Below are 143,218 nucleotides of genomic sequence, written 5' to 3'. Positions count from 1 at the left end.
AATAGGTGAATCCACAAGTAACAAATCATGAATCTGCAAGAAACTTTCCTTTTTTTTGGTTTGGTTTGTTTGTTTATTGAACATAAAACATATACAGTAATAATTTGACAGAAAATAAGGTAGATAAAAAAGTAAAAGAAAGAAATCAGTCTTCATTCAACACAGTTATTATGTTCAAGGGAGTAGGATGAAGTAAAAAAACTTATCTAGTCCTACCCCGTTATGTGTTTATATCTACTAAATCATTTTTATATCAATCAGAAAAGAAAAAGTAAGAAGAAGTCTCCATTAAGGCTCATACTTTACCCTTAACCGTGATATTTTCACAACTTTTGGTTTGTATCGGGATTATATACATCCTCACCCTGGCACTCTTGTGTCAATTTTCTCTTGTATTCATAATGGATATTGCAATACCTTTCTCTATTTATCAACTTAGTTCTGATTTATCATTATATTTAACGTTTAGAATTTATCATTTTAACTCTGATTGGTGTAGGTTGTTTGTACTATTTTTTTGAATTTGTTTTTGAACTCAGCAAGCGATTTACTCATTTTTAGGTCCGTTTCGAGATTATTCCACAGATTAACACCTTTGCTAGATACACTTCTTTGCTTGATGTTTGTTCTTGTTTTGAGTTTTTTGAATAAGTTGGTACCTCTTAATTCATAGTTGCTTTCTCGAATTTCAAAAAACTTCTGAATGTTTTGGCAGAGCAGGTTATTGTGTGCTTTGTACATTAATTGGGCGATTTTAAAGTCAAGCAGGTCATAAAATTTCATCGTATTTAATTTGTGGATTTGTGGTTTCCGTATATTTTGATCTATTAATAATTCGAATTGCTTTTTTTTGTAGTTTGAGAATAGGGAGTGTGTTTGTTTTGCAGGCATTTCCCCATATTTCCACACAGTAGGTCATGTATGGTAATAATAATGAAGTGTATAATGTGTACAAGGATCTCTTATTTAGCACTTCCTTGGTTTTGTAGAGGATCCCTACGGTCTTGGCTATTTTTCTTTTTACGTTATCGATATGTGGTTTCCAACATAGTTTTGAGTCTATTACTAATCCGAGAAACTTGGTTTCATACGCTCTTTCTATTTCAATTGAGTTTACCATAATTTTAGCTTGGTGTTTGATTGGTCTTGTGCCAAAAAAAATTGACTTCGATTTTTTCAGGTTAAGTGACAATTTAACCTTCACCTTTGCTTTTTTTTTTTTAATGCAGCGAAGTTGTCATGAATAGTTGTCATGAATAGCCAGATCTGATTTAGCCAGTTGGGAAAATGAGTCTTTTTTTTTTTTTTTAATGCAGCGAGGTTGTCATGAATAGCCAGATCTGATTTAGCCAGTTGGGAAAATGAGTCGTTGCAGAAAATAGCCACAGTTGTCAGAAGTTGCTTCCCGCCACCAATAATTTTCCACAAGGTTTACCCCGGAACCATTAAAGCAATTACAGGGTATTGTTTTTGCCTTCCCACTTTACCCTTAAAAATGAATGGAACCACAGCACAGAGGGAGCTATTCTTGTACCTGATTGAAACACAAGCATACAACTATTTGGTGTGACTTAAATCCACTGTGCCATGTAAAGTCTTCATCCTGTTGCCTTTTTTTTTTACCTACTTCTTTACATTACAGCTTCTAATTTAAAACATTGTTTTCATTAAAATTGAATTTGATGGATGAAGGTTTTCAAGTGAGATGAGAAATACAGTGCATGTATTCAAAAATACAATTCTTGGAAAGTAAAAAACAGAAAATTCTCACGTGCATAATATATTCCACCCTTTTGTTATGAAGCCCCGAAGAAGCTCTGATGCAACCGCCCATAGACTGCAGGCACCTGCAATCTTACCCTTTGTCCCTCCCAGAGCTGTGCTGTGTTTTCAATGCAAGCCACCAGTCAAGCCTCCTTATCTAACAACCACCCAAACCAAAGCCACCTGTCATTCCAAAAGTGCATAACAATAGCTCAACCTTCGGTACAACTGACATCCTTTTACTTGGAGGGATGAACTTTCATGTGAACATTCCTTCCAGTGCCACTGCAAGAAAATTTCTCTCCACCCTGGACTGCCTTCACCCCAACACATCTCATCGCCACAGGAACAGCATCCGCACAAACATGGTAGTGGCAGCATCATGCTGTGGGGATGTTTTTCAACAGCAGTCTCTTGGGCCCTGGTTTTGAATTGTAGCGGTTTAGGGAATGATGGTTGATGCTGAATAGTGTTATTCTGGTGCAAAACCTGTGGTAGCCTATTAAGTAAACTTGAAGTAGCTGGAGTAGTTTTCCCTTGAGGCATGGGCAAAAATCCCTGTGGTAAAATGTGGCAAGCTCCTAGAGACTTATCGAAAACAACTTGCGACCATGATTGCTGCGCAAGGTGGCTCTACAACAGTGGTTCTTAACCTTGTAGGTGACTCAAGAGACTCAACTTTCGGTACAACTGACATCCTTTTACTTGGAGGGATTAACTTTCATGTGAACATGAACATGAAGAACCTGACTGACTCTCTTATCAGTGCACTCAAACCATTTGATGAAGTACCTGGCTTATGTTAAGAGGCACGCCCAGATTTGCTGCCAGTTTGCTTCACATGCACATTCACCGAACCATACATGAGTGAAAAATAAAAATATGATACAAGAAGTGTTCCTTCAGTTTTGAGTTGCTAAACTTGGTATGACAAATCATGCAGATAGGACACTGTGTCCCATCACTTTCCGTGGTGCATGTGAATCCATGTTGTGTAAATATTCATCCGACCGTTTTCTTTGTTTGTTTGTTTGTTTGTTTTCTCGACAAAGTTAGCATTTATTAGAAAAATTAGAACAAAAAAAAAATCACACGACATACTATCACGACAGTCACACGTTGGCGACTGAGTGAACTAAATTTCCCGCAGCACTGATTGGACAAGCCATGTAATGTGATTACGTATCTGCAGCAGGTGTGTCATTACTAATTGACATGTTGATTCAGGTGTGTCTTGACCTCCATGGCAGAGTCTCCGTCAAACACCTGAGACCGATTCACCTAACCCATTTGGGTTTAATTGAACTCAGGTTGAGAACCACTGCTCTAAACATACAGACTTTGTGGGTGAAGAGTTAATGCACATGTCGATTTTGAGTTTTACTTGAATAAAGTCTTTTTTAGGTATACATATTTCTCATTCACTTAAAAAAAAATTCTGCAGACCCATCAAATAAGGTTCAAGTCAAGAAGTTGTGTAAATTAGATGATTCAAGTACATGGCTGTGGAATTGCCGCTTAATATCATGCTGTAGCTGGTTCCCGACATAGTGCCCATTAACAAAAACAGTTACAAATGGCAGCTTATCCTGAGAAAATGTGTTTGTTTGTTTTTTTTTCTTTTGCAAGAGCCTGGCATGGTCTGCTATATTTACCCTCATTGGTCTATCAGTGGCCCCAGTCTTGTGTGTGCTTCTGGCAGATATGAATGCTTTCTTTTAGTCTGAGCCTGACTGACTCTCTTATCAGTGCACTCAGACCATTTGATGAAGTACCTGGCTTATGTTAAGAGGCACGCCCAGTGTTGCTGGCAGTTATTTTAGCCCTGTGAAAAAAAATATTACAAATGAAAAGTTCTGTATTCTAAAGCCACTGTTGTCACTGAGCCCTTGGAATCGTCCTCACTTTTCTCCCTTTTATGGCGCCCCTGGTCACACCACTGGAAAATCCCAGAAGCTGTTTAGTGGAGTTCAAAATAGAGTTCAAAGTTGAGCTTAAAAGGATGCTCTCAGAAACTCTCTTTGCTTTATTTGATCACAGTATTTATAATATGTCAGGCGTCCCATGCAGCTCTCAAATGTATATTTCACGCAAACCTTTGGCAAACAGCTTACATCAACAGCTGTGGACTAGTGGTTAAGAATGCCTCGAACGCTCCCGACTCCTGGTCCAGTATGTCACTAATTGGAATATTTCTTTTTGAACTTGAACTTTTCAGCTCACACAGCTACAGTTCCGCATTCAATTTTCCCCCCTCAGTTTAATATTAAGACAAATGTTCCACCGTGCATGTCTTCGTCCCAGTTGTATTATGCGTTGGTGGCCCAGATATATTATGCATATCTGAAGTAACCTTCCTCATTAAAGCCTTAATGTCGGCTATTCATTACCTTCAGTGCAAAGACTAATGATACAATTAATCAGCTATGAATGGAGCTTGGCGATGGCAGCAGGAGGCTGACATCTCCTTACTGTAAGAACCTCAAGACTGCATGTTCAAGACTGATTGAACAGACAAGCACTGGTTACTCTGCAGCATGTCAATTATTTGCACATGATGTGAAGATGGAAGCACCATTAGTGTCTCGGTCTATCCCACGATGCATTGCTCAGCCTCTTCTTGGGCTTATTTAAGAAAAGAAATGGATGGATTCGCTGTTTCAGAAGGACGAAAAAGCAGCATCATTGGATAGGATTGTTCATGTCTGCTCATTTAATCAAGACAGAGCACTTTGTCTACATACTCCATACCTGATGAGATTAGATTTTAGTTCAGTGTACGTCATTAGACTTTGGGTCAAATTGTCCAACGTCTCTCTCTCTCTCTCTCTCTCTCTCTCTCTCTCTCTCTCTCTCTCTCTCTCTCTCTCTCTCTCTCTCTCTCTCTCTCTCTCTCTCTCTCTCTCTCGCACACACACACACACACAAACACATGTCACACAATCCTTCTGGCCGAGTCCCTATCCCCCGTAATGAGTAGAGCAGGCTCAGAGGGGATCAAGCCTTTTCCGTTGCCGGTCCCTCTCTTTGCAATGACCTCCCGCTAAATGTTAAGCAAGCCCTCTTGTTGCCCATCTTTAAAACTTGTCTTAAAACTCATTTTTATTCTTTGGCCTTTGACTGAGCACGAGTGTTGATTCTTCTTTGACTGTTTTTGTGCTTTTTACTCTCTTCGTTAGAAATGTATTGTTTTTAGCATTTGCTCTTGTACAAGTTGCTCAATGAACACAGTTGAGTTGAGAGGAGCGTGTGTGTTGACAAGCATTTGTTACTTTGAAAGAAGATAATTGCACATCTTCCGCAGAAATTCAAGTGGAGTTGTTTGATTTGTAAACAAACCATTGAACGGCAAATTAGTGGTTTTGTCCTGATGGAGTGCCAGATACATAAGACGGCTGTCACTTGCATTTCAACACCGTCTGTCCATCAGTAACACAAGGTGCACTTGCCATGTTACTTTGCTGTATTTATGTTTTGACCCCACCACTTCTCCTGACCCGTGCGCAAATGGAAATGTCTTATGCACTGACTCCCTTTCTATCTGGTTCTGTCTCACCCACTAGCCAAGCAAGTGGAAAGCAGATCTTGCTGCGTCGTGCCACAGTTTGTTCTCTGATCCCCAATCCCAACAAAACCCTAATCAATTTAAATATTGCACGAGCATTTATGCGGCTTGTCTTGAGGACGCTCCTCGCCTTCAGAATGAATTTATGTCTAAAGATGCAAATGGGGGTTCATGTCGAAAAAAGCTAATAAATATCAATTACAAATAACAAACATTTTCCCTACTAAAAGAAGTTGTGTAAATGTCATGTGCAATTGACTGTTGTGGTATAGAAAGCAGTGTCAATCTGCACGTGTAGTATCTATCCCCTTGTATTGTGCTTTGTAAGTGTAGTAGAACAGTTTTATTTCTGTTTTCTTGTGACACCAGACGTCTTTTTTGTTATGTTGTTGTTATTTTGTTTTTTCTTCTGTTTTTGTTTCCTTTCTTTCTTTCGTTTCACCTTCATTTCCATTTCACCCCCTTTTCCGCTCTCCTCAAAACTGCTCTCTTTTTCTGGGCAATATTTCTGCCGTCTCCACCCCCACCCCCATACCGTCTTGGTTCCCTCTGTATCCCCCCTTCCTACTCCCCCCCCCCCCCGCCCCCCTCCATCCCTGCCACCTTCTCTTCCCGCCCCCAAGACGTAGCCCTGCCCCCTCTCCTTCCCCCCTCACTGACTCCTAACACTACTGACCATGTAACGCCAGGCTCTGGGGGTGTAGCTGGTCCAGCAGGACCCACTCCCTCCGCCCCCCGCGACGTTGTGGCTTCGCTGGTTTCCACCCGCTTCATCAAGCTCACCTGGCGCCCGCCGGCTGAACCGCACGGAGACGAGCTAACCTACTCTGTTTTCTACAGCCAGGAGGGCACAAGCAGGTAATACACTGTCTACATTGTAATTGTGCCATGGGAGTGCTCCTCTGTGAGGAGCCGCTGTGAGTGCATTCCTGAGCTTCAGGGCATCCCGAAAGGATCTCATTAAAGGAGCTAAAGCGCTTTTAAAGCAGTATGTGTTTATTAATTAAAGCAAATTATTTCCTCTAAAGGGTTTTCATTGCAATGAACAAACACCAGCACCCCACAAAAAAATGACGACTTATGTGCACGTTAGTTCCAGAAAATTAAAAGTGGAATTTAAGTGGCTACGAGTCGTTTTGCATATTCTCATGTTCACTTTCTCCCTCTGCAAATGAGTGCAGTACTCGTTTCTTTTTTCTTCTATACTTGTATATCTGTTCTTGATTAAATATCCGGAGCTTTATACATTGTTCATTTCCCGGCACACAAAATGCACTGCATGGTCAGAAGCCCAGAGTCACCTAGTAATCAATTTGGTAATCATTGAGGACTTGGGCTCAGGCCTGTTCAACTCCCTGAATCTTAATGCAAAGCTGAGCAAGACATTTGCTACGATTCCACGCTTCCAGTTTTGTAGAAACAACTTGGAGAAGGCTGTTCTCCGTTCACCAGCACTCAAATGAAGTCCCCTAAAGGCATGTTGGACCACTTTGTTGTGAAAGAACTTCAGAGACCTGGCTTCAAACCCTCCAAAGTGACCGTATGACAAAAAGTCCAAGAGTGAGCCTCCACAATTACGCAGCAATTTTTCCCACAGGAATAGAATTTGTTACCATTGCAAAGGGCTACTGTAACTGCTCATTTCGTTTCCTCTTTCCATTCCTCTTGAGTTGATGGCCAGGTGTCCCAATAATTGCAGCTATACTATCTATTGCCAACTATAATAACACACTGAACCCAATCTGAGCTTTTTCAAATCCCCTTTCATTTGTGTTGTATTACATTTATGGCTATTATGTATGTCATAACTAATGAGAAATCTATCAGAATAATGTGCAGTCATTCTATGTGGTCACAAATTCTGAAGTTTGAACAGTTCTCCAAAACAAAGCACTTGAAAAGTTGGCTTTGTGTGTGCGCCAAATGACCATTTAATTTCCCTTTCATCAAACTCCCAGACTGAGTAAAATAAACAATCCATCACGACCATTCAGTTGTCTGCTGCCACAGTAAATGAATGACTTTAGGTCGCTGATCCTTTTGTGAATGTGATATTGCCAATGTTTGCGATTACAAATCACCTGTTGCCAATGGAAACCATCACGGTGACAAATACAGCTAGGCTGATGTGTATGTGTTTGTTTGTGTCCACATCAGGGAGCGAGTTGTAAATACAAGCCGACCAGGGGAGTTGCAGGTCACCATCCCGAATCTGATGCCAGACACCAAATATCGCTTCAGGGTTGTGGCCCACAACATCAATGGTCAAGGAGAAAGCTCTGCGGGGCTCAAGGTGGCCACCCAGGCTGAAGGTGAGGCAAACACATATCCACCTACATGGGCACACACACCACACAGGAGCGCGGTTCGTCTGTGTGCTCAGTAAATAGGAAGTGTAAACAAAAAGACAAACTGCAGCTAGCTTTTTGGCAACCAACTCGTACTAGCTCACGGAGGAAAACAGGATGCACTCAAAGGAAGCACACAAATGTGCAAATAAACCGTCATCCGTGCAAATATTCACTGGCATCCACAAAAACTCGTTCCCACCGCCGAACACAGTCACACATCCCCGAGTCTTTTTAAACTCGACCACCCAACAACACACCAGAGAATTGCCGAATTCTCTCCTTGAGAGCTGCCCCGTGTTTACCCCGAAGCATTTCTTAAGTCTTCATGTGCTTTAGCCACGTGAGTAAGCTTTTGTGTTCGCAAGTGCATCCCCCCAAAATGATCTGCTTTTGAGTCCCTCATTAAAATGCATTGACTGGGGGAGATTTATGAATCATAGAGGAAAATGGGACTTAGTGGTTCTCTTTTCTCTCTTTGTGTGCGGTGGTGTCATCCCCTCACCTTCACCACCGGCGCACCCACTCTTATCTCCGTCTATAAAATAGCTATGAATGGAATTTCCCTCCACACTGCCTCTTCTGATGTTCCTTAGCTCCTGGCAACATTTCACTCACTGTCACTTTCTCATTCAGTCACTGTCTTTGTACCCGTGTCCTTGCTTAGAGGGCAGGCAGATGAGTCAACACAATTTAGTGCCAGTGGGAGCCAAGCTGTCCAATAGGGGATAGCAAGCAATAGGGGGGGATAGTGTCCAGGTTTACCAGGTTTACCCGGACACACCCTATTTCTGTCTCTTTGGAGCTCTTACCTTCAAATTGGAGCTTAAGCTTTTGATCTGGTGCCAACAGCATACCGTAGTTTTTCAGTGACTGGCTTAACATGATGCCGGCACTTTCAGACTAGGTATATGCACACCGATAAATGGCAGACTATCTTTCGTGTCAGGAATATCTGCAGCAAAGCTTGCGATATAAAGTATGGAGACGTGTGCTAGCGTTCCAAGATTACAAGCCTAGTCGGAGTTCCAATTTGATATTTATACGACATACACGTAGTCAGTCCAAGCCATATCATATGTGGCAAAGTGAAGTGATCTGTGAAGATTTTTCCTTTATTTGCTGCTCAAAGTCAGTATTCGTGAATACGATTGAACCATTGCATTTGATTGTATTTTGCAATTTGAATACAATTTTGTGACGATCATTTGCAGATTTTGTGGTTAATAGGCCATTTTCAAAATGGCAGACATGTCACACTGATAGGAGCTCCCGTTCAAGCCCATGTCGGAAGCAAAAATGTTTTAAAAAATTAAAAGAAAAGAAAAATGACCTTAATTTAAAATGTCAGAAGAGTTTTAGCTGCCATGTTTTCTTTTCTGTTTGAAAGCTCAAATGGCCTGTTGAGTTGTTGTTTCCTGCCCTGTACGCCAACGATTGACATTGTAATCTGTCCCCCCCGCGCATCCTGTACTCGAGTGCCAGTCTAAAGTGCAGTGAACGCATTCGTGTCTTTACACAGTGTCAAACAAAGCGACTTGCAGATTCACTTTGAAAAATGTGCAGGATGTGATTCTTCACGTCAGCCTGCACATCTAACATTATTTTGGGTCAGGCCGTGCAGCTGTTGCTGCTTCCATACTGTGTCAGATTAATTTGGCCATGTATCAAACAATATCACACCATTGTCTGATATTTTTATTGTCATAGTGAGAAGAAACTTAACGCTAGCGTCTATGAATGAACAAAATGAATTTATAATAATAATTATTATTTTTAGATTGACGCCTCAATTTGGGTACCACAAACACCTTGGACGGTGGGCACGGTCCCCTCTGGCCCACCATTTGGCAACGAGTCTGGCACGTACAAATAAGACAATGTTTGCAATGTTGCCTCCGTTGTCGCGGTTGCTGTCTCAAAACTAGACACAAAACAGTACATTATGATTATTATTATGATTATTTAATATCGTCATACTTAGGATTTGAATGCTCTGTTTTTGACGGATCAGTCCAGCATGTGCCCTTCCACTCACCCTAAGTCAGCTGGTATCTTTCCTGTGACCCTGAACAGGATTACTGCTTTCGAAAATGGATGAATGGTGTTTATGTTAATTTGCCCTGCAGTCAAAGTTGAAGAAGAGAACTCTGATAACTGCAGTAGGTTATTCGGGAAATAAAACCATTCGATAAACCTTTGTTCCATTAGGAGTCTGAGAAAGGTTCATTCCAATGTTCGAAGTGGGCAATTTATTTAATTACTTTTTTTCCAGAAGTCCATTGACACCATCTCATCCATAAGAAACTCAAGAATTGAAAGTCCTGTTGTCATTTGTCGTTTGCTTCTCAGTTCAAGTTCCCGGCCCGGCTCCAAATGTGCAGGCGGCATCAAATACACCAACTTCTGTTTCTCTGAGTTGGGAGAAACCCGTCACGGGCAATGGAGAGGTCCTCACCTACAAGTTGTATTACACGGACAAAAGCATTGGAACTGAACAGGTTGGTTACACCGGACAGGACATTCTTTTCTATCAGAGATTACTAACCTGTTGTAGTTGAAGACACTGGTTAGCAACAATTTACAACGCAGGTTAGTTCCAGTGGCGCCGAAATGAGCAGAATTTGTATGTCGGAACAGGTCATAATATATGACTAACCGACACTAAGGTAGTAGTCAAGTCAAAGGGGTGAAAACAAATGCATGAGAAACACTCCTTGGCCATGAATATAAAACAATCAAATGGAAAAGAATAGGTACGCTGGAAACTGAGTGTGCCTTTTTTTGCAACACGATGACTTATGCTTATTCCGCTGAACAAAGGAGTTAAGTTTGTCACCTCAAAACCCCACACATCGGGACTGTCATAAGCTGATGATTAGTCAAAGCAATTGTACAACAAAACATGCAAATGGGTCCATATTTTTGGAAATCTTTGGGCAACTGTTGATGATCATCTTATAAATGTTATTACTACAATGTTGATGCTAATTGTACTGGTAGGTTGACTAACTTTAATAATAACTTTAAAGCCCAGGGGTATTGTAATACTGTCAAAAGCCCATGACATTAAACGTTGGCATTTTTTTTTCCTGCAGGTAAAGCTGTTTCGTAGGAGTACAATTCAGAGGTTTAGATATTGAGTCAGCCCGAGCAGCTGCCGCATGCAAGCCAGCGAGGCATTAAAAAGCCTTTAATATGATAATGAATGAAACGTCATCCGGTGCATTGAGTAATGATGCCTCAGTTCCCTGGAGGAGGGAGCTCGAGATGAGCTGGTAAAAACTAAGAAGCGGAGAAGCCTGCAAAGAAACGACCTCTAACACTGTACCTGCAAAAGTAAATGACGAAATACTGTACTCTAAAATGCATCTTGAAGTGCAGAGTTGCTATAGAAATTTATCACGCCAAATGAAGAAGTTATAATTGCATTTCTATGGAAGCAAAGTTCGGTTTGATAAACTAAGAACTGGATGCAAATGGGCTTTAAGAAATTTAGGACACGTTGATTGGCCTAGTTAGTGAAGCGAAACTTGAGAGGAACCATGTATGCCGCGGTTTTATTATCTGAATTTAGATTAGATAAGGTCATGCTTTATTGCTGTCAGCTCTGGGAAACCTGAATGTTACAGCCGTAACAGTTTGATTGTTATTCCAAGATAAAAAGTAGTCTTGGCCTCAATGAAAAGTAAAGAAAAAAAACGGACTTTGTGTGAAAGATATTGCTTAACCCGCTGTATGCTCTTTATATTCATTTATTCTCAATTACAATGTGAATGCGTTTTATAATCTGTGTCTCATCCTTGCAACGCATATTTTTGAAGAGACTACTCACATGCTTCTGTCTATTTTCTAGGATGTTGACGTAAATGGTCTGTCATACACCATGACAGGGCTCAAGAAGAACACGCAGTACAGTTTTCGTGTGGTGGCCAACAATAAGCACGGTCTGGGTGTCTCCACTGATGACATTGTGATCCGCACACTGTCTGATGGTCAGTCGACACACATTTGTACTGCCAATTATTTCATTACTTTATTTAATGAACCACATAAAATATTCTTAGAGACGGCTCTCAGTATGCTGCAATGCTGCTCTACAGTACTGCAAAGTATAATCACAATAATAAACATACTGTTATAGTCCTACTTCGCTGACAGACAATCAAAGCGAAGAATGATCATCTTCCCAAATGCGCCATTTTCATGCAGCCCTTGTATTGATTTTATGAGTGAATGTCGCTTTTCTTCAATGCTTATAAAGTTGTCTTCTTCCTCGCAGTGCCAAGTGCTCCTCCTCAAAACTTCACTCTGGAGGTGCAAAACTCAAAGGTAAACCTCAGTTTGTGTTTTCTTTTTTTCCTCTGAGCGGGAGCTCCTCGTTTTGTGAAAAAAATAGATTCCCTGCCAAGAGAATACGCCAGTGCTGTGATTGTGTGTGTGTGTGTGTGTGTGTGCGCGCGCGCGCGCGCGTGTGCGATTAGATGCATGAAACAGACTCGCAGCCTCAGCTGGCTAAGAGGGTGTGTGAACCCTTATCGATCGTCTCATCAGTAGCAGGCTGGGCTGTCATAGTTTATTTCCTCTGCGTCAGGCTCCATCAGTACACTTTCAGCTAAAGACATGCTGCTAAATGGATATGCAAGTCTTACATATTGCAAACAAGCAGTAGAGGAGAATTCAAAAATTGTGCAATGAAATGCTACGATACGATGGTTTTGTTTTGGGTTGTTTTTGTTGTTGTTTTTTTTAAATAAAGTGATGCCACATCTAATGGTGTCACTCTTTTACACCATTAAAATCCAGTGGGAACAACAGTTACTGGCACTTCGTTGTGGACTTTTTGTGCCTCAAATTACCTGCCGTTTATTCCGCTGCATTTCATCCAGTAAACCCCAGCGCGGCTCGGCATCTTGTAGCACATGCCACTACACTAAAATCACTCTAAATTCAGACTGTGCCACAGTATGTACGGTAAAGCGCTGAAAAAGCAAGTCCTTCACAATGTACGATAAAGTGGAGGGTCACTGCACACATTGAATTCTTTAGTGATGACACGTGTAGGAGTGTCACGATTTAACCATAAGATCGAACTTACACCACAAAGTGTACCAACATATACCACAAATATCATCCAATAACTGGTCACTTGAAATGTATTCTCCACCTTTTGCTGGCACAAAATGTTTAGTCTTTGCTGTCATTGATCGTCCTGCTATATTTAAACAGCTCCCAAGTTTAAAGGCAAGTCTTTGTGTGTCAGAGTCTTTTAACTATAATTGTTAAATCCGATTGATTACAGTGGAGGACACTGTAGCTCTTGTGTGACACTGCTGATTCGACAGGCTGCTGAGGTGGCCGCGGGCTTCACAACAAACGCCTGATGAAAACAGCAAGTTGCCTTAGATGGCCTCTCTCTTGATCCATTACTGTACATCTTCAGTCAGAGGGCTGCAGGCCTGTTCATTGCACGCTTCCACCAAGTGAGGGATACAATTTTCGAAAGATGTTCCTTACTAATGATATGTGAGACATAACGTGTAAATCGAGAGCCTGGAAGCAGAGGTGAAGATAGAAAAAGTGCATGCGCTTAAAGTAAATGTTGGAGGATGGAGGCCTTTGCTGCGCACAAACTGAGTGAGACAGAACCGTCAAAGCAATGCGGAAAAAGAAGCTGTTGAATAAACCCATCACACACCAGCAGCTTGAGAGGGAACTGGCCACACGTGTGGAGGGAGAGTCAGCTGAGATTTGAGTGCTAGAAAACAACAGATGCTGCTGCACATGTTAAAAGGAGTCGTTTGATAGAAAGGACAAGAATTGTTTCGCTTTGGGCTCAAGGCAGAACAAGCCCAATTTAAATCCACACATTGTTGAAATGCTTTTGTTTAAATGCTTCCTCTGATTTTTTTTCTTTGCAACATGAGCATTCCAAAAGTATAATTGGACAAGGCTTTTATGCTTCGTCTCAATTGCTAACAGTAATTTTCAAAAAATGATCATATGTTTCATATTTTCTGTTCACTCTTCACTTTTTTCCCTTTTGACTTTCTGAACAGTCAATTCAACTTTGTTCCTAGTTTGAAGAATAGACAAATGCACCCTGTTTGAGTGCAGGCCGATCATGCAAAATGAAAACTACACACCATTCGTTCCATTTGTTCCTTTTTCCCAACGGGGCCGGAAAGTGTGTGTGACCTGCATTCATCCTTTTGTGTATCAGTGTGACAGTAGGGAAGCATTAATTAACTCTTTGCTCATGCTGAGCTACCCCCCACCTGTCTCTTTAAACACACAAAATTCCGGGCGCATGAATCCCAGCATGACATGTAAGCTTGCAAACAAAATTCACACCTAGAGCTCCCGTGTGCCTGAGTTTTTTGTGAGGCCTTCACACCACTGTCAAGACAATATAAATGGGTTCACCTGATGCCTCTTTCCCACAAGATGGCACCATCTTGGCTGGCCATGGCTTTTATTTGGCACCCAAGTGTCAGTGCTTGCAAGGTGCACACTGACAGCCTCAAACATATTGAGGTTTTCAGCTAGGTACATAATTCAAATGAAGTTGGGACCTTGTGTCCAACATGAATAAAAACGGAATATTTCATGCAACGTCCTGTACTACTTCATTCGAATTGGAATTTGTGAATCGTAGCTCAAGTTCGCATTTCTATTGTCCAAACCACATGCAGTGGTTTGAACAATGATCCAGTCAAGTAGAGCGTAAAAATACATTTTTAAAATGATTGCTTTCAAGCGGGGGAACAAGTTTGTATTTATGCGTCCTCATGCCTACAGGCCGTGTCTCACTGAGTGGCGAACGTTTGCCAGTGTGTGTGCGCACATAGCGAATGTCGTTGGGTTTTTGTGTCATCGGGGTTCATTTAAGGTCAGAAAGACATTGGCGCACAGTTTTTCTTGTCACGAAGAAATTTTTAACATGTTTAAAAATTTATGGTGACACTGTGACCCCCCCCCAAAAAAAAGATTCGCTCCATGTGCACACACTTTCATCCTTTGCCAATCAGTGTGATATGGGATTTACACAGTAAAACTGTTTTCTTGAACTGTCCGCGACCCACTTTTGATTTGGGTCCCACGAGTTGAGAATGACTGACATTGACCACTGGTGGCCACTCATCACGTCGATTTGTCATGTGTGCGAATGAGGGTAACATTTGAGGAATCACATCGAGACAAAACAAAAATGAACACAGGCAAGCTCTAGTATGACACTTCACAGTCTCTTCTATGTTCAAAGTATTTTTATGGTTGCACTGACTCTCATTTGCCCTTCATAGAGCATCATGCTTCGGTGGCAGCCGCCGCCCTCAAATTCCCAGAATGGAGAAATCACTGGATACAAGATCCGATACCGTAAAGGATCACGGCGAAGTGAGACAGCGGAGACCACTCGGGGGAACCAGCTTTCCAAGCTCATTGATGGTAACAAACACCGACTGACTAGTTCCACTTGGGTCATTTTAGTTCATAAACTCACCGTTGTATTTTATTGCATTTAGATATTGGATATACTATATGCAGTAAAATCTCAGCAGTTAAACATAATCCGTTCCGAGACACTTGATGAGCATTGATTAGTTATGGATTTCAGTTTGTCCCGTAGGAAATATTACAAAAATTGATCCATTCCAGGGTCAAAATGTCACCAACGCGGAACTTTCATTAGCTGTACGGACGATCTTTAAATGACATTTGACATTGTCAACATTTGTTAAAATAAGTAATATGTAATGATAAAACAAATGCATAATGTATATGGTACTGTAACTCGGATCGAAGGTGTCCCCTTTATTATTAACACTCATAAGAGGTTACCGGAACACTGTATTGCATTGTGAAACTGCTTTTCCTGAAGAAAAAAAAATTAAGTCATGGCTGATACAGTCCTGAAGCATAGGACGAATCCAATAATTTACTGAGCATCTCAAGGATTCTCAATGAGGTGTAAGTCTCGACTACCTATGGGCAATTCATGTGTGATAAAGAGCTGTTCGCTGTTATATTTTTTTTTAACCTCTGCTGTCAGCTATCATTCATTTGGTTATTGGATTGGTTTTGGTGCATGTGGACTTTGTTTTCAGAATGGGGGGTGGGGGCAGTCTGGTGGCTGAGTGGCCCAGGGCCTTTTTAATTTATCAGCACATGAATATGATCTTAACATGTGTCAGTGTGTTTGCATGATACTGTTACACCCCCCACGGCTATCACCCAAATCAATCAGTGATTAATATTAGATGTTGGCTCAGCAACTTTAAAGTGGCATGACCCCCCACTGTGCAGTACATCAAAGAGAATATGCACTTAAAAGTTGATTCTATTCTTTCTCAAACATTCTGGAGGCATGAAACAGAGGGATGTTTGTTGGTTCAAATGCATTTAGAGGGAGCTGTAGCCTCGGAGGCTCTGGGTTTGGCAGACTTTCGAAGCTACCCCGAGGGTGGCCCGGAATAATCGGTGCAGGGAGTGAGAACCAACTACAAGATGAGCATGTTGAAAGGAAATTGGATAATTTTACAATGTTCTTTTTTTTCCAGATGAATAAAGTAGTAGATCATTTGTCAGTAGTCTCTCATGAATACCAATGCCGACACCTAGTTGTGAAACTGCATCGTGACTTTTCCAAATCCTTTTAGTTTTTTTCTCAATTTCCAGCGAGCTGTTTCTTTTGACACATTTTTCTTAAGTGCTGCATATTTGTACCGATCAAAGCCGTCTAAATCCATGTGGAGACGTCAAATGTCATCTCCTTGATGTTTTGGAGAAGGAAAGACTGTGGTACCACATGGTGAGGCAGGCTTACATTTTTTTTCCTTTGGATTCTGCAGAGTAGTTTGGTGCATCTGTTAAAAAGTATTTGCACTAAAACGCAAGTCAAGACAAGTAACACTTTTTCCCACCCCTGGTGCAGCTCTTGAGCGTGGGACAGAGTACTCCTTCCGGGTGTCTGCCATAACTGTGAATGGCACCGGCCCAGCCACTGACTGGACTACAGCAGAAACATTTGAGAGTGACTTGGATGGTAATATTCCGTGCTTTCCTTTTTTTTTTTTTTTTTTCATTCTTACCCAGACTCGCTTTCACTAAATGTTTTATTTGACACTTCTTTTGCCAGAATCCCGGGTCCCAGACCAGCCCAGTTCGCTTCACGTCCGCCCACTGGTGAACAGCATCGTGGTGAGCTGGACGCCACCGGAGAACCAAGACATTGTTGTGCGTGGCTACAGCATTGGCTATGGCATTGGCAGCCCTCATGCTCAGACCATCAAAGTAGATTACAAACAGCGCTACTACACTATTGAAAGCCTTGGTAAGAACATTTGAAATGATCAGATATGTCAAGATCCAATCTGATTGCAAGATGTGTGTTGCACTAATCAAATATGTACTTTGTTGACTAATTGTCAATAAATTACACCAATGAGTGTTTGTGTCTGACACCACGAACAGACACTAATAAAGACCCGTGGCAAGATTGTTCTTGTGAAGTCACCAAATCTGCTGTTCATTTTAAAAAGATGCAAATTGGTTCGATTTTCTCCCGCGCACATAATTAAAGTTCACCGCCGATTTTATTCATGGTGGCAATTCAGAGGATTAATGAGCACTGAACTTCTTCCGTGTGTGTTGATACCCACACCAACCGGGGACAAAAAAAAAAAAGATTTAAAGGTGAAGTTAAGTCCCCCCCAAATTATTTACATCAATATGTTTGATGCATCCCCACTAGTCTTAACACTGCATTCTGATTATTGTTGTGATTGAATATAAATTAAGCAGCAAAATCCACCCATTATTAATGCATCACAAGGGGTGGCCATTTTGCCACTTGCTGTCCACTGAAAATGACATCACTCTGCCGAAGGGGCTCAGGTAACGACTAATCACACCTTGCATGTTTCTGAGTTTGAGCCATGATTGGTCGAGGACCAAATAATATGATCAATGCGGACATTATTTGTGATTGTAACCAGACCGACTTTGGATTTTTTTTTAAATATATATTGCTAATGTCAATCGGATGTCTACGTCACGCGGAAAAAGTCTCTTTGTTTCAAAAGGTGTACTTGATCTATTCGTGATGGCAAATTGCCTCTTTATGCATATTTGAAGCCTTCATCACAGCAAGAGGAATTATTTTATTCAAATGCCCTCTCTTGCTAATCTCGCCATTATGAGTTGAGAATCTCTCGAGTTTCAGTTCGATTAGACAGCTGCATCACTTTATATTGCTAAAATCCATCTTTGCATCTCTCTTGTTCAGACCCCAGCTCCCACTATGTGATCACACTCAAAGCCTTCAACAACGTGGGTGAGGGGATTCCTGTATATGAGAGTGCCATCACAAGGCCACAGTCAGGTAGGAGGTGCACAAATCTACCACTGAAAAACCCGCAAGACTGATTGACCTGTTTATATTCACAGCTTTGTTGTTAAAGTTGTTAAAATATCGGAACGTCACATTCGGTACACTTTCACAGCTTGATTTGATTTGCTCAGCAAATGAACTTTGCGAATATTAGCCACACCCCTGTTTGCTGCAGTGCATTTTGACCCCACTGTGAACTTCAAGTACAACACTAAACGCAATCTAAGCACACCATTGTTAAAGCAGAATTATTTTTCACTTGAATTGGTTCTCATTAGAATGTAAAGATGCACCAAATGTTATGGCTACCGAATGTACCGGTACTGCAAATCATAATAAGATGGAGTAAGTCAAGAGGACCTCCTTTTAAACAAGTGTTTGCCTAAAGGCCGTATCATCTCACTGAGCGGAGAACGTTTGCGAGGACGCGCGCACGTAGTGAATGCTTTTTCGTAAGAGTTCGTTCATGGTCGCAAAGACGCTCGCCAACAATTTGGCTCTCAGTTTTTTCGCGCATGTTCGAAATGTGATGGCTGAACTGACTCTTTAGAGGTAGGGGGTATGGCCAGCTATAAAACACGGCGCTTCACTTGCCGCAATGGTCTGTTGTCAAGTTATTTTTTGCTGTCCCTTTGTGTGTAAGAGCTCCGCTGCCCTCAGGCTTGAAAATAGGCGAGCTAATTAGAACATACATCTCAATTAAAGATCGAAACACAAGTCTCAATCCGGTGTTCGCCACAAATGATTTTCTAGTGTGGGTCTATGGAAAGCAGACTTCAGACACACTTTGTGTCAGTATATGACGATAACTTGCATGGGATCCCTGCGGCGTCCCAAAGGGGGGTATGCCCCCTCCCCCCTTTCAAATCTCGACTCGCAGCTCCCCGCTCAGCCTTGATGGCGCCACTTTGTCTCCACCATAGCACTGTTGCAATGCTGAGAGGGCATGAATCACGTCAGCATGCTTTGAGGGCGGATGGCAGTCTAAGTGCACACACGCACAAGCCTCTCTGTTAGCTCTGTTGCTCCTCCTCACATCCTCGTAGACACACGCGCAGTGCTGCGCACACCCGGACCTCCTGTGGTGGCTTTGGCAACCCTTCGTCAGATCCAAACGTTTCCTCTCAAAGTAGAACCAAAAACCTTCCACCATCGTCTGCTGCTGCATCCTCGGGGGCGCGTGCTTTTCCTGCCAGTGTGTTCAAGTCAGGATTAAAAAGACAAGCTGACCTACATACTACTTATACTTTGGAAACATATAAAACTGTGGAAAAACTTGGTGAATTTTTGTTGAGGGAGTGTGGGGTGGAGCATGCATTATAACCCTTGGATTTAATGTAAGTGAAAAGGATGCCCTGGTAGTTAGAAGAGAGGGAAAGGAACCCTCTTCATTATTTTGTTAATCCATGTGCAAATAATGGGGACTGAGTTTTCCCAGAGTTGGGTAAACAAAACAAAAAAAACAAAAAAATGAAGGTTCTGCATTTCACTCAAAAGTCGCAGTACTCTCCATAACCGCATGGATGCTTGGGTTGTCGCCATGCGCCGCGGCACAAAGAGCTTAGAACGGTGAATGGAGTCCTGCGGGGCGAGGACCTTCAGGTGGTTGAAGAGAGTCATCGCGGGTGACTGAACAGAGCTTATTCTTTTATCACTTAATGGAGTGAAGATCCTGAAGAAGTCAAGCACATGCTTCAAGGGTCGGGGGGGGGGGGGGTCCCCTTATGTCAAAGAAATGTCTGTGGCCATTTTGCTTTCAAAAGATGAAGCATTGCACGTTTAATAGCATGTTACTGAAGAACATTTGAATGAAAGTATGTAAAATAATTCTCTGTAATCAATGCGGCATCTCTTCCCTTCCCTCACAGTAGTACTAGACATTGATACCACATAGGAACATTTAAAAGATTGTAGATTTGTCTGATTTTAGAGGTCAGTGTCTGTTTTTCTAATCGAATCTTTTCTCTTTCTCTTCACCCTTTCCAATCCTGTGTTCATTGTGCTTCTGTTTGGTTTTGCCTTTCACCTTTCCATTCTTGCTTTTAACTTAATAACCTTATTTTCCTGGCTGTCCGTCCTACCCTGCATCCCGTCTGGACTCCCACCCAATGACCATCCCATGCATTTCTTTGTGTTTTAATTTGCTCATTTTAATTTATGCGCTTGCATGTGGGTTTACTGCCTGATGGGCAGACCCCATAGACCCTGATGTTGACCTGTACGAACTCTTCCATGCTCCATACACCCCAGTACCAGATCCCACCCCCATGATGCCACCTGTGGGTGTTCAGGCCTCCGTGCTGAGCCACGACACTATCAAAGTCACCTGGGCGGACAACTCGCTGCCCAAGAATCAAAAGATCACAGATAACCGCTATTACACCGTGCGCTGGAAGACCAACATCCCTGCCAACACTAAAATGAAGGTAAGAGTCTTAGTAGTACATACTGCATATCGATTACCTGTTTCTTTAAACACAGCCTTTTTCATAGGAACTATCAAAAATGTGAATGGCAAGTAGCCCAAGGGGACAAGCTAGGAATTCGGGGATTAGTTGAGAGACCAATCGGAAGCCAAGTGAGAGCGGCAGAGTGAAGAATGAAATTTTCTAAGAAAGCGTCTCTATTTAATGCAATGCAGAAAATCACACTTTTCACTGCAGTAGGGGCGGATCTTGACCGATTTTCCTTGTAATCCGCCGGATTTTGCTACGCCATGGTCATCCTTATCCGGATGGATAGATGGTGCCGTTTCATAAAATGAAATCATCAAGCACCATGGAGTTGATCTTCTTTGAATTCAATAATGGTCAAACTGATCATTTGCCTCTGTAACAGATTTGTGCTAAATATATTGTCACCATTAAAGCAGCCACAATCAATTGTTGCTCTTCACATAAGGTAAATTGCACATTTGCGAGTCCAGTCAATCCTTCTTCAAGAATTCAACAATTTTTGTTTTTCACAAGATGTTTTCAAATGCTCCCAAAGGTGACTATATCCAATATTTGTTCTTCGTTCATATTCTCATACAGTATGTCATACAACATATACAGTGGACTCCCACTTAGTCACAGTTTAACAGCTGCAGGTTCAGTTTTTCAGTTTTTTTCATGCATTCATTGTAATTTATATATAATTAATATATACTGTATATACAGTATATATTGGGGTTTTTTTGTTTTGTTGCAAACCCTGTTTTTCATGGAGGATGTCTAGTGGCGGTATATGTAATTATATAATAGATAATTATTCAAGAGTTTATAGTGATCGTCAGTTTTTCACTGATTATCGCTATTCGTGGGCTGACACGGTTCTATTCCCCTGCAAACAGCCGGGGGCCACTGTCTATATGAATTAACAGACATACAGATATTCAACTTTTGTCTGAAGACACCAGCGATCAAGAAAACGATATTCAAGCATGTTCGGCTTCAAACAACTATGTTATCAGTGCGTAGTCATCGGTGTTGTTGCTGCACACACAGGAAATCCCACAGCCAGTTTTCTGGTTGGTCACGTGACGTTCTGCAAAAGGTTCGTTGGGGCCCTGTGAAAAAAAATCTCACTTTAAACCCCTCCACGCTAATGCCGCTAAAGTGAAAATGCTCACACACACCGCCCGGCCTTATTAGGCCTCTGATGTCTAATATCATTTGTTGGCAATGACATCAGAAACTATAATGCCACCTTGGATAGCGTGCACATCACCTATGTGGATCCTTGTTTTCTCAATTGAAAATTACAAGAAAATCACACTGTGCATAACCTTACATTCAGGTTTCCTCTTCGGTTTATGCACCACCCGTCCACATGTTGCATGTAATAATCGCAATTTCAGAAACTAACACATACAATCAAAAGCTTTTCGCAATGAATGAAGTAATAACACTGGCAGCCATTGAATCACATTATATGGAAACAACATAATAAAAATATTAGACATCGAAGCCCAAAATGATGGAATGTTCTGAAGTCTGTCAGACTTGAACACAAATGTGTTTTATTCTCCCGTGCACAGATTGCCAACACAACCAGCTTGAACCACGTGGTGACAGGACTGAAGCCCAACACCTTGTATGAGTTTTCCGTTATGGTGACCAAAGGCCGACGCACCAGCACATGGAGCATGACAGCTCAGGGAACCACCTTTGAAACCAGTAGGAGCACTGCAAACATGCATCAAAATGTGACAAAACACATAAACCACTCACGTATCAGAGCAAATCATTGATTCTATCATAGTCGGATGCAAGCCGATGAAATGATAGACACTTTTTCCCCCCATTACATTGTTCCTCCCACAATTCACTTGGATGGAGGATCGGGACTGAACCCGACCACGAGTCGCGAAATCCTGTGAATCATTGGGAAACCCCCTCCCCCACCCTCACCCCTCCTATATGGGTTAATTATTAACTGTGGGTTCCAAAGCACTACTTTACTACTTACCTACGACAGGTCAATGGACGAAATAAATATCCTCCACTCACTTCAGCCTAGCTCCTCGGCACAAAGATGCCAACAGACGGTGCCAAAGCAGTACTTCAACATTAGTTAGACAGGGAGAATACTTTGTGTATATAAGAGCACCAATATATATAAATCAGTATGTATTGTATTGTTTATATGAGGGTTCTTTTTTGATTTTTTATTGTGGTGAATGCCCTGTGTGAATTCCCTCCTTAGTTCCTAGTTCCTCCCCCAAAGACGTGACAGTGGTGAGCAAAGAGAACAAACCTCGCACCATCATCATCAACTGGCAGCCTCCCTCTGAGGCAAATGGAAAGATCACAGGTGAGTCTCGAAAAAATTCACATGGTCTTATCCCATTTTTTTACCGCACTTTCGGTCTGAAATGTTACACTGGTCAACAGCAAATTTTGATCAGATATGGATTTATGTGTCCCCAAAAAATGTTTTTCGGGCGGTGATTTTAAAAAATGTCCCTACTCTTTTCTAGTTCATCAGATTTTTGCCATAATTTCATTTTTGTTTTTGTTTTAAAGTTTGACCTATAAAAGTTTGTGCAAAACTATTTTACAATGCCTTGTAATTATAGATATGTTTCAGAAAACAACTATATATATACTGTATATATATATATATTTTTTTGGAATGCCTGAAGTCATCCACTATTCTGCATGAAAAGCAGTACTGCCAGTAAAGCCATCACACCAAATAATTGACCTCCCTGCACTCCCCTTTCTAGGCTACATCATCTACTACAGCACAGATGTCAATGCTGAGGACCACGACTGGGTTGTTGAACCAGTGGTGGGCAACCGCCTTACTCACCAGATCCAGGACCTTACTCTAGACACGACATACTACTTCAAGATCGAGGCTCGAAACTCAAAGGGCATGGGCCCAACATCTGAGGCTGTACAGTTTAGGACCCCAAAGAGTGAGTTTTTCTCCACATTCAGACTAAATATGAGGTGCATTTGAAAGCACACATTGATTGGGAATGGCAAATAAAATGTTTACAAGAGTCAGATCGTATCAAAATGGAGATGCTATATTTCTGCTTAATCACACTCATTGGACACTCCATTGGGCTACATGCGTCCAATTTGAGTAAATATACTGTACCTCCAAATAGTCCATGAAGACAAATAACCACCTCCCTCATATAATAATAGCTTACATTACAGATAATGTAGTTCGCTTCAATTGACCCGAGACCACTTAACAAAAAACTGAAGCGGTAATTAACATGTTGCGTATCTTAGAGCACGATGTTAGCATAAAGGCTTCTTTCGGCTCGCGATATGTTTGCCAAGACTGATGTATTGGACACAATTCTCACTTCAACAATACGGTTATATTCATTTTTGTACAAGCCATCCATTGTCATCTGCATGAGCAACTGATTTAAAAAAAGAACAACTCAAAATTAAATCCAATAAGGGATCCGGCCGTGACTGTCTCGCTTGCCTGATTTTTATTTTATATTCCCAATCTTCACCAGCTCCACTCTGCAGTAATATTCATTCATTCATTCATTCATCTTCCGAACCGCTTGATCCTAACTAGGGTCGCGGGGGGTGCTGGAGCCTATCCCAGCTGTCTCCGGGCAGTAGGCGGGGGACACCCTGAATCGGTTGCCAGCCAATCACAGGGCACACAGAGACGAACAACCATCCACGCTCACACTCACACCTAGGGACAATTTAGAGTGTTCAATCAGCCTGCCACGCATGTTTTTGGAATGTGGGAGGAAACCGGAGCACCCGGAGAAAGCCCACGCAGGCCCGGGGAGAACATGCAAACTCCACACAGGGAGGCCGGAGCTGGAATCGAACCCGGTACCTCTGCACTGTGAAGTCGACGTGCTAACCACTGGGCTACCGGGCCGCCCTCTGCAGTAATACATGAAACCAAATTTTGCTCCCTTTCAAGTCTAATTTGACCACAAATCTGAAGCATCGTCTTAATCGAGCTTTGTTGCCATCAGCAACAGTTGTCTGTGCAGAATCACAAGCATGGCCAAACATTAGTTCAGGATGAGGCAAAAATGTTTTTCCAAATATTAAAAATAGGCATACATTTTTGTGTAAACCAATTTTGTGTGTGTTGACCATTTTTCGCACAACCCACCCATATTTTTGTAAAAATGAGCTGCAGTTTCACTCGAAGTCGTGGGTGTCGCTTTGGTTGATTTTGGCTCGGACACCACAGGGTGGAGTTTCCTCTGCATTTTCTGGCCAATTCCATAAGTCATTTTTAATTGTGGAACAAGTAAGAAAGCAACAACAATGGAGACAGTGGAACATTGCTCGAATAAATGGCCCTAGATGAAAAGTCAAGTCAAGTCAAGTCAGCAGTATTTATAGAGCACTTTCAAACAGCCATCGCTACATACAAAGTGCTGTACATGGAGCAATTTAACATTCACAATAAACAGTAAGACAAATCGGTAATAAAGGCGGTAGAGAGCACCAAACAGTAAAACCAAGAACAAATCTAAGTCATGCTGAGTCGAATGCCAAAGAATGCAAGTGAGTTTTGAGGAGGGCTTTGAAGATGGGCAGCGAGGAGGCTTGCCGAATGTTCAGTGGGAGGTCATTCCAGAGAGAGGGACCAGCAACAGAAAAGGCTCGATCCCCTCTGAGCCTCACTTTAGTTCAGTTTAGGCCCCTTGTGGGGTAACCCCTCTGTTGCTAAGATGAACACAAAGAACTGTATGTGAATATGAACGAAGCCTCAACAGCAAGAGGACTCTGCAGTTTTTAAGACAATTTCACCTTAAATGTGGATGATCTCCTTTACGCGATCTAGTCTGTCTCAGTTCTTGCTGTTTGATTGCCCTTTTTATTTGATGTAGCCACTCCAGTTTCACTTTATAGAATTTGTAATATGAGGGTGACATTGTTTATACCTTCCCTTATCTGAAGCTCAGTAAATACTCCTCTGAAAGGGCGGGGCGTGATTTCTGCTTAATCGAACATTAATATGCTGTAACATGCAGTTCTTAGTATAGTGGTACATGTATTGTTAAATGCATACCTCTCTGTCGGTGACTAAAACAAGTTTAGTTCTGATTGATCTCATTAAAACGTTGTAGATTTGGAGCTCGATCCGTGAGTTTGTATTTTCAAACTAAAATAATCCCTCATTTTTTCATTTATTTATTTTATTGCTGTGGCGAAGAAACATTTCTTCTGATTTTGATTCCCAAAGCCTTTACTCTCTTGTTTACTCTTGACCATAGATGAGGGGTATGTCTCACAATTTGCCTGTAAGCATTTTCATTGAAAGCCTCGTCAAGTTTGACAGGGTTTGAAATCAGAGGTCTGCGCGATTTGTTGGAAACTTTGTTTTACTTAATTTTCCGCTTGCCTTTGCTGTAATGCACATCTGGGGGTTTTTTTGTTTGTTTTTTTACTTGACTCAATTTCAAATTTTACTGCCTCCGCCTCCTCACAGGCTTCATCTCTTGCTCTGTTTCCTTGTCCCTTGCCACTCTTTTGAGCTAACCTGTTTTTTTTTTCATTTTCTTTTCTCCCTTTCTGTGCTTCTTAAGCTGAATCCTCTGACAAAATGGCAAATGACCAAGGTAAACTCCGCTTACACTTCATCTTTGTGTGTACCAATGCTGACTCTGCTCTTCTCACCAAAGATTTCCAACTTCTGGGCTGGTATATAAGCTTTGGCTTTTGCTCAGAGAAAGTTTTTGATCACAGTATAGCCCATTGACCTACCATACGCAGTATGATATGACAGGACCAGAAGCCATTCGTTAATTTAAAGACTTTGTGTCAGGCACATTTTTTCCTCATGAAGCCACTCTTTGTGTCCACTGACAGCCTCAAATCTGCCATCGAAACCTGGACCTCCAGGCAACCAACTCCCCCTTGATCCTGGATCAGCAGTTGGTAAGATTTGCCACATTTTCAGCTTCACCAACACAAATGATAAGTGCACTATACAAATGGCGTGCAAACTGAAGATGTTTTACAAGTGGCCATATTTAGGAATGGCCATCACACCAGATTTGTTGATGGTCAGAAATTGGGTCAGTTGTGCAGAATTGACTGTTTTGGGGGCCTGGAAAAAAAAGCGCTTTGGGACCCACCACTTCAAAGCCACTAATTGGTAATGTAGTACTATTTTCTTGGGCCACTGTCATCACTTTTTGCCATCTTAGAGGCCCCTAGCTTCATCCATGCTGTGGTAACTGCTATAATTGGAACAAATCTTTTTAAAAACAATAACTCCAATAGTGGCACTCTTGGGTAGGAATCTGGAGACCTTTGAATCTTGTTGGTTTTATAAATCAATTATCGTTTCTTGAATGTATTCAGGACTCAGCGTGTATACTGCCTTTACGGTTGCCATGTTAAGTGATAAGTGGTCTCCTTCAAGGCAAATCGGGGATGGGAAACAGTGAAAATCACATCCTGGTCATCGTTGTCATCATCTCCGTGGGAGCGTTCACCATCATCGTGGTGGTTGTGGGGGCCTTCCTGTGCACACGGCGCACCACCTCACACCAGAAAAAGTAAGCAAAAGAAATGACACCTCGAACATATGATCCTTTTGTTTTTGTCCATAAGCCTTTCAATCAATGAATCATGAGTTTGCTGCTTTTCTCCGCTCAGCTAAGCCTCTTTCTTACCAATTGTAGTCCCTATGAGGCAACAAGGATTGTAATAACAAAAGTCTGCTACTTCCGTTAAGGTTCCCAGTCAGTCGTAATTCTCAACCAATCATTGTAAAAAAATAATAATAATTAAAAAAAGAAATGGCTTATGTAGCCGATGTTGTGCTTGATTCTGATCATATCAGCCCACACTTTTGACTGTTCTCTGCTGTTTGTAACATTCAGGTGATCACATTACACGGACCGCAGACAGTTTCATGATCCGATGGCTTTCTTGAGTGTGAGGTTGTTTTCTCCATTTCCCCTGCCTTTTTGTCACACAGGAAGCGGGCGGCCTCCAAGTCCTCCAACGGCTCGCACAAGTACAAGGGCAACTCCAAAGACCTGAAACCGCCCGATCTTTGGATCCACCATGAGCGGCTGGAGCTAAAGCCAATGGACAAGTCCCCGGAGCCGAACCCGGTCATGACCGAAACACCCATCCCCCGCACCTCCCAAGACATTACTCCAGCTGACAGCGGGATGGAGAGCAACCCCCACCTGCAACAGAGGCGAAACTCCTTCCGTGGTCAGTCTGAGGGGAGAATCGCAGTTCATTGAATGTTATGGTCACGCAGTGTGACTCGGGCTTTTGAGTCAAACGCTTTTGCTGCTGGGTTTTAGCTTGGAGATTGTCTCCACTATTGTTTGGATGCCAGGGGGGTTTTGAGTCTTTTTTCATGAAAAGTCGGAAGGTGTTGTTTGTACGGTGCTGGCATAGTTAAAAAAGTACGGTGAACCAACGTTTATCGCCAAAGGTATATTCCAGAGCCACCCGTGATGGATGACTATCTGTGATATAAAGAGACCATAGGTTTTTTCTTTATAGTTTGGGACCTATCACAAACTTTTGATACACGTAACCTGATTATACAGTATCTTTTGAAGCATCCCTCAGTGCCCGTTCTTTTCTGCGGTCAAGAAATGAGAGCTGTTTGAAACATCGTGCAAATATAAGAAAGACACGCTCTCAAACCGTTCCCGATAAAGAAAGAGAATTAAACAACTTACTGTATGTTAGGATCACAGAATATTAAAACACCATAGACAGGCTAACAGACATTAGGATGGATCTTATAAATATTAACCCTCTAACAGCTGGTAGTTTAACGCACATGAAGCAGCAACAGTTACAGACAGCATACTGCGATACTCACAGCCCATATATTTTTTATGCTCCTTGGGAGCAAAAAACAGCTCGTGTTCAATTAGGTTTACACAGTTTCACAGAAATGTTCCGGAGGTCTGCATTGATTGCGTTCCATTTTACCGGTGAATTTATTTGGTGCTTTTCTTCATCATCTTGCCAATCATATGCATGCTTTTCATACACGCCATTTTAACAGTCACTGCTGTTCTTGCACCAGAAGTGTTCAATTAATCAAATGACTATCTTACAATATCTTTTTACAATGAGGTCAAAATTTAAAACAAATATTTGAAATGTCCCATGGTTTCGAATGGCTTGATCTCCAAAAGGGCAGAGTAGCGGCTCTTTCTGATGGGCTGGTTTCCGCCATACTTTTTAGGCCATGAATCAGAGGACAGCATGTCAACCCTTGCAGGCCGGCGGGGGATGAGGCCTAAAATGATGATGCCTTTTGATGCGCAGCCACCTCAGCGTAAGTGTGTGTGACCATAGGTGTGCCTCAATGTGTGTTTGATAAGTGAGCTCGTCATTGTTTTCGGTTTGTGATCTGTTTCTTTGAAACCTCTCCTGAGAAAATGCACAAATCGAAACACCGCGGATGTCTGACATCTTATGCCGTGAGAACCCACGGGGTCTAATTTAGCCCCTATAAATTCTGCTACTCAAATGCTACCCTTAAATCCCAAAGAGTCAAATTTGGCCCTAATCACAAATTAGAATTAAAGCATTGAATATTTGAAAAAACATATATTTGGGTGTTCATTGAACATATAGCAGTCATTTAATGTATAATTCATCATTTTCCAAAGAAGAAAAGGGTTCTTGGGTTCTCCAGGGTTAATTTATTGTTGACAATTTTGTTCCTGACAGAGTATGAAAGTGTGCGAGTGTGTTTGTGTATGCGAGTAGAGTACATCCCCATTCATCATCAGTAGCCTTCTCTCATGATAAACCTCCATGTCCGTTTGAATCCACAGCTGTAATTAGCGCTCATCCCATCCATTCCCTCGATAACCATCAGCACCATTATCACATGGGCAGCCTGGCGTCGCCCACGCGCAGCTACCTCTACCACCAAGGCAGCGGGCACCTCCGCCCGCATGCCTGCAGCCCCATCTCCCATCTTGACAGGGTGGACTCCACAGGTGAGACACTGCCCCATGCTGGTCCTTGAAGGGATTGCAAAAGAGGACAGAACACTCATTTGATCACTCATTTAACTCTAAAAGCATGTTTCCACCTTCATACGCTTCTTTTCACCACTTCCATTGTTCTCCACTTCACCTGTATTACTGGTTCCTACCGCAGACTTAATTCAGTGAAGTCTGACATCAAAGTTGCAATTAAATGGGTTTAGACTTGTAGCACCATCTGTTGCTGTACGACATGAGTGGTTTTTAGAGTGGAGATGATTTGGACCAAGGGAAGTGACAGTAGTGGGAAGCAACATATGGCCAGGTTTGAGCAGCCAGATGTGCATTTTTGTTACTGCTTCTCTTTTAGCGTACCTTTTTTTGGGGGCCATTAATTGTGGTCTATCATTGAAAATGAAATGTGTGAAATTTATCTTATCGATTGTTTTATACAAGCTGCTTCTTTTAGCAGGAACTGTGTCCATTGTAAATGCTGATTTGCTTATTTAGGAACATCTCATTTACTGACTGCAAGGCCGCATCCTATGAAATTCATATGATGTGATTTGTAAAAATTATTGTCGTAGACAGAATGGCGACAAAGAGTACACTTGTGGTTTAAGGGGGAAGCCAAGTTATGCTCTGTTTTCTAACAAAAATCCATTTTATGATAACAGAAAAGTTTTCTTTGAATTTGCACTGTATTTTTTGTAAGTGAACTATATTATGTAAACACATGTCCGACGAGTGATGCTTCCACTGGATAGAAATGACTTGGCGGCACCGATAGCACACCCTGATATGGAGGAAAACATGCAATTCCTACATGGTGCATTCTTGCGCTGTATGATTGTACTGTTATTAGAGCTGCAAAATAATTTGGAGGCCCAAGAGTAGTTCATTCAATGCATGTTTTACGATGCTATTTTTGTAAATCTTGGATCAGCGTCGGCGAATGCGGACAGTAAGCCGCAGGAGCTTGTGCTCTTCATGCCTTGATCAACAACATGCTGGCGGCAGCATTGCTAAACGAGATGAAGGATCACGTATGATCAACATTCACTCAGGGCTACTGTTTCCCACGAAGGCGTGCTACGGCAGCTTGTTAAGCCCAAAAAGTCGCTCATACCCTGTATTTGGTACAGCAGTCATTTGTATTCAAACCTGTAGCGAACCGCACCGAGCTCGTTTGGAAATGTACCAAGACCACCTCAAAAAGTGGTTCTCGGTCCGGTACCATCTGCACAAGGATTTGTTTGTGTTTATACTGTTGACTTGACTTGACTTTATTCACACCTGCTTAAAAGGTAGGGGACCTGTGTAGCAAACGAACCCCGGTCCATTCAAAGCGGACCAAACGGTCTACGTGGAAAATACAGCCTAGGTGTTCTATCTTTTAATAAATGTAATTTTTTTTCTTGTCACCAGATGCGGGCAATATTTTTAATTTTGGATTACATTAGGCGACAGACCAATAGAAAACGCACAGTGAGCCGAAAATGACCCCAGGGCTGGACATTTGAACTCCCTTCAACACATTTAGATTCTGAACACAGGCAATGCTGAAAGGAGACAAAACGGCCTCTTCATTGCTGTCTCTTTCCCATCCTCATCTGTCCTCCAGAATCGGTGAGGAATACACCTTGTTCGGAACCTCTTCCTCCTGCCGCCACCTCCTCGCAGGCTTCCTGCCCCTCAGAGATCATGGCGGACCCCGAGGGCAGTTACCACGGCTCTACCACCACAGAGGAAGAGTCCTGCTACACCAGCAACTTGCCGCCCATGCGCTCGGGCCACCCGCACGCCCACGCTCACCCTCTGAAGAGCTTTGCTGTGCCTGCCATTGCAGCTGCAAGTCATCCTTGCTTTGAGTCGCCTGCACTGCCCAGCACCCCCCTGCTAGCTCAGACTGGTGAGCAACACCTGCTGGCATTCTCATAGTGCCGTCTATCATGCAAACTCCACGTTGGTACGCTGGAATGAGATTTAAACCCAGAACCTCAAAACTGAGGCACACATGCTAACCGCTAGGTTACTCTGCTTCCCAAGGTGCCAATCAAACAAGCAATTTTATTTTTTAAGTCGTTGCATAGAGCAGACGTTTGCAGGAGCGTAGTCAAGCTCAGACTGGTGAGCAACACCTGCTGGCATTCTCATAGTGCCGTCTATCATGCAAACTCCACGTTGGTACGCTGGAATGAGATTTAAACCCAGAACCTCAAAACTGAGGCACACATGCTAACCGCTAGGTTACTCTGCTTCCCAAGGTGCCAATCAAACAAGCAATTTTATTTTTTAAGTCGTTGCATAGAGCAGACGTTTGCAGGAGCGTAGTCATTGCTTATCAAACCATTCACGGTTAAGGTTTCCTGAAATAAAATGCACACATATCCAGAACATGGCACAACACACTCATAATACAAGCAAGGAATGTTTTACAAAGTTTTATATAGTAGATAGCGCCAATTTATTCGCAGTCACTTTGCTTTTGTGTACAATCTCACAGTTTACTTCAGGGATGGGCAGATTATAATGCTGGAGCAGGCCACACTTTTTCATCAGTGTTATTGGGTGCCGCATAGGACCACACACTTCCTACCCAGACTATGACAACAATACGATTTTAAATATGGAGAAAATACTTAATGCATTTCATTTTTGACAATACATTTTCAATGTGTGTATGTGTGTAAGACCCACCATTGCAACCCATCAACAAAGGGTTTGAAAAAGACAACAAAATAACCACATTCAGAACTGTAATTTTTGTTTCCAGTGCAATTGACCATGCGTAATTGAAAAGCACGAGATGCACGGCAAGAGCAGGAACACCAGCAGTCATGGCAGACAATGGAGAGGAAAATAAGCAGTGCAAGGAAAGCAAGGTTTTAGATGTTATAATATTTGAGGGGACAATTCACATAAGTACAGGGTGGCCCACTTAAAAGTAGCCCGGATTTTTTTTTAAATTAAAATATTTTTTAAAATTTTTTCAAAACATGTATTTAATTACGTGAATGTTACAAGTGACCCAAGTCTTTCCAAAACCTGTTTTTATTACTTACAGGTTACAAGAGATGCTGGAAGTGTTCCAAAACTGCTCCGGTTATACACGTTGGCGCTGAGCCAATTTTTATTTGTTTTAAATTACACACGAACAGTAGTGCTCCTACCTTCTCCGGGTGCGTACCATACCTCAAGAAAATGGTGTTTTCCTTGCAGCAGAGAATAGTGATTGTGGAAGGCTATGTGCGAACCAGATCAATTAAGAAAACACAAGAGGCCTTCACTCGCGAGTACCCACAAACAAAACCACCGGCTAAACGTTGTGTTCAGAGCCTGGTTAAGAAAAACAGGTTTTGGAAAGACTTGGGTCACTTGTAACATTCACGTAATTAAATACATGTTTTGAAAAAAATTAAAAAAATATTTTAATTTAAAAAAAAATCCGGGCTACTTTTAAGTGGGCCACCCTGTACTTAACTCATTCACTCCCAAAGACGTATTTAGATGTCTTTTCAGACGCCACACATTTAATCCCAGCTCCTCATTTTATATTGACTGTACTTGAAAAGGATCTTTTCAGACTCTTTCATACCCTTTTCAAGTACAGTCAATATAAAATGAGGAGCTGGGATTAAATGTGTGGCGTCTGAAAAGACATCTAAATACGTCTTTGGGAGTGAATGAGTTAAAAGTCCTGTGAATTGTGACAGTGTGAATTGTGACAAAGTCACAGCTATCCAAAATATTCCCCTCGGTGTAGGGTGATCAGTGAGTAGCCATCCCTGGCCCCAACCTCGCTCCGCCACTGGATGTTCGACACAGAGTTGAGCAGTTTTGTCTGAACAACATGATGCTTATGAATTCCCCACTTTGGTGTCTTCACCTGATTCAGGGCCTCCCACACACCCCCATGTTGTTAAAACAGCCTCCATTGGAACTCTAGGAAGGACCCGAACGCCAATGATGGTCAACGTGCCCAACGCCCCCGACGTCCCAGAGACCAGCAAGATGTTGGAGGATGTAGATAGCGTGAGTATTGCGGCCTGCGCTGGCTGCCTGTAACACTGCAGACAAGTCTCACACTGGTCAATACAGAATTATTTTTAGTGACCAAACATGGAAGTGCTAGAAATGTAACTTTCACACTTTCCTTCCAAATCCATGTCTAGTTTTCTTTGGACACTGGAGTGTATAACTAGCTTCAGATGTACTTTAATTTTAACCACGTTTTCTGTTTCCTCTTTCTCTCTTTATTCTTCTTTAACGTCATTCTCACCCTCTATTGGCTGTACTTTATCAATCCATGTACTTTTTTGTATGGCTGATAATTACAAAACCCATCATCGGAATGATTTTTTTTTTTTTGCTTCTTTGCTTCTGCTGGTATGCTTGGCTTTCATCTGCTCTTCCATTCTGGTCATGTAACTTCCCACGCATCAGTCCCATTGACCCATCATCCCCCAGCGCGCCTCACCCCACCCATTTGACTGCCCCCATGTCCTCTGTGAAAGGTCCCTGACTGACCCTCTCCTCCTCTGCCTCTTCTTCCTCCCCTCCCCTCCTCCAGGTGCTTGCTTCCCTGCCTCCCTGTCCCTCCCCCGCCCCTCGCAGTAACCCTGTTCCTCTCCCTCAGAGCTACGAACCAGACGAGCTGACCGAGGAGATGGCCCACTTGGAGGGCCTCATGAAGGACCTCAACGCCATCACCACAGCACCATGAGCGTCTGCGCACACACACACGCGCGCGCACGCACACACACTATACAGATGAAGCATTGGTACAGGAAAGTAAATTTAAAAAAAAAAGAATCCTTTGGGAGCAAGTGGCCCATGGACAGAAAATTACTTCTGTGCCCCCCCATACACACCCTCACGATCTCTTTTTTTCGTCCTGCAAAGAAAAAAAAAGAAAAAAAACTTCTAGGGACTTTTTTCGCCTCACCTTTCTCACTCTCAGGAAGGAGATGACCATTGGTGGGAAGCAAAGTGAGACGCTTCATGTTTTTATGAAGAACCATTCTCGGAGACAATGAACTCAAATGATTGTGATCTTACTTCCTCAGCAAAAATACAAACATGTTTTGTTTGTTTGTTCGGTGCCACATGACAATGCACGTCTATGTCAAATGTCCAACAACATGCTGGTATTGATGTTGGTCCATACCGTTCCCGTTTTCTGTTTAGTTTTTTTGTTTTGTTTTTTTTGGGGGGGGGGTGCATTTTTGTATATCTATTGGGCTGTTTCAGTGGAGTGAACATTGGACATCCCCCCTCTTTACAAGTCAACATTATTCCGACATATAGTCATGTATGTTCGTATCACCTTGTACCATGATTTTGTATTGTTTTCTACCTTGTTGTATTCTTTATTTTTTACATACAGTACATATCCTTATAAACATGTACATATGTTGTTTTTATCTTCTAACATTTTGCAGTTTTCTTTCCAGCGGGGTCTCCCTTCTAAAAGCCTTACCGCCGTGTTTGCAGGTTGGGAGGTAAAGGTGACTCAGACTCAGGGTGCTGCCCCCGCAAGGTCCTTCCCTCCTTGGCACACACCCTTACATTGCAGTCAAACAATCACCTACAACAGACCAGTTGTCTTTTATACAAAAAAAAAAGTTTGTGAGTGTATGTTTTGTGGTGTTAACACAACTTTCTGGTGCCCCTTCCTTAAGTGCAACATTGTGTTTCTATTACATGTCATAGACATGTTGGCCTTTAGAATGGGACTCCCACTGAGTTTATGTGCATCATCATTTTTGTATGAAAAAAAAATGTGTTCACAAACCCGATGTCAAGTCTACTTTCCCATCATCCTGTTACCCAAAGAAATTTATGGTAGTCATTTTTAATCTCAACCTTTGTGATGTTTCTCACAAATAACCATTATCATGAATGTCATTCTTAATGCAAGAGATTTTAACAATTGGTCGCTTGTTTTTTTTTTTTTTTTTTTTTACGAGGGAGAATGTACAAACAGAATTCCACTGAAATAGGGGTGTTGTTAAACATCAATAAAAACAGAATAGATTGATTTAGAAATTATGTTTAACCCATATTTAATTGAATATATTACACAGACAATATATTTAATGTTTAAACTCTTAAACTGTTTTCATTTACTGTCATCATCATTTGACTTTTTAAAGCTGCAACAAGTGGCAAAAAAGAGAGAGAGAGAAAGTTGAGGAATGCTCATCAAACACTTGTTTGGATCATCCCACAGGTGAACAGGCTAACTAGAAACAGAATTGCTCAGTCACAAGCAAAAATGGGGCAAAGTACACCTCTTTGATAACCACTCCAAGAGAAAAATTGTCAAACACTTTAAGGACAATGATCCTCAATGTACAATTGCGAGGAATTTAGGGATGTCATCATATATAGTCCATACTATCATCAAAAGGTTTAGAAAATCTGGAGGAATCAGCATGTCAACGGCAAGGCTGAAAACCAACATTGCAAGCGCATGACCTTCGATCACTCAGGTGGTGCTGCATCAAAAAACAACATCCATATGTAAAAACGATCTCACCACATAGGCTCAGAACATTTCAGAAAATCAATGTCATTAAATACCGTTCGAGGCTACATCCATAAGTGCAACTTAAAACTCTACAATGCAAGGCAAAAGCCATTTATCACCCAGATACACTGCCCGCTTTTCTGCCTCATCGAAGATGCGCTGATGCAAAGTGGAAAAGTGTTCTGTGGTCAGATGAGTCCCTATTTCAAATTGTCTTTGGAAATTGTGGACGCCCTGTCCTACATTTCAAAAAGCAGCATCTGTGATAGTGCCAATGGCACGGGTAACTTACACATCTGTGAAGGCACCATTTGTGTTGACAGGTACATACAGATTTTACAGAAACATATGCTGCCATCCGAGAAATTTATTTTTCATGGACACCCCTGCTTAATTCAGCAAGACAATGCCAAACCACATTTTGCACGTGTTACAAAAGCGTAGCTTGGTACCAAAAGAATGGCGGGTATTGGACTGGCCTGCCTGCAGTCCAGACTTGTCTCCCATCGAAAATGTGTGGCGCATTCTGACGCATAAAATACAACATTGGAAACCCAGGACATCCGAACATCGAAATCAGTACATCAAGCAAGAATGGGAAAGAATTCTAGCTCCAAAACTTCAACAAATGGTGACCTTAGTTACAAAACGTTCTTTGAATGTTGTTAAAAGAAAAGGTGGTGTACCACAGTGGTAAACATGACCCTGTCCCAGCTTTTTTGCAACATGTTGCAGCCATCTAAATGAATGATTAATTTGAACATTAAACATCCTGTGTTTGTATTGTATTCAACTAAATGTAGGTTGAACATGATTTGCAAATAATTGTATTCCGTTTTCCCATTTATGTTTAACACAAGATCCCAATTTCAGTGAAATTGGGTTTGCATGATTAAAAACAACAAAAAGTAAAATTTCAGACTCCATTTGGGAAATAATCTTTTGAGTTGTTACCCGTTGAACCTGTATTGCACTTTTTCACAGTTTTTGGAAAGAAAATTTCTTACATATCTTGTGTTTTGAATATCAAATGCTGTTTGTGTAATGTAGAGTCCTAGAGGTAAAGCGGCAGGCAGCTGGTCTTGTTTTTTGTTGATTTCTTTTGTTGTTGTTGTTGTTGTTGTTTGTTTTTCCTGCTCCAGAGATGATATGAATTTGAGAGGCCGAGTATTGACTTTGCAGCTCATGATGAGGAATTATGTTGTTGCTTGTTCATGTACAGAATCTTCTTTGCTTTCTGTAGGAAAACTGAAAATCAGTGGATTTTTAGGAAAACGTTGAAAAACATGGGGGAGTGTTTTGTTTTGATGTTTTGTTTTGTTTTTAAATTGGTGTATACAACCTCTTATGAATACTAACAAAATAAACGTTTCACATTGTTTTATTTCATCATAAATAGCCAAGAAGGCAACGCAGGCAACAAATTATGTGAAATTGTTATAGCACTGGCCACAAATTTACGCCTTCCCAAATCTGGACAGAAAATAATTTTTAAAAGAATTTCTCTGAGAAAGATTTCATAAATGACTTTAAAAAAAAAAGTAAACTGACAAAATGTGGTGGGTTCCTTCGATGCAGAGGCTGCATTATTCGCTTTTATGAAATGATTTATTAATATCTGTGATATCATGTTCCAAATAAAAAGTTGTGTGCTCGAGAAGTTATTGCCCCCTGGGTTGAATTGAGATGCCGCATGGTACAAGAGATTTCCTGAAAAAGTCTGCGACTGTATATCAAGTAATACAGGGGATTGACATGCTTTTAGAGGAACAAAATCACAAAAATTTAAGAAAAGAAAAAAAAGATATCAATCCAAAAGTACAGATTGTAAAAATGATTGGGGGTTGAAATGGGGAGAAAACAAAGTTATTTGTATGCATAAAGTAAATACAATATTTGGATTTCAAGAAATACATATCGAAACAAGTTGATACAGTATTGCAAACTATTATGTAAATGAGAAGCATGAGGGCAGTAACCTTTCTGATTTCATCATTAAAACACAAAGAAGTAAGGATAAGATAAGAATTGCAGCTTTGAATAAAACATTATCAATATGGCTGAGCTTGAAAACCTGATTGTAACATTTAAATGTGATCAACCCTGTGATGCAGCCAATTTTCCATATATTCAAATGATGTTTTCATGAATGTGTTTTTCCACAGTTATGAAAGAAAGCAAGGGTAAGCGCACTGCACGAGGGAGCAGTTTTCCGGACCAAACAGCGGACCAATTAGTTTTCTACCCATTTCAGGTCTCCAGACTGCCACTAATTTGTAACATTTTGCACCCAGAATTTGAGGCAGTGCAAATATTTTTTTTCGTCTACTTGTACATGTGTGACTCAGAAATTAGCTGAATAATTGTATCCGTTTTTTGTGTTTAATGTTTTTTGTTGGACCAACTTTAGCTCCACACCTTCACCCATATACAGTATGGAGTGGAAATGTGAGTATTGACTTCGCAAATTAATTTGTGATTCATGTGCACCCCTAAATTTTGTGTTTCGGGGCTAATGTGCTCCTCCTTTCAAAATACTGGAGTAAACCTTACGAGAAGCTATCTGTCAAATGGAAACATTATGGATGTTTAATGGCACACTCTCAAACATCACTACATTCAAATGTGATATTGCAAAAGGCCTTAGACTTGGACCTCACCTTTCTTCCATCTTAGTTCACGTCGATCTGTGTACCAATTTATGCCGATGATACCACCATGTATGCCTCTGCAGAAAGTACTGGGGCTGTTGACAACTATGCAGGTTTCTAACTGGGTCAACGAGAACAAGCTAAACCTTAACTTTTTCAATACAGGACCTCATATTTTGTTCCGAGTATGATACTGTGTCTAAAATGAATAGAAACATCTCCAATACTAGTAGTACTTATTTGCTAAATGAAACTTAACTCAGCTGCCCGGTAGCCCAGTGGTTAGCACGTCGGCTTCACAGTGCAGAGGTGCCAGGTTCGATTCCAGCTGCGGCCTCCCTGTGTGGAGTTTGCATGTTCTCCCCGGGCTGCGTGGGTTTTCTCCGGGTGCTCCGGTTTCCTGCCACATTCCAAAAACATGCGTGGCAGGCTGATTGAACACTCGAAATTGTCCCTAGGTGTGAGTGTGAGTGCGAATGGTTGTTTGTTTCTGTGTGCCCTGCGATCGGCTGGCAACCGATTCAGGGTGTCCCCCGCCTACTGCCCGGAGACAGCTGGGATAGGCTCCAGCACCCCCCGCGACCCTAGTGAGGATCAAGCGGCTCGGAAGGTGAATGAATGAATGAACTTAACTCGGGCTGCACGGTGGTGGACTGGTTAGCATGTCCACCTCACAGCACAGAGGTCATGTGTTCAGTTCCAGGCCCCAGCCTTACTGTGTGGAGTATGTTCTCCTCATTCCTGTGTGGGTTTTCTCCTAGTAATCCAGTTTCCTCCCACATTCCAAAAACATGCATTACAGATTAAGATAAGATAAGAAAACCTTTATTAGTCTCGCAATGGAGAAATTCCCAATTCACAGCAGCAAAGTTATGAAAGGAAGAAGTAGAACAACAATTAATTAATATATAAATAATTAATATTAATAATAATAATAAATAATTAATAATAATTAAACACTAAATTGTTCCGAGGTGTGACTCTCAGTGTGAATGGCTGTTCGTCTATGTGTGCCCTGCATTTGGCTGGCAACCAGTCAGATTATTCATCAGACAAAATGGAGCGGCTCACCTGGCCCTCTGCTGTTCAATTAAATGTACTGTTGACAGTATGCATGCCAGGCTGTCTTGAATGATGGTGGTGGATAGACTGGTATTCCGTTTTACTGTGTTTCTTAAACTAAATATTTACAGGATATACTGTATCAGGTTAACTACACTTACAATTAAACAATATCATCACAATTGCCGACCAATGATATGAAGTAGGTCTACTTTTATTCATCCTACACCTAGAGGGTGACTTTTTTCGGCAATCTCGTGGGACATGGGATGGGTGGCAATATTACCTTTAACCGCAGGATTGGGACGGTATGTGATAAATATTCACGGCGCATAGAAGAGTGGGATTAACCAGTAAAATAAACGCAGCGATTTTTAATCAAGCTAACCTCCAAACCTGACCGCAGTGCGGAAGCGGGATTCGTTTTCACTGGGAGCGAGACGGGCAGAATTGTTTTTTGTTTTTGAATTTTTCCAATGAAAATGGAAAATGGGACAGTCTCTCCCACCCTCTCCAGCCCGCCCTGACAGCACAAGGTAGCTCCTTCAGCCAGAGACTGTTACACCCGCGCTGCAAGGAGAGATACCGACGCTCGTTCCTACCGACTGCTGTCAGGCTGCTGAATAAAAATAACAGCAATGATATCCATCCATCCATTTTCTGAACCGCTTAATCCTCACTAGGGTCGCGGGGGGTGCTGGAGCCTATCCCAGCCGTCTTCGGGCAGTAGGCGGGGGACACCCTGGATCAGTTGCCAGCCAATCGCAGGGCACACAGAGACGAACAACCATCCACGCTCACATTCACACCTAGGGACAATTTAGAGCGTCCAATCAGCCTACCATGCATGTTTTTGGAATGTGGGAGGAAACCGGAGCACCCGGAGAAAACCCACGCAGGCCCGGGGAGAACATGCAAACTCCACACAGGGAGGCCGGAGCTGGAATCGAACCCGGTACCTCTGCACTGTGAAGCCGACGTGCTAACCACTGGACTACCGGGCCGCCCAGCAATGATAATAATAATAATTAAATGATGTGAAAAACAATTGTAAATAGCACTGCGATTTATCCATTTTGTATTTATATTGCACTTAATTGAACGGTGTTTGATTGGTTTTTTCTTCTTTCTACCCACATTCTTGCTGCTGGAGGCTGTAAATGTCCCCAGTGTGGGACAAATAAAGGATATTTTATTTTATTTTATGATCTGGGACTGGGACGAGACGGGATTTTTCTGTGGGGGTACGATGGGGAGTGAGTGAAAAATCCACTCCCGCGTCACCCTCTTGTCTAATTCTCATTCGGCCTGAGAAAAACATGCCTTAGTTCGCTTTTGCAATACAGTATACACAGGTGCATCTCAATACATCCTCACTCTGATGCACCACCACCACCACCACCACCAATAAGCATAAGACCCATTTCGGCTGGCAGCCACCAACAAGTAGTACAGTACCACGATGCAGGACTACGCTTGACCAATGCATGGAACTTTGTGTATACAGTACTGTACTGTACTGTACTGTCCTCAGGTTGCAATTAAGGAATGTTTTGGTCATGTGTGATTGTGAGCAGCAGAGGTCACCAAAACCACACGTCGTTTTCCTCTCTCCTTCCTTCGCTGTGACGTCACCGATCCTCACCTCAAGGAAAATGGCGTCCGGCACGTCTCGCAATCCTCCTCCTTTCCCTAAAAACGACGAGACAGGAGAGGGATTGTCTAACTTGCCAGATGGAGACAGTGACGAGGGAGAAGATATTTTCGTTAACAATGTAAGTTCGCGTGTCCTTTTCTACCTGCGTTTCCCAGTCATTGATGACGGGATGTAGCTGTCTTTGCTAGCTGGAAGTCCGCCTCTTTTACTGAACTGACTTGTCTCATTCTTGCTATACAAAATTAAGTTATCTGCGAGTTTGCCATGGACGCGAAATGTGTTTTTATTATATGGCACAGGGTAAATGTTATCTCAAAGGATCATCCCGCAGCTGGAACAACCTCAGATGAACTTCCTCGACGTGGACTCGAACTCATTGACTTCGTTGTTTTCAGTTGGCGTCGCTTCACAGCCAGCCAACCTTTTCCAATTACACTTTTCGACAGCGTGGTTTCAGATCCTTTTTGCTCGCTTGATTTAAGTCACGTTTGTGTGTGCTTTTGTGCCGACTAAGTCTATGAGTCCTGGAGTGTGTCAGCCCGTGCGAGGAGGCGAACTCCCCGCCGGCGATGCGGGCAGTCACACCAGCGCCCAATCCAACGGTGTCCACTCAGACGAAGACAACGATCTGTTTTCCGGTAAGCCCTGCGTATCCTAATTGGAAAAGGGTATTGTAAAAGAAATCACAAGAGAAAAAAAGGGGCATGAAAGTTTTCAGGCGACATTCTAGTGATTTCACTCATGGTTAACGTTACAAGGCTCATGCAGTTACATTATGAAAGTACAATATTTTTTCTTTGCATAACAGAGAGGTCTCACAAAGAAAGAGCTAGCCGTAGTTAAGGAAATAAGTCAGACATGTTTAAAAACAGAATCACAATATTTTACAGTTAATCCAAGAAAATTGACATGTTATTCAAATAAAAATAATCCGAAAAACAACTGTTTCAAAGTACCCACTCTTTTAGACTCCTTGGTGGTGCTGCTGGGGACTTCATTGTTTTTTTTACTGGTGTACTTCAATGCTCACGTGGGCAATGACAGTCCTCAACAGCAATTGGCGCTACACTATGGCAATTTGATACATTGGCGAATTTTCTGCTTCAGATCAGAAAGGTCTTTGTTCGCAATTTTTTGTCATTGTGTTAAATTAAATTTTAAATATCAAAAGTACTTGAGAGATCAGTGTTTAGTTTTGGTCAGTACTCAAAGACTGAATACTTGTACAGGTATGGGTCTGAAAAAAGTGGTGACCAACATCTCATAATTATACTAGATGGGAGATATAGCACCTTTTATAATCAAATACACTTTATCTTATATCCAAGAACTTGGAACACTAGGACGCCCCATCAATAATTATTTTTCTTCCATTTTGTTCTTGCCGTTTTCAACAAGCTGTTCTCACTCTGAAATCACTCCGCCGCCACCTCTCCAAACGGATGCGACTGTTGTCAGAGGACAATTGTCAATTAGGGCGCATTTGACATCCCAACAACAGCACATACACACATGGCAGCCATGGCCAAAAGGTTAAGATCGCCACCTGCCACCGGGGAATGCCTGGTTCAGGACCATTCCCCAGGACACACGGCTGCTGTCTCCCCGAGCAAGACACTCATACCCCTTACTGCTCCCCGGGCACTTAAGCAGCAGCCCCCTGGTCCAGTGGGTGCCACTAACTGTGTGCTCACTGTGATAGGTCTCATTCTGTGCCTACGTGTGCACATGACAGGCACAGGATCTATCTTTTTTTTTCTCCTCCTCTTTGTTACACTATTTGTGAACTGAATTTAGCGCTGTGTTAAGTGCCATGTGAAAAGGCCTTAAGGTGTGCACCTCCTGTTGTGGCCTTGATGGGATATTTCCTTAATGTTGAATCACATCTGTGTTTTTGGACAACAGAGTAAGGTTCCTTTTCTTTCCACAGACGCCCAACTAAGCACAGACAAATCTGGAAGCTCTTCCCAGAAAGAGCTCTCCAGCTCCTCGAGCTCACGTCCCATCTCCTCGTTTTCCCCGAGTCCGGCCGCCATGCCAACCACATCCTTGGAAGAGGTACGGACATCAGCTCTGCATGATAGTAGATATGATTAATTGCAACATGCTTTCCGAGTGGCTTTCCACATGTATGTACTTAAATGAGCAACTGTATTTTGAGAGCCAATGTGCTGTCACCACTTGCAGCTGGAAGAGGAAGAGGACAAGGATACTTTTGATGTGGACGTTGCTGTCACCAACCCTGAGAAAGTCGGTCAGTGTCTTTCAAGTCTGTATGTCTTGTTTCTGCATTTTCAGCAAATCTTTGATTTTCTGTCTCCATTTTGTTTCCATTCTCTCAGGTGATGGCATGAATGCATATGTGGCCTACAGAGTATCCACAAGGGTTTGTAGTTCTGTATGAGTACATTCATCACTTCTTGTCGTGTCAATAAATGCCTTGATTAAAGTACCCTCATCTGGGCTTCCAGACCTCCTTGCCCATGTTTAAAAATAGGACCTTCTCTGTGAGAAGGCGCTTCAGTGACTTCCTGGGGCTCTATGAGAAGCTGTCTGTCAAACAGTCACTGCATGGATGCATCATTCCGCTACCACCAGAGAAAAGTGTCGTAGGTGGGCTTGACAGCCAATTTCTTTCTACAAGTTGATGATAATTTTGAAATCCAACCTCATCACAGTGCCTTTAGTTTTCCTTTCTTGTGCTTTATTCCCCTGAAATTACGATCTTCCCTGTCCCCCTTCATCATTTAAAAGAACCCTTGTTAATTTTACGTGTGGCTTGATTGGCAGTAATTAGTTTAGCTTGGAAAAACGCCTATGAGCTGAATCGCACACCTCTATATTGATATGTTATTTTTATGGCAACATTTTCAACAAACGGGTACATCCATGTTGGGTCCAAAACATAAGCTCTAACATGTGTAAACTCACTGCCAGACAATAGACGCGCATTGGACAGCAAGGAGGACACAAAGAAAAGCAATGCCAATCTGCATTGTAAACATTTGCAAGGGGCTGACCAGAAACTTCAAGCAAAAGGTGCACACTGGCAGGTTACTCCATAATTTTTACAAAAAGTATTCTTGCTCAAAGTTTGTCGAGCACCCTGTTGTGCACAAGGACAAGCAGACAAGTGTGCAAATTTCTGCCAAATAGCTTTGCAACCTGTAACAAATCCTGGTGGAAATTTTCTTGCAAGCATTCACCACTCGGTGAAATAATGGCTAAATTATGCACAACAAAAGGGGAAAAATGACAAATTGCAGTTTTTAAAATGATATTGTTCTGAACCTATTACTCATTCACTCCCAAAGACATATTTGTCTTTTCACACTCCACATGTTCAACCCCAGATACTTGTTTTTTTTCCTCAAAATTTCCACTACGTAGGATACAAAAAAATTAGTTACATGTGTCAAAATGCTTAAATCCTCTTTGTACAGAAACATCTTTGTAAACAAAATATGAGTGGTGTGACTACCAGTTTTCCATGTGCCACCAATTGAGTGAGAATTCCCTTGACAGGAATGACCAAAGTGAAAGTGGGGATGGATGATCCATCATCAGTGGAATTTGTGGAGAGACGAAGAGCTGCTCTGGAGAGGTAAGACGAGCCCACACACATTTTGTACAGGACTTTCTTGAAGTGATTATCTACTACAGTATACAGTCTTATTTTTTGTGTCGCTTTCTAGGTCTTGTAACCTGTTTCACACCAATGTATTCTTGTTTTGCAGGTATCTGCAGAGAGTTGTCGCTCACCCTTTGCTAATACAAGATCCTGATGTGCGAGAATTCTTGGAAAAAGAAGATGTGAGGATTCTATGATGTAGTCCTTTGTTTATTTTATTTTCCAATGATGGACTTTTGATCAAAATATGTGCTTGTCTTTTAAGTTACCCAGAGCATCAAACACACAGGCGCTAAGTGGAGCTGGCTTCCTTAAAATGATCAATAAGGCATCGGAAGCTGTCAACAAGATGACCATCAAGATGAACGAATCTGACACCGTAAGAGCATGTGGCATGTTGATGTGAATAGCTTTATTTAGAGGCGAATGCAAAGCACCACTTGAATCACAACCTGAGAACAATGTTCAAATCCAAAAATAATGCATTGATCAATTAGTGGAATTGATAGAGGGATTTTTTTCTCATACAGTGCTTCCTGAATCTCGGTAGATAGTGTAAATATTCCAGAGTAGTCAGTGAGTACAATACATTGCTTACAGGGATGTATGATATTGGCAAAATGTTACTTCTCAATTTAAATTTTTTGCCAGATATCGGAAAAACAACATTTCTAAAGGTTCAGTAAATACTAAGCATTAAAAAAAATACCGTCCCAAAAGGATGTGGAAGGTGTATTTTTATTTATTTGAACTTTCCAAAAGCCATCAAGATGAACAAAGTTAGCAGTTAATTACTCCTCCAAAAAATAATCTAATTCACATTGTACTGCAACTGTGCTTTGTATCGTTTACCGATTTGTCCATCTATGCATGAGTTGGCTGGGGAACAAAAAATACACACACACTGCACTGCCCTAATTGTGACTGCACAAACAAGTTACCACCTAGTTGTAGATGAGGCCAATCGTGTAATTAATCTGGAAATACTGCCATGGGAAAAAAGAAGCTATTTAACCTTAAAACAAAGATTGATCACAACTTAATCATGATGTTTTACATTTCCAACGTGAACCGCAGGGCAAAATGCAGCCAGGCACGATGAGTGAGGAGAATGACCCAGGTCTGCTTCTTGGCAAATTTCTTTTCTAAAAATTGCCTCATGGAAATCTGGATAAAACCATTTTTTGTGTGTACAGATTGGTGCGACGAACTGTCATTCCAGCAAAGTAAAACCAGCATAAAGTTGCACATTCGGGTAAAGCCTATCTGTGCTAACATTAGCAAAGACTCAGTGGAAACAGGCCGCTTTCATCAAGCTACAATGCATTGGTAGGTGCGAGTGATCATTGTCCAGAAAAGGACAACAAATAGGCTGAATAATGTTCTCACTATATGGATTGCCAGAGGCTGGATACCCATCAACACAGTCGAAGATAAGGGGCTTCAGAATCTCTTACAGAAAGTCTAAAGCGACACATTATATTGAAAGAAGTGTGTGGAAAAAAGACAGTTTTGTGTTTTAGGAGACAATTTGGACATTCACATTATTCAGCCCCTGCTTAATTATTGCAAATGCCGGCATGTGAAATGTTCTCTTTATTAATTAAGTTGCTTCCATTTGCTTTCAAGCAAGAGCTATTGTCTCGGTTTGTGCTTGTCGGCTCCTTAAATTGGCACTTCATTGTGGGTAATGCCAAACATTACTTGAGACACATAATCTTTCTATGAGGCACTTTATGCAGTTCAAGATCTGTACTGCGATATAGATGCTTTATTTTTATTTAATAATGCGATCTGAGTCGTTCAATACATTTTTAAACTTCGTTTTGTCAAGTATTTCTTTAACACGTCTCAAATTTTCTCAAACACCATACCTTTTGTCTTAAAAGAAATTTTAAATCAATTGTGGTATTTCGTTGATATTTTATCGAAATACTATTTAGTTCAGGGAAATGTGTGATTAATCTAGATTAATCTGGATTCCAGTTTGTGAGCGAAAAGATCCCCATTTTATTTAAAAAAAACTAAAAAATAAACATGTATGAATGTCAAAACACGAAGAATAGTTATGAGTCTCGAAAAAAAAAAACGTCATAAAGTGAGTGGAGTTTACGACGCTATGATCATGCTTACAATGTAAAGAGAAAAGCCATCACGAATCTTCTTGCCGGTAATTCCTTCTTGGCTATCTTTCCGTTTGCAGACATTACTAGTCCTGACTAGGGATGTGAATCTCAGCACTGATGACGATTCGATACACATCACGATCCACTGCCAGCGATGCGATACTTAAACGATACATGGAATTTTCTGGCGATACGATGCGATACGTTTCACCGTCGTCACGATGCGATACGATTCGATACACATTAAGTTCAAATCAATGCGATCCGATACGATACAATGCAATTTGTTGCGATATTGTGCAATTAAACATGATGCAAATAAGCAAAGAAAAAAAGCTTTTAAAAAGATGGAATTCAGTATGGTATTATAAAAAGGATACCACTTTATTCCTTATAAAGAGTAGAACTTGTAAAACAACTTATTTAAGCCCTTTCACAATTGGGTTTTGTGCAAAGAAAATGTAAACAATTTGGCACCTGAGACTCACAGCTGTTGCTATAGTGTAAACACAAACAGACTATTCTCACTGAGTGTCTTATATGAAATATAATAATAATATATATATATGTATATGAATCTCTAGCGCAAGATGTCCACCCATCCACTGTAAGTGCAACTCTTTGCGCACTGTTCAGCGACACAGTAATCTCACTTCTCACTTTGTTGTACACATCGGGAATATGTTTGTAAGTGAACACAGACCTGTCTGGTATTTTATACCTGGGTTCCAAAACGTGCACGAGCTGTCTGAAACCCTCGTTGTCCACCACGCTAAGGCTGGAGGTCTTTGCATATGAAATTAGCAGTGGCCTTAGTTATAGCCATTGCGCGGTCACAGTGAGTTGCAAGGGGACTCCCAAAATAAGAGGCAATTTTTTTCTGATCCTGACCTGGTTTACCAAGAGTTTCTCCGGTGTCCGACGAGGAACTGGGCGGGGAAGCGGGAGGGAAACTTGTCGGTGATCTGGTGCCATCGGTTTAAGTGGGTCTGCATATTTGTGGTGCTGCCGTTGTATGGCTTCTTAGTGCGACATTCCTTGCAAATTACGGAGGTTTTATCAAGCTTTCCGTCTTTCTTTTCGAAGCCGTAGTATTTCCAAACATAAGATTTGAATGTTGCGGCTGCATTAAATATAGTAGTTTCCTTGCTGCTGCGTGCACTAACTTCCATAATGTTTCGCTCGTTGTGTACTGGACTGTATGTGACGCACGGCTACCGTCCGTATTCAACACAAAACGCAAAGCAATGATGGTGCATTCATTGCGCCTAGGAAAGGGCAGATATGTGACGTTTAACATGAATAAAACGGCGATTGAATCGGATTTTACCGATACCCATCAATGCATCGTGATGAATCGCGATTTCACCGATACCCATCAGTGCATCGTGATGAATCGCGATTTCACCCGTCAATCGCGTCGTACCCAGTGAATGAGCCGATGCACTCGGATCGGGAACGTGCGCATCGATGTATCGATTAATATCGATTATTTTCCACACCCTTAGTCCTGACCTGTTGGGAGCAGCACAAACCTCGCACCACACTCTCAATCGTGACTGCACAAACATGTTGCCACATAGCTATAAATAAGGCCAATTCTAATCAGCTGGCAAGTCTTATTCAGTGAAATTTTGCTTACCTGTCAAGCTGTGGAGAAAACTCTTGATGTGCTCGGAAAAACTGACTTCAATTTTGAATCAGCATGCCAATTTTAGTTGTAATCTGCATCAAAATTAATGAGACAATTTTTGATCTGCTGGTGAAATATCAGATGTATTGTTCTCAATTGGTTTTGAGACTTGTCTTCTTTCTTTTTAGTGGTTTGAGGACAAGTTGCAGGAGGTGGAGAATGAGGAGCAGCAGTTAAGGAAACTCCATGCTGTGGTGGACTCGTTGGTCAATCACAGGAAGGGTGAGCCACATCTGAATTACTTGTCGGGAATCATTGGGTCAACAGAGTCGGAAAAAAAATTGTGCCCAGATGTTTCACATAAGTCTTCTGAGAATGACACGATGTTTTCACCCACCAACACCAGAGCTATGCGGAAACACAGCAGTATTTGCCAAAAGTATGGCCATGCTGGGGAACTCTGAAGACAACACGGCTCTGTCCCGGGCCCTATCGCAGCTGGCAGAGGTCGAGGACAAGATGGAGCAGCTGCACCAGGAGCAGGCTTCCAGTGACTTTTTCATTTTTGCAGAGGTGCTGGCTGACTACATCCGTTTACTGGGTGCTGTGCGGGTAAGACAACTGCGCAATCTCTTGTACTTTTCCTTAGGCTCAGGAAGCATGTCCAAATCAAATTTGTCACGTTCTTAAACAAGCTAACTATGTCAGAAACACTGAACATAAGTGTTTGGGTTTTTTTTTCTTTCAATCTGTCACTGAATTGTTTACGCTCCTGCTAACAAAGACTACTTTGCAGTTTTCAGACCCGTTCTTGGGCTTCGAACAAGCTTGTATGCATAGTATTAGGTGTCGCGTTACATTTTGTCCACCACTTGCTGGATGTCCACAGGGCTGCTTTGACCAGCGCATGCGAGCATGGCAGCGATGGCAGGAGGCTCAGAGTTCACTCCAGAAAAAGAGAGAGGTGGAGGCCAAGCTTTTATGGGCCAACAAGCCAGACAAACTGCAGCAGGCCAAAGAGGAGATCACAGAGGTACACACACACGCGCGCACACACACACACATAGTGCCACACGTTAGCCTGACACTTTGGCAAAATTGTGTTCAAGTTCTAAAGTGGATACTAGCCTATGTGCTGTAATGCTCACGATACACACCATGCTTGATTATAGTCATACCGCGTTCAGTGAATTCCTAGTATGTTGTTGGTGTGTGCGCAGTGGGAGGCGAAAGTTACTCAGTACGAGAGAGATTTTGACAGAATTGGCATGACCGTGCGCAAGGAGGTTCTCAGGTTTGAGGTAAGTGTTTGTTTCATGAACCTTGTTTTATTGTGTGTGAATGTTTGGAAACAGCAAAATTCAAATGGCATTATTTTGAATTAGCAAGAAACGGCAACATGAAATTCATAAATTCATATTTGTATTTGTAGAAAGAAAAAACCAAGGATTTGAAGACCCAGATCATCAAATATTTGGAATCAATGCTTCAGTCTCAGCAAAGGGTAATAACGTTAACCCTCATTTTATGTTCAACAGTTAGGATTTCCAGGTCAGAAATGACTACTCCACTAAGAGTCGCCATAAAAAACAGAATTCTGACATATTAGCACTACTTGTTGTGTAAGATGTTCTAGTTAATTCAAGTTCTAGTCAGTAATATTGCTTTTGAACTGCTGGATGATTTAGTGGTCCGTGTGCCTCAATGATTCTGATCTTTAAAAAAAAAAACATTATTATTTTTTGTAAAAGGCATTTGGCTTTCCTGTAGTTGGCTATTCCCTTTTAACAATTGTGTTCAGTATTGTCATTCTCATCATCCTGCTTCTATTGCAGCTTATCAAGTTTTGGGAGGCTTTCCTTCCTGAGGCCAAGGCAATAGCTTAACGAAAGAGGATGGATACTTTTTAAAGACCCATCAGCCTTCTCTGAACACCTGACCTCTACCACGAACTGAGAGGACCATTTTGAAACACGAAAAAGACTTCCATCCATTTGCTCTCGTTTTCTGTATTCTCAAATTTTGTACAGTTCTTTGATATTGATGTGCCGCATAAATCCTTGTTTGTATACCATACTTTAAAATGCAATGAATGAGATTCAGGAAAGATGAGCCAGGTCATAGTATTTGTAAAAACAATTTTTTAAAAGTAGTAGTGTTTTGCAAGGGGGAGAGGCATATACAATGTATTTGTTACTAGTTGAATCCGTGTAAAATTTTGCACTGAGGTACCGACCTAGAGTAACACTTCATAGTTTACATTAAAGGTCAAATGTATGACAGGCATTCCAGCGGATTCATGGATGGATGTCAGTTTTGATGCAATTAAATGCATTGCACTTGTAGAAAAGCATTTCATTTAATTAATATGCCACTATTATTGACAGGGGGCTAAGAATCCTAGCGCATTATCCCTGCGCATCACTACATTTGAGAACATTTAAATGTGACGAAAACAACAGGGTGACACCCTTGTCAGGGTAGTTGCAATGATAGAATTGCCAAGTTTCATGAGGGACTTACGTCAATCAATACTTTGTTGGTATTATGATAAAGAATTGTGAGTCAAGATATCAATCTTCACTTTGTCACTTCTGTGTCAGCTATTCAAGTAATTTATAGCTGGTGCGGGTGCTGTTTGCACAGTAACTTTTGTTGTGTAAAGCAGCATATGCAATATATATAATAAATCAACCACCATTGACTGATTTTAGTCAGAAAATATATGTTGGTCAAAAGATGGTATTGATACATTAAAGTTAGTTTGTTTCTGCAACTTTTGTGGGGTTTTTTCATATTTCCATAAAAATGTGCTTTACTTTTATAGCTACTTTGCATTGGCATGTCTCCTTGGAAATACTATACAGGTGGTTGATTAAAAATAAAAGTTCTGCTTACACTTTGTGCTGTCTCAATTTTTACTAAATTCTAAGTAACTGTCTTAACAGTGGATAATTTTTAAATTGGGCGGGAAGTGTGTGAGTGTGTGTGTGTGTGTGTATAGAGAGAGATGTATATCAATAGACATGTATGTACATGTGTATATAGAGAGATATATGTATGTATTGCTATGTACGGTATATATAGCGAGAGATGTATATAAGTTGTGTGTATATATATATATATATATATACACAGAGGTATATATGAATTTAACATTTTTCTATTTGACTTCATGTCTGCTTGTGCTAGTGATACGGAAATAAGGTTCTCGACTCAGATTGGTTGCCGCCGAGGAGGGACGGACTGAGCCCACATGGGCCCTGCTGAAATACTGACAGAAGCTCACTGACTGATGATGCAGTCTGCAAACTTCCTCCGTGACCTGTTGATTTGAATAATACTGCCTTCAATGACTGGGTCATATATCTTATTTCCTTTGGTAAAGGTTGGTCAGGAATTACCTTTGCCAAAGGTGGCTTAAAAGTTGCATCGAGGTGCCAATGTTAACACTTTTACAATTTGAACGACCTATTTTTAAAGTACTTCTGGATCATCTTGCTCAAACAGGAACGGGAAGGAAAGTTTCAAGACATATCCAAGGTCTTCCCCGAGGCCTCCTGGTGGCTTCTGCCCAAAACACTTAATATGGCTTATCTTGATGGGGAGAAGCAGAGGCAGTGCCTCTGCTCTGAGGCCTCCTGGAGGCCAAACTTCTCACCCTGCAATACTGTATCTGTTTGAATTTGAAGGTGAAGGTAAGATATAAAAAAAGGAAAAGAAAATAGTCATCATTTTTTGTGTGCGTGTGTGTGTGGTCTGCAATGAAAGGCATTGCTCAACATGCCAATCGCATACGTTTCCACAGAAATAGGTCGACCGGAGTACCACTGGTTATTTATTATGAATTTCGAAATGACGATTATTTGATAAGATATATTTGGCTTTCTAACGTCCGGTTTTTTTTGGGGGGGGGGGCTCTATGGCTAGAAACGCCCCTCATGTAGCTCAAAACAAAACAGCTCAAGAAACGTGTCTGAAGGTGCAGCGAACACCTTTGGTAAATAGTGTCTGTGTACACAGTGCAGTGTCTATTTCAGGCCACCTTGTAAATTCTGGGATTTGATCTCGACCCGAGTAACAGCTACAGTATACCCAAACCAGTTGCGTTTTCTGAATTCGGGTTATGTCGTGTTGAACCAAGAATTGTATTTTCGTGTCGACATTAGGCATGTGACCTCGAAAAGTAAGCGCAATGTGGAGTTTTGTTTGGATCAAAATAAGATAGGGCTGCCATGTGCACCCCACCTTCACGACGGATTGAGTCTTTTCGTCATGCCTCCTCCACTCACTAACAACTAATAACATCGACTTGTCATTTACTAACCCCCACATAATAAATCCGTGTTATGGAGGAAGGGTACAGAATATACTATCTTGTAAATGAAGCCGTATCCGTGTGACCTGGAAGTGTGCGTTTAGAAGCGGGCGGTGCCGTTTTTCTACATCCGGTGTGTTCAAACCTCTCACCAGCCAGCAGTGAGCGAAGGCGGACTACTGAAGAATAATGGGGAGGACTGCCACTCTGCTGCTAACATAAAATTTCACCACCAACAAGTAACACCAAGAGCCTTGAGTCAAGACTCACTCTAACATCGCGAGCCCAGCAGCAACACCCCTTGCAGCGCGTGCCCTTTTCATCCGGATATATTGCGACCAAGGTGAGCCTGTTGTGTTCGTTCGCGGCCAAACACAAACCGGAATTTGTGGGGGCTTTTGCTTGTTCGTTTACATTTTTCATAGCTGACGGGCTAATTTCCTTGTTGTGCTCGGTCCAGCTGTCACTCAGCCATCAGTACATGTTAGCGAAGGCGTTCACGACAGGCGCGACTGTGGTTTATTCGATTCTTATCTTTTATATACCGCGTCTGGAACACGCTCTGAAAACTCCCTGTAGAAATTTGGAGTAATTCAGCGTTTTCCACATCGCTAATTTGGAAAGAAATTGGCCCAGGCGATGTCGCTGGCTAGTGTGGCTAAGCTTAGCTTTGCGGCAGGTTTGTCAGGTTTTCTGCTGGCGAGCTAACTTGGCTAACGGTGTGTTCATTCACTAATCGATGTCATGACCACCATAGATAGAGGTTGAAACCCTACGGCTGGCGACTTGCTTTGTTCATGAAACATTCTATCATTTCCTTGTTTTAAAACGCGCTCAGACCTCGTCTCTTTACCGCTCAGTATAAGATTAACCCTCGCGGTTTCAACAAAGCGCTGCATCTCTCCAAGTATTGTTTAGGTTCGTCCGTGCAATGCAAAGAGAGGAGACCACATCTTTTCCTTGTATCATTCCATGGCCTCACCTCAGTTTGCTGACTTTTGCTGTAGTTGAATTATTTGATCGTTTCGGTTTAATGGAATCGCTAATGTCAAACAAATCGCCTTCCACTCACACTTCCCAAATCGAACCTCATCATTCACACCCATGCAAACTTATTTAAGAAACAAAACACCAACATGGTTTACAACTTAATCCATGGCATTTTTTTGTTTTGACCCCTGTAATTTGAGCTCACTTAGGGCAAACGTCCTTTTAAATTTCTCCTGGAAATGTTATTTGACGGTGTCACGGCAGGAGTGTCAGGCCCCCTCACAGGCTACTCTTTCCACTGAGGGTTAAATCACCCCACTTGCAGCCTTTATTTCTCAGTAACAATGAACAGATGCCAACTGATCAGTTAGTTGATATGTTAAGGAAGCACCTTAGTACCTTCTTATCATTGAAGCCGTTCCAATATTTAGGTACATTTTTGTGCAATAATGTAGTTTAGTTCAACAACATATCCATATATTCTGCCTAATATTAAAATTATTTACCAATGCCATGTGTAACATGATTTGTTGCCGTTTCATATTTCTCTTGACAAAACAAAAACAGTCAATTCCAGGTACACTGTTTTTGTGCACTGGTGGGCAATTCAATGTGCACATTCTATTGCTACATCCTAGGGAAACAAAGAAAAACATGCGGTTTTTCTTCAACTATCAGAGCGGTCCATTTCATTTCTATCACATCATGTCTATCCTCCTTTGCTGTCACTAATGAAGTGGGCAGCCCATATACTGTACTCGCCATTTGAAATTGCTATGAAAGAAAGGGGGGGGGAAATTGGGTTGTTATTAAAATGCCAATATTTGATATAGTCTTACATTTTTGAGCATGAATTGTTACCTTATTATTTACATGGGCGAGGGAGTGATCTTTTGAAGAAAGCCATCATTTTTTGTGGAGATGGGTGGACCTGATGAAACCAACCTTAATCTATTAAGCAGGAAGTCTGTGACAGCTTTTGCAGTTAACATTTATTTTAATCAACTCAAAACAACTGTAGATTTTCATCACTTTTGCATGATAAATTCCTTAATGTGAATAAGATTTTATGACCAAACTTTGTGGGGGTTTATTCCACTTTAAGGCGAGTATAGCATCAAGTAGAAATAACTGTGTAGCATCAAACTTAAGTTTTACTTAAGAGCTTTGGGGCTAGATGCAGAAAAAAGTTTCAGCCAAATCCATTGTGTTGATATACAAGTAGTGCGTAAGTAGTGAAGTCACTTCCTGGTAAATCTATTAGACATTTTCAAATGTTGCGTGTTTTTCGAATTACATTTTGGGTTCATACATTTTGTCAAAGTATGAATAGCTTAGGGGCGGCCCGGTAGTCCAGTGGTTAGCACGTCGGCTTCACAGTGCAGAGGTACCGGGTTCGAATCCAGCTCCGGCCTCCCTGTGTGGAGTTTGCATGTTCTCCCCGGGCCTGCGTGGGTTTTCTCCGGGTACTCCGGTTTCCTCCCACGTTCCAAAAATATGCATGGCAGGCTGATTGAACACTCTGAATTGTCCCTAGGTGTGAGTGTGAGCGCGGATGGTTGTTCGTCTCTGTGTGCCCTGCGATTGGCTGGCAACCAATTCAGGGTGTCCCCCGCCTACTGCCCGGAGACAGCTGGGATAGGCTCCAGCACCCCCCGCGACCCTAGTGAGGATCAAGCGGTATGGAAGATGAATGAATGAATGAATGAATAGCTTAGCTTAATTATTTTCCTTTTGGAAGTCTATCCCTTTTGAAAATGTAACTTTTATTTTGTCTGTTTGCAAATTAGGGCCTTTAAATGAACATTTTCATAATAAATCAGTTCAAAATCGAATTCAGCATAGTCAAGTACATGAATGTGTAAATTTGGTAGTGATGCTGTATTTTGAGAAATGATACTTTTTTACTCTTTGTTGAAGTTGCTTCCTGGACCACACTTTCAATTGTCAAAATAACACTCAAGCTTTCGCCAAAGCGGCTGCTTTTCCCGAGAAACAGCTCATTATCTCTGGGACGGTCATCTGATTTTCAAAATTCTTGATGCCTTATACTCGGGTAGAAGTAGCCTATCCAACCAAATGAGTTTGTTTGTTTTTAAATCCTGCCACATTGCTGATTCAAGTTATGTGAAGAGACTCCCAACGTGATCGCATTCAAAATTATAAGCTTGAAGAAGTTGAAATATTAGACATGAAAGACAATTGCGTTCACCAATTGTAATGACGTTTAAAGCAGTGCATCGTCATTTTTACCTAAAATAATTAATAAATCTAAGATTGATTGAATTCTATCTTTAATTTCAAATAAAATACATTGTTTTCTTCCTCAGAATTGTACTCATAACATGTATTTTGCTTCGATAAAAATTAACCTATACAAGTGTTTGTCGTAGTTGAGCAATCATTAATAATAAATCGACCTGCACTCTTCCTCCTTTGACCTTTTATAATGTTCAATGCAAAAAGGCCTGTGACCAGAAAAACACCTTGTAGTTTTCCCATTTAGCTTTGTACCATTGTAACGTGTGTAAATGAGGACAGCTTAATGTGCTACGTGTGGCCTGGCCTCAGTGCTCCAAGCTCATTCATCTGCGAGCAGCCTGGCTAGGCAACGTGTCCAGTGCGTTCTGCTCAGTGAAGGGTTTCTACCTTTTGAGCAAGGCACTTGATTTCTCTCTCTCATCAGGGTGCACCGATGGGTACATCATAAAAGAGTTTTCTAGCAGTGAAATGCTTACCTAAGCTAATGATCATGCACTCCGCTGTCTCAATTGTCTGTTAAACGTTTTCTAGAGTCCGGAGATGTCTGAGCATGTTTAAATGTAGTGGTGATGCAATGTTGCACAAAAGACAAGTCCAGTACCCGCCCCCGCACTTAAACCCATAAATATATTTCTACCCTACTGTCTCACTGGTGTATTTTGTACATCTAAAACCTATGGTAGATTCTGCAGTAATTTGAGTCTGTATATGTACTTAGTACAGTAGCACCTTTTTGGGGTGTTTAGTGCCAACAGGCACTGATAAAAGGCCCTTCTAATTGAAATTCAATTGGCTGTTTTCATTCAAACTTGTGTCAGTTTTTGTTCTTGCAATGTCACCTAATTTTTAAATCCACTTGTAGCACAATCATTGACTGTTGGTCTTTTTTTTCCAGCTTAGGGTCTTTATTGTTTATTGAAGCCAACCGGCATATGAAGAAAGATACAGCCAAAATTAATATAACTATTAACTCATTCGCTCCCAAAGACTTACTGTATTTAGATGTCTTTTAAGACGCCACACATTTAATCCCAGCTCTTTTTTATATTGACTGTACTTGAAAAGGATCTTTTCAGACCCTTTCATACCCTTTCAAGTACAGTCAATATAAAATGAGGAGCTGGGATTAAATGTGTGGCGTCTGAAAAGACATCTAAATACGTCTTTGGGAGTGAATACGTTAATAAGTCAGCCAGTAAACTTCCAATACAGCAGAAGCATAGAAAATGATGTCATAAATATGGGTATTTGAGTTTAAAGAATGGGCTTACTCACCTGAATGTTTTTGAAGGGGGAATTTGTCAACTCCAAATTCCGGAAATGTTGTACCGAATCTTCTCTGAAGGCTCCTCCTCATGCAGCCACTACGAACTGCATAAACCGTGGTGAATTTGGGTGGGCTTTCGTAATTTCGATTCATCCATGCATGTGTCCGCTGGCAGCAGAAACGTGAATGCAGGGTCTGCCAGTCACTCGGGAAAGACAAATAAGCAGCGAGCGTCAGGCTGGGGTGGGACTTTAATGCATGCGCTGCCATGCTATTGGCATTCACAAACAACTGAGCGCAGCATAAGAGCGGCAAAGAAGAAGAGCGGAGCAATATAGGCGACGAAAGTGTGCACTGAAGCAGCCTTCGCTCAGGGCCCGTCTCCATGGAAACAAAGGGCCGAATTGAAGGCTCGGTTGAAAACCTGCGTGAATTTGGACACCGGCGTGCGGTCGAGAAGAAGCCAGAACTTAGGTCATGTGGCCCGCAACTTTGTCCTTTAGAGGACGCCGATGACTCGTATGGGCGCAGCCACGCTGTGTACTTGATCGTTGCAGAAAATTCAACCCAGGACACCTGTTCTACATCATTGTGAGTGGTGTCGATGAAAAACGTGAACGCAGTAAATGCAGTGAAACACCAAAACGGCAAAACTAGTCACTGGGGCCGGAGAACTTGGAGAGCAGTGCTACACGTGGGCTGCTCAAAACTGGTCAACTGTCACTCCTGAAAATAAAGAAAACTGGAAAATATCCTTCCTGAATCCTGGCTGAATTGCCTTTTTATTCTTCTTCACCTGGCCTGCTGTTTCGCCGCATAAAACTGCTATCACTCAAAATATGCGAGTGACCACTTTTGCGAGCTGTCCAATGATGGGCACACATACCTACTAAATGCGAGTTCTCTGGTTCCTTCCGAGCAATGTGCACACCTTCACGGCTATAGAGTCAGTGAGGCGGCCAGGCAACCTTCTCGCTATCGATCCAAATCTGGCTGCCAGGGTCGAGGAATTTTGGGTTCATTTATTTCCCTGCCACTCCAAATTGTCCCTAGGTCTGAATGTCAGCGTGAATGGTTGTTTGTCTGTCTGTGCCCTGCGAGTGTCCGAAAATCAGTTCAGGATATACCCAGTCCACTGCCTGAACACGCCTGCTATAGGCTCCCGCGTGCCTGTGACCCTATGAGGATAATCAAATTAGAAAATGGACGGATAGATTAATTACCTGCCACTCACTTTTGCTCATTTCAGCATCTCATCAACGCATGCTTGGCCAACCCAGCTACATCATGGGTAGCCATGGCGGCCTACTGCACCGCTACCCATAACTGTTAGCAACAGTTTGTGATTGAGGGTTTCCTTGTGGTTATCCTGCAGGATGCTTGCTTTAAATGTTTTTTTCTTGTGTGATGACATCATCCTGTTTTGGATGTTTTGTTGAGTTGACAAAACCCGTGCGGACCGAAACTGAAAATGGCGCAAAATGATCAGTGCATCTCTAAATAATACAGTATGGCTGTATTTGGAAATTCACTCTGATGGCCACACACCTCACTCAGGGTGCGTATGTTTGGAGAGGTAGAGCGTGCTCCCGTCCCATTAATTTCCAAACGCAGCCTATGTTCTAAACCAAGCAGCAGTTCGTGCTTGAACTGTTTCCATCTCTGCTGTCTGATGCACCGTGTCTCCAGTTGGAGCATTAGAGCGCGCACCAGACCTCTGTTTTTTTTTTTTCTGCAGTCCGAATAACCGCAAGCAACGTTTGAACAAAACGATGATTTTCCAAACTTTCAGAGTGAACCACTGCGCACTTGTAGCTGATTCCAAACACCCCTTACACAGCACTCAGACTGATCCATGTTGTATTGTTGTTTGGAAGATTCCAATGCCAGGTTTGCTAATTAAAAGTTGAAGTTACATTTTCCGTTTTGTATCAAGCACACAGTCGACAATTACTTTTGTATTGTTCATTTTGTGTAATAGTAAAAATAATATTTGAGAAATAAACATTTGCCTGTACTAGACATGCAGAGTATACTATGTTGAGAATGATTATTTTGTAACAAATCACAGCACATTATGTTTGGAATTTCAGTTATAATCTGTGATGAATACAACCGAGTGCAACAGTCAGTTGTAATCAGACTAGATGTGTGTGGTTTGGTTATTGTTGTTAGTCTAGCTGCAATCCTCTTTTTGGTTTAAGGTAGTTCACTAATGATTGTTTACACAACAGGATGAGTTCCAGTTTGCCGGTAGTCTTGACTGTAAACCTCTTTTGTAGCTATGCAGTTGGGTTTCTGGTTTTATGTAATAGTAATAGTGCATGGTTGCCCTTGAGAGCAACTGAGCTGTCTTTGATGCTGAGAACTGTGCAGGCAATACTGAACATGAGTCATCCGGAAGCACCCCCCCCCCCCCACACACACACACACACACACACGGTACTTACAACATTGTCATCAACCTATTAGACATATTGACATGTAGGCTGTTTTTGATAGAACAATTCATACATGTGGTAATCTGTCAAATTTACATTAAGATTTGCAGCGAACAAACACTGGATGATTTTTGAATTTGTTCATGAAACCTGTAGATGACACTGTATGTCCTCATGATTGCTCGGTCTACATTTGATGTGCACATGTCCTGTCCGCGGGACATATCTGTGCACTTCATGTAAGCAGACTCGCGTCCATCGATGTCCCTGGGAGTGGACAGCTTTTATGTAATTGTTTACATAATATTCTCCACAAACATGGCCCATTTGGCCAAGGTTGTGGGTGGAATATAATCTTGATAGTCACTGTGGGCTGGGATTCTTGCAATCATCTCAACAGCACCCTGACGGTAAATTACGCCGTCCTTATCGGGCATTGTGCTCCCGTAAACGGTGATTATTTTGGTGTATAAAATAGATCATATTGCCTTTACAATAAAGTTAAGGTAAAGTGCTCAGATTTTTTCTTATCCCCAAAAGATTATGGGTAGAGGGGAGAGCAGGGGAGGGAGAATCAGACTGTTATATGAGGGGGGAAAAAATGCTTAACACTGCAAATATGTTCAAAGAATGAAAACAAATAAAATGAGTGCATTTATCTGCAAAAAAACTCTGCTTTCACACATTGTATTCAGCATTCACCACACCATCATTTACATCTGCCCATTTAATTCCCATACCACTTGCTCTTATCTTAGAGAAAATGTACCAAGGCATGGGGACATGAACATCAAACGAGAGTCGAACCCCAAAATGGCAGAAGTATGAACCATGACTACCCATCTCCCAGTATTTGACACAGCATTTTAATCTTATGAGACTTTCTGCTCTAGAGTTAAAACAGCAGATGCCAGACTGTTTTTAAACATGAAAAATGAAGCTGTTGGACCACGCTGACTGCTGCTGCTGTCAGGATCTTTACCAGGAGACAAAAATACATCAAACGCCAAATACCAGGCATGTCAATTCATGCACGATCAGCAAAGTCACACGCAGCTAATTAGCTTCGTCGTCATTGCCGTTTTCATCCTTTTCTTAAGTAAAGTGGCATTCTCTGTCGTTAATGGTAAATTCTAGAATGTTGTCAGCCATGCATACCATTTCCAATTAAATGCTGAAATCAGCAGATGCGCAAACTAACTTATGCTGTACCCAATCTTCACAAGGAATAAGCATGTCCTAACTGGTAATGAGCATGTGATTAAACTCAACTGATCAACTATTTTGAAATAATGGTGATCAATTTATCGATTCATTCATGTTATATTTGTTCATTGTTTTTAATGGGAAGGGAGAATATCTATCTGAGCCAATTCGGCTCACAAAGTCAGTTCGTCTTGGCTCAAACTCATTCGTGAGCCTAAACAGGATAAGGGGGAGACAAATATGGATGGATAAAACTACCTGAACTCCTGTTTGAATATTTTGTATTGAGCAAAATAACTCTGCCAATATGAGTTGCACTGCTAATTGTTCTTCTTTGGATTGGAATGAGGTGGACCTGCTGGCTGCTCGCAGCTGAGTGTTGCACCTACGGTAATTGTGCTGAAATGAGCATTTGTCCCCCACAGGGTGAAAGGGAATTTATCATTGATTTTCAAAATATATAGTCATGTACTATGACTTTCACTCTCCAGATTACCAGGTAATCAAACGCCCTAATCAAAAGACACTATGCGGAATCTTTTCTTTATCTATTGTATGTAATCTTTCATTCCAGGTTTTTCATCAGTCTTCCCTCCCCTGACCGATGTTGAGGCCAGAGTGAGGACAGAAGCGTGTCCAAACCAGCGTTTATCTCATGAGTGTGTGTGTGCCATCACGGCACTGCCATTGACTAGGGCCGTGGCCGCGGTGGGCCCGCCCCAAGGGGGCCTTTGTACACATCACACCAGGCCCTCGTTGAACTGTGCTGCTCACGCCATGGATCCACAGAGGGACAAATATGGCGAGCGGCCTGCCAGGAGTACCAAAGTTTCCCAGGGAAGTCGCAGTGGACACGCGTCCCGGCCGTCGGGCTCCTCGAGCTCCTCTGGGGTTCTCATGGTGGGCCCAAATTTTCGTGTTGGCAAAAAGATTGGCTGTGGAAACTTTGGTGAATTGAAGCTAGGTAAGTAAAGCAAAAGGGATCAAAGCAATCTCTACAGTAGGATTTTTTGTTAGTATTTATGTAAGGACGGGACAAAACCAGATCTTTTCCGATGTTGTGCAGCCACGAGGATATAAATAAAACAAGAGTTTGTCACTAAATCTTTTTTTTCTCCCCCCCCCCTCCCCCCTCAGGTAAAAATCTCTACACCAATGAATATGTAGCGATTAAACTGGTAAGTTGACATTTTCTTTCTGGATAACCTCTGTGTATAAATGGTTGAAAGCAAAATGATTTAGGTGTATGTCTTGCCACCGGTAGTCATAAGTCCTGCAAGAGTTCATTTGTTGAGCTCTCCATTGCGAGACTAATAAAGGTTTTCTTTTCCCTCATGCTGCACCTTATTCACTTGATCCCCAAAAGAGTGTTGCTAATATTAGTCTGCCATTGTTGTAAGACAGGAAGCATGTTTCATGAGACAAAGGGATTCGTTAATTTATCCTCAGATGTTACCACACTGCATGTTTTGTCACCACTATTTTCATAAGCACTTTGCTGTTCTGAAGGCTACATACTGGCAAAGTGACTCATGCGTCTTATTCCAGACTGGCTGAAGAAACATTGCCAGTGTTCATTTCACCCAGTGACGTAGTTGGTGTGACATACTCGGCAGTGTGTTGCCTTTCGAAACATCAATGGATGGTGAAGTCTGTTTTAAGTATACACAATTTGAAACTTTATTGCTGAGTTGTCATGTTTGTAAAATGCCCTGCAATTGTCCTCAAATACTTGAGTATTCTCGGATAAAACGTGACGTTTGGATTGTTAATGGGCAACGGTTTGGTGCTGTGACTGACTCTCAATATACTTGACATATCTCTGAAGTCACCTTGTCAACTCAAATGTTGATCGTGTGGTTCTGTACTCTTTGTGTCAAATTGGGCACACATATTGTGTAAGGCTGCAGTCATGCTGAGCCAGTTGTCCCGTATCAGTACCGTAAAGAATGCCCCCACCCCTGTCCCTCCCATGTAGCTCGTCGGCCCGCATTCACACTGTGTTGCACTCCAGGACGGCCAAGTACACGCAATACTTTTTTTGTATTATTATTCAAAAGAGTAAGTAAGCCCACAGATTAATAAGAGCACAAAGTTGAACAAAAAGTTGTCACATCAAAAGAAATGTAATTTTCCAATTTCCCACAGAGCTAGATTTGAATACTGGCATCTGAGACCAGCAGGCCTGCCGCATTGAGGAATATATATTTTATTCAGTATTTGTTCAATGCACTTCTAATTGATGATTCAACAAAGCCAACAAAAATCGTAATTTCAGGCTTCATACATTTTCTCGAGCGCACACGCAATTGACGTAATTTAACACTTTAAACTAATGGTATGTTAATACTGTAGAATATTTGATACAATACTTGACACAACCAGTGTTGTGTCCAAGGACCGGCAACCCGAGGCCAAGGCCAAGGACTTGAGAAATTTTCCGAGGCCAAGGCCAAGGACAAGGACCAAGGACTCATTTTGAAGCTGAGCCTAGCCGAGGACATGTATAAAACAATGCTATCATACCACTTGGCTTCATGATTTGCAGCACCCCTCTATCATAACCCCTTGCACTCCCTAACGCTTGAATGAAGTGTTTTTATTCAAAGAGTAGAACAGTCGGGGTATGTGTTATTTATACTGAGAAAAACAAAAATAAAAGCATATGATATACATTTATGAATTAATGTTTTAATGCAGTAGTTTCTTAATATGAAGCAAATCAACAATCAACAGGGATGACATGGCACGGAAGACAAGTTGAGAAATGACTTTGCATAGAAGTCAATCACTGAGTGCAGCGGTAATCTCTGCGGTGATAATTTTACAGTTTACCAGCGGCGAGTCCCAGGGGCTCACTGATCAGAAAAGTATGAGTCCCATTAGGCATTGAGAGAGTCCCAAATTTTGAATTCTGAAACGGTCTACTTATTCAATTGCATATGATAATAACACAAAAACAACATATACATACAATGACAAACAAATGCTGCAAAAATGTCAATAATTCAGGAGCAGGCCTGAGGAGTTCGGAAATTCATGGTAACCGTTTTTCGGTTCCGTCGGATAACCCAATGGGAAACCATGGTAACTAATGTTGAGTTCCGTAAACGTTCATCATGGGAACCCATATTTCTATTTTGACTGATATCCATGATCAAGAATGTTGAAACTCAAAAGTATGTTTCAAGGGTAAATGTTTGAAAACGATGCATTAACAATGAACATGACATCAGCAGCTGTGTACTCCAGGTTTATTGCAAAAAATAAATGGACCAAAAACTGGTGTACTCGTGGCATCATCAGAGTATTTTTTTCAATCTCACACTGATTAATTCCAATCTCACAAGATTAATTTGCTGGTAATCATTAATACGGGTAAGTATTGAAGTATTTGACGAAAGAATTTAACATACCTCATCATGAGTTCCACCAACGGTTAACATTAGCATTACTACACCTTGTAACAAATGTTTTATTCATAAAGTTGCCATGCTACAACCAGTAAATTATAGAATTACCAATACTGTTTCAAAATATTTTTCATAACGATTAGCCTACAAATATAATGACCAACTTGCCTCGTAATCGTGCCTCTCGTGTTCTGTGCATACATTCCTGGTGAGTTTAGTAATACGCACTTTGGACGATTCATATGAAAAATCAGACTGGCATTCCCATTTCTTAAATGTCGTAATTAGTAGACCTTTGTGAGTTTTTATCGCCGCCATCTCAAACTTTCATCCGCGCGATTCCTCAGTTTGCGGACTAAAATAGCAACCCGCATGCGCACATAACATTATCTGTTGCATCCCCCCCAACACTGAAAACAACACAAAACGAAAGTAAATTAGAAGACACTCACACACCACACCACAAACACACATACAAGCACAGTGAAACTGCATTTTGATCACAGTCAACTCGTGTGCGGTGACTTTTATGGTTAAACTATTTTTAGGTACCGTTAAAATGACAACAACACGCTACCGGTAACGATTGTTACCGTGAAATCCTGAGGCTTGCCGTAGTTTTTTTTTTTTTTTTTTTTTTTTTACTGAGAAATTTCCTAGCGTCCCAAAAACGCACATTATTTGGAACTGTGCGTCCGTGGGAAAATTATGGGTCTCGGACGCGGGACGCAGAGGTAACGGGATGGCTCAATCTCTAAACATTCTCTGAGTACTACTATAATTACCACTCTGACTAATACTACATTAATTAATTTAATACCTTCAACTTCACAATAATAATAAATAATTACACCAACCATGGTTTTAAACGATGTATTGTCAATATTCATTATTCCAAAGATGAGAAAGCATTCAGCAAACATAACTGGAATCGAGCAAAAGGACTCCAAATCCCAACGGCCAAACCCAGAAGTGAAGTGCCGACATTATTGACTCCAGCTGTAATGCAAATTACTTGGTTCAAACAAATATTCTAGTGCGACCGCACAAACGTGACGACTGTGCAAAAATAACTAGCGGTAAATAAAAGACCCCATTGTTACAGAAAGGCTTTCCACGCTATTTAAACTGCCAATCGTGAACGGAACGAACCATGATTGAAACTAACTGTGATGCCACTCTTTACACGTTGTTGCACTGACTGTCACCTGTCCGTGGCAGCCTCGCCCCTCTGAAAGCGCCAGATAAAGTCATCAACATGGGTTTCCCTGGATGGATTTTGTTTGATTTCTTCATGATTTTTACGGTTCTCTGGTCCACTTTATACCTGTGGATGAAGGATTAGAGGCTCAAATCCCTCATTGTGTCCGAGGACCGGCAATCCGAGGGCAAGGACTTTACTGCAAGGCCAAGGACCGACCTTCGGTCCACGAGCCGGTCCTCGAGGCCAAGGACCGGCTCGAGGAACACATCACTGAAATGTATTCTTATAAAAATGTTTTTGTTTCCCTCAAAACTATAGACTTCTCCTAATTTAGTTTTTTTTTTTGTACAGTACTATTTTTCATTCATTCATTCATTCATCTTCCGAACCGCTTGATCCTCACTAGGGTCGCGGGGGGTGCTGGAGCCTATCCCAGCTGTCTGCGGGCAGTAGGCGGGGGACACCCTGAATCGGTTGCCAGCCAATCACAGGGCACACAGAGACGAACAACCATCCACGCTCACACTCACACCTACGGACAATTTAGAGTGTTCAATCAGCCTGCCACGCATGTTTTTGGAATGTGGGAGGAAACCGGAGCACCCGGAGAAAACCCACGCAGGCCCGGGGAGAACATGCAAACTCCACACAGGGAGGCCGGAGCTGGAATCGAACCCGGTACCTCTGCACTGTGAAGCCGACGCGCTAACCACTGGACTACCGGGCCGCCCACTATTTTTCATATTGGCCATAATAATTCTTTGTAGAATTATGCAAGGTTGTGATTATAATCAATCGCTGGTGCGCCAATTTATTTCATTGATGACACAGCAGTTCCGTTCTACGCAGTGTTCTTGTTGACGAGCAGCGGAAGTAGTCTGTGCTTGAGCAAGGGTATACAGAGCGTTCCCTCCAAGCGTGCTTGAATTCTATACAGATTGGCAAGTGTGACTAGGCCCTTTATGCCAAATTCCAAATGAAAGTAGTCAATGTATTTCCTTATTTTTGCTGACTTTAACTGTAAAATTATCTCAGACGGACTGCTTCTTTGCCTTTTGTTTTTGCACAGGAACCCGTAAAGTCAAGGGCACCGCAGTTGCATTTAGAGTACCGGTTCTACAAAACGCTGGGAACTACAGGTAGGTGACAGTGGCGGATTTGGCTGGTGTTTTGGTTTCACTGGTCCGTGTATTTGCTGTCATATGTTGGGCTGATTGTATATTTACATAGCAGGTGATTATCCATAACTCAATGTTGGGATGTGATATTCCAACAGGTTTAGCAACGTACTTCTGTTTTCAGGAATGTGCGTGTCTATATTCTTGTGCACTTCAAAAAAAGAATACCTTTGAGACAAAATAGGAGGTGGGTGCAATTAAAAAGAAGTAGAAGAAAGTTGTGCAATTAATCAAATGTAATGTTTAATCTTTACATCGATTGAAATAAAGTATCCCTTTGGTTATTCGGGCTAAAAAAAAAAGTGTCACAGGCACTGAAAATCTTCCCTGTCAGTATTTTGTGGATCAGAGGGAACTTAATGATTATGTCATATTTCCAGTTCTGGCTGAGCATAACATACCATTCATAATGCCTGAATGATTCTGTGGTGACTTGCGTCTGCAATGACACAAATTTGTTGAAACAGACAGTGGCCCAGAAATATGCATATTGTCCCAAAATGTAATGTTGCACCATAACTCTCGTTTCAGAAACAAGCTTCACAAAATCTTGTCCCAAAATGTAGTGTTGCACCAGAACTCTCGTTTCAGAAACAAGCTTCACAAAAACAAATTTGAAAACATAACATGGATTCATTAACACCCATATTGTCACCCATTAAAATTGACACGTCGTGTTGCTTATCGTCATATTCATATGGTTCTTTAGTTCTGAGATGTTTTATTTGAAAGGAAAAAAAGAAGGGTTTGTGGAGACTTCCTACGCAAGTCATAATCCCTTTGCAGCAGAAAATGGCACCAAACAGAATAAAGCATTATCACTGTCAGTGATCAAACGTTGGCTATGTGACAACAAAAACACCTACGTGCCAAATTTCGTGGTGTAATATTAAGTTCAAATTCAATTCAGTCTAACCCACCGCAAATTTTAGAAAGGAGAGACAATTGGTTCCTCGAGGAATCTGCAGAGAAAAAGTATTGACTCAGTGGAGAACAATTCTGATTCTGCAGAGAGCAAATACTGATTGTGCAGCTTGAAAGATGAGTTTCCGCAGCATTGAAAAAAAAAACCCAACCGATAATGACCAGTTGTAAAGCAAATTTATGTTGTAGTTAATGTTAATGTCAGTAGACGTCTCTGTCATATGACATCGTATTTATTGGACGCCTCCATGAAACGAAGACAATTAAAAACGTCTCCTCATTTCCCTGTAATAATTCCGCCACCTCGCGCCTCGCGCCCCCACACGTTGCATCTTATTTCCTTCCATCACCACTGCCACGTGTTGTCGAGTTTTGTGTGTGGTACTCAATGTGCTTTGTGCGCATGCTTGTCACATCACAGATGCGGTCAGTTAACGGGACACCTTTGTTTTTGTCATGAAAACATAAAAAGAGTGGATTTAACAAAAAAAGATCAGAATTCATAATTGTGCATCTCGCCCTGCAGTATGAATGTAGCCGGTGTGCCCGGGATGAAGACGAACGTGAATGTAATTTTCTGCCCTCATTGCCGCGGACTGCTTTCAATTCTGCAGAGAGCTTTGAAATGTGAGGCAAATTCCGTGGTCACGAAATCGCGGATTCCTGCGGGGACTCGACAATAGTCCAAAAAAACACAACCGAAACTAATTGGCATCTAATGGTTGTGGTATCAGTGCACTGGCATCCATGAATATAATGCTGCCAAAACATACAAGGGTATATTCTTATATATACACCATATGCCACTCACGACCTCTGCACTGTGAGGTTGACGTGCGAACCACCGCATCACCGAGTTGCCCCAGCTGGAAACTGCCATTTTAAATAATTTTCTTTACAAATTGGAAAAATACACTTGGAATAGTCGCACCATAATTTATCGAGAATACCATGCACACATTTTATATGCAGTCCAAAAATTGCCCTTCAAAAGCTGATTTTCCTTTGTACTCATATTAGACACTCCCCTCATTTTGCGGGTATACATGCTCAAAACTTCAAGTACAGTATTATCCTCATAGTAAATTTGTATAGATTTGGATTTTTTTTGTGTTTGTGTTTTGAGGCAACATTGTTAACACTGGAGCCTTCGTCCAGGCTGCCACCACCCCTGATATGACACACGAAGCCTTCTCGCCTGATCACATGTGATTTCCTAAGACCAAAGAATGGCAAAATGTCCTGAATAGGTGCCGATGTTTACCAATTGGTGAGATTGTGGTGAAAAACTTGCTTTGGAAAATACTTATTGCGTTTTTGGAAACCAAATAGCATACAAAAGTTGGCATCAGGCATTTTTTTTTTGTTTTTAATTTATGGCTGTTTCCTTATTCCTCGCTGACCCGTTTTATATTATCCATTACGTATCACATTAGAATGAAAGTACACATCTTTTCCACAACCTCGAGGTACTGGTAAACATCTATACAATGTAATGATTTTTTTTGTAATTTTGCATGTAGTTGGGGATAATAGGCTCACCACCGATTTTTAATGAATAAAACAAGAAAGTGTTCTCCAAATTACGCCACTCAGATCCAATCTGTTGGAACAAGGAGTAAGGGAATTTGTTGGTTACGCAGGGTCTTTGGATCTCCTACGTGCTCGTGATTGTTTTGCAAAGACAAGGCATAGAAAAGGGCAACTGTGTGGAAATTCATTAAATATTTAGAGAGTGGGTCTGCCTTTCTTAGTACTAATCTGACTCTCATCTCTCCTCCAGATGGGAGAATGTGACATCATTGCAGCTCCTCATACCACACAGCAAATTCTGTTGTCATAGTGCCCGTGGGTCTTTCAGCATAAATGTGCATTGACTCATGTCCAGTCAGGTGTTGTTTTCTAACTGTAACCAACTGTCGGATTCGATATTGATGAGGGCTACTCTCAGGGATTTTTAAAATCTTTTCCAAACATGTGGGAACTGTTTGTCCGTACAATCCGTAACTAGTAATTTTGCTACCATGTTTTCACAACACTGGACGATCTGGGTTAATGGCTGAGAATATCGTTGAAGGTCAGGTGCTGTGTGAAAAAGGGTATTGCAGGCATGAATCATTATATCAGCTTCTTTTCCACTGTGAGGAACGCTTGAAACACTCCTGCACTTACAGCGCTCATATTGACCAGATCTTAAATATTGTAGATGAAAGAGAAGAATAATCTGATCGCCCAAGTGATTTTTTTTATATTTTTTTAGCATTAATTCAGTAGTTTTTCGCTTCCTTAAATTATTTTTAAATCAGTTTTATTTGATGGATGTGCACAAAATAGCCTTTAGGTTTTGACATAAATTACATAAACATTAAAAGAATGAAAATTGGAATGTTCATATTTATTCACCCCTTTTGTTATGAAGCCCCTAAAAAGCTCTGATCCAATTAAGTCAGATGCTTGAACAGAAGAATCAAAGTGTTACGGTCTACACACATGGACAAAATTGCTGGTACCCCTCTATTAATGAAAGAAAAACCCACAGTGCTCACAGAAATAAGTTCTGACAGAAGTAATTATTAAATACAGAACTATTTTAAAAAGCAAACGTATAGGCCTGGGAAAAAATCATTATACCCCCCAAAAAGGGGGTTGTAATATCAGAGGTGCTTGTAATTGTGGCACACATGATTTGATGTAAAATATTTTATAATTAATGCGGGATTTCTGCCTACCTACACCTGAATAAATACACTCAAAGATTGAATTTTCATCCACACCCTTTTTTGGGGGGGAGGGAGCTATGTTATTTGGGGGGGGGGGGGGAAATAATTTATTAGAACCTAAAAAAAACATCTTAACCAGGGGTGGCAACAATTATGGACGTCAGTGTCATATCTTTTCACCCTAATCACAGCATCTCTCGAGTGAAACTTGGAAGCATCATGCTGTGGAGGGGTTTTTCAACAGCAGTCTCTGAGAAACTGCTTAGCCTAAGTCAAGGGAAATATGGTTGGTGTTAAATCCTGGTGATATTCCTCAGTAAAACATGTGCTAGTCTCTAAGTGATCGTCAGAGATGAATGAGCTCAAGAAAACTTGAGACACTTTTAGGAAAACCGCAGAGAAACTATTAATTTTCTCTCGAGACTTAATGCTGTCCTTAGTCATAATAACATTGTCTCAAAAGGTTTGAGTGTCCATCCGTGTACTATTAGAAATAATGTGTATTCACATGTAGAAGGCTTTCTATTGTCGATAATGATGGGTCTTCTCTGCTTATTTTTCGTTAGTTCTTTAAAAGTCCATTTTTTTCTGTTGAATAACCATTCATCCACTTACTGGTATTTACACCATCTCCAAGCCGACACATTTCAGGCCTCCCACAGACATGACGTGCCTGTAGTACAATTAGCAACCCACAACATTGGATAATGGTGTCCATATACGCAGCATGGAGCGCGGCATGACTCCTACTAGTCCATATGCTGGCAAGAGCATATAATGCGCTGCCGTTCCTTTGTATAGATTACTGTTGTAGGCCACAGCATGAACACCGTTGATTTAGAAAATGATAGTTCACTCAAGATGCCTATACACTTGGAAGAAAGATAATGTGAACCCGCTAGATTTACTTCAGCTTTTGCCTAAATTGTTGCTAAAATGTGATCTTATCTTCATATAAGTTGCATCAAGAGCATTTTGTGTTTTTACACACAAACAATGACATGGTTAAAGTACTCAAGTGTCATGCCAAACTTACGGCGTAGGATTTATTTTATATTTTTAACAAGGCCAGCTGTGTCAGTGTGAGGGTCTACGTGAGTGTCGTACTGAAGTGCTTTAACTTAGCGAATCAAAAGGGTAAATCAACGAAAAGTTTGCAATACTGTACTGTTGTAGGGGTGGGTACCAAAGTTGGCACTTCTTTTGGTACTGTCGAGTACTGATTCTTATAAAATCAAACGGTCCCATGTTTATGTAGCAAAGTGGGTCCATTGGACTGAGCGACAGTGGAAAGAGTTGGCGACTTACCATGGTGCATGCACAAGGACATCGTGATGTTACTCAGTTGCTGCTGTTTGCTTCTCTGACAATTTGTTTGTATGTGTTTTAGCCGAAGGTGTGCCACAAGTGTTTTACTTTGGACCCTGTGGGAAATACAATGCCATGGTTCTGGAGCTCTTGGGCCCAAGTCTGGAGGACTTATTTGACCTATGTGACAGGACCTTTTCATTGAAGACTGTCCTAATGATCGCAATTCAGTTGGTGGGTTCTTTTCCAATCTCATATGCGCTTCAAAAAGGCACTTCAGTCTTTGGCCATCGTCTTTCTGTTTTTACACTCTGACTGACATATATCCTTTGTCTCCAGATATCTCGAATGGAGTATGTGCATTCTAAAAACCTCATCTATAGAGATGTAAAACCTGAAAATTTTCTCATTGGACGGCAAGGGAATAAAAAGGAGCACATTATCCACATTATTGACTTCGGCTTGGCCAAAGAATACATCGACCCCGAGACCAAAAAACACATTCCATACCGGGAGCATAAGAGCTTGACTGGCACCGCCCGCTACATGTCCATCAACACGCATTTAGGCAAAGGTACACTAGTCTATCCCAACTCTTGGCTTTATTTTGAAGTTCTCTCAAGCTGTGTTTCTCAATTGTTGTCATCCTGACACCCACATATTTGTGTTGTTGCGAAGTTGTGACCCCCTTTTATACAAGTTAAGTTAATAAAGCATGTCTAATTCAAAAATAGCCTCTGAAGATACATGTACGGCAAGTAATTTTAAACACCTTCAAATGAATCTGACAATCCCACCAAAAGCATATTTCTTGCAATGATGCCTGCTAAGCAAAGGCTGAGCTGCGCTGTAATTTTTACCGGGTAAATTAATGACTCGAGTACAAGTGAGTAACATTTCCTGTCACTTACCCAAATGTGTTCTATGCTGGAACTTTGTATGCCTGTGTATCGCCCGCACCCACTCACCAAAAATATTCAAATAGAATTTGTTTCTTATAACTGTTGACTAGGTGTCCTTAACACACCAAAAATAGGTGCACAATTCACTTTTGGGTACTGAACCACCAGTTGAGAATCACTGCTGTAAAGAGTTGGTTTGGCTCTTGAAAACTGTTCATCAGAGAACGTTTTTAACTCTTGATTTAGAGCAAAGCCGACGAGATGACCTGGAAGCCTTAGGTCACATGTTCATGTATTTCCTCCGTGGGAGTTTGCCGTGGCAAGGACTCAAGGTAACATACAAAACAGTTTTTGTTTTTTCAGATGTCCAATGGAATGTTTTTCAAACTACTTATCCAAAAAGCTTTCAAAATGGGGCTGTAAATATCGGTCTCCCGAAAGAATGTTAAGAGCTTCTTAGAATGCCTTTATAAGTAATTGTTTAAGTAATTGTTTAGAAAATACAATGTCACTTCCCCAACTTGACCCAAATACTGTGTATTATCTATTTGTGTGTGTGTGTGTGTGTGTGTGTGTGTGTGTGTGTGTGTGTGTGTGTGTGTGTGTGTGTGTGTGTGTGTGTGTGTGTGTGTGTGTGTGTGTGTGTGTGTGTGTGTGTGTGTTCTTGTACTCACTACATTGTGAGGACCGGTGTGAGTTTTTAACCAACGGAGTGAGGACATTTTGACGAAGTGAGGACATTTTGGCCGGTCCTCACTTTGACACCCTCTAAATCAACTCCAAAGTGTCCAAAACGGGTACCCTGTGCTTTTCCCCAAAGGTCCCCAGAATGGGTCCATGTTGAGAATTTTTCGCCGGGAATTCACACCCTTTTTGCTCTCTACTGCAGCTTCTGTCGAAATTCAGTACTGCACCAACTTCACACTTTTTGCTCTCTACTGCAGCTCGTGTCAAAATTTGGTACTGCAACAATTTCACACTTTTTGCTCTCTACTTCAACTAGTGTCGAAATTTGGTACTGGACCAAAATTATAAATGACAAATCCCCTTGCTGCTCTTTGAAGAGCCACCTTGAGAAATAGTTATTTAAGATAAGATATCCTTTATTCGTCCCACACTGGGGAAATTTATAGCCTCCAGCAGCAAGAATGTATGTAGAAAGAAGAAAGAGAAAAAAACAACAAACATCTTTCAATTAAATGCAATATGAACACAAAATGGATAAATCGCAGTACTATTTACAATTTTCCTTCACATAATTTAATTATTATTATTATTATGATTGTTATTTTTTATTCATCAGCCTGACAGCAGTCGGTAGGAACGAGCGTCGGTATCTCTCCTTCTTGCAGCGCGGGTGTAACAGTCTCTGGCTGAAGGAGCTACCAAGTGCTGTCAGGGCGGGCTGGAGGGGGTGGGAGGGACTGGCCATCATAGCTTTTTTTGTTTGTTTTTCAAAGACCTTTACAAGTTATGTGAATTCATTTTTTTGTGAGGAATGTATTTTATTGCATGTGTTTGTTCTGAGTTTGTGTTGGACTCCTATTATTTCCATGTGATTTGGTTAAATGTATCCGATTAAAATTGGAAATGCAATTAATAATAACAGTACCCAAATTAAGTAAAGCCTCAGTCCTACCCAAAATCCACCATCATTTTTGCAAAACTTTAATTGTATTCAATAGAGCGCAATGAAGGGACATAGCATTTTTTTCTTGTCTACATTACATTTTACATTGTCTAGATCCAAAAGTACTGTACTTAAACAAGTAGAAAAATGTATTACATTACAAAAGAGAGGTTCGAGGCTCGTTAAAGCCACTTTTCATCAGTTGTTTTTGTTGAGGCACAAATAAACGTTGCATTTAGCATAATTTTAAACTGTCTGACCATTACAATTGGACAAAGAAAATAGCACTTTAAAACGATCTGACATTTGTATCTCTTCAATGTGTACACATACAGTGAACAACTGTGACATCAGCTCAATGAAATGTAGAGTGAAACTGAAATGAACAGATTTAAACACTAACCTCGTGTACATAAATACAACACAAATCATCTGGTACTAAACAAAGACATAAATGCAGCTCGAAGTGTGACAAACAACGATAAACGAGGCGTTTTCGCGATTCTTTCGCATGCTAATAAGCTCGCTAGCACCGACCTAGCATCGTCGCTATGTTGTTAGCATTCATTTAGCATCATCGCTATGTCGTTAGCAGTACTCTGAGCTAGCGAGTTTCAATGACAACAATTGAAGAAAAACGATCTCCGAAACACATTTCTAAATAATTCTAAGCACAAGCAGACTTACAGCCATTGCTTTCGAAGGTGAAACGAAAGGAATATAACTCAGGAGGACCAGTTGCAACGACCACAATCGGGCTTTCTGGAACGATTAGTCTGCTACCAACACGGCGTCTGCTACCCACAATGCACCGCGTTATCTAAATGAATATTCTAAACACGATTTCTATTAATGAAATGGCCCGAAACATTTACTGTGGGCAGAACACTTACATACAGGAGTTTATGAATAAAATGTGTGTGAGAATTGAAAGCCGTTGAGAGACGGCATCGTGTTTGCACATGGTGACCAACTCCTGCTGAGTGCATCAAGCCGAATTAATCAAATATCTTATCATAAAATAACTTATCATGGGGATTGACAATAGGATGGCACATATTTTTATTTTATTGGATGGATTCTGGAGTTGGTGTGAATTCACAAATACTGCGAGAATTCAGCTTGCAGGCATGGTTTTCCTTAGAAGAGGCTGTGAATCAGTCGCCAAATGTCCGCATGACCAATGTTCCCTCTAAATTGTGCTCGTGAGCAATTTTGCGTAGCTCTCGTGCTCCCAGCCGCACACGGTGATGCTGGCGCACACAACGCGCAGCTGCAGGCAACATTGAAGGGGTGTTCACACGGCACACATTTGCTCCGGCCCTGCACCGATGTATTTTGTTGCGATATATTTTGCACCGCAGCAAAATGTGTGGAGCGTTCACACGAACAAAGCCGCTGAGCATGTCAGCACCGGCACAGCGTCGTGCAGCCCCACTTGCGTTCACACGGCAGTTTCTGCAGCGGAGCAAAACGACAGAAAACAAATGAGCTGTCGTGTTGTTGTTTTTTTTAAACGTATACACAACTCAAGGACTACTGGACAGGCACATCCTTCTCCTTCTCGGTCTCCGTGCCTTCTGCTCGAGAGTGACCGCCCCCGAAAAACGCAAATCAACGATGACTTCAATGACACTCAGAAAAGCAAACACGTAATGCGCCAAACAGAAAATCAGAGAGGAAATCACAAAATAAATTATATGGGGGTGGGGGGTTGTGAGCACACAACAAAGGAACAAACTACACAAACAACTCCGAGACAGTCCAGTCTCCTACAAAAGGAAAGATGTTACCAGCTAAGTCTTGTGTCGTTATTAAACAAACACATGCAGTCCGACAGAGCGTGAAAGCAACGCATTCTCGCCGTACGTAAACTCTTCACAAGCATTTGCTCTGGAGCAAATTTAACCCAGTTGCGTTCACACGTGCAAATTTACATCGGTGCTGCTGCGCAAACGAGCTTTTGCTCCGGAGCAAATTTTTAAACCACCTCCCTGTGGTGGATCAAATTTGGTCCGGTGTAAGCTGTTTTCCGGGGCTACGCCGGAGCTAATTTGCACGCGTGAACGCTCTACTGGGGCAGCCCCGGTGTAGCACCAGACCAAATTTTGCCGTGTGAACACCCCTTGAGACCGCATAATTCACGAAAACCATATGTGGACATAGTTTACGAGCCCCTTAAATGAGCCTCTTTGTTTAAACCTCTTTCACACTTTTCGGTGGACAGGAGACTAGAAATGTTTGTGTTTAACTAAATGACATGCTTTCCATGATTAATGAGTAGGCAGTGTGGGACCATATTGCTACAGGTTGTATTGAGACTTGATTATTCTTGAAAAGACCCATGCTAAAATAAAAGTAACGAATGAGGGCTGGTATATATGTTACAACTCTCTATTCAGTGGTTTGATTTTTGCTTGTTTTGTAACATATCTGCTTCATGTAACTTGTGATCTCAGGTTTTAGACAGGTGTAACGCTTGTTTGATTTTGCTCACCGTGGTCCAAGTAATACTCAGGCAGTTTGTGTGAATGCTATTACAAATGGAAAATTAGAAGAAATATTGCTCATGACCTTGCTGCATGTCCACACGAATGACTCAAACTTAAATACTGTGGAATATTGCATGTTTCAAGTATGCCGACTCTAATCAGAATTTGAAAATGCTAGCTTATAGCTCTTCTCATGGTCTCACCACCCATGGGAGGGGTCAAAGGGGTCGGGTGCAATGCGAGCTGGGCGGCAGCCAAAGGCGGGGACCCTGGCGGTCCGATCCTCGGCTGCAGAAGCTAGCTCTTGGGACATGGAATGTCACCTCTCTGGCAGGGAAGGAGCCCGAACTGGTGTGTGAGGCAGAGAAGTTCCGACTGGATATAGTCGGACTTGCCTCCACACACAGCCTAGGTTCTGGACAGCTGAGCAACGCTGTCTTGGGTGGTGATCGAGGGGAGGTCAAGTTCGAGATAGTGAGTGATTGGAAAGAAAAGCCACCAGCTGTTATAGGTCTCAAAGGTCGCAAAGAGCCCTCATTTTGTGACTACTCTTGTTATAATGTATTTTGTTCATATACCTGTACTGTATACTGCCGTTTTTGTGTTATTTGTTTTGTTGGGGCATATATTTTTGCATTTGACTGCATGTGTTCTTACACATGTATTTTGTTAACATACTTGCATGTTCATAAAGGACGTGTACCATAGTCATGTCCCACATCAGGAAATTCTGTTATCAAGACTGATTGAGCAACGCAACCATGATTTCTACTAAAGAATACTTACTGTTGTTACTTACTGGATGCAAATCATAATGATCCAGTTGAAATGTCCAAATCAGAATGAAACAAATTGGATATGCTGGGAACACTTCTGCAATACAGTACCTAACTCATTTTTCCTTGCAAAGCGTTGTGGCTGGCTTCTGCGCAGCTCTGCTAATTGAAATGTAAACAAACTCATGTCTGGGGGGAGGGGTGCTGCAAAAACTTCGTTTTGGAGCAGGTAACAGCCGCTCCTCTTCATGGCCAATGACTAAGTCAATTATCAAAATTGCCACAGCCTTTTTGAACTTTGAGGTCTGCTGTGAAGGCGAGCATGATAAATTTTGAGCAACATCTACATACAGTATTTGAGTAACTAGGCTCACCAATGTCACATACTCCGCGCACACACAGTATATTTAAACTGACTTACAATTTTACAATTGTTTTTAAAGCAACATAATTCCAAACTCTAATATGGAATTTAGATGAAACAATTATTTACTTATTGAATGCAAGTCATATTTTCCAGTTTCAATGTCCAAAGCGGAATGAAATAAATTGGATATGCTGGGGGCACTTCTGCAATACAGTACCTAACTCATTTTTTTCTTGCAAAGCGTTGTGGCTGGCTTCTGCGCAGCTCTGCTAATTGAAATGTAAACAAACTCATCACTGGGGGGAGGGGTGCTGCAAAAACTTCGTTTTGGAGCAGGTAACAGCCGCTCCTCTTCATGGCCAATGACTAAGTCAATTATCAAAATTACCACAGCCTTTTTGAACTTTGAATTCTGCTGTGAAGGCGAGCATGATAAATTTTGAGCAACATCTACATACAGTATTTGAGTAACGAGGATCACCAATGTCACATACTCCTAAAATAATTACAGCAAATAAAATTATATATATGTTCACAAACACAACCGCACACACAGTATATTTAAACTGACTTAAAAATTTACAATTGTTTTTAAAGCAACATAATTCCAAACTCTAATATGGAATTTAATCGTTTCTTGGTTTCTTGGAATTGGAATTCTTTACTGAATGCAAGTCATATTTTCCAGTTTCAATGTCCAAAGCAGAATAAAATGAATTGGATTTTCTGGGGCCCTCCGTGAGTCGTCACCTTACCGTGGTGGAGGGGTTTGTGTGTCCCAATGATCCTAGAAGCTAAGTTGTCTGGGGCTTTATGCCCCTGGCAGGGTCACCCATGGCAAACAGGTTCTAGGTGAGGGGCCAGACAAAGCACGGCTCAAAGACCCCAATGATGAATACAATAAATGGATCTAGGTTTCCCTTGCCCGGACGCGGGTCACCGGGGCCCCCCTCTGGAGCCAAGCCTGGAGGTGGGGCTCGTTGGCAGGCGCCTGGTGGCCGGGCCTACACCCATGGGGCCCGGCCGGGCACAACCCGAAGAGGCAATGTGGGTCCCCCTTCCCATGGGCTCACCACCCATGAGAGGGGCCAAAGGGGTCGGGTGCAATGTGAGCTGGGCGGCAGCCAAAGGCGGGGACCCTGGCGGTCCGATCCTCGGCTGCAGAAGCTAGCTCTTGGGACATGGAATGTCACCTCTCTGGCAGGGAAGGAGCCCGAGCTGGTGTGTGAGGCAGAGAATTTCCGACTGGATATAGTCGGACTTGCCTCCACACACAACCTGGGTTCTGGTACCAGTTCTCTCGAGAGGGGTTGGACTCTCTTTCACTCTGGAGTTGCTCACGGTGAGAGGCGCAGAGCAGGTGTGGGCATGCTCATTGCCCCCCGGCTCAGTGCCTGTAAATTGGGGTTCACACCGGTGGACGAGAGGGTTGCATCCCTTCGCCTGCGGGTGGGGGGACGGGTCCTGACTGTTGTTTGTGCATATGCACCAAACAGCAGCTCAGCATACCCACCCTTTTTGGAGTCCTTGGAGGGTGTGCTGGAGAGTACTCCTGCTGGGGACTCCCTTGTTCTACTGGGGGACTTCAATGCTCACGTGGGCAATGACAGTGAGACCTGGAGGGGCGTGATTGGGAGGAACGGCCCCCCGATCAGAACTCGAGTGGTGTTTTGTTATTGGACTTCTGTGCTCGTCACGGACTGTCCATAACGAACACCTTGTTCAAACATAAGGGTGTCCACGTGTGCACTTGGCACCAGGACACCCTAGGCCGTAGTTCCATGATCGACCTTGTGGTCGTGTCATCGGATTTGCGGCCGCATGTTCTGGACACTCGGGCGAAGAGAGGGGCGGAGCTGTCAACTGATCACCACCTGGTGGTGAGTAGGCTCCGATGGTGGGGGAAGATGCCGGTCCGTCCTGGCAGACCCAAACGTATTGTGAGGGTCTGTTGGGAGCGTCTGGCAGAATCCCCTGTCAGAAGGAGTTTCAACCCCCACCTCCGACAGAGCTTTTCCCATGTTCCGGGGGAGACGGGGGACATTGAGTCCGAGTGGACCATGTTCCGTGCCTCTATTGTTGAGGCGGCCAATCTGAGTTGTGGCCGTAAGGTGGTTGGTGCCTGTCGTGGCAGCAACCCTCGTACTCGCTGGTGGACACCAGCAGTAAGGGATGCCGTCAAGCTGAAGAAGGAGTCCTATCGAGCCTTTATGGCCTGTGGGACCCCAGAGGCAGCTGACGGGTATCGACTGGCCAAGCGGAACGCAGCTTTGGTGGTCGCCGAGGCAAAAACCAGAGCATGGGAAGAGTTCGGTGAGGCCATGGAAGCCGACTTCCGAACGGCTTCGAGGAAATTCTGGTCCACCATCCAACGTCTCAGGAGGGGGAAGCAGTGCACCACTAACACTGTGTACAGTGGGGATGGGGCGCTGCTGACTTCAACTCGGGACGTTGTGAACCAGTGGGCAGAATACTTCGAAGACCTCCTCAACTCCACCAACACGCCTTCCTTGGAGGAAGCAGAGCCTGGGGACTCTGAGGTGGGCTCTCCTATCTCTGTGGTTGAAGTCACCGATGTGGTTAAAAAGCTCCTCGGTGGCAAGGCCCCAGGGGTGGATGAGATCCGCCCAGAGTTCCTCAAGGCTCTGGATGTTGTGGGGCTGTCCTGGTTGACACGCCTCTGCAACATCGCGTGGTCAACAGGGAGAGTGCCTCTGGATTGGCAGACCGGGGAGTTCTGTGGGGTGTGCTTCGTGGGTATGGAGTACCGAACCCCCTGTCTCGGAGTTGTTTGTTCCTTTGTTGTTTGTTCACAACCCCCCACCCCCATAGAATTTATTTTGTGATTTCCTCTCTTGATTTTCAGTTTGGTGCATTAGTGTTTGCTTTTCTGAGTGTCATTGAAGTCATCGTTCATTTACGTTTTCTTGGGTGGTCACTCTCGAGCAGAAGGCATGGAAACCGGGAAGGAGAAGGACGTGCCGGTCTAGTAGTCGCTTGAGTTGTGTATATACAGTACGTTTTAAAAAGAACCAACACGACAGCTCGTTTGTTTTCTGTCGTTTTGCTCCGCTGCAGAAACTGCCGTGTGAAGCGGCTTTGTACGTGTGAACGCTCCACACAATTTGCTGTGGTGCAAAATATATCGCAACAAAATATATCGTTGCAGCGCCGGAGCAAATGTGTGCCGTGTGAACGGCCCTTTAGTCAATCAGTTCCTACAACAGCAAATCGCAACCGGACCCTTGCTAGGTTCTGATAACCTTCAATCTTGGCTCCAGCCTCCCTGTATGGAGTTTGCATGTTCTCCCCGGGCCTGTGTGGGTTTTCTCCAGGTACTCTGGTTTCCTCCCACATTCCAAAAACATGCATGAAAGAATAATAGAACACTCTAAATTGTCCCTAGGTGTGAGTGTCAGTATGGATGGTTGTTCATCCATGCATGTCCTTTTAGAACAGCTTTTCACATGGCTACACTGTAAAAATGAACTTTTGGTTTGAAAAAAAAAGATGTCTACATTAGAGATTGTGCAGGACAACTGCGTCTTTGTCAGTGGCTAAGTACCCACTCGTTGATGAGTACTTAAGAATGCAATGGACAGTAATTAGGGTGTGACACATATTTGGTTTCTGGGGAGGGGGGGGGGGGGCAAAGTGGAGACTCGCTTCGTTGACGCAAAGTTTCACATCAAGGTGAGGGGCCTGAAATTAGCGTCTTGTAGCCCGTGAGTGTGAGACCCCTGTATTAAATTAAGAAACATTTCACATCTTTTTGGAAAGGCAGGTTGGAAATATAGGTTGTTATTTCAGTATTATTGGATGACTACATTGATAAACTACAACTTGAGCCCTTCTGACAGTTTCGTGGTATATTGGTTTCAATGGCAGCACTGTTAAATGCTGGATGCGGAAGGGAGCCGGTCACCTTGTTGAAGTGAAGTTGTAGTCTTGGAAGTAGGAAAAATGGACAAACATAAATATGGAACAGCTTTGACAATATCCCAAACTGTAATAACCGAAGCAGAGCATTGCATACACAGTGTAGGTGTTTTATTTGTTTTAATTTCTTTGATTGATAAATTAATAACTAAAGTGTTTTGAAATGTTGTTACAATACTTTATGTAGTTTAGGAATTTGTGTGAATTTCTGATTATGTTATATGAAACGTTAAAGTGAGAAGACCATGAAAGGGTTAATCGTGTTTAAGTAGAATTTTCGCTCCGAAGTTGCTGCTCTGCCCATCCCCCGCTTTCCCCCTCGCATCAATTAAGAGCGGTTGGCTTCAAAGGCTGGAGGAGCGTTGTCTTCACACGATACTTTTCGGCACACTCAAGCCATTTATATTTCTATACCGGGACAACCAACACCATTTGGCTTTTTGACAACATGGAGAAAACACGGAGAAGACTGTTGTTACAATACTTTATGTAGTTTAAGAATTTGTGTGAATTTCTGATTATGTTATATGAAACGTTAAAGTGAGAAGACCATGAAAGGGTTAATCATGTGTAAGTAGAGTTTTCGCTCCGAAGTTGCTGCTCTGCCCATCCCCCCCACTCTGCCCTTCCCCCCACTGTCCCCCTCGCATCAATTAAGAAGCGGTTGGCTTCAAAGGCTGGAGGAGCGTTGTCTTCGCGCGATACTTTTCGGCGCACTCCAGCCATTTATATTTCTATACCGGGACAACCAACACCATTTGGCTTTTTAACGACATGGAGAAAACACGGAGAAGACTCGCCCCTAACCGGGAGCACCACCGTCAGAATGAGAATGCTCAGGTAAGTAATCATCCTTTCTTTGTCGAGAGACGGGTACCCGCGAATACGAGTGTCGTCGTAACAATCTGCGTACTGAGCACCGAAGGTCTTGTTACTCGCGGCGTACTGTAAACTCTAGGCCGTCAATTGGTTTTAATTTAAAGCTGATTTATGTAGTTTTTTTTCTACACGAAGAAACAATGGCAAACTACGAACACAGCAATTTAGGAACAACGCACACGGCTTGCGCTCAGGCGGTTACGGCAAGGCCGCGTCGCGTTGAATTTATGTGGTTTATATTTCGGCAAAAATGAGACAGAAATTGTTAGTTTCTGTACTCATACCGAATTGAAATAAGTAGACAAATGAACCAGTGCTCTGGCTCGCTGTATTATATTAAACTAGACATGTTTAGTCTAGCCAGAAACCATTTTTTCTCGAGAAAAATGTATTTTTTAAATTAAATACCGAATGAATGAGGCGGATTGCAGGCCAACGCGAGCTGCTTTACTGTGTTTTTAAATGCCAGTTGCTTAATTTCACAGAGCATCCGAAGCGTGTATCCAACATGAGTTTTATCATCACAGGTTCAAATACTACTCTGTACCATTTTATTTATTACTATCGTATTTTGAGTTAATTTACATAATCATATTCAATTTACTCTTTCTTTCTGCCTGTCAACTAAAATGTCCATCGATTTTTGCCCAGTTTTTAATTTAATAAATTATATTATTTGTCTCTTTTCCATGAGACTAGAAAATGCATGCTGATTAACTCATACTTTGTTTTATTAATGGAGGTTTTAGTTCCATCTGGTCTACTTTCCATCCTGTGAAAATGTGTGACGACAAAACATTGTCGTATTTTCATGAATGCAAGTTGGAAGACAAGTGTTGAAAACATTGGCAAAGACAGATAAACTTTGTACAGAATTGCCGAGATCTAGCATAAAACTCTTTTTCACCATCTCAGTTGTCTACAAAATTAACAATTTTCCCTGTTTTTCCCTCTTCTGCCCTGATGTGTAGGCTCAAATGCGTAAAGCCCAACCATCAGGGCAACATACACCTCTTCTCAAAGAGAGGCCTGGTGCTGAGACTCATTCCGGAGCCTTCTCCACAAGGTCAACACCATCATCATCATCAGAGGAGTCTGTGTCATCCGCCCAAAGTGGAGATGACCACAAACCAGCATTCAGTGAAGGGAGGGGGTCCCGGTCGTCCAACAGCAGTGGATCAGAAAAGGACCACATTGATTTGCATGAAGCTAAGGCCCTCAAGGCAAAATGTAAATCAAAACAAAAAGGTATGAAATCGAAAGGAACAGAGAAGTTAAATGATGGCCAAAAAAGGAACTACCACCAATCTTCGTGGATGTGACACGTGCCTCAGAAAATACGCACAAGAGAGCAAGGCCAAAAACCCAGAACTGTTGAGGTCAACAAAATTAAGGAAGCATGTTGCTACCTTATGTCAGCTTCTCGACCTGAACAATCAGGAACTCGAGCAAGTTGCTCGTTTTATGGGACACGACATTAGAGTCCATTGTGAGTTTTATCGGCAGACCGATAAAACTTTCCAAGTGGCCAAGATTGCCAAACTACTGTTTGCGATGGAACGTGGGACAGAGTCGCTGAAGGGAAAGAGTCTGCAAACCCTGGACTCTGTTATCACTGGTATGTAAATTAATATATTTTTAAAGTCATCCCCTTCCATTTATTCTTTTCTCCCTCTGTCTTTGTTTCCACGACAGTGTGCATGTCTTTATCGGCATATTTTCTTTTACCTTCATATTTTAGTGTAAAATTATGTTTTCTGATTTCTGACTGTGAATATTTCAAAAGGAAGAGCACATGCAGCCACCTCAACCAAAGGTCTGAAAGGTGGCAAAAAGAGAAGACCAGATCCAGGGAGACGACAGGAAGCTCAAGATGGTATGTAATAAAAATAACATTAGTAGTCATAGCAGGAAGAGGGATGCCAATATATGCTCTAGAGTTCATGCTTGGAATTAATATAGAAACCTTGAATCATTTCAAATTAATCACATTCAAACGTTAGCCCTAATGTTGACCAAATGACCTACTTCTAAGTTACAACAATTTTTAGTTAGACACCAATTGATCCCAGTTGCCTCTGCCTCTGGCACCTTTAACCAGAACCTTTTTTTCAATGATAACAATAAGCAAACAAAAGCACGCACATATGTATGTCGAGTTATTTGGGGGGATGTTGCAGCAACTTGACAGGCAGCTGCCTCTCACTATTCTCACACGTGTGCTGTTCTGACACACATCTGTCCTGTGGATTAAAAGTAACGAACAATGATCAAAGACAGAACTTTTAATCAAACATGGAGTTAGTGATAACATGCGATCGATACCGTTCTAATACCGTTAAACTACTACTGATTAAAGCTGGTTAGCCTGTCGACCTCACAGTGCAAAGGTGCAGGGTTCAATTCCGGTCCTAGTCTTCCTATGTGGCGTTTGCTTATTTTTCCCACCACATACCTGCGTGGGCTTACTCCAAGTACTTCGGTTTCCTCCCACATTCCCATAACATGCATGGCTGATTGAACACTCTAAATTGTCCCCAGGTGTGAGTTTGAGATGGTTGTCTCTGTGTGCCCTGCAATTGGCTGGCAACTTGTTCAGGGTGTCCCCCGCTGACCTCCCAAAGACAGCTGGGATAGGCTCCAGCATGCCCTGCGACTCTTGTGAAGATAAAGCGGATTGGAAAATGGATGGATGTTTAGTAATTCCTTCACCTTGACAGCTCTCATTTTCTCTGTGTCCAGACCATTTGCATAAATGAGAAAACCCTTTCATTCTCGGAGCAAGAGTGAATGTCTTCCATCCATATTTACATGGTGTAAATGTCATCTTTCACAGAATGAGAAGTGCCACATTCAGCTGTAGCAACGAGATCTGATGATGAAGATGATGGAGGCGGTAACAGTACCAACTTGGACACTGAAAACACAGGTAATGCTTTCAGTTTGACTTGGACCATCTGTCACTGCACCATTGCTATGTTTCTGAGATGTAAGGAATTTCATTTGAGTACATCATCTTGCTACAAGGCACCTACAAAAGGCCACCGAAGATGCAGTCAATTAAAGAAAGAAATTATGCTGATGACGCTGATGACGACATGAGTGATGTTTCTGGCAGTGAATATGGCGGTAATGTTTTTTTGTCCGACTTGAATCCTCTTTTGCTGTATTATTGGCATATTTCTGAGATGCATGTGGAAAGAACTTTGATTCTATCAAAACATTATTTTATAGATGGAGGGGTGTGCCATAAGACAGTTAAGAAGACTGTCAAGAAAAAAAAGACAATGTTGGGAAGACATGGATTGGGTGAGTCTCTAACATTGGCACAAGTGACATGTTACAGACCTGGCATGAGTACGATTTTTTTTCTTACTCTAAGTCAGGGGTGTCAAACTCATTTCACTCTGTCAAACTCAGGCCACATTGGCCTCGGTAGATGTTAAGTGGGCCGAGCCATTAAAATTATACCGTACTCTGCTATAAAGAAGCACAAGAACATTCGGAAATGTAGAAATTTAATGAACATATCTTTTTACAAAACATTTCATGAAGCACCTTAGATTTCCTTAGACAAATGTGCGATTGACTTTTATCATTCACATATATGCATCGCAACTGATTGTACAAGGGCACTAAACAAGTAATTGGTGTTGAAAAATACAGTGATGCGCTTTTAGATTAAAGGAGATTTGTGAAGAAAGGAATTTTTAAGCCTTGTGCATATAAATTATAAATTTAATCCCTGCCTATACCTTACAAACTAAAGAGAGTGCCATTAAATGTGTAAAGAATAATGAATTAAAATGTCCTTGATAGCATCTGCTGTTTTGGGTCCGTCCGTCTCAGTGACAGACTTAGACTGCTGTTGTCTTCTTCTCAAAACAATGTGTCTTTCTACTCTGATCAAAACGGTGTGTCCCCTAGCGGATACTCCATGAATTGCATGTTATTCAAAATTTTCGTTCCATGTCTTTTCTGCATTTTTTTCACTTTTAAATGATCCTGCGGGCCTGATCAAACCTGCTTGTCGGACGGTAACGGCCCGCCGGCCGTATGTTTGACACCCCGCTCCAAGTCCTGATTGTTTTTTGTACATTCCAATATATCAGGAATTACAAATGTGTATCATCAAAGCATATTCACCCAAAGTATATTATTATTATTATTTACAGTCTATGACGCATCTTTCACACATGGCCAAGAACAACCATCAACATCAGGGAGCGCCACCAAACGAAAGAGGATTGCAACACTTACACATGACGACGATGATGTTGAAGACAGCGGTGAGTCAGTGCATCGTCAACACAACTCAAAGTTTCATTACCATTATACTAACATGCCAACTTTCTTAGATGAAGAGGACAAAAAGACTGGACACAGATCTCTTGGGAAGAAGAAGACAGCAGTTCGAAAAGAACATAGTGAAGTTGGTAAGATGAATTTCTGTTGGATAGATCCGTATAACAATTTAAGAAACTCAAACAGCACAAGTCACTGTGACTTGCAGATGTAAAGACGAGTCGTTGAAGTGGTCTACTCAGTTGTAAAATTGTCTTCAATTTCTATTGTATAGCAATTTCTCTTACAGGGTTATGATATAATTTGGTTACAGTAACACACTGATTGTAATTGAATCCAATTAAAAAAAAATCTGACCAAAGAGAGATACAGTCGAACCTCTCAACAACGAAATCATGTTTGCAGCCAGAAATATTCACATTCACACCATCACTGAGCAGGAACTGATCCCACACAAGTCATGCGAGTATACCACTACACCACAGGTGTCAAAGTCAAGGCCCAGGGGCCGGATTTGGCCTGCCACATCATTTTATGTGGCCTGCAAAAGCAAATAAAGCATGTCGAATTCCATGAGGCTTGCTAAAGTCTGAACCAAAATCTCAAAATGTCATATGAAGTCCACAAGAACAATCATTATGTTTTACTTCTGATTTTAAAAGTAGTTATCCATCAATATGTTATGAGTGGTGTATGTAATGTGGAGGTGATTAAATATGTATATGGTCTCCCAAAATTCATAATGGCCCTCCAAGGGAAACCATGACTACAATGTGGCCTGTGCCAAAAATGAGTTGGTCACTCCTGCAATACACCATCAGCAACCAGAAGTTACATATTTGGTATCTGACATTTGAATGGATTGTAAAATAATGCATTTCACTGCAAACAAGGAAAACTGGTAATGCATACCGTATTAGATAATATTCACCACATATGTTGCTCTGAAATCGGCACAGTGGTTCAGGCTTTGATTGTAGCTTCGAAACATGAATGTCAACAGTGCCGCTGGATTACCATTTATCACTGCCTCTGTGTGTCATGGATTTTTTCAAACATATTCATTAAAAAAAGTGAAAATGCTGCAAAAGGTCCTCAAGAGGCAGTGAAAATAATCAAAACAACAGCGAGTCACATAGAGCAACATATACAGGACTGTGTTTACTGTATTTCGTTATTTATACACTAACCTAACCTAACTTATACATGTTTAAATATATTAGTATATAGCATTAAGTACTGTTAATTACTACAAACATGCATGTATACCAGTACATTTGGCCTTATAAATATTTATACTCGTACACATGTTCATATACCTATATGGAGGGTGGGGGGGGTTTGCTACTTAGCGGATTTTCGTTTATCGCGGGTGGTTTCGGTCCCCATTAACCCCGATAAACGAGGGATCACTGTACTTGCAAAGACTGTTTTTTCTGTATGTTCTTCACAATAGAAGGCTTCAGAAATAGAAAACAAAAGTTTGGGGCATGCTGGAGCCTATCCTAGCCGTCATTGGGCTGTAGTCAGAGTACACCCTTTAGTGGTTGCCACCCAATTGGGGGGCCCAGATAGATAAACAAGACATTAAAGGCGGAGACTAGGCAAAAAACCCCACATTAATTTTAAGGATATTGAAAAATATTAAATAATGTAAAGAGCATAACACTCATGAATCATGCCTTGAGGGAAATTGCTGCTGAGGTGTTTTTAAGTCAACAAAGTTGCTTTAAACTAGATGCCTAAAACATGTTTTGAATCAATGCATTTTTGATAGTTTTTATTCTGGTCCTGTTATCAGTCAAGGCAGTGTTCAGATCTGTTTATATTCAACTAAACCACTATAACCCTCTTTTTTTCCCCTCCAGAATTGGAAACTAAAAAAAGGAAGAGACCCGGACTCCAAAGGAAAGAGCAGCAATTGATCGACACCTTTCAAAATTTGTAGCATTAAAGAAAGTTCCATGGAAAGATGACTGCGTTAAGTGTCGTAGTCAAGCATCGCCAGACCTTGAAGACCGCACATGGAGAGATATTCCACAATGAAATTATTAAAAGATATGTAATTGGGAAAAAAGCTTGAAGATGAAAGATAGAGAGAGGGAGAGACATAGGGGGGAGATAGATGAAGGGAGAGAGGGAATGGGATGAGAGAGAGGGGAGAAAAGGAATAGAGTTTGAAAGCACAGTTATTTGGTAGGGTATATGCGGGTTCATGTGTCAGGTTGTGGCGCAGCAAGTTTTTTTAGTGTGCGTTTTGAAGGTTGAAGTTTTTCAGGTGTTCTTGTAAGTTTTGAATAAGAGTACTTTTGTTTGTCAAAAATAAATCATAAAGTCAAGTCAGCTTTTATTGTCAAATATGCTCTCTGTGTAATGTACAGCACGGATTAAAATACTTTCCTCTCTCAGCCACAGTGCAAACATGTGGCGTATTGAACACACAAATATCAGAACTAAATAAAACTAAATAAATGACAGTACCCATAAATTAATGGTGATAAACTGTTTAAAAATAATATATCTGATTATAAATTTACATCATTAAATGTTTAGTAAGGTGAACGGCACCTAATCTACTTCAAAATCATTAAGAACGCATGGCCAGTGCCCGGTCCTCACTTATCTAGTTAAAAACTTTTTCTTAACCTTTGGTGTTTTATTTAATCTAAAGGAATGTATTGCCTAAGGGCGCCCTCCTGTGTCTAGAAATGTGTCTTTTTCATTTCTTTTTCAAGCAGAAAGGGTGGTCCTCGCTTTGTAGGCCTTTTTACTCGGTCCTCACTGTGCAGCAAGTGCAGGAATGTGTGTGTGTGTGTGTGTGTGTGTGTGTGTGTGTGTGTGTGTGTGTGTGTGTGTGTGTGTGTGTGTGTGTGTGTGTGTGTGTGTGTGTGTGTGTGTGTATATTGCTCATATATATAATTTATGAGCAATATATATATATATATTGCTCATATATATATAATATACGAGCAAGGAATTGAGGTATACCAGTTCCTTTGAATCTGAATTTTTCATTGTATCAAAATTTTTGAGGGCAATTCTATGCTTCATAAAGCATGAACGATTTATAGAAGGCCTTGGTGCAAGGCCCATAACTGTGTGAATGCTTGGAGGAGAATGGTATGAAGAACAAATGACCCCCGACCCATTCCCATGCAACACCTTGGAGGTAAACTTGAATAGAAATGAAATAAAAAATACAAAAAAAGAATTCCCGAAAATTCCCAGAGACAAAAGAGATGTTATATTTAGGCGTGTCCGGTGTGCATACATTTGGTTGACCATCCAAACATCGTTACCCTGTGGTAGTCCATACAACTGCTTCATGTCATGAGCTCGATATATGTTGGATCTCCCGCAGGCTGACACACTGAAAGAGCGATACCAAAAGATTGGAGACACTAAACGAAACACTCCCATCGAGGTCCTGTGTGAGAACTTTCCAGGTATGTTGCTGAATTTACCTGTGTATTGCTAATCCACAGAGCCGTTAATCATTCAATTATCAAACGTATTTGGCAGTTGTAGAAATAATATGGATAAAGATGATATAATTTATAAGTCACCACCACAAGCACCGGGGCATGTTGTTACCCGTCTTAAATTCACAACCTGTGATGTTGTTTCATTCAGAGGAGATGGCCACCTACCTGCGATATGTAAGACGGCTAGACTTCTTTGAAAAGCCAGACTATGAATATTTGAGGACTTTATTCACTGAATTGTTTGAGCGCAAAGGATACACCTTCGACTACACGTACGACTGGGTTGGCAGGCAGATTGTAAGTAAAACATGTCAAATGTGAACTGTCAAGTATAAATATCACATCCGATTCATGTTTGAGTTCTCTCCTCCCTTTAGCCCACGCCAGTGGGATATGTCCATATAGACTCTGGGGCGTCTGCAGTCACGAGAGAGAGCCATCCCCACAGAGACCGGACCTCTGCACACCCACCAATAAGAAATCAGGTATGAAAGCTTTTGTATTTGGGACGATGCGCGTTCAGGTTGGTGCGCTCAAGTGCACATATGGCTACAGCAATTTCTATTCAGAAAATAGAAAGGTACGCTAAAATGTTAATTTGATGGCAATTAATATTGATAGAGAAGCAAACCTAACTACAAATAAGAAACGTGTCTACCAGCGTGTTCGGGGATTGCTGCCATGACGGGCACCAACCACCTGACTGCCACAGCTCCAATCGCCCACCTCAACAATGGAGGCACAGAACATGGTCCACTTGGACCCACTGTCTGTCCATCAGAGCCAGCACACCACCAGATCAATTTACAGCTCCGCCACTTTCTTCACTCGAGTGTCCAAAACATTCAGCCACAAATCCCATGACACAACCATGAAGTCGAGCATCGAACTATGGCTTCGGGTGTCCTGGTGTCCAAGTGCACATATGGACACCATCATGTTAGAACATGATCTTCATTATGGACGAACTGTGACGAGCACAGAACTCCAATAACAGAAAACCACCTGGGCTCCGATCGGGGGTGGGGGGTGGTGGTCCTCCCAGCCACACCCTTCCAGGTCTCACTGTCATTTCCCACATGAGCATTGAAGTCTACCAACAGAACCAGGGAGTCCCCAGATCTGGCTCCAGAGCGGGGCCCCGGCAAGGCAACTCGCATCCGGGCATGGGAGAACGGTTTATTCATCATAGGGGTCTTTTGAGCCTTGCCTATGTTTGGTCCTTCACCTTGGACCTAAGCTCCAGTCAACTTAGCTCCTAGGATCATTGGGACACACAAACCCCTCCACCGTGTTAAAGTGATGCCTCATGGATCGGAAGCTGTTGAATAGCTCAGTTAAAGCCAATGTAATTAGGTTCGGTATGGTTTTTTTTTAACACTTTCCACATGATGTGACAGTAGTATAGTTTAAAAGTGGCGTACAATTTGAGTGGCATGGAAGATTGAAACTGATTAGACAACTGTCAAGTATTGAAATCACTTCTCAATACTGCCATTGTATTGATTTTGATTCCAAAATGTCTTCATAAACAATGAGGTTTTGTTTTCTGAAACACAGTAGATGGTTGATCATTGGTTCAGTCGGATTTTATGTTATTTTTTGCTGAAGCAGAAGGCAGTTTTTGACCATTTGTTTGGTCTCTGGCACATTTGTTTCAGTTCTCTGGCTGGTTATTAACCTTGCTTGGTTTGATTTGACTATCATTTTGTTGTTTTGGTTGTTCTCCAATTTCCATGGTGCTTGCATGAACCTGGCCTGGCACACTTGAATACCCATCTTTCCTAATGCAACTGTTCCATCATCCCTCCCTCTCTCATTACTCCCCCGTCACTCGGCTTCCCCAACTCCTGAGCAGACGGCAGTCTCTGATCGACGAGGAGCATGGGAGGTGCAGCCCTCTCGCCAAGCAAACTCCTCCTACCTGACCTCTCACCTAGCAGCGGACAGGCACGGGGGCTCAGTGCAGGTATACACCCCTCACCTGATCACCCAGTCACCCCATCCAAGTCTGATGCCTCAGATCTGTCTTATAGCACCTTGGTGGCATTGTCTCAAGTGCACAGGTGGCCTCTCAACAAGAAGCACCTAACCCCTTCCAAATTTTCATGAAAATGCTTTAGCCTTGGTGCAACATTTTTCATCATTGTCATAGAAGCAACCGGTTTACTGTAGGACAGATTAACACAGATTCACAGATTAATTTCTCTCCATAAACTGAGAAACGGAATTACTCGTTGAAATTGATCAGAGTTACACACGCCTTGTCATTCAAAATGTTCGAATGCATAGTTTGTCCCATTTGGTCAATGAGGTGTATTAGACAGATATATTGTCATGACCACCCAAACTTGTGTGCCTCTTGCTGGTGATTGCCCCCCCCCCACCCCCCCCACCACCACCACCACGACCACCACCATATGCATGTCATCATGGTGCCTGACCCCACGGACAGCGATGATGCCACGTAACAGCAGATTTTATTTCTCGTCATGACATCTTTGCGTACCTCGGGAAAACACGAAGCTTCTTGCATGGCAGGATGACCCGAATTAGTGCTTACTGTACTTCTGAAATGGTCTCTAAGAGGACCATCCATCTCACCATACAGTGGGACATTGAATCTGGATTACACTCAATTCCTCAATTCTAGGATGTTGGTAGACCTCCGATTTGTACAGCTTTCCCAAAAAAAATTTTTTTTTTCAGAAACTGTGAAAAATAATTGCAGGATCAAGCTGTTGTCATCTTAATGTTAACATTTAAACCATAATGATGGTATAAATGCAAAACAAGCTGAAATACATAAGGCAATGATGAAGCACAATTATTAACAAGGAAGAAGTAAAAGTAATCTCAATAATTCACCCCACACACCTAATATTTTTTAATGTAGAAGTATAAAAATAAGAACCTTGAATTTGATGTATAATGCTCGGACGCCGCAACAGTTAAACGTGACTTGATTTTGTGGAGCGTATGGTATACCGGATATTCTTTGGTCCATTCTTTTCTAAACACCTCTTCTCCACGTGGGTTCTTCTTTTGCAACAATGATGGGTATATCAGTGCTGTACAATATTATGAATGCTGTTCAGCCACCTAGTAAGGCATACTGTTCTGACGTGATTTTTTTTTTGTCATGACTTTGAACCATTTCTGAAACAGTGTAACTTTCAGTCACTGCATAATCCCATCCAGTAATGCAGTGCGCCTTTTGTTTTATTGACGTGCGGCTTGCTCTTTGCTACTGTGAGACTGACCCTTGTGCAAAGCAGTGCGGTCGCAATGTTGCATTGTCTTCACCCGCTGAAATCACCGCTGGGTTCACGCTGATGCGGGCGAACATGTTAACTTGTACTTGTGCGGTCGAGAGCACAAGCGGAAAGATGCGATGTGAATGATGTGTGTGTCTGTGTGTGCCACAGGTGGTCAGCTCAACCAACGGGGAGCTGAATGCCGACGATCCGCTTGGAGCTCATTCCAATGCGCCGATCACCGCCCAGGCAGAGGTGGAAGTGGTCGACGAGGCCAAGTATGTGTCATACTGCCGCACCGCTTCTCTTCCTTGTCCTTATGCTGCCTCCTCTCTTTCCTGCTCTTCCTCTCCACCTCGTTTTGCTTTGCTCTCGCTGCCTTTTTGCCATGCCGTGGAACTGTTGATCATTTTGATCCAACCGCTTGTATCTTGTTTGACTGTGTGGCTTGCTCATCTTTGACTATTTGTCCATCAGATTTACATGTGATTCTACCCCCCCCAAACATAACACACTTATCGTGTGAAGTCTGAGGTGTTCATTTTCAGCTTTGACCACTCCCCCAAAGTTTTGCGCTTCTTGCCTCAATGGTGCTACTTCCTTACATATGAGAACCGTTGTGCTTGTTAGGTGGAACATGTGACTGAAAGGGAATGACAGCTTTTTTATTGAAATTGAAATGCAGATGTTAATGTCACCCTGACTCAATTTATGAAGAATGACGTTTCTTAACCCTGGAGAACCCAAGAACCTTTTTCTTCTTTGGAAAATGATGAATTATACATTAAATGACTGCTATATGTTCACTGAACACCAACATATGTTTTTTCAAATATTCAATGCTTTAATTCTAGTGTAGGATTAGGGCCAAATCTGACCCTATGGGATTTAAGGGTAGCCTTTGAGTAGCAGAATTTATAGGGGCCAAATTTGACCCCGTGCGTTCTCCGGGGTTTTAATATACAATACATCCGGCAAGTATTCACGGCCCTCCACTTTTTTCGACATTCCACAGTCTCATTCCAAAATACTGGGAATTCAGTTTTTCCCTCCCAAAATTCTTCACGCAAAATATTTCAACACTTCATCACAACAATATGGGAAAACAAGTGTTTTTTTTTTTAATTGAAAAAAAATCACAAGTATTCACAGCCTTCGCCATGTAGCTGACAGTTGGGCTCAAGTGCATCGTGTTTCCACCCATCATCTTTGAGAGCTTCCTACAGCTTTACTGGAGTCCACCTCTGGTAAATTCACTTGACTGGATATGATTTGGAAAAGCGCACACCTCTCTATAAGCTCCCACAGATGATGGTGCATGTTTGAACACGAACCAAGCATGAAGTCAAAGGAGTTGTCTGTCGACCGCCAAGACAGGATTGTCTTGAAGCACAAATCTGGAAAGGGTACAGAAAAAAATATTTACCCGTATATACAAGTCAGCATCATTAAGTTGGCATGATTTTTCACCGCTAGGACCTTGGAAACGAGTCTGTATAGAGGGCAAAGTACAGACGTCCTTTTTCACATTGTCATTATCGGGCATTGTTTGTAGAAATTTGAGGGGGAAAAAGAATTGATTTCATTTTGGGATGAGGCTGTTACATAAGAAAATGTGGAAAAATTAAATGCTGTGACAATTTTCCATGCGGCTGTCTCTTATCTTCCAATCTGCTCCAAGAGACACCTCTTGGTGGGGCTTCGGTGAACTGCACTGTAAAAAGATAACGTAGCACGTACACATCTTCCTTCAGCACCGAGGCTCAAAATACCAAAATGACTTCTAATATTAACTTATAAAATAAATTGGGCAACCTTCATTTCAGTCAATTACATATAACGGTGGCACCCCTTCCCTACTGGATATCAAGATTCAACAGAAAATGATGTACTTTCTATGAATCGCACTCATTTGCACTCGTTTCTATTTTTGTATAATGATGAGCAGTCCTCCAGTGGTGTCCATTCATTCATTTGTTTGATATGATGATTGGCGTCGTGGCTGGCAGGTACTTTGATGGCTCCGACAGGATTCATGCTGCTGCCAGCTAATTAACAGGGAATCGCAGTGAAATGGCGCTGCACATAAATTTCCACACTCCTGGAAGATGTTGTGCAGTAGATCTACAGAGCACAACACCAGATTTTAGAAGATGCCGCATGACCTAACGCGAATACAAAATCATGCGCAATATACTTGGCGATTCCTTTATGACGGGTAAAACATTGGACATTAGCACCCCCATCAATATTAACATGGCAGAAATTCTGTGGCTTTCTGAATCTGATGAAACGTGACCGTTTTTGGGTACGAGTAATTTCTGTTGTAGAGGAGGAAAAAGAAAAATGTTTACTGCCGAGTTTCATCCGCAAGTCTCGCACAGTAGTGGAGTGGAAGTATTTTCCACCGTGGCTTTTTTGGCTATTTCCTTACATGATGCAGTGAATCAGACCTCATGGTCAAAAATCAAGCCATTTTTAACATTGCCATTCCTCCCAAATGTACCGTGATGGGGGAGTGGAAGTGCTTGGTCAAAGTGGAAAGGACACAATGAGATGATTGTTATCACGGGAGTGGTCCAAAAGCATTTTCCGGAAGCATTTCACGTTTTCCTGATGGATTCAAGACTCGATAGTGGAAGCTGAATTCATGCAGGTGCAGTGAGAAGTCACTTACTTCTCTCGACCTCCATCTCCAGTTCAGATTTGAAATGGTAGACCCGTCTTGTGTTTCCACCACACGGTGTGTAGGTGGAGTGGCGATAGCTGCGTCACCGACCGAACATGTGGCATCAACATCATGGCAGCACGCCGCAGTGTTACCTGCCAGTAAAATTCAAATCGACAAGATGAGGAGCCGCGTGTGTGGAGGCGTTTGTCTCTTCTCGTTTTGTCATTCACATAAATCCGGTGGGTGCTGAATCCAATGCTGTAACATGAACTTCCTGAGATCCTGTTACCAATCCAGAACTAGCAAGTGGTCTAGTTCCTTGTCGTACCCCCCACCCACCCCCTGCCCACTGTGCGTGTCTGTTCATGTCCGTGCGTGTGTGTGTTTTGCACGCGCTCTGTTCTCATCATCTTGTTCTTGCTGTATTAATCTTTCTTTCCTTTGTCTTTACACTCTTTGTTCTCTCTTCTGTAGCTGCGTGAAAATGCTCAACCTGTGGTGAGTCCCTCTCTGCTCGTCCACCTCAGCCTCATGGGACAGGGAGTGGATCAGTCTAGGCTGGGCACAACCCACTCGTTGGGTTTCGAATCTTAACTAAACTCAGTGGAGCACCTTGACATGTGGCCTATGGCGTATCAAACGCGAGGAGTGGCGACTTGAAACGCGTCGGAAGACGTGGTCCTTTTTGTTTGGCTGCAGGGTAAAGGAGTTGGCGTATTTTCCACACAATACGGCGCTTCAGATTATAAAACACACCTTCAATGAATGGCCTATTTTAAAACTCTTTTCATACATGGAATAGAAGCTCCAAAAGTGGCTGCGGTTGTGCTTTGCATTCACTAGATGGTGCTACGCTCAAGGGAATACAACACAATTCAATGCTGCTTTCTTTATGTAAAGCCTTCATAACCGCTGCAGCTGTAGTTCTCAAAGCCATGAGAACTGGAAACAATCACGGACATGAAACATATGAATACAAATGTCATAACACAACAGTAAATGAACAAAAAGTTATGAATACAATTGATTCAACAAAAAGGCACACAAACCTCGTGGCCTCACATCCGCAAGGGCTGAATATCCTTCAAGGTCTTGCTTGTCTCATTCTTCCTTCATCTAGTCTGTAGTTAACTATGCTTGTCGTATTACCTTCATTTTATTCTGGCTTCGTAGAGCTCACAAAGGAGTTGTCTGAGTATCGGGCAGAACCCTTTTAGGTTACAATTGGTTCCTACAAATAATCACCACTGGATGGCATAGGAACACTAACAGGGAAACAATTCAATGGGGACGAGAAAGACGATTAGTCTCTTTTTATTAGGCGCATCGGATTATCGGGCGTACTGTCGGCTTTTAAGAAAATTGAACACTTAGGTGCGCTTTATAGTGCGGAAAATACGGTCAGCTTTTTGGAACGTGAGCATTACAACGAGAGGACCCAGCCATGTCATAATCTACAACTTTGTTGTCTCTGTGTTTATTTATTGAACCCCACTGGCTCATCATGTCTTTGCTCTTTGTGTGCACTCCTCTACATTCTTTTCCCTTGGACAATCTTTTTTTTTTCCCCTTTCAGTTGTTAAAATAATATATTTAGAAGTTATTTTGACGCAAATGAGCCAAAGTAATTTTCAGCGTACACTGTGGATCATTAAATTGGAAATATGCAGCAGTAATAAGCTCCTCCTTGGCGGCTATATGAGTCTGTCTTGTCGTTCATCGCAAAGGTGGTTGATTGCTTTGAAGTCGGGCTTCTGTGCTACTTCATATACCAAACGGATACAAGCAATGCCGTATTGTGCCTTGCCTTGCGTACTGGGAAATAGGAGCAGCACTGGAGCAGAGAAAAAGGGCCTTCCTTCAATTGTTGGCACAAAATCTGGAAGCCAGCTACACTCAAATTAGGGCGTGAGATTCAGGGGGGGAGGGTATGAAAGGGTCATGCCGAACACCTGATTGATGGCTAAAGAGTTGTCTTTTGCCCATATACTGAACCAGTATAAGCGCTGCCGGTGTTGCATCATTTGCCTAACTGTTAGTTGAATGTGTGTGTTTCTGTCCGCAGGTGCTGCTGCTTCTTCAAGCGAAAACGGAAGAAGAACACACCGCGACACAAATGATGGTCTACGGGCAGTTCAGTTGATTGTGCTGTCAGAAATCAGTGAGGTTCCATTCAGAATGCAAGCGCAGGGAAAGGAGAGCCCACCATGGCGCCGTTTTCTGAAAGGACCAGCGAAATGTTTTTGGCACACTTTGCTCAGTTGCTGGGAATCCCCCCCCCCCCCCCATACAGGATTTGCGGGATAACATTGTGTTGAAAGCGTAATTTTGCTCCAGGTGCGTTTTTCTCCTTTCTGCATCTTGTTTCCCCCTCCTCCTCCTCCTGTCATTTATGATTGATCGTTAGACTCGCTGAATCATATTTCATTTCCCCGTCACTAACTCTTTTTGATGAAAAATCCCATTGTGGGTATTCCTGACGTGGGACTGAATGTAAAGCATGACACATGAGGAGCCAAGAGCATAAATCGCTTGCATTAGCTCCTGCACTTTCTGCCTCCAAATAAGTGAGCCGTGGGAGCGGAGAGCACAGGACACCAGACGCGCGCGCACACACACACCCTCCTCCTGCACTGTGCTCTCAGAGAAGGATCTCTGCTCCGGCTCCGAGATCAAGTGCCCCTCTCGACACACTACAACCCTCCGGACTCTTGCCCTGTTTTGTGAACGCTCTGAGTTGGGCTGGAAAGAAGAAACTATTTATGATATTTATCTCTTGGTTGCCACCAGTTTTCTTACTAATTCTCCCAACATACACGCTGAATGTATGAACCGAAAAGTACGTGAATTCGGAGCATTTATGTCGTTTGTCCTGTGCATGGGAAGGGAAGAGCGCAACGTTTCAAGGTGAGACCAAAACTATGGTGGAGAGGCCGTGTGATGTTCTTGAGATGGGATGTGATGGACTCTGCACCAGTAGTTGCTTTGGAGCTCCTCAACACTACTGTTCTCTGCCTTAACCCCAAACAACCGCCTCACTTGACTGGTGTTTAAAAAAAAAAAAAGGCATCCTGATCTGATCGTTGTTATATTTGCAGCAGTTTGAGGGGTTAAGTGATTTATATATATTTTTTAAGTGTGAGTGACTGATGCATTCCAGCCTGACACACCCCAGCCCCCAGACACTGCAAAGCAATGCTCGATGATCCCGACTGTTGTCAACCTGGAGAGAGATTATATCCGCACCATTTGTGTTTTGACGTCATATCGCGGAGGGCTGCCTTGAAACAATATCCTCAGTACGTCACCTTGCCTTTCCTCCTAACGCAGCTTTTATTTTTATTTTTTAGTTCATGTCTTGCTAATGTGAACATATTTTTTCCAATGCAATTGTTTGTTCAATCCAAATAGCCATGGCTTTATGAGTAAGGTAAAGGCAGCAACATGTGAAAAAAGAAAAAGAAAAGCTTGATCATGACTGCACTACTTACATTTGTTTGTTCCTCCTTTGCTCATTCTCCAATCATGTCGTTTTATGCGTTCCGTGTTTGCCAGGTGGGGAATACACGTTCATTTGTCACCCCTCATTTTGTGTGTGTGTGTGTGTGTGTGTGTGTGTGTGTGTGTATACGCCATGTCCCGCCCCTGACCCCCTCCACCTCTGCATGTACACAAGAATCCACTCTCACTGGAGGCCATGGGTGCGGTGTTAAGTGGACCTGCGTTTGCGTATTATTTGAAGACAAAAGTTGCAGATGTCCCCCATCTCACCGAATCCATATGCTTGTGGCGTGTATTTACACTGTATAGCTGTTGGTTTGTTCTTAGGCCTCGCCATTCACGTGAGGCCCAAGTTGTGTTATTGAAAGTACTTGAATATGAGCATCTGCGGGACCTTTTCTGATAGTTGAAGTCATCGTTGTCATAGTGACTGAGGGGAATCGGTGGGCGATGGAGCTATTTGAATGACGGGTATGGCTTCCCTTTGGGATGTGATGGTGCCCGTTGACTGCTGGGCACATGGTCAACATGAGACGTTCAGCTGGAAGCCCTTTTGACCTCTGACTCCAATAGTGGCGGCAGGCAGGCAGGGCCTTGTCCTTTTGGCTCCCTGAGAAAAGGTGAACCTGTTCCTGATATTGAGGTGCTGAAGCCAAACTAAATAGCCGTTTATGTTTTGTTTCGTGTTTCCCCTGGATTCGCCTTGTGCCATTCCTGAGACTACTACTACTGCCTTTGATCTGTGCCAGGAGAGTTGAATGTTTTTGTTCATTTTTTGATTTCCCACCTGGTTCAATCTTATGTCCTTGGTCTTAAATTGTGTCCACCGCCATTAAAAAAAAAAAAAGAAAAGAAAAATCACAGCGCATGGTGACTGAATTCTGTTACCAGGAAGTGTTGGAAGAGAGCGAGGAAAAGTGTAGTCACAGCTCCAGGAGGGAGGTTTCTTTGCTCCTGCCTCTACCTTTCAGGGTGTCACAGCACTTGACAGCCTTTTATTTCCTTTGCATTTGTGGGCCTCCTGCAGTGCTACGGTATGATTAGTATGTGCATGGCTTATCTCGGGAAGGCAGCGCTCCGTCTCCCGTGGACCACGTCTATTGTCGGCTCTGTGAGACGTTATGGCTTCCGGTTCGTGAACATGGAAAAAAAGACATTCCATTTTCTTTCCAGCAAATTTTAGAGCTCATCCTGTTTTGTTGCGTCAAGCTTGTGGTTGTGTGTGACATCCAGAGCTTTGGAGTCAAAGACGCAGAAAACAAAGCTAAGGAGAGTTCAAGTGGTTATGGAAGGCTTCATACCTTTTGGGTTCTCTGGCACTTTTCCTCATTGCTGTACTGTAGAATTGTCTTGGACATACTGTATTTTTTTTCTCTGAAGAAGAGGGTGACCTTTACTGCAATGTTGTGACGCTTATTTGAGAATTGTAAATTGTACAGATTTTGCAATGGTAGTCTTGGTTCTTTCTATTGGGATTCCATATAAAAACTGTTTGATTCTTTCCCCCCGCCTTCCAAACTGTGGAAAATGTAGTTGTACAGCTCCAAGAGTTTATTTTCCCCCTCGACACAATTTTCCCACCAGATCTATGATTACGAGAAATCTTAAAACTGTAAAGAAGTATTATTGTGTTGAAATATGAATGTCACTTCAAAAATGTACTTTGAGTTGGTCAAGGGCTTCAACAGTGAAGGACCCACGTTTCCTATTTTTAGTCGTTCTGATTTTTAATTAGATGAAAACTTTTCCAAACTGCCCCTGCCTTTTTTTATATGAATTGCTTGTTCTTCCCCTCCTTGGATTCATGTTAGATTTGTTTCACATGAAAAATCACTTTTTATTCCCTCCACACCTAAAGGGAAATCCAGTTTGCACCCTTTTTTATGTCAAATAAAAGATTTCCCCACCTTTTGCTTTTAGCTATTGTTTTGGTTTGTACTAGTACATTATACATCTGCTTTTACAATGCTTCTGAATTGACAAACTTCTGTTTCAACGAATCTTGAAGGATTGCCCATTACATTCAGGGTGATTTTCGACTATGTGGGAACAAACCTTTGTTCCCTGAGCTCGAATAAGGGGCTTCTTCATGATTTATTATGCTTTGAGATAAGGGAGAATATTAAATCACTGAGTAAATAGAACAAATCTGATTCTCATCATCACTTGCTTTTTATGATACTTTTTCTTAATATTTTGTAAGGAGGCTTTGTGGGAAAACAGTATTTGTAAAGCATCACCATTTTTCCCTCAAACCACTGAGTACATATAACAACTTTAACATATCAATACGCCTGTTTTTCAAGTCCTTAGGACATTATGTGGTTACGGTATCATTTTTGTGAAATAAAATTTCCCAAATAATGAAAATCCATATTTTAGTTATGAACATATACTGCACATTAGTCTGTGCTAAGCCAGTTACATTTTTAAATGTGTATTTTTTTCAATGGGATATACAAAAGCATACAATTCTAAATAACTGATGTCGGTGTTCACGTTCATTTTTTTCGAAATAGCCGCATGGTGACGTTTGCTATTACCGCCTCTGACCGCAAGGTGGCAGTGTTTTCCAGTGTGTGGTTTTGGTGCGTCTTGTAACTTCCGGTTCAAAGTTGAGTACGCCCTCTTTAACCGGCCTGAATCAACATGGTGGGTATCAGCTACGCTTCGAACGAACAACCTGTAACAATCGTTCTCCATCAGCACCTTCTAAGTGCGCAGTCAACAGTAAAAACGGTGTTTTTCACGCAAATTACACCAATAATTCCTCTTGATATTACATTTTTTGTGTACTGCAGACAGCGATGGAGAAGGAATACAGTACACATATGACTGTACTCAGAGGGTATCCGTTTAGTCGCTGCCTGTAGCAAAAAAAAAAAATCTCATTTGTGCAAACACCGAGTTGGGTGCGTTAGAGTAAGGTAGCCAATTTGGCAATGGGAGAAGGAACTGCCCACACCGTGTGCTTGTGGCTGCGTTTACCTGTCATAGCTAGTGACGAGGCTTTGTATTGTTTTTGGGTATCATCAGGGACGAGTCAGGACGAAGACAGTCAAGAAGGCCGCCAGGGTCATCATCGAGAAGTACTACACGCGCCTGGGCAACGACTTCCACACCAACAAGCGGTTGTGTGAGGAAATCGCCATCATCCCCAGCAAACCTCTTCGCAACAAAATCGCAGGGTGAGTTTGAAGCCTGCGCCTCTGTGGGAGCAAACAAGTCAATTGATGGGAGGGAATTTTTGCGAGGACGCGTCAGTCAGTCAGCTAAACAGTTAGCAAAATTAAAATGTCACCAAAATACTACGCATGAAATGAAATCGATGGACTGAAGACAACTGTCCTTAGCCTTTAAAATGGTAGCTGCCAAAGAAGAACACGTATTTGGGACTATTAAAAGTTTGTGTAAGTCCCTGCTTGTGACAACCCCTGGTGCACAATTCAACACAAGAACTTGGTCGCAAAAAAAATGGCAGCACCCTATATTATAATTACGTCAAATCCAGCTCTTGTATTGATTCTCATCAGACTTTGTTTGCTAATTATTGGGGCACAACTTATTTAATATGAAGTGTTTCGTCTACTCAGCTAATTGTTTGTGTCGTAGTTACGTGACACACTTGATGAAGCGCATCCAGCGCGGTCCAGTGAGGGGCATCTCCATCAAGCTTCAGGAGGAGGAGCGGGAGAGGAGGGACAACTATGTGCCTGAGGTCCAAATTTTACGCTTTATTCATTTATATGTATTATCATCTGGGATGCTGAGTAGCATGAGTCACAACGTGTGTATCCTCCTCCAGATCTCGGCTTTGGACCAGGAGATCATTGAGGTGGACCCCGAGACCAAAGACATGCTCAAGCTACTTGTAAGTGCACACGCGCACACCCCTACTGAGTTGAATTCGAAGTGACTTTCTAATGTTCACATGTTGTGTCGTCTTTGTTGCAGGATTTTGGGAACATCTCCAAGCTTCAAGTGACTCAGCCCGTTATTGGAATGAACTTCAAAACCCCACGAGGACTATAGAGCCTTCTTACTCCTTTTGCTAATAAAGGCATGTCATTGCTGGGTGACAATCAACCATGGTTCTTTTCTATAAAATTAAAAATCTATAAAACTTCTCGAGAGTTCAGGGTAGGTTGTCCCAATCATTGGACACAAACTGTTTTTTGTCCCGCCCATGGACGCTCGCCGTCTCGAGGACAAGATGGCAGTCGGCTGGTACCGGACGCTCAGCTTTTCTGTATCAGATTGGATGATCTGTCTGTGTTCCAATTTGATTGACATCGAAATGAGTTCATCTTCTTTTTATTTTTATATATATTGCGCGTCGTCCCGCACGCGGTCTGTCCTTCCGTCTGTCCCTTTTCAAAACGTACCTACTTCACCGCGCCGCTCAGGCAGTGGCTCACTACGATCGCGCGGGCATCTTAGCGAAAAAATGTTGTCTACCCACAAGCATTGCAATAAAATTGTTAGTTATTTAGTAGAGCTAAACATCTCTTTATTTTCGCGATAAGCAATGAAGATGAACAAAACGTTGAACCAAGCAACAACACTTTTGTGGGCCGAAGGCCCACCTTACCAGCCTTCCGCAGGAACTAGCTGATGAGCCGCCCGGAGGGCGGCGAACCAGCTAGTTCAGTATAGCAGTGGTTCTTGACCTGGGTTCAATCGAATCCCAGGAGTTCGGTGAATCGGTCTCGTGGGTTCGACAGAGCCTCTATATCAGAAGGTGTTTTTTGCCCCCCAAAAACGACCATGTATAAAAGTAAGGCATTTTTAGCTGAAAAAACGAACACAAATAGTGAGGCATTATTTTGTTGAAAAAAACGACCACGTAAGGACCTTTTAGCCGCCAAAAAATAACCATGTATTGGAAGGTATTTACAGCCCCCCAAAAAACAACCATAGAAAGATAGTAAGGCGTTTCTAGCCGGAAAAAAAACAAACATGTAAAGATTCATTCATTCATCTTCCGAGCCGCTTGATCCTCACTAGGGTCGCGGGGGGTGCCGGAGCCTATCCCAGCTGTCTTTGGGCAGTAGGCGGGGGACACCCTGAATCGGTTGCCAGCCAATCGCAGGGCACACAGAAATGAACAACCATTCGCACTCACACCTAGGACAATTTAGAGTGTTCAATCAGCCTGCCACGCATGTTTTTGGAATGTGGGAGGAAACCGGAGCACCCGGAGAAAACCCACGCAGGCCCGGGGAGAACATGCAAACTCCACACAGGGAGGCCAGAGCTGGAATCGAACCCGGTACCTCCGCACTGTGAAGCTGACGTGCTAACCACTGGACAACCGGGCCGCCCACATGTAAAGATAGTAAGGTGTTTTTAGCCGAAAAAAACAACCATGTACTGGCGTATTAGCCGGGGAAAAAAACGACATTTTTAGCCCCAAAAAACGACCAGGTATAGTCAGGTGTTTTTCACCGGAAAAAAAAAAACGACCATGTCTTGTCAAGCTTTTTTAGCCGGAAAAAAATGACCATGTATATAGTAAGGTATTTTTAACCAAAAAAAAAAAAACAACCGTGGAAAGTAAGGCGTTTTTAACCGAAAAATCAACCATGTGTAGTAAAGCGTTTTAGCCCAATCCAAGGTGCCGGCCTTCCTCTAGGAAGCTTTCATGTCAAGCTTTTTTTTAACAACCATGTACAAGAAGACCTTTTTTGTTACTTACAAGCTCAATAAAGCAGTGCCACTGTGGACGATGGTTCCTGTGTCAGCTTCCCAGCGCAGAAGTGCAGTGTTCAAATCAAGGTTCTCGGCCATCATCTGCAGAGTTTGCATTTCAAGCCTTTTTTTTGAATGACCAGGTATGTCAAGGCCTTTTTGGGTTGTTACTTATGAGCTTGTTATAGCAGCGCCACCGTGGTCCACTGGTTTGGGCATCAGCTTAACAGTGGGAAGATGCAGGGTACAAATCCTGGTCTCACCCTTCGTTTGCATACATATGAAGGCTTTCTCTAATGACCATGTGTAGCAGGCGTGTCAAAGTCAGGTCATGGAGGGCTGCTGTCCTGCATGTTGTCCAAGACACCTGAGTTTTAGCCCCCCAAAAAATGACCATATATTGTAAGGTGTTTTTTTTTCTGAAAAAAAAGACCACTTATAGAAAGGTGTTTTTGAAACAAAAAAAATATGTCCATTGTATAGCCAGCCGTTTTCAACCCAAAAAATTGACCATGTATAGTCAGTCGTTTTAAACAGAAATAAATTAAAATAAAACGACCATGTATAGTAAGGGGTTTTGAGGCCCCAAGAAACGATCATGAATAATTAGGTGTTTTTCAACGAAAATAAAACGACCATGTATAGTCAGACATTTTTAAGCAAAAAAAAATCGACCATGGCGTTTTTAGCCCACCCCCGCCCTGCCTCCCGAGCGTTTTTAGCCGAAAAAACGACCATGTATAGTCAGGCATTTTTAACTGAAAAAAAGCCCATGTATAGTACGCCGAATTGACGGGACTTTCCATCACTGGAGAGTTGGTGCGAAGTGGTAATGACCTTCGGGTCAGCAAAATCCCGCGGGACCGCGTCTGGCGGTATACAAATCCACCGCAGTCCTGGCGTTAAGCGCCTAGCAAGGCGGCGGAGCGGATCCCCAAGCCGACCATCCCCATTGGTTATGAAGGAATGCCCACCCTTCAAAATAAAACACCGGGCCCAGCGCACCCACGGTCCAACCTCGGGTGCTGCAGACCCCCTGGACCACCGCGCTGCCGTGGACCCTGGCCGCGGGGGCGGGGTTGCGACCCGTCCCCCTCCCTCACGCTACATAGCCCCCAGGATGGCGATTTCTCCCCCCTCCCCCTCCTACCCCCTCAACCCGTTTCCCCCTTCTCCCGATCCCCTTCACCTCAAGAAGTCCGGCGGCGATGGCGCGGGGTGTCGTGGACAGGCTCAGATGAGGGCCCACGTCCCTAGTTCCGCAACCACACGTCGGCGGCCGTGGCACAATGGTCGCTCCCCTTGCGAACTGGTGATGGTGCAGGGGAGAGGCAGCGACCACGGTGGCGGAGCAGGACTCTTTAGTCTTAGCGCTGCTCCCCTCAATCCGAGGAAAGGCCAATAAAAGGCGGCCTAAACATGCCCATCACTGCCACCGATCGGCTGGAGACCCGCCTCCAGCAGATTCATCCTTCATGCGGGCGAAACAAATACAAATACAATAACCGGACTGCTTTCCTGGAAATCGGCGCTTGGAATGTACGAACCCTGATGGACAATGCAAGAGCAAATAGACCGGAGCACAGGACTGCCCTCATCGCCCTTGAGATTCAGAAGCTCGGCCTGGACATTGTTGCCCTCTCCGAGACCCGTCTCCCTGGTGCCGGGCAGATCGAGGAGCCTCGGCACGGGTACACCTTCTTCAGGAGCGGATGAGCTGTGGAGGAGAGAAGAATTCACGGTGTAGGGTTCTGCGTTAAGTCACATCTGGTTAGGGATCACATCATCCCCGTAAGAACTTCTGAGAGACTCATGTCCATCACTCTACCTCTATGTCAATCCCAATCCCTTGTGATCATCAGCGCCTATGCACCTACCCTGGACGCCTCGGAGGAGGCGAAGGAGTCCTTCTATGCCGCGCTGCGTGGCCTGATCCTCCGCGTCAACCCTCGGGATAAGCTCTTGGTTCTGGGGGATTTCAACGCGCGGGTGGGCCGGGACCATCAACTTTGGGGAGGGATTCTGTAGAAGGAAGGCGTTGGCAACTGCAACGAAAATGGAGAACTACTCTTTGGTCTCTGCGCAGAGACGGAAATGGTAACCAACACACAGTTTCGGATGGCCAACAAGCACAGACCACCTGGCAACATCCAAGATCCGGCCACTGGCACCTGATCGATTACGTCCTTACGAGCGGACGTCATGGTCACGAGGGCAATCCGCTCCATGGATGACGGATGGTCCGATCACAGGCTGGTAGCCTCAAGACTTAGGCTGAAGATCGCGCCTGCGAAAAGAAGGAAGAAGATCCCCAAGAGGATACGTTTCAATGTTGGGCTGCTGAGGAATCCCGAAGTCCTCGAACAGTACCAGACGTCCCTCGCGGACAAACTGGACACTCAACCTCGGACCCTTCCTGCCACTGTCCACTCAGACTGGGAGCACTTGAAAACTGCGCTCACCAAATCCGCGGAAGAGGTCCTCGGTATCCGGAAGAGGAGAAATCCCGATTGGTTTGCCGAAAACCAGGAAGCAATTGAGCCACTGATTTCAAGAAAGAGAGAGGCTCGCATTGCATAGCAGAACTGTGTTTCCTCCAAGAGACTTGAAGAAGTCTACCGGGCGGCCAAGAGTGAAGCACAGAGAGAGATCCGGAGGATCCAAAATCAATGGTGGGTCAACTTTGCCCACCAAATGCAGAGTTTCGCTGACCGTCACGATACCAGATCCTTCTTCGAAGCAACGAGGAAGATCATCGGTCCGGGTCACAGTCCTCCAATGGCTGTGAAGGCAAAGGATGGCACAATCCTGCAGGAAAAGGAGGATACTCACCAGTGATGGAAGGAGCATTTCATGGAGCTCCTGAACCGTCCGACATGCGCAGCAGACGGCTTCCTCGATCCTGTCCCCCAGCTCCCCGTGCAACACTGGATGACGGAGCTGCAGACTCTCCGGGAGATCTCCGGAGCCCTGAGGAGGATGAAGAAGAACAAAGCTGCTGGAGTTGACGACATCCCTGTAGAACTTTTACAAGCTGGGGGTGCACATCTCCTCACCCGCCTCTACAACTTCATCCTTCAATGCTGGGTCGAGGAGAACTGAAGGACTCCGTCATCGTCACGATATTCAAGAAGGGCGACAAACTCGACTGTGGAAACTATCGTGGAATTTCCCTGCTGTCAACTGCTGGAAAACTCATCTGTCGTATACTGGCCGACCGACTCACCTGTCTCGCTGAGCGGGTTTTTCCGGAGTCCCAGGCGGGCTTCCATCCAGGCAGGGGAACCGCGGACATGGTGTTCTGCGCCAGGTAGCTCCTGGAGAAGTGTCGGGAGCAGCGGAGGGAGTTCCATGCCATCTTTTATGATCTGGCCAAAGCGTTTGATTCTGTGCCCCGAACAGCACTCTGGAAAGTGCTGGAACGTCAAGGGTGCCCCCCCAAATTCATATCCCTCATCCGGATGTTTCACGACAGCATGAAGGGTTGCGTCCTGACTCAGGGCGAAATGACTCCCCCATTCCCGGTTCGGACCGGTGTCAAACAGGGCTGAACGGTGGCGCCGACGTTATTCTGCCTCTACATCGCCGCGCTCATCCACCACGTCACCCCTGTCCAGGAGCACGGAATCAGTCTATGCTACCAAACTGAAGGGTCGCTCTTCAACCTCAGCCGTTTGAGGAGCAAGCGGGGGACCATGGTCACGACCGTCAGCGAACTCCAGTACGCTGATGACAATGCTGCGGTCTCCAACTCGTCCGGGGGCCTCCAGCTTATCGCGGACGGCTTCGCCGCGGCGTACAGGACCTTTGGCCTCTCCGTCAACACCAAAAAGACAAAGACCCTCCACCTGAACCATCATCCACCCCAAATCACCATAGACGATGAACCCATCGAGCAGGTCTCGGCGTTCCCTTACCTGGGTAGCATTATCCAGCAGGACGCCGGCCTCACGGAGGACCTCACTCACCGTATCCAGGCAGCCCACACAGCCTTTGGACGCCTCTGTCGTAGGGTCTTCAGGAATCACGCCATTTACATCAACACGAAGATCATGGTGTATAAGTCTGTCGTCCTCCCGACCCTTCTCTATGGCGCCGAATGTTGGACCCTCTATCGGAGCAGCATCAAGAGGCTCGAGAGGCTCCACCAAGGACAATTTTTTGCACTATATAAAAAAAATTTTGTACCACAAAATTAAAGTGAAGCTTGATTTTGGGCCTCCACACTCCGATCTCTCAACGTTTCCTGGGAGGAGAGATTGACTAATAATGAGATCCTCACCTGGGCTGGCCTCACGAGTATCGAGGCCATGATCACCTTGGCCCAACTGCGGTGGGCCGGCCACGTGCAGCGGATGAGCGACAACCGTCTCCCGAAGCAGCTCCTCTACAAGGAGTTGCTGGAGGGCACCCGTCCCCGCGGTGCCCTGAAAAGACGATTCAAAGACCAGCTAAAGGGTCATCTTCAGCGGTGCCGGATTCCCCCGGCACAGTGGGCTGACCTGGCCGCGGATCGGGTGGCCTGGCGTGGGGCTGTGCGGGGCGGGGTCCGGGTCTTCGAGACTCGACGTGTCGCTGCGGAGGACGACCGGCGAGCGTGGAGGAAGGAGAGGGCCCTGCAACCGCCCGGCCCCCCAACGCACTTCTGTCAATCCTGCAGGCGGGGTTTTCGGGGAAGACTAGGCCTCCACAGTCATCGGAGACACAAACACCAGGAGCCGTCGCCCTGTCCTGGGGGCCGCATTCCTCGATAACGAGGGCCTTCACCGACCGTATAGTATGGTGTTTTTAGCTGAAAAAAACGACCATGCATAGGAAGGTGTTTTTGGCAGTAAAAAAACGACCATGTATAGTCAGGCATTTTTAACTGAAAAAAACGCACATGTATAGTATGGCGTTTTTTTGCACCAAAAAACGACCATGTAACGACAATGTATCGAAAGGCGTTTTTGGCCGAAAAAACACACCATGTATAGTAAGGCATTTTTTTGCAGAAAAAAATGACCATGTAAAGATAGTAAGGCGTTTTTAGCTGAAAAAAAAACGACCATGTATATATAGTAAGGCGTTTTTCGCCAAAAAAACCCACCATGTATAGTAAGGCATTTTTAGCCCCAAAAAACGACCGTGTAGAGTGAGGCATTTTTAGCCGCCAAAAAATACGCCCATGTATAGTCAGGCATTTTTAACTGAAAAAAAAGGCCCATGTATAGAATGGCGTTTTTAGCTGAAAAAAAAAAACGACCATGTATATATAGTAAGGTGTTTTTGGCCGAAAAAAAACCACCATGTATAGTATGGCGTTTTTAGCTGAAAAAAACGAACGTGTATACATAGCATGTCGTTTTTTGCACAAACAAAACGACCATGTATAGTATGCCGTTTTTTGCACCAAAAAGCAACCATGTATAGGAAGGCGATTTTAGCCCACAAAACGACCATGGAGAGTTAGGCACTTTTAGCCGCCAAAAAATACGACCATGTATATAGTCAGGCGTTTTTGGCAGAAAAAAACAACCATGTATAGTAAGCCGTTTTTAGCCGGAAAAAAAACGACCATGTACAGTATGCCGTTTTTTTGCACAAAAAAACCCCCACCATATATACTAAAGCGTTTTTGGCCGAAAAAAACGACCATGTATAGTCAGGCATTTTTAACTGAAAAAAAGGCCCATGTATAGTATGGCGTCATTAGCTGAAAAAAACGACCATGTATAAATATAGTATGCCGTTTTTTGCACCAAAAAACGCCCATGTATAGTACGGCGTTTTTAGCTGAAAAAAACGACCATGGAGAGTTAGGCACTTTTAGCCGCCAAAAAATACAACCATGAAAATATTCAGGCGTTTTTGGTCGAAAAAAACGACCATGTATAGTAAGGCGTTTTTAGCCGACCCCCCCCCCCCCCCACCCCCAAGCGTTTTTAGCCGAAAAGAATGACCATGTATAGTCAGGCATTTTTAACTGAAAAAATAAGACCATGCGGGCATTTTTAATTGAAAAAAAAACCGACCATGTATAGTCAGGCGGTTTTGGACGAAAAAAAAACGACCATTATAGTAAGGCGTTTTGAGTCTGAAAAAAGAAACGACCTAGTATGCCGTTTTTTGCACACAAAAAACGACCATGTATATAGTAAAGCGTTTTTGGCCGAAAAAAAAATCATGTATAGTCAGGCATTTTTGGCCGGAAAAAAAATCTATAGTCAGGCATTTTTAACTGAAAAAAACCCACCCATGTATAGTAAGGCGTTTTTAGCCGAAAAAAACGACCATGTATAGGATGCCGTTTTTTGCACCAAAAAACGACCTTGTATAGTAAGGTGTTTTTGGCCAGAAAAAAAAAAAAACGACCAAGGCGTTTTCGCCAGGAAAAAATGTTTTAAATAACCATGTATCGTCAGACATTTTTCATTAAAAAAACGGACCAAATTATAGGAAGGCTTTTTGTAGCTGGGGGAAAAAAAAATGTATAGTCAGGCGATTTTAACCATCTATAGCATTTTTCGCTGTGAAGAATTCAGTAGGGTATTCATAGCAGCCAAATTAGTCTTCCTAAAAACATTAGGTAGGAGTCTCTTCCTACAGTGGAACGTCCATGTACTTAATTTAAAACAGGCAGATTTATAAATAAGTGTTTAATTTCAAGATGGCTGCAATTTGCATGGCCTTCCATTAACAGTCCAGATGTGCAGTTTAATGCTTAAACACCTTTATTGTGCCCAACCTGAACATACTCCACAACTGTAAGCAACAAACTTGGCAGACCACAATGAGGTAGACTTTTCAAACTGTAAAAAGCAGCTGGGTGAAAGAAACTGAATTGACGAGAGGAACGACAGTCTTTGGCACACAGCTTATGCAATCACATCCAACCGCAACAGGAAGGCAGACTAGGTTTATAAAGTGTGCGCTGGGGAGTCTACTGAAGGTCTGGGTGGACTATTTGATCAACTAGGTGGAAGTTCTTACATTCAACAGGAGACGAGCAGCTCTTTCACAGCCACATCCTCCTACCAGTGTACTAATGTGATTAAAACCACTGTCACCTCTCCTTAAGTGCAAATTAAAAAAGTGCAAAAAAACCCCGAAACATTCACTCAAGGTATGTTTGAAATGATGACAAGTTGAAGCAGTATCCATCACTACTGGAACCCACATTTGACAATACAAATGCAACAAAGCAAGTTAGTTGGAATTCCAAACTGTGCCCATCATGTTGACACTTGCCAGGACAAATAAAAAAGCGGTCAATGGGGGTGAGGAAAAAAAAAACTTATCAGTTGGGGGGGGAAAAAAAATAAAAGGTTTGTTCTCCAAAACAGCCACCAGGTAGAATTTCTGTTCAAATTTCTCATGTCATGACTTAAAACCGTTGTGTGTACAAATTAGTAAAAAACTGCGTAAAAGTCTGAAATGCGACTGGTTAAATGAAGCCCAACATTCAACTCCCAAAGTAAGAAACACCAGTTGGCTTGCGCTGGGAAGGAGGGGGCTGGGGGGGAAAAAAAAAAGCCAACTGAAGGAAGGAACTAAAAATTTAAAGGCACTGTATGGCGTTTGCCAATGAATGGCAATGAGACTTGCGTGACTGCTCTTCACTATGCAACATGTAAACCAAAAACAAATTGGCGTTTTCCTCCACTTCTTAACCTTCATCTGAGAAAATGCTGGAAAAGTGAACAGTCCCTTGTCTCTCCCAACAAGGTCACGGTGCATAGTGCCAACTGTGAACGGCAAAAATAGAGCAAGTGCAAAAAGTGAACATTTCCGACAGTGATCCCTGTGCCTGATGGAGTGCCTCGCCCGCACAACGACGGCCATCAGGCCGACTCATGCTCTGCGGCCCCAAAGGGGAGTCTGACTCCGGGCCCCTCCTAGCTGGAGTCCTTGTTCTTCTGATTGCGCATGAGAGGCCGGTGGTTGCTCAGGATGTCCATGGAATGCTGCCAGTGCCAGCACGAGCGGCAGTAGTACTTGAAGCAGGCCTGCGTGCGCACAAACATATTTTCATCTGGTAAATTTAAAGAAAGTACTAAAGCAAAATTTTGATTTTTCCGGAATGCTGACTTGGTCTCTGCAGAAGAAAGGCCCGGCTTGGCGTAGGCAAATTTGACACATGGAGTCTTCCAGGTAAGGATCAATCTGGACCTGAAAGAGAAAGCCGGGCAAAAATAAATAAATAAAAATACCGTTGGATGTTACCCGCAGGTTTCACAATGCGCAAACAGTTTGTGGTACCTTCTTTGTAAACTTGGGGCTTTTGATCTCCACGAAGGCTGCGCACACTGCCTTCAAGTAACTTCGCTGATTGTTAAAAGTCACACGTCCAGAGCCTGCACACATTAAGTTGAATTTCAAATAAATACTTTGTCACTTTGGATTAAACCCGCAAAAGACAAGTTTGAATTCATTAACTACAAACAGTAGGGCCAAATACCAAACAGCCATACAAGTTGAGAAAATAGAAACATGATAGGGCAGCAGCATGGTGACAACACGAGGCTTAAGAAAGCACACGTTTGCTGCCGAGCATTTGGTTTGCACTTTACAGCGTGCACCACTTTTTGCCAATTGTAGTTAGTGTTAAACAGGGCTAAAGCACCATGGAATCCAAGGGGTTGTTGGCAATCAGTTCACTTCCAAAGCATTCGTATGTGATGAGAAAGTTTGTGACATCTCTGGGTTTGCTTAAATGGTCATGAAATGGATTCATAGTCTTCAAAATCGCCAGAACAAATGGTCTGCTAGACTGTACCCGACAACCGTTTCCATATTTTTATTGAAACTGGTGAACAAAATGTAACTGATGATTTAATTGCCCTACGCTCTTTTGGCAATAAGGTCAACCAAACATTTCCTGCAGTTGATATGTGCATGACCAGAATTTTGGGCCATCTTTAGAAAACTTTGTTCCACAAGATTCCTAGCATGCCTTATGAATTGTTCAGGGTCATGCCAAAGAATCACAATATGACTCATTTAGACCACATTTTATGACCATGTAGACGGGAAATTAACAATCAAGTGTCCACACACACTGAGGCTCAATGGATCAAAATGTTTTTTTTTCCATCAAGGAAAATGGAAGCTCTTCACTGTAATAGGAAAGAGAAGCCATAATCGAGCAAAGCTGACAGGAAGAACAAACAAGGGTGAAAACCTAGCCCGTGTGGTCTTACCTATGGGATATTTGTGTTTGTCTGTGTCAATGCCTGCATACATGACTCCTCCAAAGAGATCGTTCATGATGCTAGCCAGCGCTTCTGCATTGAGCATGCCATGCAGTGCACCCACAAACACAGTCTTGCTGGGGTCCAAACGCTGAGCTGGGGAGCGCACGTAGTTGCTGTCCGAAATGACCCAGGGAATAACCTGCACCTGGAGTCACATGGGTTTGGAAAGGCTGAAGTATTAACAGCAACATTAAATTCAAGGAATCACCCAACCACCAAATTAGTTATGCCTGGACAATCAAATGAAATTTGATCCATGATTTAAAAGAAAAAAAAATCCACACCATGATCATTACCAACGTAAATGCAAGAAAAACAAAACTCTTCTTGGGAAAGGCTGTCACCACAAAGTGGACGCTTATTTTATTTAAATATTCATTTTATTCTCAGACCAAAGTCATGAATGACTTTCTACTCACGTCCTTGCAACGCATTCGGCGACTGGACATTTTGAAGTAGTACTCCCTGTTATCTTCAGGGTGAAACGGGTCCTGAGAGCAGGCATGGAGTAAAGCCCGCACAGATTTCTCATTCTCAAACACCAGGTAGACATAGCCTGCAAAAGAACAGCAAACCGTTTGTCCGAGTTCAATGGGAAAGAGGGGTGGGAACCACAGAATACTTGCCAAACTCGAGCCAAGAGGGTCAGATCAGCCCCACATAACTGGAGCGCAAGAGCAAATCAAGCATGTCAACTTCCATGATGGGTGCTGAATCTGAACCAAAATTTCAAATTGACATAACGAGATTGCAAGGATTACCTTATTACAGTAACTTTAACAACAGTTGACCAGACTACAGTCACTGAAAAAAAGTCTTCACTTGGGTAAGTAAAAGTTGACTCAGTTCCATTTGAAGAAACTGCCATTTCGAAATGGTGTTTTGGGGCCAAACGAAATTGCCAAAGCAAATTCCAATATTCACAGCTGGTCAAGAACTTTGAGTAATTTTTTGCAGAGAAAACAGTCGCCACATCATATGATGCACCCAATCCTAGATTACAGCCTCACCTGTGATACATCAATTAGTGAATGTGGTTAACAATGAAGCCCAGCACACCGGACCTTCACCTCAACTGCAACATGCCCAAGACCAAAGCGCTGATCATAAAGAGGCTGAAGACGAGATGCACTGCTGAGATAGCGGACACATTTAACGCTCTGAGCATCAAGCACAAAGAATAACAGACCAGAGATGGTTTTGACAAGCCCAGGTCCGGCAGACCCCACAATACAACTGCTTGGGAGGACTGTTCTGTTGGCTTGAAAATCCGAGGCCAGCACCTTTTCCACTGAAGCAGAACTCCACCAGGGTCAATTAGAATAGTTTGTAGAGTTCTGCCTCAAAATGGGTGGCATTTGCCAAGGCCCACAGCCCACAAATGATGGATACTCAAAGAGGCAAATTAATTTCTCAGATTAATCTTCAGTAGAATTATTTCACAACCTCCGCAAATATCACATGACGCCTACTGGAGTCGGCATGGATTCCCACCCCCAAAAGGGTGGTGTGGTGGCGGGGGGGAGAAATCACATTCAGTATTCTGGGGGGTGCAATAGACTTGCAAGGTGGAAAGAAATGTCAGTCGAAAATAAAGAAGTATTGTTTTCACAGTCCCATCTATAAAAAGAGGTCATTTTGAAGCAAAATGGTATGCGTCACATGGCTCAAATCAAAGTTTCTCAAGGCAAAGATCAAGGTGCTCCAGGACCAGCCAGCCCACTAAGCCCAGTCACCAGACATTATCATTGCGCATGTCTGCTGTAGAATGATAGAAGTATGGAAGCTGACACAAAAAGAATGTTGTATTCCGGGCGGCACGAACGACTGCTTTATTTGCCATAACGAATGATGACTTTAATCAATTGTATGAATCAATGCAGCCTTCCAAGCTCAGAAGTCGTACAAAATATGAAATATGGATCTCACAGCCCCACTACTTAATCCTGATATTATGCAACATATTTTCACAGCACTGTCGTAGGGGGTGGGGACTTGTCTTGACAAAGTGACTTTTTGCATCGATTAAAATCATTTTGTTCAGTGAAGCGAATTTTATGAAATAATTTGGAAGGGTTTCAGCATTCATTATTACCGATTCATCTTACCGTTTATTGTGTATGTTAAATCGCTCCATGTACAGCACTTTGTATGCAGCGATGGCTGTTTGAAAGTGCTCTATAAATACTGTTGACTTGACGATTTCTAAAACCAATGAATTACAAGGTTGGGCTCTAGCTGTTTCAACAAAATTGACTTCACCATTAGACTCCGATTTCAAAACTAGTTGCCCATCAATTTGTGTACTGCACAAGGTTGATTAAACCGGATGGTATCAGTCATAACGGCCTCCCTAGGGAAACTACAAAGTGGAAAAATGAGTTTGACACCCTTGATTTAGAACTTGGTAGGAACACATTACAATTCAAGAAAATGAGTGCAACAATTGTGGAAACTTAGTTCATGTGACATTAACGGTTACAGGTTCATTGTGCCATGTGGGACAGAGATTAGACACCATAAACCCCATTCAGCCAATTAAATGATTAGGTAGAACACCAGTGTACTGTATAATAGAGATGGGAAGTAATGAACTACAAATGCTTCACTTCTGTACTTGAGTAGTTTTACAATACCTTACCGAGTATCTTTTTTTTTACCATTACATGTTACATTTTAAGACCACCATCTGCATTTGATACATTTTTGAATAGGGCCATTACATTTTTAATGCATGACAAAATGCATTCGACCAAGAGCTGCCCTCACCATTTCCTGGCGACACCAATCACATGAAACATTCCACCCAGTCACCTATAACCTAGCTTGTCATTGGCTCCATGTCAAGTTATGAAATTACATGCAATTGGACAGTAAAACTTTGAAGCATGCGGGGCTACCAATCCACGAACGGTAGATGTCATACTCCATGCTGACGGAAAGGCTCAGCAAAGAGTGTTAAAGGCAATCCAGCGGATTTTGTATTTAAAAATATATAATAAAAACAGCCCGTGGATGCCAGGACATTGTGCTTTGTACAACAAGGGAACTTGCAGTAACCTTTGTTTTTTTAAAAGCCTTGTATTAAGTCAATTTTATCGCACATGCTTTTCATTGGTTACGAAATGAGCATTTTCCGACTTAATGGGAACAACATGGGAACGTTGACCTGCCACTTCAACATGTCCGTTAGCCACCTGCTAAAGTGTGCTGCTGGCATAGCTAGTCTTCTATTTATTTGTAGTCAGCATAACAAGAGAATCATCATTAAAAGCAAATCGTAACTTTCATTACTCATTTCCAAACTCCAAGACACTACATAGTAACATGCTGGACAGTACTTTGTCGTCATAGTGTCTAAATACAATATGCATTGAGCAGCTAGCAGGGCTAAAGCATTTTAAAAATTACCTTCATTTTACTTATTTGAATGAGTACTACTAATCACCGTTAGGATTGGATGACTGTTTTATGCCAGGTGTTCTGTTAACCGTTAGTAAAGCGCTTTGACAACTACAGCTGGTGTGAGAGCACTGTATAAAGATGTGTATTTTTATACAATTGCACTTCTACTCAAGTACAGAATGTCAGTACTTTCCCTCTCTAATAAACCAAATTAACTTGCCAGGGGAAATGTTTTTTGCCTTGTTAAACACTTTGCATCTAGATCTGCTCCACTTACAACAACTCACGAGCATGCCAATGTGTCCACCACAGTGCCACCCTAAAGCCAATGATGGGGAGGAAAAAAAAAAATTGGCCTACCCACTTGTCATTACCTTTGGCCACATTACCTTTGGGAGGACAGCGAGGGTGCTTTCCATCCTTACCAGGCCACTCCACAGTCAGAGGGCCGTAACCACTGAATGTGTTGATGAGTCCAGCTGAAACAAGTGGATAATGTAAGTATACACGTGGCAAATGCCTTCGAATTAAGATCAGTAATAAGTTTGACTGTGGGAGACAATTCATCATGTTGTCAATCAATAGCCTATTACAACTACTTTCCATGAATTCAACAAATTACAACTTCATGAGCAGAAACTACAGAGTTGTGCAATTAAAATGTTGCACTTCTAAAATGTCCACTCTATGAATTAGTCCTAGGTGCTATGGTGGGGCCCACATGACATCGATAATATATCCCCTGCCCCCCCCCCCAAAAAAACCTTTTCTCACTATTTTGAAGTGACATTAAACAAATGCAGATGACATTTTTTTGCATAAAAAGATGATCTTTACTTTCATGAAAACATTTTGCAGATTTCAAAAGTCAAAATCAAAACTCATAACTACTGTGAAAACATTCGCATTTTTAATACAGTATATGCATTCAATACACTCACTATGTATCCATCAATTTTCTGAATCGCTTGTCCTCATACACAATTAATCCTCTAGGCCGGTCCTCCAGGTTGATTTACATGATACCCCAACATGTCCCGTTCAGCTGCGCGTGTAGCATTTTGTACTCCCTTCTCTCCACTAATTAAATTGCAGACTATGTTGCATTTCAAAGACTGAATGCTCTACAGTCATTACATAAACCCATTTTTTCCTTAACGTTTATAGCAGCCCCAAACCTTGGGTACCATTTTTATGTATTCTCCATGGAAGCCCCTGATGACCGAGCATGTCTGTCAGCAACAAGTGTCCGTGCGGTAAAAACTGAAGCGGCCACACACTGTGCTGGGAATCGCAAAGCCCATACCCCCACCCCTCATGCCAAGTGAACAAAAGTCCACGCATGCCAACGTTCACCTTCTGTGATATCCCAGGGCACACCACCAAGAAAGACCTTGCAGGAGTAGAGAGGATCCTTGTTGATTCTGGGAGGCAGCTGACCACTCCAGGTGAAGGTTGCTTCATTCACAGCTTTGAGGAAAGAGAGGTCGTTGCAATTCAGAATTTGCACAACCCGTTTTTCATACACTTACCGGCAGCCTGTCTATGGAGGCGTGCTTCTCTCTCAATGCTAAACGCTTCATCCGATTGGTCCAACATGTCCACACCAGGCCATGGAGAGCCAGTGCGCCAGCGGCGAGAAAGAGCAGACGAGGCCGGGCTGGCGCTGGATGGCGGGGTGAGAGGAGAGCTGGTGTCCTGGGGGTCTAGGCGGGAGCCCAGTCGCAGCAGATCCTTTTGAATGTTTGATGCGTAAGGCAGGGGAGGTGAAATCCGCAGAGAAGACTGAAGGAAAAGGGATTATAGACGTACCATTCATAATGAATACTAGTTACAAGTTCTTGAATGTTGAACCCAACACCAATTTTGTCCAGTATTGCAGTGGTTTCCAACCTTGTCATGTAGCACCGAAACCCTTTTGTCATAAAATACCTCCCAGCTCCAACTCATTTGTATTGATTTTTCAAAAGTAAAATTAAAAACCGGTTAATTTTATATTGTCTTCTATATTTGAAGATTTGCTTCGTAACCCAAACTTGTTGCCTTAAAAATTAAATTCATTTCTAGTATTTTCACAATAGTAACAGAAACAAAGCACTAGAGAACATTTAACATTAAACAGAACACAAGAAGAATGTGTACATACAGTACAATCTCCCTTTATACACAACTAGCTGGTTCGCCGCACTCCGGGCGGCTCATGAGCTAGTTCCTGCGAAAGGCTGGCAAGGTGGTGGTTCGCCGCCCTCCGGGCGGCTCATCAGCTAGTTCCTGCGGAAGGCTGGTAAGGTGGGCCTGCGGCCCACAAAAGTGTTGTTGCTTGGTTCAACTTTTTGTTCATCTCCATTGCTTATCGCGAAAATAAAGATGTTTAGCTCTACTAAATAACTAACAATTTCATTGCAATGCTTGTGGGTAGACAACATTTTTTCGCCAAGATGCCCGCGTGATCGTAGTGAGCCACTGCCTGAGCGGCGCAGTAGCGGCGCGGTGAAGTAGGTACGTTTTGAAAAGGGACAGACGGAAGGACAGACCGCGTGCGGGACGACGCGCAATATACTGTATATATAGATGTACACCAAAAAATAATAACCCTGCTCTTTGAACAAGTGTGGACCGGGCCCCAACTTGTAAGATTTAGATGTGTGTGGCTCCACATACCAGGACATCACAGAGGTGATCAGAACCAGAGCTGAAGCCACTTGTCTCAGAGTCTTCAGGGCTGCTAGAACGCGAGTCCAAAAAACAGCTAGAGTCCAAACGGTTAGCCATGCGAGCCATGCCAGGGAACTTCTCCAAGAAGTCAGCGGTCATGCTCATGGACTCTGAGGGCAGGTAGGCCGCTGGCTTTCCAAGGATGCTGCTCAAGGGACTGTTCAGGATGCCCAGCACTGGAAAGGTACATGCAGATCTTTTTAATTAGGTACACTGAGGTCTGAAGTTTGCATTAATGCGGTTTGGGAAGTGGCTGCATCATTTTACAAGGCGCGTCTAGAAACAAGTGGCAGACTGAATAGAAATAGATTTCTAACAGACTGCAGCACAAAAAAAAAATTAAAATCTGCTCTCATGGCTAAAGAGCAGACATTTGCACAGCATTCCCTTGTACTACTTATTGTAAAAACCAACAGTTTTCAAATGGAAAGGATCATCAATTTCCCCACCAACAAAATTATATACCACAGGAGGGCAATTTATTTGCAAAGGGGCCCACATGAGAAATTGAGGGGGAAAAGCACATTGTCCAATGTCAATAAATGACATTTAGATATGTATGAATTGCTTTGATTTAAAGAAATCAAAAATTTAAGCAAGGTTATCAGTAGTCTTTACACTTAAAAAATTATTAACTTCTATTTTGTGCACCGCTGTGGTCACCGGGTAGACCAGGTCTGCCATTTACCATTGGTATTTGTGAATAAAGCTCAAGTTTAAAGTGTGTACTGCATTTTCCACTCTAAAAGGCGCACTGGATTATGAGGCGCACTTTCAAATAATGGCCTATAATTAAATTTTTTTTCATACATTGCACGCACTGGATTATAAGGCACAATCTACAATGCATCCACTAGATGGAGCTACAGGTACGTCTGTCCTCTGCCTCTTGTTCCTTCAACTCGAGGCGTTCATGACCACCTCCAAAAAGGTAAACGATTACTTCAATGAAACTACGAAAATGGAAAATACAGTAATGCATCAAAACAGAATCACAAATTCTATAGCCCCGTAGCTGCACCAGCACGATCAGATGTCAGTAAATTTGGTCTTAGTAGTTTTACCGTTTGGTGCCTACTACCATCTTTGTTACCGATTGCTTTATTGTTGTATATATGTTAGTTGCGCTATGTACAGCACTTCGAAAGTGCTCTTTTAATACAGTCGAGTTAAATTGGAGACTGGACTGTCTCAGAAGTGTTTATTCCTTTGGTGTGTACTGTATTCACAAACGCGGAAATCACAAAATTCTGTAGTGCGGCTATAGAATTTATTTTGTGATTTCCTCTTAATTTTCAGTTTTGATGCATTATTTTGAATTTTCGTAGTTTCATTGAAGGAATAGTTCATTTACGTTTTTCCGAGGCGGTCAAGAATGCCTCTCAATTCAAATGGAAGAAGAGAAATCACGGAGACAGACGAAGACATACTTGTATTTGTTGAGACTGAAAACCATTAAAGTGTGCGTATAAAAAAAACTATGCTCTTTTTTCGGAGCTGCAACAAAAAATTTAAAGCAGCGACAGTTCACTGAACCAACAGCAAGTTATAACATTTTAAGCACGTCTCCAGCAATAAGCCATCTTGGGGTTGACGTATTACCGTAATGACCATACACAAGGCGCACCAGATTTTAAGGCGCACAGTGAGATTTTAAGAAAATGGAAGACTTTTGGGTGCGCCATATAGTGTGGAAAATGCGGTAATCCAAATTCAAGTATTTTCAAAATTGAAAATCCTTCAAGAATTTCACACATGTGAACCCTGTTTAAGTTTAACCAAATCTCACCCATTTTGTTGTTCCGACATAATGTATCAAGGTGAAAACTGGGCCAACAAGCAGTGATGCCATTTCAGCATTACAATCAAGTCAGGATGACTTGGCAGCGCCAAGACTTCTAATGTTCCGCCCCATGGTAAAACCAATGTATGAAATTTGACAATAAACCCACTAAAATTGGGCATAGCCTAAAGGGGTATTCCAGTTTTATGTTGTAACGACCACGGTTAGCGTATGAGGCTTCACTGCATTGTTTGTTGACAGACGCAAAGCAAAAGTGCCACATCATTGTGTGATGCTGCAGTTTTTAGTGACACTCTGCTCTTCCCATTACATTTTTAGACAAGTACGACACCAAATCGACTTGCATTTTTTAGGTTTGGCTGGGAGGCCACTATCTGGGGAAACAAAGCTTTGACAGCACTTACTTGAGGGTGAGCTGGTCTGAACCTGGGAGGGAGAGGAGAGTGACTCAGTCTCCTGGCTGCTCCAAGGTCTGTCCCAACCAGACAAACGGAGAGATTGCAGGCCCAGACCCAAGTCTGTCACACTCGGCGGGACACGTGATGGCTGCATTTCGGGCATGCCATCACAGTTGGCGAAGAGCATCCTCCTGCTGCCCACCGCAGCCAGGTCAGACTCTTTACAGGTCAAAATTCAGGTAAGAGGAAGAGAAGGAAGAGTGTTAGACAGCCAGCATCCGCTCACAGCTACAGCAGAGAGCCACGTACGTTTTCAGCCCTACCCTGGATGACGGGGGAGCTAACCTGCTGCCTCTGCCATGCACCTCCATCTGCATGGCTGACCCACCTAGCAGCATGTGACATAGCTGCTGATGCACTCACACTGCCATAATAATGACATCGACTTCCCCCACCTCCCTGCTCTCCCCCTCCCCCAAAAAAAAGCCCGCTGATGCTACAGGCTAGTTGGGACCCTCTTCTCTGGTGATAAGAGGTATAAGGCGGCAGAGGACCACCGACGTTGCTGCGGCTACCGCTGACTCTCTAGCCCTCCTGAGCCAGCTGATCAAGGCAGTGAGAGGAGGGGAGGCAGCTCGAGCACGCAGGCATCATGACTCAGCAAGCTTAAAAAGTACTCTGGCTCGAATGCTGCTCAAAAATCTGAGAAGTTTGAAGTCAGACAACTGTTTGTAATTTCTGCCATTGTCTTTTCAGTGAAAAATAAAGCAGGCAACAGAGCCTCGAAGCAAGAAAGCAGCTGACTGATCAGATGTTTGAAAAAAGCAGAGCAATGTGCAACAGCTCCTCCCTTTTCATTCCCTGGAGAGAAGCCAAACACCAGCCTGATTCAGCAACTGCCAAGCTGGGGTTTGGCTCTGGAGTGACTGCACTTTTGTTTTCTGGCGTTTAATGAGATATCCTTTAAAAGGTGCTCAAATTGCATAATGCAACATTAACAGATGGTCTCAAAAGCAAAATATGCATTGAAATTATGAATTCCAGGAAGATCTCCAAATTGTCCTCATTTAAAAAAAATTTTAAAAAGGCAAATCTTATTTGATCGCGCAAATAAGAGTGCTGCAATGCAGCATGAATCAGCTATTCACTCATTCAGAGCACCAGAAGCTTCACTGTTAGCCAAGATGCGACATGCTTTCACTGATTTAAAAATTCACAAAAAGGTTATCACGATTGGAGATTCCAACTTGCGCCGAACACAGACCCGACTAACCAGTACCTTTAACCACCAATCAATTCTAATAAATTCTACCAATAAAAATCGACAAACCTTGCGCTTCCCCTACCTTTGGGTCAAGGTATTTACGGCATGCAATCTCTTCGAAGACCAAAATATCAAAACGCGGGAATACTGAAATGATCGCACCACACTTTACTCAAGGCTCTATATATATTCACAGGAAGCCATGAATTGTTATTTTGGGTGAATGGCAACGAATGGATACTACAGATGGAACGATTAACCATTTGAGACCTGGAAGCAGCTCAGGTTTAGCCTACCACATCAATGCAAAGCACCCAGTCGCAAATGCAGCCACAGCTAACGTTAGCACCAAAACCGTTAGCAATATAGCGAGCCATAGCAAAGCTACTTGCCAAACTAAACTCGAGAACACCCCACGTACAAGGCATGAAGTCAGCACAGCTGCTGTGTCCTCTGTAGCCTGCCCGAAGTGATTGTTTATTTCAGTACTTTATTTAGTAATGATGAACAGTGCCATTTCTGAATTGCTAACTTACAGCACTGTGATTTATGGGTCCGTTTTATTTTTTATTATCCGAGGCAAGTTCAGTGTTCAGCACTTAATGCTCAGAAAAGCGTTCTTACCGGTTTTGACGTTAACTGAAGCACTTTTTGCGACCCGATGTTCCATTTTATTTTCATTTTGTAATTTGGAGATTTACAAAAACAAAAAGTGGTATTCCCCTGGTGGTCGAAACTAAAGTTTGCAGGTAGGATTTGGGACTAGTCTCAAATACAGCAGAAAGTGAATGACTACGACTGCATCTGTTCAAGTCTGTTTAAAAACAAAGACTTTACCCCATTTTTTGTGATGTCAATCTTTTGATCTGCCTCAATAATGTAATGAACTAAAAATGAAAATGTGGATTTTCTCAGCAATTTTTAGAGGAGATTAAAATATAGATTGGATCAATTCGATGATTAATCTTTTTTTTCATCTCGACAGCACTAGCAATAATAGAAGGCTTCTGTCATTTTGGTCAATAAGGCAACCATTTCTTCAGTTGGACATTATGCATAAATTGTTGAAAATGTCTGTCACAAAATACTCCACTAAACTGGTGAAGTGGTAACCATTTTGATAAATCCACTGTAGCCTCACTGATACCTTGTCAACGATCTTGAGTACACAGAGTTAATAGTATCCAAAGAGAAATCCTCCTCCTTTGAACCTCATGAAAAATGCAAAAATATACTCCATTATTATGTACTTAAGATTTTATGTATTATTTAAGTTAGTCATTTGATGATTGCTAACCGCTCAATCAGTACTTTCTTCAGTAGTTTTCGCTCAATACTTACAGGTGGCAATTTGGAGAACTACCGGTACTTGTTTTACTTGAGTCGCATTATTCAAAATGTTACAGTACTCTCACCTGGAGTACTCCAACCACTCTGCTAGAGTACGAGACAAATTAAAGTTTGATTCCGTTTCCCCTAGGCATGGACAAAAATCATTGAATTCCCAAGTGTGTTGCATGTACTTTTCATTGGCCGAGACAGTCAATATGCAAGTACGCTTAGTAAAAAGGTCGATTTTTCCTTGTGGAGTAATACAAATACGCCTGAGTGCGACCAATTCAAAAGTGGAAAAGATGTATTATGGAAGCGTTTCAACCTTCACAGTCAAACCTCGAGCGGGCTATACAGTCAAATGGCCGCACTACGCGAGTCGTTTTGACTGTAGAGGAGACGTTACCACACAGCAAGTCAGCCTTGCCCTTGGTGTTGTTGGGAGTGGTGCACACGCCGGTCAGATCCAGAGCGTTGCCCAGCATGGTGTTCATCCGGCGGAAGATGTCCGCGTTGCTACACGTCGACAAGGCCGCAGAGTCTGAGTCGGGACTGGCAGGCCTACGGGTGTCGTTTCTCTGTGTCGAACACAAGCGATTCATTTAGTCCATGTTCGAGTTCAAAAAGAGTACCCGCTATGGCTTGGCGCTCAAACGCGCCGCTTTCGAACACTAATGGAATACTCAATGACACTTTCTGCTAGAAGACAAAGGTTTTGGTAACATTGGGGGAGACACGGCCAATTTCGAACACTCACCAAAGAAAAAGCCATCGTGTAGAATGAGCTACTCTACAAGTATCGCCAACAACGAAAGCGCGTAACAAAATGGCATGCTTATGAAGAGTGCGACCTGCTAATTAGTGTGAATACGGCGAACGTGCGCGGCTAATGATTGAGCCTTGAGCCTCATTGGGCTCCGTCTGGTCACGTGATCGCATTCAAAGGCGACACCGGGCAAATCAAATCATGTGTATACATCAAAACTGCGGGAACGTTTTTAAAGTTGAACATTTTCGTTTTTGTTCTATTACTGTAATATTTTTTTAATTATATTTATTTTTTTTATTTTTTTTAAAAAGACGTTACCATTTCAAGGTTTTCAAGTGTGTGGGTTCTTGGATCTATCTATCTATCTATCTATCTGTCTGTTTGTATGTCCATCCATCACTATTTTTTTTACCTCAAGCGTCACTATTTTATCCACAGCCACAAAAAACAACGTAAATATGGTTAAGTGCAGTTGTAAAACTATACAGGTGTACTGATTTGGGTCCTGAATACGTTCAAGGGATACTTCACTTCATGTACTCCATTTGCTGCAGTTAAAAAAGTCATATTTTGCCTTTCACTAATTTGATCGCTGAATTATTTTTCAGGTGCATTTAACAACTTTAAAAACTATTTTTAAAATAATGTAGCTGGCCGCCATATTTAATGAACACGTCTCTAAATATGTGTCACGTGTGTAAACGTTGGACTAAGCTGCAGAATAACATGCACTGCAACACCGAATGGGAATTATGAAGTCCTGAAAGAATGAAGCCTATCATTTCAACTGTCCTACTCTGTGTCAAATGTCTGCCTATTGTGCAGCAAGTGAGTACTGGATACACATTCGCCCCCAATAGCATGTTTTCCTGCAAGAGCTAAGAAAGTTGCAGGTGGGAAAAAACCTTGCGATTTTGTGATTGCGAATACAATTTTGTTTCCAATGCCCCATCTGCTAGTCACGGCAGAGGCGTTTGGGAGCGACAGAATCGAACCATCCGCAACCTTCTCAATGGCATAATTACTCAATGTTTCAGCAGATTAGATGAGCTTCCCTTGGGATGCTTTTTTAAATCATGCAATGACTATGATATCAATGGACAAGCACTAAGTCTTGACAAAATTAATGTTTCAAAGTCATCAGAACCTCTTACTCGGAACCACCACACACACACACACATGAAATCTAAAGACACTTTCCCAACTCTGGGCATAGGTTTGTAAAAGAGGATTCGTCAGGGTGTCCCCCTCCTACTGCCCGAAGACGGCTGGGATAGGCTCCAGTAACCCCGTGACCCATATGAGGATTAAGTGGTTCGGAAAATGGATGGATTGATTAGTACCCAAGGAAAATGTGGCGCAGAGTTTGAAAAAGAATGCCTTTTGAATACTTTACTTCCATCCGACAAAATCACCACAAACCACGTCGTAACAAATAGGTCAATGACATGGTCATTAGCCAATAGCAACTCGGCCTAGGTGTAAAAGTATCTGAAGAAGATGATGGTTTAGTGCACGGACTGAACATTCAAATGCGACAAAGAAAGAAGGCTCTCCCTGTCAAACCCAAATCATTGAGTGACGCCAATCCAAAAGCTAGTCATTTGAAAGTAAGTAACACCAACATTAATTGGCCTTTGTTTCGGTCTGATGTCCTCATGTCGAGACATGGTGCAAGATTCAAATTTGAGTTACCTAAAAAGTCTGTTACCGTCCGTGTGTAACGTGGAAATCATGTACAGGTATTTGTTTATGGTTGTTACACATGATTTGGTGTGAGTGAAAATATGCGTTAGTTGTCCACTGGGCGGCGCATGCGCGTAGTTAATCCTTCTTCGCTTAACCGGAATTGCAGTTGCAGCGCCCGAAATTCAGGATGGCGTTCGGTCAAGCGTAACTAAGTATAATTCTGGCCATTCAAAATGGTAAATGTTGTCCATTTCATTCTCTCGTTTTCCTGACTGCTTCTTCCGTTACCGGGCCAGGGTCGTTAGGTCTGTAGTGTATGTTTGCACATGCTCTAAAGAGTAAATGTGGTTGTGTTGAAAGACAATTTTCGTGTTCATTTTGTAGTTTTCAGAGAGTTTCGTGCTTGTGGCTACGTTGCGCTACCGATGCTGATGTAAAGTCTCATGGTTCAACCAGTAAGGAAAAAAAACACAGAATAAACCAATTTAAAGCTCATTCAGGCTATGCTTCATCTTTCCATCGAAGTGGGGGGAAGCTGGGAAAAAACAGAATTTTAGAAGGCAGCAAATGTGTCGTAGGACACATTTGCAGTGCAAATGTGTCCAGTTGTGTGCAGTTAAGAGAATCCATTTTCAGAATTGCATAGACTTACAATGCGGGGCCGTCATTCATTTATCCATCCAATTTCTCCCACTTAGCTGGGGTCGGAAAGCAAAGCAGAGAAGACTGCCTTCTTTCCTTCCCCTCCTCAAGCATGCAGTTTCATTTCAGCAGGCGTTAAGTCCCTCCAAAAATGTTTGTGTGGGTTGGTCATGCACGCACTCAAACAGGAGGTGGCAACAACGTTCTTCGATAACAGATTGCCGCGGCTTCTTTCGCCTTCAAGGTTGCTTTAATTGCAAAACTAAGAACCACTAGTTTACCCGGCCAATCAAATCAGCATTAAACTGTGTATGCTGTTGCCTTGTTAATGCAAAATAACACCGTTCAGTGTTCTTGAATGTTTTTGTATGTAAACGTTGAAACTATATCATTTCATTTTGTCATCACTTTAATACTTCAGAGTGCCCTTATATTTTCTGCAAGAGCAATATATAGCTTGTCTGATTGTGCCCCAAGGCGCTCATTTGCAATTATCATTTACAGGTGACATATTTAGACATTTAAACTGTTTTGTTTTAGCATCCATCCATAGGATAATAATGTGCTGAAATGAGACTGTAGCCTCTGATGCTGGAGGGGCGCCTTGCAGTCGCACACATCTTCAGTCAATATTGATTCCATGCCAATCCAGATCTGTGCAAAATTAAGTTAAATGAACCACACATGCCTTTAGATTTACACAAGGGACAGAAGAAAGGCCATTTCTTGGGGAAATATGCTACATACATTCCCTGACGTTTTGTTTTCACCCCGTTAAACTACAAAATAGATCTCACTGGAAGGTCTGAACCAGTACTTTGCACGTTTCCAGAATTTGTCTGGGTTCTGTCAAACCACCTTCCCCCCCAGAACGCAATCTTGGGTTCAGTAAAGAACACGTCCATTGGTACAAGCAAACAGCTGTGCTGCTTTTCAGTCAACCCCTTGATTGTCTGGTGATCGGTCCAGGATGAACCTAATCCAAATAGGACAAAAACAGGATGGGGTAAGAAATTTACATAACCAATGGCGACCCATAAAAAGTAACTGGATCGATCCGTTTTGCAAACAGTAAAAACGTAACCCAATTTTCTCGATACAACTTCAACATTCATTTTGAGACCCAATTCCACAATGGAAGCTCAGTTTCAGATTTTACAGATATGTGCAGTTGATATTGGGTGCACCATTCTACAAGTTGAGATGGCATGGTAAGCAAATGTTTATAGTTAAACAGTACAATTAGGCAGCTGCCACACAGAAGAGTCCCTGAAGGAGCCATTATGGTCTGTTGAGCATGGCGTCTTACCAGCTTAGGCGGTCAACTCCACACATGATGCACAGAGACACTCATGCCTCGGTGCATTACAAATGAATAGTTGGGATCCATTATTGATATGAACATCAGCTGACTACACAGTATAGTTTTGAAAGTGTGTAGATATGCACTTGCATTTGAAAAGCTTCAATTGGCTTTCAGCGTCAGAAATAATTGATCACTAAAGAAATGCATTCACTTTTTATTCATTTGTTTACATCTTATGCACAGCAGATACAGAGACAAACATGTTTCTAAACCACAAACTAAATTTCTCCCCTCCATTCCTGCTTGCCCGTTTGTAGTCCAGTTTCACATTCTGAAAGATCGTTTCACAGCAATCTCATTTTAGCAGACCGGCACACGCCATGTTCAGAATACTTCCATTTGGGGGGGGGGGGGGGGGGTGGAAAGACACCCAATCCCCATTTAAACAAATTGCACTTTTCTTCCTCTAAAACTATTTTAACAGGATTACAGGAACAAAAATGAACACTGAAAACACAACTAAACATTCAACATGTTCATTTAAGTTGCACAAAAATGCATATATTTATATACACACTACACAAAAAGTACAAAAATACTTGTACTTTATTCTGGTCAAATAATGACAGGATCACACGGACTGGGATTGTCAGAACACAGCGTTACCTTCACAAGGTCCATGCGAGATAAGCCATTGAACAGAGGAAAGACGAGGAGCTACAGGGAGGCAAAACATTTCACTGCCCAGACCAAGGTAAAGAGGCAACACAAACTAAGATACGCAGAACTCTGTTCTAAATTCATGCCAAAAAGACTTGAACATGCAATGACTTGACACTTGAGGTCAGGGGGAAGATCTTTACAACTTCACGATGTTAATTTTCCTCAGCAACAATGATCCACGAGCTTGGACTCGTTCACAAAAGGTTCCTGCAAGTGCTAAGATGTACCACAAAAAGGGGCCACATGGAGATTGTCAACAGCAAATTGGTTTTCTACTCCGACTGCCCCCCAGCGACAATTGGCGGAGATATAAATACTGTTAACTAATGCACATTTGTCCATTAAATAAACCTGATTAAATTAACGAGCTTGGCAAACCTCACTTCAACTGGACAAAGGTGTGGTTTCCAGACACCTGCAGGTTAAGAAAAAAAAAATAGTCTAAGAAACAGTTCATGTACACATTGGATGGTGCACAACCATCTTCAATTTAGCTGTGCTCAAAGTTCGTGTCCATGAAGAAAATCTTAAAACTGAAACCCATACTTTTGTTGCATCCTTTATAGACTCTTGCTCAATCCGCTTTAATGCCAGTCACTTGTAGCTCATCGTAAATTTGGTTTGACACATTTAAGTCAATCGCGTTGTTACCGTTTGCGCAAGATCAGTTTGGCAGTTGCAGAAAGGTGGATTGTGCAGTCTACACACTGTTTGACCAAAGATTACTCACCAAGTATCTAACAAAACTGGCGGGACTTCCATCCAGGCTGGGAAGTCTCTGAAGGAGTCGGGTACCAGCGCATCTGAAGGCACACAAACAGTCATGACCACAATGAGGTGCTTCAACACATAATTCCAAGATTTCCCCCCCCCCCACCCTCTCCTTTTAAAGTAGAACAGTCTTTCATTTAGCTGAGCACAACTCTGCAGCACCAAAAGTAAACAGAGATCAAGCTCTCCATTTAAACATTTTCCAAATACGAATATACTGCAACGCCTCCGTTACAGAAGCCACGACACCCTTATGGTCAGGAGGTTAGCAATTTGGCTACAACTCAATGATGGGAGTCGAATACTCCGGCAATTTCTATAATCTCGGATTCCAATTAGAAAACCTCCCTTTGCCCATGCGCCCGCACACATTTTGGCTACATTCGGTCAGCCAAGCAAATACCTTAGACTTAAGTGGCCAGCAAAAGAGCCTATGTCATACATAGGGCTTTGTGATGCAGAACTCCCTTCCCTTGTGCTCAATCAAGTGGAACTGGCACACAATGAATTGGAAATGACTAAAAAGCAGATATGGCATTTTGCTTGAACGGTTTGTCAACAGGATTAGATAACTACAGCGTACATGCCACTTCAAGTATTGGATTTTTTTAACTGCATCTTTTGGACATTGGCCAGGAAAACGGGGAGCTTGATTTTTTTAGAAAACGTTAGACCAGGGGTGCCCATACTGTTTTGACCGAAGAGCTACTTTTCAATCAACCAACCTCCCATGATCAACCAGTTACCACACACGTGCGCATTCCATGATGAGCAATAGCCGACGCCGAGGCATGCTACGCACTTTGTTGGCCTATTAACTATCGTAGCTCACGCGTACCGTTTTCAAATGCTTCTCTCGGCCCTCCAGACTCGCATTCTTTGCTCCTCCCCGCGGTTAATTGTACAAAATAAACGATAAAAAATAACGATAAAAGATACAGAGCAACAACTCTGATCACAAGCTGCAGACTGCTGAGCATGAACAACTTCCGGTGACGTGTAACTGCGTAGGTTAAAAATGACCTGCTTTACTTTTTGTGAAAGTGAGATGGATAGAATTATGTGGGTGCAGTGTGCATTAACACAAAAATATTACTAACAAGCAGATACTACTCCCCCCCCCCCCCCCCCCCCCCCCGGATCGACTTGGGACCAGTCCTTGATCTACTGGTCGATCGCAATCAACGTAATGGGCACCCCTGCGTTTTACGCCACTTCAGCCACTTGATTAGACTTGACACAGGTCTGGTTGCCAACTTTCATAAATGAAAATAAGGGGCACCCACCATGGCATCTCGTGGCTATGGCCCCCACAGGTGTGGCCCCTGTGGGATGGAGCGACCGCAACAGTGTTACATTTTTATTACAGTTGTTTTAAGTGGGTGTGAGCAGCTACGTTGTGCATCTCCACTCCAGGCAACTGTGACAGCAGCAGCAGCCAGGTACACACAAGACTATAGTAGGGCTCCCACATATCACGCCATGACAATTTCATTGACATGAATATTGTGTTGCATTTTGCCCTTTGCTGTCAGATTTGGTGTACGAGTGACATTTGTATTGGACAAACGAAAATACGATACAAAATTGGGTCATGCATTGGTTCAATACAGGCCATGACATCAACTGACCAATTCAGGAGTGATTCTGTATTTTACAGGATGGTTGGCAACCTTAGGTTAAGCGTGCAGAACTTAATTTAACAGCGCCATGTCAGATGGGTCTTCATTAATAATACAAATACGTTTTAGTCTTATAGTTACACCTATACTATAGTTTATAGATTGGTGAGAAAACTATATACTTTTGTCAAAGAGCAGAGTGAAGTTGTGAGTATCCGTTGCAGTGTTTGACAATTCGCATGTAAAACGAGAGAATCTGAGATGAACATCTTACGAGGAATCGTGCAAGGTAGAAGAGAGACACACACCGGCTGGTCCCTCACCTGGGCGTGGAGGGCTGCGGCAGCAGCGGCCGCCGCAGGATAAGTGAAGGCCGCATGAGGGAGGCCGGGGGTCAGCTCTGTTGTGTACAGTGGGTAAGGGGTCCATGCATCCGGGGAGGCTGGGATCAGTGCTGCCCCTGTCAGGTCATCTGAGGATATAATGGCGCATATTGAAACAACACCGATTCATTAATCATGGAAAGTTGACATTGTTACAGTAGCTGCCCATCCTATAACCACTAAATGACTTTCAACCAATAATCTTCCTCAAGTAAAATACACCATTTGACCAAATATGTCGTCCACTAGCATGTGTGAACCCATTAAGAGGAATGCTGGTCAGAAAAGTTAATGACAACCGGAAAGAAGCAAAGCGGCTGGAGAATTGAGACGCATGCATGTGCAGAGTGTGTTAGATTTGTTCAATTGAGTTTGATGTCAGTATTTCCGCACCAACAAATTTATTTTGGCACTGCCCACGTGAGGGAATGCGAGTCTAGAGGGGTGCAGCCGTTCAACTTACATGGGTCCCGTGCAATGAAGTGTGCTCCTAGAGCAGGGTGGATATTTGTGGGGTTCGGTGTGGCCATCAGCTTACTCTTTGCCATCTTCGTGTTGGCTTTAGCAAACTCTAAGCGCAGGGTCTGTGGGCTTTCTGGGTCAAAACGGATACCCTGAAGGAGAGACGGAGGGGGACATTGGATCGTAAGGGAGGTGGGCTGAGATCGGGGGAGGGGGCCCGTGTTATGTCTCGCACCGTCTCCTTTCCTACAGCCATGTTTCAATACTCAGGATGTGTCCTTCAAATATCCTTTTAGCCCTGCACTGTTCTGACTGGAGAAGACACCCAATTCCTCTCGACTGCGCCCACTCGAGTAGAACAGTTGAGGACCGGCTGAAGGATACAACCTGAACATATTTGCAAATTACGCTTGCATCTCTTCTTCCTCGGGATGAAACCGGAAACTCGAGCGACTGGATTGGATCCAGCCACGTCAAGCCAAGAGGAGGAGAGAGACGAGGAAAGGGACGGTGACGAGACCAAGTGGCAGTTTTGGGGTGGTTTTACCTTGCTTGTGTTTTTGTGCCCTAAGCGCTGTGCCCACATGCAAGTGAGAAGTATTTTGGAGTGCGTTTGTGCACGCGCCATCTGGTGTGTCTAAAAGGTGATGCTCATAAGGAAGGCTAAGCTAAAAGTGTATGTGTGTTAGACACTGCCATTGTGGCCTACTGGTGACAAAAATAAGATTACACTACTGAAGATGTGTTCAAATAACACTCAACGTGGCTATAGAACAAGTATAGTAAAGCAGTGATATGCAAAATTAGGAAAGCTACACCAGACTAAAAATGTGTATGTGTATCAAGGTCAAAGTAAACTACCGTAATGCTACAGGATTCTCCCATCTTTCCAATAAAGTCCCTGCCATTGAATTATGAAAAGACAGAAAGAGTTGACTTGGTGGAAAATTGACGGGAAAGGATCTTCAAAACACTCCCTTATTTTGGATTTATGTTAGAGGGGGGGGGAAAAAAAAAGATTTGAAAGGGGGTCGAGAAATATTGAGAATACTTGCATTTAGAGCATTTTTTGCTGCTTCAGCTCCAGATCGACTGTCAAAGGTTACAAACCCGACTGGCTGGAAGACAAAAATACTGAGGGTGTCAAGCACACATTTTACATTAAAAAAAAAATCCAAGTGGGAAAAGGAATTGAGACACTATGTATCGTAATGATTCATCCCACCATTGACATGAAGAGTCCGTCCACAAATTTTAGCAACAACAGAGTGAGACTCACCTGTTTTGATGTTAACTTAATCAGTGACCCTTCATAACCCTGTGGAGAAGAAAGACAGCCAATTATCCACCGTGGAGTCACATGCAAGGAATTCAGGCATGAACACAGCTCGCCGAAGGAAGAGAGACCTGCTTCTGTGAGCCCTCAGCTGGAGATCAGTTGGCAGCCAACATGGCTCCCTTTGCAATTGTTGTTATGCTAACATTACGACTACTTTTTAACCCCCCCAAAAATACAGTGTGCTTGCTACTTTTTTAAACGCATTTACGTAATTGGAGAAAAATAAAATTGAGTCTTGACTGGCATTCCTATGTGAAGAATTTGTTGCTCAAGATCCTTCACAGACAACAGCTTAACAGGCCATTTTTATTAAAGCTAAAAAGATACCTGCAATCAATCAAATGAAATCCCATACTTAAAAGCAAAAACACTCCTTGCACGCAACCTTTCAGCGGTAGGCACGCAGCAACAATTTCAGAGCAGCGACTGTAACAAAACGCCAGCCATTTCAAAATGCTTAAGCACTATGAGGGAAAAACTTTCCCTTTTCGGTGGGCAAGTTGGGTCACACAGCCTTGGTTGGTCAGTGGTGAGGGTTACTCATTTACACATTCCTCAGGATCATCCATGTGCAAGGGATACCACTTCCAATTTGGTTCGTTAGGACACGACTGGGAGGGGTGTTTATGAACCGGAGAGCCCAGTTGAATACAGCCGTGGATGAACAATGAAGTGGCCTCATTTCCATAAATGCAAATATTTGGACTCATTAACAGTTTGATTTCAGCTCCAATGTACAAAACGGCTTGATTAAATCTTTGTTAGACTGCACATCTAGACCAGCGTTTCCCAAACGGTGAGCCAAGGCACCCATTTTCCTTTAAGTCTCCCAGCACAATGGCCACCCTCACCCCCCCCCCCCAAAAAAAAAACCAAAATATTGTTTCAATTTATATTTGGTGCAAAATGAATCACTCATGTGAAATCTGGTCCGATTTAATTGAACACAAAGGTCTACGTGCAGGAATTTTATGCAGGATGAACACTGACAACATTCCTGATCCCTTCATGGAGCAACCTGGTTGCGATATTCACTCATCTAAGCAATGTTGAAAATGAAGACAAAATATCTGAGTATTAATCACTGACCACATCCTTTCATTTAGATTTTAATGGCATGTGAATATTCATTATTTTGCAGAATCACATTTCACAGCTCCTCTAAACGTGCGACCTACCTTAAAAGGCCTGAAGAGAAGATACAGTTCCCGTGGTTTGATGTCAACTGGTAGGCCGCTGACAAAGAGTGTTCGTACCTGAAATTTGGAGACAAAGTTACAAGGCAAGATGAGATTATACAACTCCACAATTTCTCACTTGAATAGTTTTGGACAAACCATAAGTGGATTTTTTTTCCCCTCAAAAAGCCAAAATTCAAATCGGTTCCCCTCTGACGATAAACAGTAGCTGTCGAAATGTGCAGTGAGTTAGACACTTGCCAGTGTCCTCACTGTAAACATTACACATCTAACAATGTATTTAGGTGTGTTTTTTTTTTAAATGAGTTCACCACCTCAGGTTCAAAGAGTCCTTTATTGAAAATGTGCAATGCCCACTCCTCTGATCTGCAGGTTGGAAACCGAAGTACAAAACTGCTCTTTAGTTTCACAAACTGGTCACCCGTGACTCAAACTTTAGTGAAAGAACACTCATTGTGATCTCCCTAAATGAGCAAAAACCAAACAAGGCTCTCATCCTGCTGGGCGTGCACAGCTCATTGAGGGCCGATGCCGAGTGAAGCCCAGAGTGGCTGTGGAAACAAACAGTGTGCGGGGGCCCATTAGTTCTCAGCTGGTGGGGAGGCCTTGGCTACAATGGGACCGTCAGAGGAACAGCGCTGGACAACAGTTCACAGCATGACACCATTTCCTTCCTCTGACCCCTGGCCCTACACTGCCATTTTTCAGGTGCCGCAGCACCAGTTTCCTCCTTTGCAACAACCAACATGCCTGAGCAGCTGGTATCACAACCGAAGACGAAGACTGAAACTGCCGTTCGGCTTGAATATTTAAGCAAACCACAATGCATCCTCAATTTATGAGTAACAAGAATATTAAAATTGACTGTCAGGATTTTTATTTATTTAAGAGAAGAGCAAAACGGGAGCAACAAGAAGGGCCCATGCTGTGCTCACCCTCGTCATGTCTCAAGAATCAGTCCACAAATTTAGCTGGACAAAAGACTAATTATTGGAACTGGAATAAGTCATCCTGTTCACACTATGTCAAAAGGAATTTTAGCACAGACATTTGTTTTTTTTTATGCTTGAAAATAAGCTAGAGGGCGTGGGCAACCTTTTGCCCATTTGAAAGTACTTTTATTGAACGAGTTGCTCCAAATGTATACTTCAAAATTATTGACTTTATACTGTATAAAAGTTTTGTCATTTCGAATTTGAATTTTCAGCATTTCCTCAGTGTATTATGATTTTTTAGAGGGTTCCCTTTCGGAATTGTATCATTTAAAACCAGCGCCATGGTCAAGAAAGGAAACCTTAAATTTTCCGCAGACGTTTTTATATGGGTTGGTTTAATGAACAAACGGCCAGAGTGAAAGGGAAAAAGGTGAACCTGACCTCCTCCTCCAGGGATACGTTGTTCGGCTCCGGGTCCGTTTTAAGGCTCATGTTGAAGATGCCGCCGCAGCGCCGAGTGCGTGTTGGCCGTGGTGAGTTGCGGCGGCTGTGACAGTCCGGTGAAGGACGTTCAACTCGAGGTGGAACGGTGAGGCGGTGAAGACGTTGGCGGTTTGTTTTTTCTCCTTCGAAACGACGTCAATTCGCGTTTCAAAAGGAATGAATGTCCCTCTCCCCAAAAAGAAGGCGAGGAAGGGGTGGAAAAAAGGGTGTGACGGAAAAACAAACGCAGCCGCGCTAAACTAAAAGTGAGAATGTGGATTTGTGCGCCGTGCGTGAAGGTGAAAGACGGGGGAAAGAAGTGCAATAAAAAGCTCACAGCCTCTCGGCTCACATCAATGCCTTCAGCTGTGGGACTACATGTGAGCAGGAGGAACAAGTCAACTTTTCTCCTCCTCCCGCTCCGCAATTAGGTCATCAATTATGTGTGCGTCAGGGACATAATCAGGCTCCAGATCCGCCTCAGCTGTGCGAAAGAGACTCCCCACGCCCGGTCGGCCTCGCCTGGCCCCGCCCCCGTCGGCCTTCCCTCACCCGCTCAACCAATCGGCTAGCACCAAGGACAACGCCACTTTATTAGGGACACCGCCGCAGTTGGAAGATTTCTTTGGGATCTGCTCTGTTTAAAAAAATACTCAGTCTAGTCTCAAATCAGAATAAAACAACAAGCGCACCCTTCGACTGAACAAAAAAAGTGTGGAAAACTATTTTGATTGCAAGCCTTTATTTTAGATAGTCAAAGTGCAGGCAGGTGTGGGTGAATTTAAAGGTAGCGTTTTTTTGGTGTAAGTAATAAAACGTATTTTACATAGCATTTTTTATACATATTACATGAGGTAAAATTAAAAACACCTTTCAAAAAAACGTTATCTGGCTCTTAATCTGTGTCATCATTAATGTTTCGTAATTGTGATTTTGAGATGCATGTGTGCATTAGTCTATTATTTCGGGCCATTTATAACGTTGTATTATTTGGGGAAGATAGCAATGATGATAACAGGATATTTTCCAATTGCAAAATCATCATTAAAAAATAAAGAATATATTGATCCGTATTTAAACACCTAATATAATACATAATGCAGTGTATATCATAATATAAAACAAGGTGGTCGCTGTGCTTTTTTTAATTAACTGACCTGTTTGAGAATACAGGACACACATACGTGTATAAATTCCAATTTGAAACGTACGATCATACAAATATAATGCAGTCACTTTCGAGCTGTATATGTAAAAAAAAAAATAATACCGTTTTATACTATACATAAATGCTGGTCTTTCACGCAATAATTATTGCGAATGTCTGCTGGACATGAGTCTAAATATTTTCTCATATTGAGTTTGTGCGTTCTCTTTCTTAAGCACTCGCGCACACGTCAACACACGTTTAGGTTTCTGGCTATATAAAACGCAAGGCGCGGTTTGAGTTGCCGTCATTTTTGTCCCTGTGGAATAACAACAATGCCGATATGTTTTACATGGAGTAAAAGGCTTCTATCTGCGAAGTGACGCGGCCGTGGACGTGGACGTGTGCCAATGTGTTTCCTCCCAACCAGACAGCTTCCGGACTTTGTGTGGAAACAATCAGACCTGCAGGATGAGGAGGGGCCGGGAGGAGGGACGCACATGGAGTTGCTGGCCTTCTGCAAGGATCTCGTCTAAAAATAGGCAAGTCGTCTATTTAATGTTGTCGATGCGGACGAGTGCCTGTCTACTAGAAGCAGCTCGGTCTCAAATGAGAAAACACACGTGCCAAGACATATATTGCAATAAATCTCTCGTGGAAGCCGCTAATATAATTTTGTCATGCAAGTACAAATGTTATATTGTATGTTCTAATGCTCAATGTCTGTCTGTTCATCCGATGAGGTATTTGGATTAAAACGTGCCTTTAAAACTACAATAATTCGCCACACGTATTGATTCACTGTCTGTTATAGATGTGCGCTGTATCTTTCTGAGATGTGTTTTTACCAGATTCGTTATTTATTTGACTGGGTTACGAAGTTCAAGACGTACGACTTCGTGAGGTTAGGTCGTCAAGTGGCACAAGAATGCACGTTCAGATAACGTCGTAGGTTCAATTTTTTTGGAGCCTATTGCTTTATATTTATGGCCTAGGTTGTTTTTCATAGTGTCATATTTGTAGCAGCCTACATATTGTCATTCTAGCGTTACCACAATGAAAAAAATGGAGCGCTATTAACTTGAAGAAAAACATTTTTTAAACTCAGAAATTCAAAGTAAATCTTATCAGGAGGGTTCTGGAGTACATTTTATTTGCACATTATATGTTTATTAAAGGGAATTACCCAGGTAACATTAACTAGTAATTATCTATTAAATATTTGTATTCTCTTCATTAGCATTTTGATTTCTACTAATAACTAAAAAAAATGGAATGGTCTTTCATTTGTATTACCATAACACTGTCTCCTCTTCTTCAACGTGGTCACAAGGGTTGAGGATCCAGTCCACAGCCTTGAAGTTAGGAGATGACCACTACTACTAGCACATGAGCCATGCATGCCTCCTTTGGATTTGTTTATACCAGGTGCAAGCGGAAGCCTCGTATACTTCCAAAATCAGGAGACCCTAAAAATATCACATTTGTTCAGTCAATAACATTGCATCGTCAAAAATAGCAAGCCATTTTCAACACTAAATTGGTCCATAATTTGTTTTTAAAAAAAACCCATAAGATTGATGTTGGAATATTGAGTCTGAGAGAAGACCGGTCATAAGTGTTCCAATACTACTTTCTCCTATGACTGTATGTCCGAACTGTGCAACTGAATATCATTAATTAAAACAGGTCAACACATTTTTACAGATTTTTATTTATTTATTTTAAATCCTTGATGCAGGTAAACTTTGCTATAATTTTATTTTTGGCGCTGATTCAGACTCAACCCTTGTTTGTTTCGCTGGTATTTTAGGTTAAGTCAAGTCAAGTCAAGTCAACAGTATTTATAGAGCACTTTCAAACAGCCATCACTGCATACAAAGTGCTGTACATGGAGCGATTTTATAAGATGATTATTAATAGTAATAATATAAAATATATGGGGCGGCCCGGTAGTCCGGTGGTTAGCACGTCGGCTTCACAGTGCAGAGGTACCGGGTTTGATTCCAGCTCCGGCCTCCCTGTGTGGAGTTTGCATGTTCTTCCCCGGCCTGCGTGGGTTTTCTCCGGGTGCTCCGGTTTCCTCCCACATTCCAAAAACATGCGTGGCAGGCTGATTGAACACTCTAAATTGTCCCTAGGTGTGAGTGTGAGTTCGAATGGTTGTTCCTTTCTGTGTGCCCTGCGATTGGCTGGCAACCGATTCAGGGTGTCCCCCGCCTACTGCCCAGAGACAGCTGGGATCGGCTCCAGCACACCCCGCGACCCTAGTGAGGATCAAGCGGCTCGGAAGATGAATAAAATATATGAATATACAGTATTTCACAGTAATATCCATCCATTTTGCGAACCGCTTAATCCTCACTAGGGTCGCGGGAGGTGCTGGAGCCTATCCCAGCCGTCTTCGGGCAGTAGGCGGGGGACACCCTGAACCAGTTGCCAGCCAATCACAGGGCACACAGAGACGAACAACCAAATATGTATAAATTAAGTGATAGGCTCAGCAACAAGGGATTTTTATTTTTTTGTGAAACATCAAAGTGCTAAATTACAATGCATGGTAAAATCTGTATTGCGTAATCTTTTATAGGACAAACTCAAAAACCAAATATGAATATACTGTATCTCAAAAACCTGATGTGCAAGAACAAAAGTGAAGAGATGTTAAAATCAGCGTCAAAACACGTTTTGGGACACATGAAGCCATATGCGGTTCAAATTTGCTGTTGAACCATGTCACAAAAAACAATAGTGGGTCATTTATGTGTATCTAACTGGTACCGTTTCTCATTTATCAAATAGCTCTCAGTTTCAAAAGGTCGGTGACCCTTGTACTTACATCAAGCTTAACTGTTATTATACTTTCATTTGATCATGTCAGCCTATATTCCAGTCAGTGCAATGTAGAAGTTCACTTGCTTAACATTTATTGTGACAATGATTTGTAAGTAGAATTCAGACCTGGTGTTCTTTTTTACGATCTCTGTTGAGAAATGGAGAATCAAAATCCAAGGAATGTGTACATGAGAAAATCCATCGAGATGGTCTGGAGCTGGCAGCCGTGTTGTTTGAGAATAGGAGGGAACGACATCTCTTACGCTCTGTTTGTCATTTTTGCAACACTCGCAACATATGAAAAATTCAATCTCCTGCGGTACCATCATGAATTTATTCAACAACTACAATTTGCACAGTGTACAGAGCGGAAGTTTTAATGTGAGAGAGGGCCACCGCAGGTAAGACTGACAAAAAGTTGAAGCTAAAATCACACCATAATTGTTTGCTGTAAACACTGGTGGTTCGATATGATTTTATAGCGTGTGGAAGTAGTCATATTAAAAATGATTACCGTAATATTCATTTGAAAGTTTCACACAAACTATAATGGTGCCTTGACTTCACTGAAAACAATTTGGAGTGCTGTTTATTTTACTATTTACTGTCCTCCCCAATTGACATAAATGGCTATGCAATTAATTTGTTGTCAACAAAAAAAACATTCATTCATTTTTTGATCCACTTGATCCTCACAAGGGTCGCGGGTGGTGCTGGAGCCTATCCCAGCTTTCTTCGGGCAGTAGGCGGGCGACAGTCTGAACAGGTTGCCTACCAATCGCAGGGCCTACAGAGACAAACAACCATCCGCGCTTACACCCCGGGACAATTTAGAGT

The 143,218-nt window shown here is 42.5% G+C and overlaps 6 protein-coding genes across 36 annotated transcripts in view; 4 read left to right on the top strand and 2 right to left on the bottom strand.

Annotated features, from left to right (window-relative positions):
- The window catches only part of neo1a (neogenin 1a), a 172,544-nt gene extending 134,848 nt beyond the window's left edge, over positions 1 to 37,696 (top strand). The window contains exons 8-29 of one of the 17 annotated variants that reach the window (XM_052063022.1): positions 6,019 to 6,187; positions 7,487 to 7,641; positions 10,030 to 10,178; positions 11,534 to 11,672; positions 11,960 to 12,009; positions 14,982 to 15,126; positions 16,613 to 16,723; positions 16,817 to 17,011; positions 17,966 to 18,061; positions 20,321 to 20,496; positions 22,092 to 22,230; positions 22,760 to 22,867; positions 23,283 to 23,477; positions 26,100 to 26,132; positions 26,383 to 26,451; positions 26,942 to 27,077; positions 27,503 to 27,747; positions 28,748 to 28,840; positions 29,346 to 29,513; positions 31,126 to 31,413; positions 33,400 to 33,536; positions 34,075 to 37,696. In XM_052063022.1, coding sequence (XP_051918982.1) covers positions 6,019 to 6,187; positions 7,487 to 7,641; positions 10,030 to 10,178; positions 11,534 to 11,672; positions 11,960 to 12,009; positions 14,982 to 15,126; positions 16,613 to 16,723; positions 16,817 to 17,011; positions 17,966 to 18,061; positions 20,321 to 20,496; positions 22,092 to 22,230; positions 22,760 to 22,867; positions 23,283 to 23,477; positions 26,100 to 26,132; positions 26,383 to 26,451; positions 26,942 to 27,077; positions 27,503 to 27,747; positions 28,748 to 28,840; positions 29,346 to 29,513; positions 31,126 to 31,413; positions 33,400 to 33,536; positions 34,075 to 34,227 — 3,149 coding nt within the window. In that variant the 3' untranslated portion in view covers positions 34,228 to 37,696. Of the gene's footprint in view, positions 1 to 5,952; positions 6,188 to 7,486; positions 7,642 to 10,029; positions 10,179 to 11,533; positions 11,673 to 11,959; positions 12,010 to 14,981; positions 15,127 to 16,612; positions 16,724 to 16,816; positions 17,012 to 17,965; positions 18,062 to 20,263; positions 20,497 to 22,091; positions 22,231 to 22,759; positions 22,868 to 23,282; positions 23,478 to 26,099; positions 26,133 to 26,382; positions 26,452 to 26,941; positions 27,078 to 27,502; positions 27,748 to 28,747; positions 28,841 to 29,345; positions 29,514 to 31,125; positions 31,414 to 33,399; positions 33,537 to 33,947 lie in introns of all 17 variants that reach the window. The other 16 variants (XM_052063028.1, XM_052063018.1, XM_052063017.1 and 13 more) reach the window with 16 other exon arrangements.
- A 3,659-nt stretch (positions 37,697 to 41,355) lies between these two features.
- Positions 41,356 to 51,695, top strand: LOC127599306 (sorting nexin-1-like). Of its 2 annotated transcripts, none has more exons than XM_052063186.1 (15): positions 41,356 to 41,524; positions 41,921 to 42,044; positions 43,337 to 43,464; positions 43,594 to 43,660; positions 43,749 to 43,792; positions 43,878 to 44,019; positions 44,932 to 45,010; positions 45,144 to 45,219; positions 45,303 to 45,416; positions 48,985 to 49,078; positions 49,203 to 49,408; positions 49,686 to 49,829; positions 50,017 to 50,097; positions 50,229 to 50,300; positions 50,632 to 51,695. In XM_052063186.1, exons 1-15 carry the CDS (start codon positions 41,405 to 41,407, stop codon positions 50,680 to 50,682), a joined length of 1,542 nt encoding a protein of 513 aa, XP_051919146.1. In that variant the 5' UTR covers positions 41,356 to 41,404; the 3' UTR covers positions 50,683 to 51,695. The 2 variants fall into 2 exon arrangements, with proteins under 2 accessions (XP_051919146.1, XP_051919145.1); XM_052063185.1 differs by having other exon boundaries at positions 43,749 to 43,804.
- A 1,530-nt stretch (positions 51,696 to 53,225) lies between these two features.
- On the top strand, positions 53,226 to 99,862 carry csnk1g1 (casein kinase 1, gamma 1). Of its 4 annotated transcripts, XM_052063206.1 has the most exons (14): positions 53,226 to 53,457; positions 61,855 to 62,244; positions 62,418 to 62,458; positions 66,967 to 67,036; positions 72,110 to 72,261; positions 72,367 to 72,601; positions 73,176 to 73,261; positions 90,679 to 90,763; positions 90,951 to 91,099; positions 91,180 to 91,287; positions 92,661 to 92,771; positions 94,231 to 94,337; positions 97,205 to 97,228; positions 98,796 to 99,862. In XM_052063206.1, the coding sequence occupies exons 2-14, from the start codon at positions 62,058 to 62,060 to the stop codon at positions 98,848 to 98,850; spliced, it is 1,410 nt and encodes a 469-aa protein (XP_051919166.1). In that variant the 5' UTR covers positions 53,226 to 53,457; positions 61,855 to 62,057; the 3' UTR covers positions 98,851 to 99,862. The 4 variants fall into 4 exon arrangements, with proteins under 4 accessions (XP_051919166.1, XP_051919169.1, XP_051919167.1 ...); XM_052063209.1 differs by lacking the exon at positions 92,661 to 92,771; XM_052063207.1 differs by lacking the exon at positions 97,205 to 97,228 and having other exon boundaries at positions 53,227 to 53,457.
- Positions 99,863 to 102,793: 2,931 nt separating this feature from the next.
- On the top strand, positions 102,794 to 104,317 carry LOC127599419 (40S ribosomal protein S17-like). Its single transcript, XM_052063390.1, has 5 exons — positions 102,794 to 102,883; positions 103,268 to 103,419; positions 103,844 to 103,949; positions 104,037 to 104,102; positions 104,186 to 104,317. The coding sequence occupies exons 1-5, from the start codon at positions 102,881 to 102,883 to the stop codon at positions 104,261 to 104,263; spliced, it is 405 nt and encodes a 134-aa protein (XP_051919350.1). The 5' UTR covers positions 102,794 to 102,880; the 3' UTR covers positions 104,264 to 104,317.
- An 8,300-nt stretch (positions 104,318 to 112,617) lies between these two features.
- Positions 112,618 to 126,976, bottom strand: LOC127599297 (cytoplasmic polyadenylation element-binding protein 1-like). 3 transcript variants are annotated; one of them, XM_052063167.1, is made up of 12 exons: positions 126,834 to 126,976; positions 126,483 to 126,654; positions 123,487 to 123,699; positions 121,225 to 121,454; positions 120,096 to 120,348; positions 119,920 to 120,033; positions 118,938 to 119,042; positions 115,578 to 115,714; positions 115,105 to 115,303; positions 114,164 to 114,258; positions 113,993 to 114,073; positions 112,618 to 113,910 (listed from the first exon to the last, which is right to left on the bottom strand). In XM_052063167.1, exons 1-12 carry the CDS (start codon positions 126,846 to 126,848, stop codon positions 113,800 to 113,802), a joined length of 1,725 nt encoding a protein of 574 aa, XP_051919127.1. In that variant the 5' UTR covers positions 126,849 to 126,976; the 3' UTR covers positions 112,618 to 113,799. The 3 variants fall into 3 exon arrangements, with proteins under 3 accessions (XP_051919127.1, XP_051919128.1, XP_051919130.1); XM_052063168.1 differs by having other exon boundaries at positions 118,953 to 119,042; XM_052063170.1 differs by lacking the exons at positions 126,483 to 126,654; positions 126,834 to 126,976 and adding an exon at positions 123,804 to 124,399.
- A 3,704-nt stretch (positions 126,977 to 130,680) lies between these two features.
- Positions 130,681 to 138,895, bottom strand: rbpms2a (RNA binding protein, mRNA processing factor 2a). Of its 9 annotated transcripts, none has more exons than XR_007962094.1 (9): positions 138,358 to 138,895; positions 136,961 to 137,038; positions 135,723 to 135,761; positions 135,499 to 135,561; positions 134,445 to 134,595; positions 133,907 to 134,070; positions 133,263 to 133,301; positions 131,936 to 132,008; positions 130,681 to 131,620 (listed from the first exon to the last, which is right to left on the bottom strand). XR_007962094.1 is itself a non-coding variant. In XM_052063366.1 (8 exons), the coding sequence occupies exons 1-7, from the start codon at positions 138,406 to 138,408 to the stop codon at positions 131,943 to 131,945; spliced, it is 612 nt and encodes a 203-aa protein (XP_051919326.1). In that variant the 5' UTR covers positions 138,409 to 138,895; the 3' UTR covers positions 130,681 to 131,620; positions 131,936 to 131,942. The 9 variants fall into 9 exon arrangements, 5 of the variants coding, with proteins under 5 accessions (XP_051919326.1, XP_051919327.1, XP_051919329.1 ...); XR_007962096.1 differs by having other exon boundaries at positions 133,922 to 134,070; XR_007962093.1 differs by having other exon boundaries at positions 131,936 to 133,301.
- Positions 138,896 to 143,218: the final 4,323 nt, after the last annotated feature.

The sequence above is a fragment of the Hippocampus zosterae genome, chromosome 4, assembly GCF_025434085.1.
Source record: "Hippocampus zosterae strain Florida chromosome 4, ASM2543408v3, whole genome shotgun sequence".
Taxonomy (NCBI): Eukaryota; Metazoa; Chordata; class Actinopteri; order Syngnathiformes; family Syngnathidae; genus Hippocampus; species Hippocampus zosterae.
The sequence above is the reverse complement of the archived record's forward strand: the minus strand, read 5'-3'. Positions and strand labels throughout refer to the sequence as shown.

Bases quoted from the DNA above. Each gene is read 5' to 3' on its own strand.
- LOC127599306 (XM_052063185.1), top strand. From the start codon at position 41,405: ATGGCGTCCGGCACGTCTCGCAATCCTCCTCCTTTCCCTAAAAACGAC. The intron at 49,830-50,016 runs GTACACACACAC...GTGTGTGCGCAG, and splicing joins CCAAAGAGGAGATCACAGAG to TGGGAGGCGAAAGTTACTCA. The intron at 50,098-50,228 runs GTAAGTGTTTGT...TTGTATTTGTAG, and splicing joins AGGAGGTTCTCAGGTTTGAG to AAAGAAAAAACCAAGGATTT.
- csnk1g1 (XM_052063206.1), top strand. From the start codon at position 62,058: ATGGATCCACAGAGGGACAAATATGGCGAGCGGCCTGCCAGGAGTACC. The intron at 67,037-72,109 runs GTAGGTGACAGT...TATGTGTTTTAG, and splicing joins CAAAACGCTGGGAACTACAG to CCGAAGGTGTGCCACAAGTG. The intron at 73,262-90,678 runs GTAACATACAAA...GATCTCCCGCAG, and splicing joins TGCCGTGGCAAGGACTCAAG to GCTGACACACTGAAAGAGCG.
- LOC127599419 (XM_052063390.1), top strand. The intron at 103,950-104,036 runs GTCCAAATTTTA...ATCCTCCTCCAG, and splicing joins GGGACAACTATGTGCCTGAG to ATCTCGGCTTTGGACCAGGA. The intron at 104,103-104,185 runs GTAAGTGCACAC...TCTTTGTTGCAG, and splicing joins AAGACATGCTCAAGCTACTT to GATTTTGGGAACATCTCCAA.
- LOC127599297 (XM_052063167.1), bottom strand. The intron at 114,259-115,104 runs GTAAGACCACAC...TAATGTGTGCAG, and splicing joins CAAACACAAATATCCCATAG to GCTCTGGACGTGTGACTTTT. The intron at 113,911-113,992 runs GTCAGCATTCCG...GTGCGCACGCAG, and splicing joins CTTTCTTCTGCAGAGACCAA to GCCTGCTTCAAGTACTACTG.
- rbpms2a (XM_052063366.1), bottom strand. From the start codon at position 138,408: ATGAGCCTTAAAACGGACCCGGAGCCGAACAACGTATCCCTGGAGGAG. The intron at 137,039-138,357 runs GTCAGGTTCACC...TCCAAATTTCAG, and splicing joins ACGTATCCCTGGAGGAGGAG to GTACGAACACTCTTTGTCAG. The intron at 134,596-135,498 runs GCAAGTATTCTC...TCTCTCCTTCAG, and splicing joins CAGCAAAAAATGCTCTAAAT to GGTATCCGTTTTGACCCAGA.